We start from the raw sequence: 113072 nt of genomic DNA on the forward strand, positions 1-113072 counted from the left end.
TGGTGGCTGAGAACCAGAGAATTGTTTGGTGGAGGAAAAAACCCTCACTATCCCCCAAAGAGAAATTCAGAGTAAGAGTAAGCAAGTAAGGCTCTACCTTATCTTGTCCCAGAGCAAAGGATAAGCAAAATATAAGCATTTATATCATGTCCTCAGGTCAATTACCATCTGTTCATGGTCCAGACTTTGGTGGCACTACATCTAAACTAGAAAAGTAGAATGATGTTTTGGTATTTTGTTTGTTTGTTTTGTAGTCTTTTTTGGGGGTCCAATAAAACGTAAATGTTAAAGATTCTCTCCCCAGAGATATTTCAATGTATATATGTAAATGTAAATGTTATTGTAAAACATCAGTGCACACACAGACCAGACCTTCTGAAGTCTTACAGACCTGGGTGTTCTAATCCTAGTAAGAGACAAAGGCAGGGCGAGTCATTTTGAATAATCATTTCACCATCCCGCAATGCCACTCCACTTATTTGTGAGTATAAGCTGGAGTAGACAAAGGGGGATCTAGTAATATAGTATCAAGGGGATGAGTGATGTCATTTATTAGTCACTTGTTGTCCAACCAAACTTGGGTGCTTACAAAGTATCAGATAAAGTCCCATCTAGATCTTTGCTCCAAGAATTACAATTTGTCATTCTTTTTCCATCCTTTACCCCCAAACACCTACATTAGGAGAATTCCACACTTAAAGAGTCTTGGTAGGAGGCAGAGACCACCTCTCTCCATAAAAGAGGAAAACCCACTTTCCCAAACATTCTTGCAGATGGATACAACGTGAAGCTCAGGCTCCGCCAGTCAGGAGACCACGTCAGACTCTGACTCAGCATGTGGTGACATGGAGAGGCTGGAACTGCGCAGAATGCATTTGGCAAGGGTGGCATGAGTGGCAGCAACAATATCCAGTTGCCAGGAGCAGTGGCGGTAGAAGTCCCAGCCGCAGGATCCAGTGTCCTTCACGAAGGGTGTCAGTGGTGTGAGTAGTGACATCTGCATCCAGCAGCAGGGGCAGTGGTTCCTATGTGGGATCTGTCCTATGGTGGGGTTGTAGATTCTGTTTCTGGCTGTGTGGCCTCAAGCCTGTTCCTCCAAATAATACTAGATTCCAACATTTTATGTATATATACATACATACAAACACACACATACTGCTTTATGTCTAAATTAGAAAAAACTTGGATTCCATTGTTTGGTCCAAGAAATCAATCTGGGGAATAGCTTCAGAGAGCAAGCATACAGAGATTTTCATTACGCTAAACTGTGAACCACTTCCTGAATGTTCCACTTGACTAAACCCTACAGTAAAGAGAACGATATGCGTCTCCTAAAATCATGTCTCATAACTGATCATATACGTCCTCCCTCTTCTTTGTAATGGGAAAAAAAGCGCACTTTTAACTGTGATTTTAAGACCCTGTCCCCACCCTGTGCATTCTCTGTCACTGACCTTAGTAGTTCCCAGTGTGGCTGAGCACCAGGACTGCTTGTGGGGCTTCTTACAAAACACTCAGGCCTCTCCCCAGACCCACCAACTCAGGGTATTAGGTACAAGACCAAAGAATCTCTTATTTAACAAGCCCTACAGGTGAGGCTGATGCCCAGCCATGTGGGAATCCTGGTCTATGTTCTTGCTACTAAATGTGTGATCTGAAGACCAGCAGCATCAGCAGCACAGCATCTTGTTAAATTCAGAATCTCATGCTCTCCTACAGACTCTGAATTTTAATGTCCAGGGGATTTCTGTGCACAGGAAAGTTTGGGACTCCCTAGTCTCCATGCCTGCTAGACATGGAGCCAGAAGTGTGTAGTCTGCCCTGGGTATGTGGTCTGATCAGATCCCTCCTGAACACCATAGCACACAATTATACTTCCCTCTTCAGGTAACGATCCTTGACTTATGAGTCCTATTTTCCAACCAAGTATAAACCTAAGGTAAACTCTGCTTTATAAATCACGAGTTTAGATTGGAGCCAGCACTAGGATGACTGGAGCTAAGGGCCAGGAGAGAGCAGGCTGCAGAGCAGGAGAATCCCAACAGGAACTTCTCTGGGATGAGAAATTTTGGGGTCCCTCCTTCTAATTCCAGAATCTGGCTCCTTTGAGAAGGTTGGGGAAACTTGGAAATGGCGATCAAGCCCTAGAAGGAGGCAGAGCTGGATGAGTCTGAAAATTCATCTCTGGACACCATGTGCCTATGTGCAGGGCCTCCTCGTCTTCCAGGGACAATGACAGGCCAAACAACTCCTGCTGCTGTCAGAGATGGGGGGACATCCAGTGGAGAATGAGACATGAACTCATATACAAGAACAAGAACAGACACAATCCTCTAAAGAAACAAAAAAACAACAAAGAAACACCCAAAAGCGGGGCTGAGGGCTGGACCCAGACCTGAGCCTAGTCTGATCCAGTCACACAAAGCCATCGCTGCCCACAGTCCTGGAGACACAAAAAGGCCTGGGTGATGTCCGAGTCCTAGTGATCACAGGTTCTGGTGGACAAGGTTCTACTGAAAGGACCAGAAGAAAGGAGCAGAGAGATGACCCAGCCGAGGAGTGACCATGTCAAAGCCCACGATTCACTGAGCACTGAGTGGACAGAGGTCCTGTCCACGCTCAGCTCCTCACAGCCTTCTCCTGTCCCTACCTGCGACAGACTCAGCACAGCAAACAGGCAGATTCTGGAAGATTCTCGGGTCTTCCATTTATTTTCTCTCCTAAATTTTAGGAATCTTCTTATTTAATTAACTCATCAATCCTTCATGGCAAGAATTTGAAAAAACATTCTGATTTTTATTTTCAACGAGGTAGTGAGAAGTTGCAGCTCAGTGCAACACGAAGTTGAGACAGTGATGGAGATGGCCCGGCCCCACCTCTGCTGCAACAGGAAGGCTGATCAGGGAAGAGAACACAGGGCAGTGTGGGGACGGGTTTGTAGTGGGCAGAGGGTGGGCTAGTCTCTCCACCTCCTCACAATATGCCTAAAGGAATATTCAGATAACCTCTGCAAAAAGAAAAGTCAGAGATTCCTGAAGTCACCATGGAGGGAGAGCATAAACAAATTTTACGTCGTTCAGTCCCCAACAAGGCAGCTTTCTCATGCGATAGAAGAAAATAATCATGAACAATTTAAGTCAGTGACTGTAATTGGTAACATCGAACACCCCACTGCATATTCAAAATGTCCCAACTATGGAATCCCCATAACCTTGTCCTGCCCCTGTGCCCCAACCCCTCCCTACTTCAGACCCTCCAGGGTCTCACCTGCTGTGAGAGACCATTCAGAGCTCTTGACACTGTCGCTGCCTGGGGTAGTATAAACCAGGATGTGGTCAGAGCCCACAGGAGATGAGAATAAAGGAGGAAGTATGGGGTGAGTGAGCTCCTATCTACACTATTACAAGGGTCTCAAGGATCAACCTTCCCTCCATCCTTACTTGCAGCCTGAGCATAGCTCCCTCCTTTTCTATCTGTGGGAAGAAAACATCCTGTGAGAAGCCAGGAAGGAGGCAGGGCCATGAGGTCCTAAAGGAACCCCCTAGTCCTAGACCCCAGGGAAGTTTCCAGAACTGTGATTACAGACCCAGGGCAGGATCAGGAAACATGACGACAGCATATGTGTGGGGACCAGATCAACCATTTTCCTGGAGGTCTGTCCTCAGCAGTGACCTTCCCCTCTGTCCTGTGACTAATAGGAATCAGGTCCCCATCACTAGACTCATCAAGGTGATAAATCTATCCTTCATTATTACGTGTGCATTAATAAACAGTGTTAGGAAATAGCCTGCCACACCAGGAAAGAAGAGGTGGGCATGGATGGTGCTTCCCATTAACGAGGCAGGAAGAACTTCTACCTGGGCTTCAAAACCCCCAGTGGGACAAGAAAACTCAGACCACACCCCTTCCCTACCTGAGTGCTTCTTCCTCCAGATCACAGCTCCAGCCACCACAGCTCCAAGGAGACCCAGGCCAGCAATGACGCCCACGATGAGGATGGTGGACTGAGGCGGCGGCTCTGGGAAGGGAAGGGAAGGTGAGGGCCCTAACCCCAGCCCTCAGCCCTGACCCTGCTGAAGGTCTCCAGAAGGGCTCCTGATTTCCCTGAGAAGAGGCTCTGAGCCCATGGCTCCCTCCTTACCCCATCTCAGGGTCACGGGCTCAGGTAGCCCCTCGTGCTGCACATGGCATGTGTATGTCTGCTCCTCTCCAGAAGGCACCACCACAGCCGCCCACTTCTGGAAGTTCCCGTCCCCTGCAGGCCTGGTCTCCACAAGCTCCGTGTCCTGGGTCAGGTCCTCCCCATCACGCTGCCAGGTCAGGGTGATCTCCGCAGGGTAGAAGCCCAGGGCCCAGCACCTCAGGGTGACCTCATGGTCAGAGATGGGGTGGTGGGTCACATGTGTCTTTGGAGGTTCTGAGGAGAAGGGTCAGGAAATTCAGGAACTTTGAATCCCTCCTGGGCCACTGAAGCAGCGCTCATGTGACCATCCTGAGAATGGACAGGACAACTGGAGTGAGGGAAGGGAGCACAAAATCCAGACACCAGCCTGGATACAGGGTTTGGGGATAATCTCTTAGTCTTTGGACATTTCTAGAATCAGAATGAGATAGCCTAGGGTAGGAGGCAGGTTTTTGAGGGGGAAAAAAGGGATTTCTGGTCCTGACCTGGGCAGAGGCCAAGTGACTCAGAAACGCTGGAGTCAGACCTCAAACACACTGTGTGTGGGACAGAGAACAAGGCCTGAGGCATAAAGTCCCAGAGCTGCTGCCAGAGTCAAAGGGAACCAGTTGTCAGTTTTTTCAGGGATGGCTCCGGCTCCATCCCCAAGAGCATGGAGCCCTTAATGTCCCTGAGAGGAAGGTGGGCCCTCTTAGGGAGTTGCTCTCTGGTACCGGATCTGAAAACCCGAATGGGCTTAGTCTTCTGACCCACAGGACGAGGGTGCTCTGGTGTCATCCCATTTTCCTCCTTTACCTGTAAGAAGCACTCAGTTCCAGGGGAGATGGGGAAGGCCCCTATAGCCTCTCATACCTATGCGCTGCAGCGTCTGCTTCCCGTTCTCCATGTGTCTGAGGAGCCACTCCACGCATGTGCCCTCCAGGTAGTGTCTGTGCTGCTCAGTCGCACCTGCTGCCTCCAACTTACGCTGAGTGATCTGAGCCGCCGTGTTCATCGCGGTCCAGGAGCGCAGGTCCTCGTTCAGGGAGAGGTGATCGATGCCGTCGTAGGCGTACTGACTGTACCCGAGGAGCAGGTGCCCGTCTGTCCCCACGTAGCAACCGTGCGTCCACTGGTAGGTGTGAGACACTAACCCCGCCCCCGCCCCCACCACCAGGCAGCGATTAAGCCTAAATTGAAAATACCAGGTAAAAGTCGCCGTAGGCTCTGCCCCAGTGGAAGGTCCTGGCAGGTCCCACAGCCTCGGGGTGAATCTGGACCCGGAGATTCGGGGAGACCCCGGCCCGTCTGTGGGGATGGGGGGTCGTGACCTGGACCCGGGCCCGCGTCGCTCACCGGCCTTGCTCTGATTGTAGTAGTTGCGCAGTGTGTTAAGTTCTGCTTCTAATTTCTGTGCGGTGTCCTTGACGTTCCTTGTCTGCTCTTCCCAATACTCTTGCCCTTCCTGCTCCATCCACGGCGCCCGGGGCTCCATCCTCGGACTCGCGGCGTCGCTGTCGAACCGCACGAACTGCGTGTCGTCCACGTAGCCGACGACGATGAAATGAGTCTCCCCGCGGCCGTGACTGGACATGACGGTTTTGAAATACCTCATGGAGTGGGAGCCTGGGGGCGGGGAGTGGCTGAGATTCAGCCCGACCCTCCTCCCGGCACAGGTTCCCGGATCCTGGTTGATGGGGCCGGGAGTGGGGGGCCACGGGGTCGCGAGATGGCAAAGGGGTGGCAGACCGAGAAGAGCAGGAGAAGAGAGGGGTCAGGATGGGGCGGGGCCGGGTTGCGGGTTCTGGGCGGGTGTCTGCGGAGACGCGCCTTCCCCTGGGGTCCTGCGTCCCCGCCGGGCAGTCCCCTCTTTGCACCTCTCACAGAGGCCATTTCCTCCTGACCCCGCGCTCACCCGCCCAGGTGTCGATCAGGGTCAGGGCCCCTGAGAGCAGCAGGAGGAAGGCTCGGGGCGCCTTGACCCGCATCCTCGGGATCTGGGGAGAATCTGAGTCCTAGCGGGTCGGTGGAGCCTCTATAACCCGGAACCGCGGCGACGCTGATTGGCTTCTCTAGAAACCGGACACGCAATGGGAGTGAGGACTGGGGCCGTGTCATGAGTCTCCAGGTAGGAGAACCTGACGCAGGTTGTGAGAGGGGGAACTGAAACTCACGGAGACGGGGACTCCCCAACACTGAGCTTCCCCGCCCAGACTCCGCTCTCGGGCCCAGACCCTGAAAACCACGTCTGGGGACCTGGGACTTTGCCCTGACCCCCTCTCCTCCTGCACGAGAGCTCTTTGTCAGGCAATCTACTGAGTCCTGGCCCAGGGGCTGTCTGAGGAAACCAGGGAGAGACCCCCAGGCTGGGCTCAGCCCTTTTTCCTTCTCTTACTGGAATCGCTTTTCCTAAAATGGACTCCTTGCCTCTCACCCCTTACCTGTCCCTCTGGACGCTTTAGAAGAAAACTCAGCCCCAGAAACCATGATGCCAGAGAGTGAGCTAGCCCTGGGAATGGAGGTGGAGGGACTGGTCTTCTCTGTAAACCTGGAGAGAATGTGCCTGAAAACACCCGATAGAGGTTCCCATAGAGACCGAGTTCCTTTTTGTCCTTAACTACAGTGGGTAACACAATCTTGAAAACCCTGAACGTCAGGTATCTAATCTATAAAAGAAGTGATTTTAGCTCCTTCATAAATAAAAGTGTCTAAACAGCACGGCAATCAGCCTCGCAAAGCTCCTAAGTTTTACTTTTGAAGACAGTATATCTGTGATTCCGGGTGGTTGTATTTTAAAATGATCTTCATCCCATAGCCCTAGTTGGTCTGTGTGAGTCCCTGACATATCTTGGATACAAAGAAGCACATGGAAGCACAATTTCTGTCTATTTCAACTAGGAGCACCTACAAACTTTAATCACCCTAAAGTTGCCAGTGTTCATTGCAGTCAAAATGCTCTTCACCAGTGCCCTGCCTCTGCGTTACCTATTTTTATGAATTATTCACATTTAAGCAGTGTGGATATTTTATGATGCTACTTACTATTTTTTAAACTGATTAACATAGGAGGCAATTAGTATTTAGGCAGTCCCACAGAATTATTGTCAACACAAATAATCAATAATCAATCTATAATACAGAATAGAAGAGAATTTTCTTCAAGCGAAGCTGAGGACTAGCCCAGGAGTGCAGCCTTCACCCAGGAAGGAAGTACTCTGGACAAGCATGGCTTTCAGCACAGTTTCCATACCATTTCAGAACAAAGAACATACAGCAAGCATGATAGGGGTACATTCCTTTGAGGTTTCAAGGAGACATTTTGTTACAGATTAGCACATACACAGTGGGTCAACATGACCCTGGCATCTGGGAAGAGAAATTTATCTTCAAAGGAGTACAGGAATTGGGGTCATAGGGAGGGAGGCATGCACCCCTATCTCTGAAGAGTGCATTCTTCACTTTAGGGTAATGTTTAGAGCAGGTGTACAGTGTATGTTTGATACAGTGGAGGTCAGTACAATGTAAGTCAGGCTTTTTATTTTCCCTGTATGAATTTCAGGCAGAATCAATTATACACCAGAATGGCTTCACTACACAGAGTATGTGAAAATTTCTTACAGTATTTTCCCCTTTTGATCAATAATCCTCCAAGGAAAGCATTAATGATCAAGATATTTGTCCGTCAAAGCCAAAGTGGATCCTTCCTGCCCTGGGTCCATCTTGTCCCTCAGAGCTGGGCTTTTATTTTTATTGACTTGCCTGGTTCTCCACATTGGGGAGAAATAGTCAAATATAGTGGATGAACATGGATGTATGTGCTGATACGGGAAGTATTTTCATAGGTTATACACATTGTCAGTTAAATCGACTTGTTGCACAAGCATTGTACATGTGCTTTTATGTGACTTTTTGCAATGGCATTGTTTTATAACATTTATAGAACATATATAATAACAATAATGAGAAAGCAATCAATAATATTTGAAGTAACCAATGTGGATTAGGCACGGATTGAAAAAGATAAGAGAAGAAATCAAAGGATCCACTATAGGTATTTTGGTAACTTTGAACTAATTTAAGTATTTGTTTGCCTCCTATATCTACTGTTATGTGTACTTTATGATAAATTTGGGCAGTCTGGTTTACTATAATAATAATATCTTTAGTTGCTAGCTGTAATGATTTTTTTTTAAAGATTTTATTTTTTGCCTTTTTCTCCCCAAAGTCCCCCAGTACATAGTTGTATATTCTTCGTTGTGGGTCCTTCTAGTTGTGGCATGTGGGACGCTGCCTCAGCGTGGTTCATTGTTTGATGAGCAGTGCCATGCCTGCACCCAGGATTTGAACCAATGAACACTGGGCCGCCTGCAGCAGAGCGCGCGAACTTAACCACTCGGCCATGGGCCAGCCCCTACCTGTAATGATTTTTCAGGCCAACTAGATTCCATTGAAATTACATCTTATGGTGAATGTAGTTCTATTTCCCCAAACATTTGATCATCAATATCAATATCACTAGTCTTATTAAAGGTAGGCAGTTCTATTTGACTAGCAAAGCCGATATTACACCACATAGCAGTAAAGTTATGACAAAAAGTACTTTGATGACAATACAGGTCAGAAAGAATGACAGAGGTGTTTTTTAAACATTCTCAACAAAATTTTTCTTTCTCATATACCATATATCTTTCTGTATGGGTGTGGTCATTATAGGCAAGTGGTAGTAAATTTGGCGTTCATTGTTGTTCAGGCCATAGACACATACGTAGTCAAAATTCACAAATCTGAGTGGATATAGGGGTCCAGTAGGAGCTATTTGATAATAAGGCCCATCTTCCCCAACAGGGAGAATCCTGGTAGAATTTAAAATGATTCCTGTACCCACCAATTGAACAACATCATAGGTGTGGCTTGTTGCAGGTTTAAACACTAAAGCTGTAATAGAACACTTATGTGAATTGCAGGATCCTTTGACAAATGTCCATAAGTTAGGTGGGCTATATAACTTCTGTAGATATAGATTTTGGGTTTCTGCCGTGAGCAAAGAAGGCCAGTGACCCATTGCTACTTCAGACTCCATTTGAATTAGCATGTCTAAAAGCCCTTGTTGAGTCAAAGTACATGCTCTTTGCTCTTGTTGGGTATGGGCCTTTTCTGACATAATATGTTCAGTCTGTTTTAACCATTTCATTAGTGCTAAATTATCAGCCCAAGCAGATCTCCATATTTTCCCATCTTCTTGAAATAGTAGCCCCTTTAACTTGCCTATTTGTTTTAGAATTTTTTTTCTTCTGAATGTCTTTCTTCAGTAAAAGCAAATGCAGCCTGTCCAAGAATACCTAACCCTGATCCTCTAGCTCCCAACGCTTGCTTCGTCCTTTGGGGCCAGTGCTGATTAATCCACCAAATGTGATCTTGACATTGCAGGTTAATGGCATTGGTGCAATTAGGATAAAGGATTTCAACCCGAACATGTTGTGTTCCCCAGACTAATGTTAAATGGGTAGTAGTAACACCTGGGTATTTCTTTGTTTGGGTATGCCATAGGGCTTCCCATAATCTTCCTGGTGTTACAATAGATGTAAACTTAGGAGTGGCTTGAACCCACCAGGTTACCCCTAAAATGGAATTTTTGATAGATATCCATTGTTTTTTCTTATTTTGTTTTCTGCCATTCCATCCACAAAAACTTGGTTTATGAAGGCATGGGATATTTGACATACTGGGCAAATAGCTGCTAATTTTTTTTCCATCGTATCGGGGAATTTTTGCTTAACAATTGATCATCTAAGTTTATAGATACACAGTGGTAAGTTTGTTGGGTATTATATGCAATGTAAGTTAGATTTGTATTAGGTAATATTGTCTGAAAAGTTTTCCCTAACAGTGGCCCTCTGTGATATACATATCCCAAAAAGTAAGTTCCAAAAGCCAAAGGAATATTAGGTACACCCAAGGAGTCATAGGCGTTTTATCTAAGTCACCATCATCATATAAAACTAAGGCTGTGTTTGGGGTTACATTAGTTAGATTGGCAGGCAGCCATGCTGTTTCCTTGGGATGTTAATAGAGGGGAAGGGGAGGATAGACAGTGAGTCCAATATTGTCTAAAGTAGTAGATGTGATAAAATGGAGGAAAAGTAAGAATACAGGCCTGGTCCTGAGTCTTGGGAGGAGCTGCCTACCCTGATGTCATCTTTTAATCCTGGCTTGGTGGTGCTTATCTTAATCAGTTGAAGCTGAGAGCCAGAAACAGGAGTCAAAATCCACTCAGGTGGAGGTGCCTTTCTAAAATGAGAGATGGGAATCCATGAATATATGCCTTTTAATTTGGCAACACATGGATTAGATTGTAGTACCTGATAAGGTCCTTTTATTTGATGGCGTTTCCAATAAACAAAATCCCCAGGTTGCAGTTCATGATTCTTAAGGTCTTTGTCTCCTGGGAGCGTGCTGTGGAAGGAATCAGCTACCAGCATTTCACTTCTTTTGAGTGCCTCAATGTGACCCTGACAATAATGTAATTTATCTCCCTTGAGTAAAGTTGGTTCATACATTCCCTCATCTATGTAGGCTTTCCTGTAATTATTTCAAAAGGAGACAGCTGATATTTACCAAAAGGTGTGGACCTAAGATTGAGAAGTGCTAGTGGAAGAGCTTTAGGCCAAGAAATTAAATGTTTCTGAGTTTTTCCAATTGAGTTTGGATAGTGTCCTCAGTTCGTTCCACCAATCCCAAGGATTGGGGATGATAAGCACAGTGAAAGTGATGCATTATTGGTCAAATGTCACAAATAGATTTAATTACTTGTCTGGTAAAATCAGCTCCCCAGTCACTGTGTAACTCAGAAGCAATTCCCCAAACAGGAATTATCCATTCCAGTAACAATTTACCTATGATTAAGGCTGTTGCTCTTCTGCAAGGAAAGGCCTCAACCCAATGTGAAAACATGCAAACCGTCACTGAGATATATTTATGTCCTTGAGATGGTGGCATTTGAACAAAGCCCAATTGCCATCCCCGAAAAGGTCCCTTAGGAAGGAGAAAGTGGCCTTGTGACCCATGAAGTGGTTTCCATGGATTGTATTTAGGACATATAGTACAATGAGCATATGTTTTATGAGGCACTATAGCAGAAAGTTTCCAAAAATATTGTTTTCCCCATATAATCATCTTTTCAGTTTCCCAGTGAGTTAAATGATATACATGCTGAAGTAACAGCAATTGTGTTCCCACAGAAACTATAGGGTTTTTTTTAGCAGGTCCAAACCACATTTGTGTGACAGGTCAAAATTCCCCCTTTTTTGTTACCATATTTGTTTCTCTTCTTCAGTGATGATTTCTTGAATATGTAGAAGGAAATATTTTACTGGGATAGCAGGGGTAGCAGAGAGCAGTGGGCCTTCTTGAGGTTGGACCTCATGAGTATTCAAAGCAGCCTGTTTGGCAGCAACATCAGCATGTTGATTTCCTTCAGCTTTCATAGTCTCAGATTTGGAATGCCCTGGAATCTTAATAATTGCTAATTACTTTGGTAGTTGTATAGCATTCAACAACTCTGCAACCTCTTTTCTGTTTTTTTTATAGGTTGTCCTGAAGAGGTTAAGAACTCTCGTTGTTTCCCTAGCATTTCAAAGTCATGTGCCACTCCAAAGGCATAATAATTGTCAGTATAAATATTTGCTATGTGGTCTTTAGCTAGTTGACAAGCTTGAATTAAAGCAATTAATTCAGCTTGTTGTGCTGATTTTATCTCTGGTAAAGAAGAGCTTTCAAGTATGTCCACTGTGGACCTTACTGCCTATCCAGCTCAATAATGTCCCTGCTCATCTTTTAAATAGGACCCATCTGTAAACCAATTAGGTCAGCATTATCAATAGGAGTCTTTTGTAAGTCATTCCTCAGAACAAGATAATCTGTTAATTAAATGCAGTTGTGGTTGTTTTCCTCTTGTGATGCTAGAAGTAAGGTTGCTCAATTAAGGTTATTACATCAGTTAAGTTAATATTAGGTGCAGAAAGCAACAGTACTTCATAAGAGGCTAATCTGATTACAGAGTAGTAGTGTGGTGAGAATTTAGAAGAGATTCAATTGCATTTGGGACATAAAGGTTAAAGGAGACCCTATTACCATTTCTTCAGTAGGCTTACGTAAGAGAGCCATTTTTGAAATAGCCCTGATACAAGGTGGAAGTCGTTTTGCTACCAAGTCTAATTGCTGACTATAATGTCCTATAGGTTGATGTTGATCACCATGTATTTTAGTTAACACACCTAAAGCATTTCCTTTATCTTTGAGCACAAAGAGGAAAAATGACAAGTTGTAATTAGGGTGACCTAAAGCCAGTGCCTGAGCCAAGATGGACTTTACTGTGTAAAGGTGTTTACTGCTTTCTCTCTTTCTACCATCCGTTTAATCAGATTGGGCTGGTCAAACTTAAGTAACAGACATAAAGGTTGAGCAAGGAGTGAAAAGTTAGATACCCAATACGTGCAGTATCCGGTCAGTCCTAGAAATTCCCTCAACTGCTTTTTTGTTTGGGGGAGAGAAAAAGCCAAAACTCTTTGAATTCTTTCAGAATCAATCAATAGTGAATCTTTAGATATTAGGTGCTCCAAATATTTTACAATAGGTAAATGAAATTAGAGATTATCTTTGGAAACCTTATGTACTTTAGATGCTAGGTGTTGTAAAAGGTAGATTGGTGTCCTTTTGGGAGTCTCATTTAGTTTGGAATATAAAAGAAAGTCATCTACATACTGAATTAAGCTAGAGCCATTAGGAAAATCTACGTTAGCTAAATCAGCCTTGAGTATTTGAGAAAAGTAAGCAGGGCTTTCAGTATAGCCCTGTGACATACCGCCTAGGTATACTGTTGATCTTCCCAAGTAAAGGCAAAAAGGTATTGACTGTCTTTTTCTACTGGGACACTAAAGAAGGTGCTGCATAAATCAACTGGAAATCAGCTGCTCTCAGCTGGAATGGCTGAGAGCGAAGTGTGTGGATTTGGGACCACAGGACATTGAGGGATCACTATATTCTTCACAGCTCTCAGATGTTCAACAAATCGCCAACTTTTCCCATCTGGCTTACATACTCCTAAAATAGGTGTATTACAAGGACTAGTACAAGGAATTATAAGTCCTATCTCAAGAGATTCCTGAACAATAGGTCTTATTCCTTTTAATATCTCTGGTTTAAGTGGGTATTGTTGAATATTAGGTAGAGGCTCAGAGTTGTCAACGGTCACCTTAATAGGAGTGGCTGATTTAATCTTTCCAGTATCTGAAGAAGAAGATGACCCTAATTCTTTAGGCACTTGCAATAACAGGTCATCGATTTTCATTTGTTATATCTGAGCCATTCATTTCATAACCATCAATTTTTCAGTAACTAAATTTTAATCAGCATTCAAGTTTTCTAAATCTAGAAGCATTTCACCCCTTTGTGAAAAGGCAGTATGAGCATTGTATGCTTCCAATAGGTCTCATCCTATCAAATGAATTGGGGCACATTTTACCAGGAGAAACACATATTTCCCTGTGATGGTTCCTATTTGAAAGGTTATAGGCCTCGATTTAAAGACTTGCATTGGTAAATTGGAAACCCCTACCATTAGAACTGACTGTTTACTCCAAGGGAGAAGGCAATGAACAAGTGTAGGGTTAAGAACGATGTAGCCCCAGTATCTAGAAGGGTCTTTGACGTTTCTCCTATGATAGATTATTTCAGTTTCCCCTAAAGTATTAGGGAGGAGGAGGGAAGTGCCCTCTCATATTCCTCAGAGCACCCCATTCCTTTTTGACTTTGCCATATTCTAAGTCCCATTTGATTTGATGGCAGTATTGTTGGAAATGACCAGGTGTTTTGGCAATAATGATGAGTGTGATCATTTTGTCTTTGGTCAGGGTTTGAAAAAGTGCCTTAATTGGGCTGCTAAGCAGTTGCAGTTGTACATTCATAACCTTAGTGACTTTCTTTTTCTTTGTAAGGCTTTAGATAGTTTATTTGCAATAGAGACAAGCACATTAGTGTTTAATGTCACCCAACAGGACCCATGGTGTCTTGCAAACATCCCTTCATCTTCTACTTTTGTTAATTGTCAATTGATCCACTCTATGCTTTGGAGTTCCAGACACCAATAAATATTAAAGCAAATAATCAATAATCAATCCATAGTAAAGAATAGAAGAGTTTTATTGGGGCAAAGCTGAGAACTAGCCTGGGAGTGCAGCTTTCACCAAGGAAGAAAGTACTCTGGAGAGGCTGGCTTTTAGCACCACTTACATACCATTTCAGAACAAAGAACATACAGCGAGCGTGACAGGGGTACATTCTTTTCAGGTTTCAAGGACATTTTGTCACACATTAGCATGTACGCAGCAGGTCAACATGACCCCGGCTACTGGAAAGAGAAACATCTCTTCAAAGGAGTACAGGAATTGGGGTCATAGGGAGGGAGGCATGCACCCCTATCTTCAAAGAGTACATTCTTTACTTTAGGATAATGTTTAAAGCGGATGTACAGCCCATGTTTGGCAGGCCATAAATCATAAAATTTTTTTTCCACATAAAGTTCAGGCTGAATCAGGAATAAGCCACCATGGCTTTCCTACATACATCACTAAGTGGAAATTTCTTATATCAGTATTAAACACCAAATGCAAGAAACTCTGCTAGGCCCTGTAGATATATTTATTAAAGATCATTAATGCAATATGTATGCTTAAATCTGAGAATTCCACTGCTTTAGTTTTTTTTTTTTTTTTGAGGAAGATCACCCCTGAGCTAACTACTGCCAATCTTCCTCTTTTTGCTGAGGAAGACTGGCCCTGAGCTAACATCCATGCCCATCTTCCTCTACTTTATATGTGGGATGCCTACCACAGCATGGCTTGCCAAACGGTGCCATGTCCGCACCCGGGATCCAAACCGGTGAACCCCGGGCTGCTGAGAAGTGGAATATGCGAACTTAACCACTGCGCCACCGGGCCGGCCCCATGCTTTAGAATTCTTTACCTCTGCTTCTTTTCCTCACTCCTGCTCCTCCACGTCTTCTCTGTCCCTCTCACCCCTTGGCCCCTGTTCTCCCCGTAGTCTCCACCACCTTCTCAGGCCTGAATTGTGGCACCTGCGCCACCTGGCTCACCTGCCTCCTAATGTCATTTCTTTACTAAAACACCCCAATGGCTCCGTCTCACTCTTGGGAAGCCTCTAGAATGTAACACACATGAGCACAGGGGCTTTGGGCTGTTTAAGTCAAAGCTGTATCCCCATCATATGAAGCCATTCCTGGCACATAATAGGATTTGTTGTTGTTGAATGAATGAATGAAATATGATTGTATTAAATTTTAATTGTATTACATAAAAGTCATAAAATAAAAAATACAGAAAAAGTCAGATAAGATTTTCTTACATGTAATTAGTGTGCATATCAGTCCATAAATTCATTCCAGTGGAATAAATGTGATGTGCTTATCTGTTACACAGTGAGCCTGTGTATTGGGATTTTATTACTTCATAAAAATTTCCATGACGTAGTGGCTCAAAACAACACCCACTTATTTGCTTACAGTTCCTTAGTGAGAAATCCAGGCATGGTGTGGGTGGGTTCTCTGTTCAGAGTTCCACAAAGTTGGGCTCTCATCTTGAGCTCCGGATGCTCCTCTACGCTTATAGAGAGGTTGTTAGCAGAATTCAGTTTTTTCCAATTGTAGGACTGAAGACCCTGTTTCCTTTAGGAGCTGGAGGAAGGCTGCTTCCAACATCTTGTGGTCCCCAGCATTCTTTGCCATGTGACTTCCACTTTCAAAACCCATGATTGAGAAAATCTCCCACGTTGAAGCCCTCTGATGCTTTGAGTCTCTTTCCTCAGGAGTAACCAAGTCATTTCAAGTGCTTACCTGGTGAGGACAGTCCAACTCAGGAGAATTCCCTTGTCTTAAGGTCAAGTGATTTGAGACCTTAGTTACATCTGCAAAATACCTTCCCAGCAGCACCTACATTGATGTTTGATCATGTCTTTTAACCATGGAAATTCTTCTTAAATATTAAAACCAAATGACATGTTTAATATCTTACAAGTAATTTAAAGAAAGCAAAGTGCAATCATTCCTTCTCTCTTTCGACAGTTATGTACCACATTACTGTACCACAGCATAACAAATTACTCAAAACTTAGCATCTCAAAACAACAGACGTGTATTATCTCCCACAATTTCCCAGGGTCAGGAATCTCGGAGAGGTTTACCAGACTCCTTCAGGCTTAAGGCCTCTTTCAAGGTTGTAGTCAAGTTGCATCATCTCATGGTTTGACTGGGGTTGAAGGATTTACAGGAAACATGTGTCGTTCATATGGCTGTTGGAAGAGGCCTCATCTCCTTGGATGGTCCCAGCAGGCCCCAGTTCTTAGCTTTGTGGACTTTCCCATAAAGTGGCTAATGACTAGGTAGCTGACTTCTCTCAAAGCAAGTGATCCGAGAGAGAGAGAGCGACCAAAATGGAAGCTGCTATGTGTTTTATGTCCTAGACCCAGAGTCACACACCATTTCATCAGCCTTACTGTACGAGTTAGCGGTAAGTCCTTAAGTACAGCCCACACTCAAGAGGAGGGAATTAAGCCCCGCTTCTGGAAGGGAGGAGTATCAAATAATTTACATGCCTGTTAAAACCAAAATTTGAATTAAATATTGTTCCGGGATTCTATAAAGCAATGCTTCTATTATCTGATTATTTTTCTTTAAAGGTTTTCATTTCTCTTTGGAAAATAATGATTAAAAAGTTTGAGACAGAGAAAGGAGATACAACAATATTTGTGCATTTTTCTTGCAACTGCATTTAATAATAATGTTCTCCACAATAAGTTGCAACAAATTTGAGAACATATAGTAGCAGATCAAGTAATTCCAAGATGTGGGTGCCATAACAATAATGCCTTTAAGATAATAACTATCTTTGTTTTTCTTTAAAAGTTTCAAAAGTAGTTTAACAATGTCAAAAATACTGGCAAAAATACCAATTTCCTCACTTAACATCATCTTCAACAATAGTTCCCCAGAGCAATTGCTTTTCAGATAGAAAAATGTGAATCTCGTACCTTAGTCTATGCACCTAGCTTAGCATCATGACAACAGTTTGGTGAGATGCAGAAGGCAGAAATAGGTAATTCCAGATATCTCATCAAGATGGCAGTGTAAACAGACTCTGAACTCTTCTCCTCCCATGAACACAACCAGGTTACAACTATTTTTGGAATAATTATCCTGGATAGAGAGCTGAAAACTGGATATAAAGAGCCCCCACAACAAGGGACAGTCCTGACCAAGGTGGAAGAGGCAGAAATTCCTGCTGGAGAGGAAAAAAGCCACCTTTGGGAGCAGCGGAGCTTCTCAGCTGGCCAGGCGGGAGCCACCTTAAGGTACGCAGCCCTTCCTAGAGGAGTGAGGTCCAGAGTGGGGCCGATACTGCTATAAGCATCCTTCAGACTCAGCCCAACCAAGACGAGGGTCTTACTGCCTGGCTTTGCTGGCTATTAACTGCAGTGAGGATACCCCCAGAAAAGCTATCAGCTGAAAGCCAAAAAGACCTTGGTCTTAAAGGGCCCACGCAGAAACTCACTCATTGCAGCAACCTAAAATCACCAGAGAGAAGGCTGACAGTCCTTTGGTGAAATGAGACTCATCTGGTGGGCTCTGGGGGCATCTTGGTGAGAGGAGGGATCTCTCCGGAGACTGAAACATTGGTGGGGGCCATTGTTCTGACCTGGTGCAGGCGTGCTGACACAGGGCCCAGTGGGCACGGTTGACGTTCTTCACTTGGCCTGTTAGCCAAGGGGTCTGCCATGTGCACTAGAGTACAGATTTAATCCAGTTCAGCCAGGGCAGGCAGCCCACCCTAGGGACTGGCCCCACCTAACAGCAAGCCCTCAGGCTACTTTTCAGCCTGCATTGACTGGGTGCCTTGATCCTCTATAGGCAGGCGAGTGTGTCCACCTCTGTCGGGCAGAGCCTGTGTTAGGACCAGTTGAACTGTGGGGGCCATTGGTGGAGAGGTGGGGGCCTCTGCAGTGTAGCATTGGGGTATGTTCCAGGGGGTTGAGAAGTGTGCATGGACCAGGACTGTGTTGAAAGTTTGTGTGGTCCTGTGGGGGGGTGAGGCTTATCAGGGGCAGAAGACCTGTGCTTCACAAATAGCCATAAAAAGGATCAGCCCCACCTTCCAAAGCCTGAAACAATTGAGTGCTCCCATGCCTAGGGCCAGGCCCACTCAGCTGCACTCCTAAGAGAGCTGACAACAGCCTTGTAGGCCTGAGGCCTATCGCAACTGTAAGCCCCTGAGCCTAGCAACCAGCTACTCTGGGTACCAACCCAATTAAGAGGAAAACTGCAATGGGAGTGTGCTGATAGACTTTGTAGCCAATGGTGCTGAGGCTTCCCAAACCGGATTTACAAACAGCTTGCCAGAGAAGGAAAGACTAGACTCCTTGGGTACCTGCAGTAACAGCAACCCTGTCATAGCAGAAAAACACAAGTAGCCCACAAAGGGGTCACTCCTGGATCATTTGGACTGGTGATGAGAGGGAAGCACACTGCTGGGCCTCATAAAGCATCTCATACATAAGGCCACTTCTCCAAGATCAAGAGACATAGCTGACTCACCTAATACATAGAAATAAGCACAGAGAAAGAGGCACAATGAAGAGACAAAGGAATACTTTCCACGCAACGGAACAGGACAAAGCCCCAGAAAAAGGACTAAATGAAACAGAAATAAGTGACCTACTTGACAAAGAGTTCAAACAAAATATCATAAGGATGCTCACAGATATTGGGAGAAGACTAGATGAACATGGTGAGGTCATCAGCAAAGGACTGCAAGACATAAAAAAGAACCAATCAGAAATGAAGAATACAATACTGGAAGTGAAAAATTCACTAGAGGGACTCAATAGCAGGGTAGAGGATGCAGAAGAATGGATCAGCAAGCTAGAGAAAAGACTAGAGGAAATCACCCAAGCTAAACAGAAAAAAGAAGAAAGAATTAGGCAGAATGAGAACAGTCTAAGGGAACTCTGGGAAAATATCAAGTGTGCTAACATTCGGATTATGGGTGTCCTAGAGGGAGAAGAGAGAGACAAAGGAACAGAAAATTTATTTGAAGAAATAATAGATGAAAATTTTCCTAACCTAAGGAAGGAAATGGACATCCAAGTTCAGGAAGCACGGAGAGCTCCAAACAAGATAAGCCCAACGAGGCCCACACCAAGACATATTATAATTAAAATATCAAAAATTAAAGATAAAGAATCCTAGAAGCATCAAGAGAAAGGCCACAAGTGACATACAAAGGAAAGCCCATAAGGCTATCAGTGGACTTCTCAGCTGAGACCCTACTGGTGAGAAGAGAATGGCATGACATATTTAAAGTGCTAAAAGGAAAAAACCTACAGCCAAGAATACTCTATCCATCAAGGGTGTCATTCAGAATGGAAGGAGAGATAAAGTGCTTTCTAGACAAGCAAAAATTAGAGGAGTTTATCACCAAGAAACCAGTTCTACAAGAAATGCTGAAGGGACTTACTTAAGTGGGAAAGCAATGACCACAAATAGAGATAAAAAAATTATCAAAAAACAAGAAAAACAAAAAAACCCCAGGCAATAAAATCACTTGTAAAGGTAAACAATATAGTAAAGGTAGCAGATCAACTACCTGTGAAGATAATATGAAGGTTAAAAGATAAATGTACTAAAATCACCCATTTCAATGATGAAAGCATAATGGATAGACACACACTAAACAAGAGACTATATATGATTTCAAAAACATAAAATGTGGGAGGAGAGGAGTGAAAAAGTAGAGCTTTTAGAAAGAGGGCAAGCTAAGGAGTCTATCAACTCAATATAGACTGTTAGATGCATAGAATATTAAATAGGATCCTCATGGTAATCACAAATCAGAAACCTATAATAAGTAAGCAAAAAAGAAAGACAAAAGAAATCAAACATATTACTAACCATAGCCATCAAACCACAAGGGAAGAGAGGAAGAGAAAAAGAAAGGAATAGAGAAAAACTACTAAAACACCCAGAAAAAAGTAACAAAATGGCAATAAATACATATTTATCATTAGCTACTTTAAATGTCAATGGACTAAATGCTCCAATCAAATTACATAGGGTGACCAATTGGATAAAAATCCAAGACCCATGTATATGCTGCATACAAGAGACACACTTCAGACCTAAAGACACTCACAAACTGAAAGTGAAAGGATGGAGAAACATATTCCATGCAAATGGCAAAGAAAAGAAAGTGGGGGTAGCAATGCTTATATCAGACAAAATAGACTTTAAAACAAAAACTGTAGCAAGGGACAAAGAACGGCACTACATAATGATAAAGGGAACAATCCAACAAGAAAATATAACACTTGTAAATATCTATGCACCCAACATAGGAGCACCTAAATATATAAAGCAATTATTAACAGACATAAAAGGAGAAATAGTAACACAGTAATAGTAGGGGACTTTAACACTCTACTTACATCAATGGATAGATCATCCAAACAGAAGATCAATAAGGAAACACTGGCCTTAAAGGACACATTAGACCAGATGGACTTAGTAGATATATACAGAACATTCCATCCAAAAACCACAGAATACACATTCTTTTCAAATGCCCATGGAACAGCAAATATCATTCTCAATGGAGAAAAACTGAAAGGTATCCCTCTAAGAACAGGAACCAGACAAGGATGCCCACTGTCACCACTCTTATTTAACACTGTATTGGAAGTCCTAGCCAGAGAAATCAGGCAAGAAAAAGAAATAAAAGGGATCCAAATTGGAAAAGAAGTGAAATTGTCACTCTTTGCAGGAGACATGATTTTATATATAGAAAACCCTAAAGAATCCACTAAAAAACTTTTAGAAACAATAAATGAATACAGTCAAGTCACGGGATACAAAATCAACACACAAAAATCGGTTGTTTTTCTATACACTGACAATGAAGTAACAGAAAGAGAAATCAAGAATACAATCTCATTTACAATTGCAACAAAAAGAATAAAATACCTAGGAATAAACTTAACCAAAGAGGTGAAAGATCTGTACACCAAAATCTATAAAACATTGTTGAAAGAAATCGAAGAAGACACAAAGAAATGGGAAGATATTCCGTGCTCTTGGATTGGAAGAATTAACATCGTTAAAATGTCCATACTTCCTAAAACAATCTACAGATTCAAGGCAATCTCTTTCAAAGTTCCAACAACATTTTTCACAGAAATAGAACAAAGAATCCTAAAATTTATATGGAACAACAAAAGACCCTGAATAACCAAGAGAATCCTGAGGAAAAAGAAGAAAGCTGGAGGTATCACACTCCCTGATTTCAAAATATACTACAAAGCCATATAACCAAAACAGCATGGTACTGGCACAAAAACAGACACACAGATCAATGGAGCAGAATCGAGAGCCAAGAAATAAACCCATGCATTTATGGACAGCTAATATTCAACAAGGGAGCCAAGAGCATACGATGGAAAAAGGAGAGTCTCTTCAATAGATGGTGTTGGGAAAACTGGACAGCCACATGCAAAAGAGTGAAAGTAGACCATTCCCTTACGCCATGCACAAAAATCAACTGAAAATGGATTAAAGGCTTGAATGTAAGACCCGAAACCATGAAACTTCTAGAAGAAAACATAGGCAGTATGCTCTTTGACATGGGTCTTAGCAGCATATTTTCAAGTCCCATGTCTGACTGGGCAAGGGAAACAAAAGAAAAAGTGAACAAATGGGACTACATTGAACTAAAAAGTTTCTGCACAGCAAAGGAAACCATCAAGAAAACGAAAAGGCAACCTAACAATTGGGAGAAGATATTTGCAAACCATATATCAGGTAAGGGGTTAATATCCAAAATATACAAAGAACTCATACAGCTCAACAGCAAAAACCCCAACAACCCAAGTAAAAAATGGGCAAAAGATATGACAGAGATTACTCCAAAGAAGATATCCGGGTGGCCAAGAGGCATATGAAAAGATGCTCAACATCATTAGCTATCAGGGAAATGCAAGTCAAAACTACAATGAGGTTTCGCCTCACGCTGGTCAGAATGGCTATAATTAACAAGACAGGAAACAACCAATGTTGGAGAGGATGTGGAGAGAAGGCAACCCTTGTTCACTGCTGGTGGGAGTGCAAACTGGTGCAGCCACTATGGAATGCAGTATGGAGTATCCTCAGAAAATTAAGAATAGATCTACCATATGATCCAGCTATCCCACTGCTGGGTATTTATCCAAAGAACTTGATAACGCAAAGGCATAAAGATACTTGCATCCCTATGTCCATTGCAGCATTATACACAATAGCCAAGACTTGGAAGCAACCTAGGTGCCCACCAAGGGACAAATCGATAAAGAAGATGTGGTATTTATACACAATGGCATACTACTCAGTCATAAGAAATGATGAAATTCAGCCATTTGTGACAACATGAATGGTCCTTGATGATATGCTGAGTGAAATTAGTCAGAGGGAGAAAGTCAAATACCATATGATCTCATTCATAAGTAGAAGATAAAAACAAAGACAAAGAAACACATAGCAAAAGAGATTGGATTGGTGATTACCATAGGGGAAGGGGCGTGGAGGGCAAAAGGGGTGATTAGGCTCACATGTGAGGGGATGGACTATAATTACTTTCTGGGTAGTGAACATGATATAATCTGCACAGAAGTTGAAATATATTACCATGTACATCCGAAAGCTATATAATGTTGTACCCCAATATTACTGCAATTAAAAAAATAAAAAATTAAAAAAAATTAAAAAAACAACTGGAAAATAAAAAATCCCTATTTAATAATTGACTGAAAGATCATTACCAAAGAAGATAACGGATGGCAAATAAACACATAGAAAGATGCTTAACATCACTTGTCACTAGGTAAATACAAGCTAAAGCCACAATGAGATACTAACATAGTTAAAAATATTTTTTTAAATGACAATAAAAAGAGCTAGCAAGGATATGGAACACCAGGAACTCTCAGTCATTTCCGATGAGAATGAGAACTGGTAAAGCCAATTTGGAAGATAGTTTGGAAGTCTGCTACAAGTTAAACATACACTTAACATATACTCCAGCGATCACACTACTAGATATTTACCCCAATGAATTGAAAACTTATTTCCACAGGTCAACTGCAGGTGAATGATTATAGCAACTTGATTTGTAATCATTAAAAATGGTAAACAATCCAGATCTCCTTCAACAGTGGAAGGATAAACAAACACAGTACATCATACACTGTAATACTATTCAATGATAAAAAAAGGAACTATTCATGTAACAAACTGGCTGAACATTTTTTGTTTGTTTTGTTTTTGTCTTTTTAAGACTTTATTTTTTATAGCAGCTTTAGGTTCACAGCAAAATTAATAGAAATTTCCCATATACCCTCTGCCCCCACACACGTACAGCTTCTCCCACTGTCAACATCCCTCACCAGACTGGTGAAAGTGTTACAATTGATGAATTTACACTGACAGATCGTAATCATCCAAAGGCCACAGTTTGCATTAGGGTTTATTCTTGGTGTTGTACATTCTATGAGTTTGGATAAATGTATAATGCCATGTATTCATCATTATAATATCATACAGAGTCTTGTCACTGCCCTAAAAATCTTCCATGCTCCACCTGTTCAATCTTAAGCCCTACCTCCACCCCTGGCAATCGTTAGTCTTTTTACTGTTTTCATAGTTTTCTCTTTTCCAGGATGTCATATAGTTGGAATCATATAGTATGTAGCCTTTTCAGATTGGCTTCTTTCATTTAGTAATATGAATTTAAGATTACTCCATGTCTTTTCATGGCTTGATGGCTCATTTCTTTTTAGTGCTGAATAATATTCCATTGTCTGGATGTACCACAGTTTATTTATCCATTCACCTACTGAAAGATATCTTGATTGCTTCCATGTTTTGGCAATAATGAATAAAGCTCCTGCAAACATCTGTTTGCATGTTTTTGTGTGGATGTAAATTTTCAACTCCTTTGGCTAATACTATGGAGTGTGATTGCCAGCTCCTATGGTAAGGGTCTGTTTGGTTTTGTACGAAACAGCCAAACTGTCTTCCACAGTGGCTACACGATTTTGTATTCCCACCAGCAGCGAGTGAGAGTTCCAGTTGCTCCATATTCTCACCAGCATTTGGTGTTGTCAGTGTTCCAGATTTTGGCCATTCTAATAAGTGTGTTGTGGTATCTCATTGCTGTTTTAATTTGAATTTCCCTGATACTACATGATGAAGAGCATTTTTCATATGGCTATTTGCCATCTGTACATCTTATTTGGTGAGGTGTCTGTTAAGGTCTTTGGCCCATCTTTCAAACAGGCTCTTTGTTCTCTCACTGTAGATTCTTAAGAGTTCCTTGTATATTTTGGATAACACTTCTTTATCATTTGGTCTTTTTCAAACATTTCCTCTCAGTCTGTGGCTTGTCTTCTCATTCTCTTAACATTGTCTTTCACAGAGCAGAAATTTTAAATTTTATTGAAGTCCAGTTTATCAATGATTTCTTTCACAGATCATGCCTTTGATGTTGTATCTAACATATCATCGCCGTACCCAAGGTCATCTAGGTTTTCTCCTATGTTATCTTTTAGGAGTTTTATGTTTTACATTTAGGGCTATGATCCACTTTGAGTTAATTTTTGTGAAAGGTAAAAGGTCTGTGTCTAGATTCATTTTTTTTGCATGTGGATGTCCAGTTGTTCCAGCATCATTTATTGAAAGACTATCTTTGCGCCATTGTATTGCCTTTGCTCCTTTATCAAAGATTAGTAGACTATATTTATGTGGGTCTATTTTTGAGCACTGTTTTCTGCTCCATTAATCTATTTGTCTATTCTTTCACCAATACCACACTGTTTTAATGACTTTTTACTAAGTCTTGAAGTAAGGTAGTGTCAGCCTCCAATGTTGGTTTTCTCCTTCAATATTTTCTTCACTATTCTGGTTCTTTGGCCTTTCCATGTAAGCTTTATAATCAGCTTACTGATATCTATGCAGTAACTTGCTTGGATTTTGATGGGATTGCACTGAATCTGTAGATTAAGTTGGGAAGAACTGACATCTTGAAAATACTGAACCTTCCTATCCACGAACATAGAGTATCTCTTCATTTAATTAGTTTGGTTTCATTCATCAGAGTTTTATAGTTTTCCTTATATAGATCTTGTACATATTTTGTTAGATTTATACTTAACTATTTCATTTTGGGGGGGTACTAATGTCAACGAGATCACGTTTTAAGTTTAAACTTCCACTTCTTTCTTGCTGGTGTATGGAAAAGTTAGTGACTTTTTAATATTAACTTTATATCCTGCAATCTGCTATAATCACTTGTTAGTTGTTAGTTCTAGGAGTTTTGGGTTGATTCTTTGGATTTTCTACAAAGAAAACCATGTTATCTGCCAACATAGAAGCTTTATTTCTTTCTTCTCAATCTGTATCCCTTTTATTTCCTTTTTTACAAGTCTTATTGCGTTAGCTAGGATTTCCAGTATGACACTGCAAAGGAGTGTTGAGAGGGTATATCCTTGCCTTGTTCTTGATCTTAGTAGGAAAGCTTCAAGTTTCTCACCATTAATTATGATTTTAGGTGTACATTTTTTGCAGATAATCTCTTTCAAGTTGAGGATGTTTCTGTCTATTCCCAATATACCTAGAGTTTTTATCATGAATGGATGTTAGTTTTTGTCACATGCCTTTTCTGCATCTATTGATATATCATATGAATTTTCCTTTTTAACCTGTTGATGTGATGGATTACATTAACTGATTTTCAAATGTTGAACCAGCCTTGCACACCTAGGATAAACCCTACTTGGTCACGGTGTATAGTTCTTTTTATGCATTACAGATTTTATTTGCTAATGTTTTGTTGAGGACTTTTGCATGTATGTTCATGAGCGGTACTGTTGTGCAGTTTCCTGTTCTCATAGTGTCTTTGGTTTTGGTATCAGAATAATGATAGCCTCAGAGAATAAATTAGGAAGTATTCCCTCTCCTTCTATCCTTTGAGAGAGATTGTAGAAAATTGGTATAATTTCTTCCTTAAGTGTTTGGTAGAATTCACCAGTGAACCTATCTAGGGCTGGTGTGTTCTGTTTTGGAACGGTATTAATTATTGATTCCATTTCTTTAATGGACATAGGTCTATTCAGATTATTTATTTCTTCTGTGTGAATTTTGGCAAATTGTGTTTCAGAAGTGGCCCATCTCATCTACGTTATCAAGTCTGTGGTCATAGAGTTGCTCATAGCATTCCTTTGTCATCTTTGTAATGCCAATAGGATCTTCAGTGATATCTCCTCTTTCATTTCTGACACTGGTAATTTGTATCCATTCTCTTTTCTTACTAGTTAGCCTAGATAGAGGCATATCAATTTTATTGATCTTTTCAAAAAAGCACGTTTTGGTTTTGTTGATTTTCTCTATTGATTTCCTGTTTTCAACTTCATTGATTTATGCTCTAATTCTGATTATTTCTTATCTTCTGCTTAATTTGGATTTGATTTGGTGTTCTTTTTCTAGTTTCCTAAGATGGATATTTAAATTACATATTTTATGTCTTTCTTCTTTTTTAATATATGCATTCAATGCTACACATTTCTTTCTAAGCTCTCCTTGCACTGCATCACACAAGTGTTGATAAGTCATGTTTTCATTTTCATTTACTTCAAAATATTTTTAAATTTCTCTTAAGATTTCATTTTTGACTCATATAATTTGGAAGAGTGTTTAATCTCCACTGCATTTTGGGATTTTCCAGTTATTTTTCTGTTATTGATTTCTAGTTTAATTCAATTGTTGTTTGAGAGCAGACATTCTATGATTGCAATTTTAAATTTGTTACTCTGTGTTTTATGGCCTAGAATTTGGTCCATCTTGGTGAATGTTCCATGTGAGCATAAGAAGAATGTGTATTCTGCTAGTGTTGGATGGAGTAGTCTCTAGATCTCAGTTACATCCAGTTGATTGATGGTGTGGTTGAGTTCAAGTGCATCCTTACTGACTTCTGCCTCCTGGCCTGTCCATTCCTGAGAGGGCTTTTGAAGTCTCCAACTATAATAGTGGACTCATCTATTTCCTCTTGCAGTTTTATCAGTTTTTTCATGTAGTCTGACACTGTTTTTATGTGCTCACTGGTAAAGAATCACGTCTTCTTGGAGAATTGACCTTTTTATCATTAGGTAATGTCCTTCTTTATCCCTGATAACTTTTCTTATTTGAAGTCTGTTCAGTTCAAAATTAATATAGTTACTCCCGCTTTCTTTTGGTTAGCATGGTGTATTTTTCTCCATCCATTTACTTATAATGTATATGCTTATTTGTATTTAAAGTGAGTTTCTTGTAGACAACATATAGTTGGGCCTTGTTTTTTAATTATTGCCTTTAGACAATTGACAATCTGTGTTTTTTTGTGTGTGAGGAAGATTGGCCCTGAGCTAACACCTGTTGCCGATCTTCCTCTTTTTGCTTGAGGAAGATTGTTGCTGAGCTAACATCTGTGCCAATCTTCCCCTATTTTGTATGTGGGATGCTGCCACAGCATGGCTTGAGGAGCAGTGCTAGGCCTGCACCTGGGATCTGAACCTGCAAACCCTAGGCCTCTGAAGTGGAGTGTGCAAACTTAACCACTATGTCCCTGGGCCGGCCCCCAGGAATTTTTCTTTATCTCTGATTTTCCATAGCTTGAAAATGATATGCCTAGGTGTATTTTGTTGTGATATTTATCCCTCATGGTGTTGTCTGAGCTTCCTGGGTCTGTGGTTTGGTGTTTGGCAGTAATTTGGGAAAATTCTCAGTCAGAATAGTTTCAAATATTTCTTCTGTTCTTTTCTCTCTTTTTTATCCTTATGATATTCCAATTACTCATATGCTATACCTTTTTTAGTAGTCCCACAGTTCTTGGATAGTCTGTTTTGTTATTTTGAGTCTTTGCAGTTTCTCTTGGCATAGCTTCAAGTACAGAGACTCTTTCCTCAACCATGTCCAGTCTAATAACAAAGCCATCATCTCTGTTACAGTGTGTTTGATCTTTAGCACTTAGTTTTGGTTCTTTCTTAGGATTTCCATCTCTGTGATTACATTGCCCATCTGTTCTTGCATGCTGTCTGTTTATCCATTAAACCCTTTAGCATATTAATCATAATTATTTAAAATTTTTGGTGTAATAATTCCAATATCTCTGCCATGTCTGATTCTGATGCTTTCCCTGTCTCTTCAAATTGTGTTTTTCTCTTTTGGTGTAGCTTGTAATTTTTACTTTATAGCCAAACATGATATAGCAAGTAAAAGGAACTGCTGTAAATAGGCTTTTGGCAATGTAACGGCAAGGTATGTGGGAGAGAGGAAGCATTGTATAGTCCCATTAGTAGCTCTCTGTCTTCCAGTGAGCCTGTGCCTCAGGACTGCAAGCTTTACAATTGTTTCTCAGTTTTCTTCTCCCACCTCAGGTGGGACATTATGGCTAAAGTGGATTGGAGTTATGTATTTCCTTTCTCTCATGTGGAAGGCTAGAGTTGACTAGAGCTGGGTATTTCCTTTTCCCTGGGTCAGTTAGGCTCTGAAAATACCCCAGCAGGTTGGGCTCTGATTAACTAATTTCTTCTGAGGGGAAGGCCTTGTTTAGAAGAGAGTGCAGTGGCATATTTCAAAATGGTTCCTTTCCTCCTCCACTTTCTGGAAGCAGGAGGGGATTTTGCTCTGTTTCCTGTGGGAATTGGATTGAGCTCCTGGGGGTAAATTTTGTATTGTAGGGTTCCCCTAGGACTGGATCCCCATGGCATTTTTAACCCTAAGACTTGTCCACGCTGACCTTCCCGCAATTTGTCAATTACTTTTCAGGTTTTTCTACCCTGGCATGGTTCCTGTGGCAGTTTCTGCTCATGAGCCTCTCCTCTGGGAAGCCACAACCCCCTGTATCACCTGTTTGTCTCTCCAATCTTGGGGGCAGTAGTTTTCCCTCTGTCCTCCTTTCATTTATAGATACAGTAAGAGTTATTGATTTTTCAGTCAGTCAGTTCAACTTTTTACTTGTTAGGCTAGAGTGGCAGCTTCCAAGCTCCCTACATGTGGAAGCAGAAGTCAAAAGTCTTCCTGGATAAATCTTAAATGAATTTTACTAAGTGAAAGTAGTCAGACCCAAAAAGTTATATGTTATATGACTCCATTCATACGGCATTCTGGAAAAGATAAATATATATGTAACAGATTAGTAGTGTCTTGTAGTGGAGAAAGGAGTGATAAAGAGGATTCAGAGGGAAGTTTTTAAGATGAAGGACCATCCTATATGCTACTGAGAGTTGTCAAACTCTCTAGAACTGTACGTGTCAAAGATGTAGGCAAACTAACATAGGCAAACAGAGATATGTATCAATGTATCTATAGTCTTCAGTTGCCCTTACAGGGACATGCACCACTCTGATTTGCACTGCAATGCACACATGTCTTAAAGCCTAATTAGGGGAACACTGAAAATCCAAACCACTGCTAATGCCAATATACACAACTACATGCCAGGGCTAAGTTAACCATCTTCCAATGTAACATTAAGGCTAAACTAACTAATTTGTCAATAAAAAGTCAGATTAGCAACAATTACAAATGATGACTTCCACAGTAAAATATAGCATCCTTCCAGAAAACTGTAGAAACTCCTACCATCTACATTTTTCTTTAGCTTACAGACACCTAGTCAGAGTAATCTTCAATAACTATGGCTTGTCTAAGCCATGAGTTAAAATAAAATTCTATGGACCTTGGCCCTGTTCATCTATGAGCAGGAAGGGCTGTATTTTTGGTCAGTTAAGATCCATTAGATAGTTTGTTTCCTACTGGATTGAACATATTGATTAAATTATGCGTATTTCCTCCCCTCCTCTCAGAACGCAGTCAAGGCACTAGGGCATAAAGACTCAGAAACTCCAAATCTGTATTAAACAAAACTGGACAGTATTCCAGCTCCATTGATTGCAGACTAGCCTGTTTCAGACCAACACTCCACCAAGAACAACTACCAAAGTTGGTCAGTAGGTAAGAATATCCACTTGAAGGCCATGGAGAGCTATCAAGGCAGAGAGGACTTGATGGGACCAGAATTTAGAAAGAGGGAAATCTCAGGTATGTGAGCCCAATATTGAATAATCCCATGCTTCAAAGTGCTTGTCAAGTTGGGAGTGGTGGCTGAGATTCCAAGAAGCTGAGTCGGGCTTTAGGCAGACTCTACTGGCAGAGAAATCAAAATTGGAGAATAGAATATTATACAGAAATGAAAATGAATGAACTATTGCTATGCACATAAACATGGATGAATCTCACCAACAAAGAAGTTGAGCAAAACAAGCCAGACTCAAAAGAGTAGAGACTTATGATTTCATGTATATGGATTCAAAAACAGACCGAACTAATTTATGGTGTGGAGAATGATTACAAAATGGAGTAACACATGTCAGTGCTTCTAAAATAGAGCTGGAAGGCCATCAAAACAGTGGGGCTTATCCACATTCACAACTGAATGCCAACTGAACTTTTGACCCACAGAAACCACATCCTGGAGCATTTCCTCTTTGGACAACAGACAGTCAGGTGCAGTCCACGAACCCATCACATACTGGCAAGTAAGCCTTCTCCTCATTAGAACCAATCATTAATTGTTTCAAACAATCTATGGAAGTTTGTGTTTTTTGCCTTTGTAAACCCCTGCTTCATTTGTACTCTTTGGAGCACATTTGGGTTTCTAATTGAATCTGTGTCTCTCAAATTGCAATTCCTAAGACCCCAAATACACATTTTCCGATTCCCTGGCAGTTGATGCCTCTTATTTGTTGACAATGGTATTATAATCCAGGAGAGTGGTTACTTTAGTAGAGGAGTGAGTTATTGACTGGAATAAGCTTGATAAAGATGCTGATAACCTTTTCTTCCTTGATGTGGCTATTGTTTATAATTGTATGGAGAATTTGTGGTAAGACCTAGATCTGTACAATGATGATTCGAGCAATTTTGTATGTACGTTTTGCTGTTCTCTTTAAAGTTTATTTTTTAAGTTTATGGGAATGTTAAACACCTGAAACCCCAACTATGAAATAGGCTCAAAGGCTGTCAAAAGCAGTGACGATCAAAGAGGGATCCTAGAGGAAGTGGAGGAGCCCCCAGCTTCAGGTCTCAGAGAAAACCAGCAGAAGGCATTTCCCAGTGCTCAGAGCCCAACCTGAGTTGTTGGTGGAGATAGCAATCAAAATGGAAAATGTTTCAACAATCATGACACAAATTTGTACAAACCTATACAAATAAATTTGACAACATAAAAGAAATAGATGGGTTTCTCAAAAGTATAGCATACTAAAACCCAACCTGGTAGAGATAGAAAGTTTAGTTATCAATTTCCTTAAAGAAACAGAGAATGTTGATAAAGAGCTTCCCTACCACAAAGCACCATTCCTCAGGAAGATTCACATGGTATTCTTCCAAATCATTAAGGATAAGACAATTGCAACGCTACAAAATTATTCCGAAGCATAGAAAAATAAGAAACTTTCAAATTCATTTTACTCAAGGAGAATAATCTCAATGGCAAAATCTACGAAAGATTGAACAGTGATAACTACAGAATGTGTGAATGTGAGTGCAAACATCTTAAAAATAAGCAAAGTAAAACAAGCTGCACAATTAAAAAAAAATAGGTCCTTTTGAACTGGTGGAGTTTATTTGAGGAAGGCAAGTATAGTACACTATTAGATAAGTTCATTAATGTAAGTTAATAGTAGTAAATTCAAAGAAAAATTATATTCTCTGTAGGTGCTGAAGTACTATTTGAGAATTTAAACAATTCCTCCTGAGTTAAAAATATTATTTTTAATATACACACACAAACACAACACACACATATTCAATCAAAAAGTCAGTGCAATATTGTGATTTATAAGAAATCTATTTATTTGATCATTCAGATGAGCAAAATATATTTCTCAATATATTTGGTCTTCTTTCGTGGTTGTGGGCTCACATCCCCCAAAACCCTTGTGATTTCCTCAGGGATAAGAATAATGGGATCATCTTTTGTTATAATATTTGTTCTCTTGTCCTCGGTTCTTGAAATAGCTTCAGAACCATAAACGTGAAATGAATGTCTTGTTATTCATAACAAGCCCCTTCTCACAACTGAGTTTATGTTAGCGAGTGACTTTGGGAAAGTACCTAAGGATGGGAACTGGTTGCCAGGGGAACCAACCATGGGTAGAGGAGTGGGAAGAAGGGCTGGAGGTGGAACTAATCACTAATGGTCAGTGATTTATCAATTGTGCCTATGTAATGAAGCCTCCATAACAACGTAAAAGAAGGGGGTTCACATGGAGACCTTCCAGGTTGGGGTACCAGAACTCTCCCATGTGTCACCATACAGGGTCCCAAACACCATGAAGACAGAAGCTCCTTTGTTCAAGACCTCTCCCTATATATCTCTTCATTTGGCTGTTGATTCTTATCCTTTAAATAATTTATCTTTTTTTCAGTCATTTTTGTTAAAAATAAGTTTAAGTGGAAAATGTGAATGGCTTTACATTTCTTGATGTTTAATTGCTGACATATTTTATCTTTTTCAGTCATTTTTTGTTGTAAACAAATTTCAACAAATAGTGAACAGATTTGAATCCTTTAATATCCTTTGTAATAAACTAGTAATCTAGTGAGTAAACAGGTTTCCTGAGTTCTCTGAGCTTCTCTAGCAAATTAATCAAACCCAAGGAGAGGGTCCTGGGACCCTCCCATCTGTAGCCAGTGAGTCAGAATCACAGGAAACAAGCTGGGCTTGCAATTGGCATCTGAAGTGGAGAGCAGTCTTATGGGACTGAGCCTTTCACCTGTGGAATCTGATGCTATCTCTGGGTGGCTAGTGTCAGAATTGAACTGCTTGGTGGTGTGAGGACCACACATGTTGTAATTGATGATCAGACTAGTTGACATTTGACTTTATTAGAGAAATGATGAATGCATATGTGCTAAGTTAGGACGAAGACAAGGAAGCCCATTACTTCCACTATCATTTTCCATTATTTGGCAGACATTAGCCAACGCCATCAGAAAGTGACAAGCAATGAATGACAAAAGAATAGGAAAGAAAGGGCTAATAGTATCTTGATTTATAGATGATATGATTGAATACTGACATTCACAAGAGAAACATCCAAGTGCATAGAAACCTGTTCCTCATTTAATGACTTTAATTCATTTTTGGACATCCTGCCCTTAAGCGAAACATGTAAATAAAATAAAATTTTCCTAATGGTAAAAGTTATGATACATTTTATACCAATGCAAGACTCACAGACAACTTTTACAGATAGAAAGATAGAGTAATGAAAACAAGTTTATGTAAGTAATAACTAGAAATTTGAAAGTAAATATATAAAGACTTCCATAAAACTTAATATACTGAAATTTTCTTGTACTTGCCAAAAGAGGAAGAATAGTCTTAATAGTGGGCATGCTTTCTGTGAAACATGTCCCCAGTATCTCCTGAACGTTTCTCTGATGTGTGACAATTTTCTAGAAAATGCTAATTGTTCAAACTTTGCCTTCCGTTGTTTGCTAATATCAAATTGCTAATATCATATATAGATTAAAACAAGCCAGCCACAAAGAGAGTTTGATATACTCTCTCTCTTTTTCACTTGTCTTTATCACACACACACACATACACACACACACTGAGAACTGTAAAAAGTCTTGGCATGAAAAGTGCATTCAAATCCCTGCACTAAGAGACTTCGCCAAACCTTAGAATGGCTTCTGGCAGCCCCTGAAGGACTTTTGGTCCTGGATAAAACTTCCACAGAGATATCTGGTGCATGCCAAAGGTCCTTGATATTTGGTACTGTCCAAAACATCCATAGAGACATTTGGTCCATGCCAAAAGATCCTAGATGCTTGATATTAGGCAAACATCCATTGAGACATTTGGTTCCATGATTTGGTAAATAATACAAAATTTAACTTTGTCAAAATTTTATTTGTTATTTTTACTGTAATTAATGGTGAACTTTGGACTTCACATTTATTCCTGTTCTTCCTTATCATGAAGTTCATCAGGATTACTCAAGTCAATGAGCAATTCCTCTCAATAATTCGACCTGATTATTGGCTTTATAGTCATTATATCTGTTAACAATTTCAGTTATATGAATTTGATTTTGTTGGTATTGTCACGAAGTTGGTGCCCATATTAGAGTGTGATCACCAAGAACCTAGGTGATAGCTTGTTCATTGCTTTGCTGTTTATTGTTTAATGCTTCAATAAATATTCAAATTGAGGAATGATGCACTATTATCAGCTTTTGAAATTTCCTGTGCCAGCCTTCCCCTGCATTGTTCATCCTGTGATTGACATTCAGTACTATGTGTAAAAATTCAAAGTTTCTGGTGGAGATCTTGGAGCTTCTGGTGGTGTTCTGCCTCTGCCACACCTTCTGTGGTCATTTACTCTCTCAACAGAATCAACTGGGTCATCTAAATTTTCTTCTGCATTCTCCAGAATGTATTCAAAAGTTTCATTTCCATCTTCCAAAGGCACAAATGGAAGTCCAAAAAACATGGATGCATACTTACAGGTTTATTTTCCATTGTCATATACTCATGTATTAGACCCAAAGAAGATATTTTTCACCACATTGATTGTGAAAAGTGAAAGAAGCATCCTTTTACTTGTGCATTTGGTTGGAGTAGTCAAATTGCATTCATGTTTCCAATCTCAAAATGCATCACACTTAATGAAGGGTTAGTGTTGAGATTTCTTCCCCATGCAAATGTAAGTACTTTCATATATATATATGTCTTCTTGCTTTTTCATTGTTAGTGCATAAATCGATGGCATAGTGTAACCCAATAATACATCGTGCACAGTAAATAACTGAGTGAACTGTATTGATGTTGTCTTGAAGATGCCATCATTAAATAATGTGGCACTGGCACTTAAATATCAAATATTGTCATAAGTTGTGTAAATAAGATTTCTTTCATCATCTTGAGCACCAGAAACATGCATAGGAAATGGTTGTCCATGTCTGATTGCCGGAGTCCAGCTCCAGCAGAGTCCAGGTTCCTGAGGGAGAGACAGAGTCAGTGAAGTGAAAGGAAGAGACGTGAGACTTGAGTCGGTGCAATCAAGTCTCTCTTTACTGTACACATGTGTTGTTTTTATATTTTTCAGGATTAGTACAGAAATTGCTCTACAAATATTCTCAGAGAGATAAGGAAGTACAAAGAGAGCACAAGAATTTTTATTAGCATTCCATTCTATAGAGTATAAGGTTAATGATCATCTTTTCTGCAATTAACTACTATTTATTATCTCTACACAAAACCAAAACACTCACTCCCTGCCCACTCTCCGGCCTCCTGGCTCCAGAATCCACCATCCTCCATGGAAACAGACACCGTCAAGGACAAGCACCTGGACCATCTCCTCCCGCAAAGAGATATGGGCTGGTGGGAAAGCTGCTGACCAGCAAGGTCATAGGCTTCCTCCTCTCTGCAAGTGTCTCAAGGCCAAAGACAGGCTGGTGGGAAAGCTCCGACCAGCAAGGCCATATGCTTCGTGTGTTCTCAGCGGGCAGTTAAAAATCTTTACATTCCCGTGCCCCTTAGGGGATGAAAGCATTCCTTTGTCTTTCTGGGGGTAGGACTATTTGTCCCTTGAGCACACTGCCCGGAGAAAATATTATTTTACTAGTAAGGCATCAGGCTGAAAAGCTAAGTTAAACTATATAAAGCAGAAACAAGTATAGTCATAACCTTGATAGAAAGCATGCATACATTTCAGAAAATATCAGGGGTGTCGGCCGGCCATTCTTCACCGAGGGGCAGCCCTGCACCCCCCGGCTTTTTAATCGGCTGGACCCCGTCAAGCAGCCGATCATACAGCATTGCCACGGCTCCCGGCATCTGATCAATTTATACTCCTGGAATTTTAATTCCATGCAAGGAAGTTGGGTTTGGAGGTTGACGTCTATTTTGAATTCTATTTACTTGCCTCTTTAATAAGTTTCTTTTTGGTAGTATTAACAGGACCTCTTCATCATGAATATTATAGAGTTCTTCGAAGTACTGGCAATGGTGTTGCATTTGGTTCTTTTCCTGTGTGTTGTTTTAACCTATTCACGGTTTTCCTTACTTCCCCTTCAACACCAATGTTGTGCTGATGTTTCCCTGTCCCATCTTGAATGATTGTAATGTTATTCAAATCCTGACTAGTTGTACATCGGGCAATGCAGATTCTCCTCTCTTCACAGCACCAGTACTTTTACTCCTTTGTCTGTTAAAGGGATGGAAATGGTAACAAAAACTATTATAAGGCAGCATTGGCTTTTCCTTTTGTGATTATGCTACTTCTGTCATATTCCTCTGAGAATTTTCAAATAAAGATGTCATATTGCCAAGCAACAGAAGAAGGGTTATTGATTTATTTTTTCTTTTGTAGTCATCTAATGATCGCTGGTTTACTGGTAGAGGAAACCTTACTAATGTCTTATGGATTCGACAACAGCTTCGGCTAGGCTGGATCAGCTGGTAGGTAGGCATCAACAGAGAGTGTGGTGGTCAACAGCAAATGACAAGTAAGTGTGGGAGTCATGCCCACTAAAACCTCTCCAAATAGTGGCAGAGCTTCTTGCCGTCTACCACAATGGTACATCTATAGGACGTTGATTCAAGGGAGTCATTGCCCATTAACCTTGGGAGATGGGATAATTGTAGGAAAGTTAATTAGATGCATGGTATCCCCCTCATGGCGGCTATTAGACCCCACTGCTGTGTGGTATGAGAGCCATATCCATTCTCACTCCTCCCAAGCAAGTGAGTGGTGCTGTAAAGTTTTGTGTGAATGCGTTCCCTGTCAGTTTACAAAGTGGCTTGGCCAAACTCCTCTTTCCAAATCCTGCCCTTATTGAAGGACCCAGCCACATCCAACCAAATGCCCAGGGAGATATTAATGCACTATGCATTGTGAGATCCCATTTTGACTTGTCATCCTCTGTACATTTCTCTAAATGTAGGACACTTCCCCAGTATGCATAGTTGATATAAATCCTGCGCTCCTGAGAGATTCCAACCTGAGTCATCTATCTAAGCTCATGTTCCATTACCAGCTCGGCTACCAAGGCAAGAAATGTTATGATTGACGATTCAGCCACAACGCAATTCTGCAACCAATAAAACATGATTTTTTTCAATTATTTTATTGAGATCATAATGGTTTATAACATTGTGTAATTTTGGGTGTACGTTATTATTTTTCACTGTCTGTATAGACTGCATTGTGCCCACCATGAGTAGACTAAGTTTTATCAGTCATCATATATATGTATCCCTTTACCCTTTTTGCCCACCAGCCAGCCCCCTTCCCCTCTGGTAACCACTAATCTGTTCTCTTTGCCCATGTATTTGTTTATCTTCCACATATAAGTGAAATCATGCAGTATTTGTCTTTGTCTGGCTTATTTTGCTTAACATCATACCCTCAAGGTCCATCCATGTTGGTGAAAATGGGACAATTTTGTCTTTTTTATGGCTGAGTAGTATTCCATTGTATATGCATACTGCATCATCTTTATCCATTCATCCGTAGAAGGGCACTTGGGTTGCTTCCATGTCTTAGCTATTATGAATAATCCTGCAGTAAACATAGGGATAAATCTCTTTGGATTGCTGATTTCAAGTTCTTTGGCTAAATACCCCATGGTGGGATAGCTGGATCATATGGTATTTCTATTTTTAATGTTTTGAGAAATTTCCGGACTGCTTTCCATAGTAGCTGCATCAGTTTGCATTCCCACCAGCAATGTATGAGGGTTCCCTTTTCTCCACATCCTCTCTAAAATTTGTTAATTTTTGTCTTGGTGATTATAGCCATTCTGACAGGTGTAAGGTGATATCTCATTTTAGTTTTGCTTTGCATTTCCCTAATGCTTAGTGATGTTGAACATCTTTTCATGTGTCTGTTGGTCATCTGTATATCTTCTTTGGAAAAATGTCTGTTCATATCCTCTGTCCATTTTTTAATTAAGATTATGATAGTTTACAACCTTGTGAAATTTCAGTTGTACATTATTGTTAGTCATGTTGTAGGTACACCCCTTCACCCTTTGTGCCCTCCCCCCACCCCCCTTCCCCCTGGTAACCACCGATCAGTTCTCTTTGTCTATATGTTACCTTCCACCTATGAGTGGAGTCATACAGAGTTTGTCTTTCTCTGTCTGGCTTATTTCACTTAACATAATACCCTCAAGGTCCGTCCACGTTGTTGTGAATGGGACAATTTTGTCCTTTTTTATGGCTGAGTAGTATTTCATTGTATATATATACCATATCTTCTTTATCCACTCATCAGCTGCTGGGCACTTAGGTTGGTTCCACGTCTTGGCTATAGTAAATAATGCTGCAATGAACATGGGGGTGCATGGGACTTTTGGAATTGATGATTTCAGGTTCTTAGGATAGATACTCAGTAGTGGGATGGCTGGGTCATAAGGTATTTCTATTGTTAACTTTTTGAGAAATCTCCATACTGTTTTCCATAGTGGCTGCACCAGTTTGCATTCCCACCAACAGTGTATGAGGGTTCCTTTTTCTCCACAACCTCTCCAACATTTGTTACTATTTGTTTTAGTTATTTTTGCCATTCTAATGGGTGGAAGGTGATATCTTAGCATAGTTTTGATTTGCATTTCCCTGATGCACAGTGATGATGACCATCTTTTCATGTGCCTATTGGCCATCTGTATATCTTCTTTGGAGAAATGTCTGCTCACGTCTCCTGCCCATTTTTTGATCGGGTTGTTTGATTTTTTGCTGTTGAGTTGTGTGAGTTCTTTATATATTATGGATATTAAGCCTTTGCCAGATGTATTACTTGCAAATATTTTTTCCCAGTTAGTGGGTTGTTTTTTTGTTTCAATCCTGTTTTCCTTTGCCTTGAAGAAGCTCTTTAGTCTGATGAAGTCCCATTTGTTTATTCTTTCTATTGTTTCCCTTCTCTGAGAAGACTTGGTGTCCGAAAAGATCCTTTTAATACTGAGGTCAAAGAGTGTACTGCCTACATTTTCTTCTAGAAGCCTTATGGTTTCAGGTCTCAGCTTTAGGTCTTTGATCCATTTTGAGTTTATTTTGGTGAATGGTGAGAAAGAATGGTCAATTTTCATTCTTTTACATGTGGCTTTCCAGTTTTCCCAGCACCATTTGTTGAAAAGACTTTCTTTTCTTCATTGTATGCACTCAGCTCCTTTGTCGAAGATTAGCTGTCCATAGATGTGTGGTTTTATTTCTGGGCTTTCAGTTCTATTCCACTGATCTGTGCACCTGTTTTTGTACCAGAACCATGCTGTTTTGATTACTGTAGCTTTGTAGTATGTTTTAAAGTCAGGGATTGGGATGCCTCCAGCTCTGTTCTTTTTTCTCAGGATTGCTTTAGCAATCCAGGGTCTTTTGTTGCCCCATATGAATTTTAGGATTCTTTACTCTATTTCTGTAAAGAATGTCATTGGGATTCTGATTGGGATGGCATTGAATCTGTAGATTGCTTTAGGTAGAATGGACATTTTAACTATGTTTATTCTTCCAATCCATGTACATGGAATACCTTTCCACGTCTTTATATCGTCATCCATTTCTATCAGAAAAGCCTTGTAATTTTCATTGTATAAGTCTTTCATTTCCTTAGTTAAAGTCACCCTGAGGTATTTTATTCTTTTTGTTGCGATTGTGAATGGTATTGTGTTCTTGAGATCTTTTTCTGTTAGTTCATTATTAGAGTATAGAAATGCTACTGATTTATGTAAATTGATTTTATACCCTGAAAAATTGCTGTAGTTGTTGATTACTTCTAAAAGTTTTCCAATGGATTCTTTGGAGTTTTCTATATATAAGATCATGTCATCTGCAAACAGTGAGAGTTTCACTTCTTCCCTCCCTATTTGGATTCCTTTTATTCCTTTTTCTTGCCTAATTGCTCTGGCCAAAACCTCCAGTACTATGTTAAATAAGAGTGGTCATAGAGGGCATCCTTGCCTCATTCCTGTTTTCAGGGGGATGGCGGTTTTTGCCCATTGAGTATGATGTTGGCTGTGGGTTTGTCATATACGGCTTTTATTATGTTGAGGTAGTTCCCTTCTATCCCCATTTTGTTCAGAGTTTTTTTTTTTTTTATCATAAATGGCTGTTAGATCTCGTCAAATGCTTTCTTTGCATCTATTGAGATGATCATGTGGTTTTTATTCCTCAGTTTGTTGATGTGCTGTATCACATTGATTGATTTGCGGATGCTGAACCATCCCTGTCTCCCTGATATGAATCCCACTTGATCATCATGTATGATCCTTTTGATGAATTGTTGAATTCTGGTTGCCAAAATTTTGTTGAGAATTTTTGCATCTATGTTCATCAGCGATATTGGCCTGTAGTTGTCCTTTTTCATGCTGTCCTTGTCAGGCTTTGGTATCAGAGTGATTTTGGCCTCGTAGAATGTGTTAGGAAGTGTTCCATCCTCCCTAGTTTTTTGGAATAGCTTGAAAAGGATAGGTATTAAGTCCTCTCTGAAAGTTTGGTAGAATTCCCCAGGAAAGTCATCTGGTCCTGGGGTTTTATTCTTTGGGATGCTTTTGATTGGTCTTCAATCTCTTTCCTTGTGATTGGTCTGTTCAAATTGTCTGCTTCTTCTTGACTAAGCTTTGGGAGATTGTAGGAGTACAAGAATTTATCCATTTCCTCTAGGTTATCCATTTTACCGGCATATAGTTTTTCGTACTATTCTCTTATAATCTGTTGTATTTCCGCAGAGTCTGTTGTTATTTCTCCTCTTTCATTTCTGATTTTGTTTATTTGAGCTTTCTCTCTTTTTTTCTTTGTAAGTCTGGCTAGGGGTTTGTCAATTTTATTTATCTTCTCAAAGAACCAGCTCTTTGTTTCATTGATCCTTTCTACTGCCTTTTTTGTTTCAATAGCATTTATTTCTGCTCTGATTTTTATTATTTCTCTCCTTCTGCTGACTTTGGGCTTTGTTTGTTCTTCTTTCTCTAATTCAGTTAGGTGTAGTTTAAGATTGCTTATTTGGGATTTTTCTTGTTTGTTAAGATGTGCCTGTATTGCGATGAATTTTCCTCTTAATACAGCTTCTGCTGTATCCCATGTGAGTTGGTATGGAATGTTATCATTTTCACTTGTCTCCAGGTATTTTTTGTTTTCTTCTTTAATTTCTTCAATGATCCATTGCTTGTTCAATAGCATATTGTTTAGTCTCCACATCCTTGTGCCTTTCTCAGCTTTTTTCTTGTAATTAATTTCTAGCGTTATAGCATTACGATTGGAGAAGATGCTTGTTATTTCAATTTTTTAAAATTTGTAGAGGTTTGCCTTGTTTCCCAACATATGGTCTATCCTTGAGAATGTTCCATGTGCACTTGAGAAGAACGTGTATTCTGCTGTTTTCGGATGGCATGTTCTATATATGTCTATTAAGTCCAACTGTTTTAGCTTTTTGTTTAGCTACACTGTTTCTTTGTTGATTTTCTGTCTGGATGATCTGTCCATTGATGTGAGTGGGGTGTTGAGGTCCCCTACTATTATTGTGTTATTTTTGATATATTCTTTTAGGTTTGTTAATAGTTGCTTTATGAACTTTGGTGCTCCTGTGTTGGGTGCATAGATATTTATAAGTGTTATTTCTTCTTGATGAAGCGTCCCTTTGGTCATTATATATTGGGCCTCTATGTCTCTCTTACCTGCCTTATCTTGAAGTCTGTTTTGTCTGATACAAATATTGTGACACCTGCTTTCTTGTGTTTGCTATTAGCTTGGAGTATTGTATTCCACCCCTTCACTCTGAGCCTGTGTTTGTCCTTGGAGCTGAGGTATGTTTCCTGGAGGCAACAAATTGTTGGGTCTTGTTCTTTAATCCATTTTGCCACTCTGTGTCTTTTCATTGGACAGTTCAATCCGTTTACCTTGAGGGTGAGTATTGATGCTTGAGGGCTTAATGCTGTCATTCTGTTGCTTGTTTTCCGGTTTTCCTGTGTTTCCTTTTTTTCTTGTCCTGTATGTTTTAGCCTACCCACTGACTTCTGCAATTTCTTATGCTGAGTTTCTTAGATTTTTCCTTATTTATGTTGTGTCTTTGTTCTGTTTTTTAGTTTAGTGGCTACCCTGAAGTTTGTATTCAGAATCTCGTGCATAACACAGTCCATTTTCTGGTGGCCTCTTACTTACTTAGCCTAGACTGTTTCAGTCCCTTTCCTCCTCCCCTCCTAAATTATTATTTTCATCTCTTATTCCAACTTGTGTTGTGAGTTTGTAGTTAGAGTCATAAGATTGTCTTTGCTTTGGTGATTTACTTCCCTTTATCCTAATGCTATAGTTGAATATTTGCTATCCTATTCTGATTCTATTTGTCTCCTTACTCTGTGTTTTGTGACCCCTTTCTCCTTTTTTTCCTTTTTTCAGGTATGACAGCCTTCTTGAGGATGTCTTGTAGTGGAGGTCTTGTGACTACGAAGTCCCTTAGCTTTTGTTTGTCTGGAAAAGATTTAATTTCTCCCTCATAGCTGAAGGATATTTTTGCTGAACAGAGTATTCTTGGCTGAAGATTTTTATCCTTTAAGGTTTTGAATATGTCACTCCAATCTCTCCTAGCTTGTAAGGTTTCTGTAGAGAAATCTGCTGAAAGTCTGATAGAGGTTCCTTTGTAGGTTATTTTCTTCTGCCTTGCTGCCCTGAGTATTCTTTCTTTGTCATTCATTTTTGCCATTTTTACTGCTATATGCCTTGCAGTAGGTCTTTTTACATTGAGAAATCTAGGAGATCTGAAAGGTTCCTCCACACACATTTCTCTCTCAATCCGTAGATTTGGGAAGTTGTTTTCTAATATTTCGTTGAGCACACTTTCTGCTGCATTTTCCTTTTACATGCCCTCAGGAATTCTGATCTACTCTTAAGTTGCATTTTCTCATTGAGTCAGTTATTTCTCGGAGATTTTCTTCAGTTTTTAAAAATTCTTGGTTCTCTTTCTTCCTCTGTCTGGAGCCATTCAGCCTATCTTCAATTATGCTAATTTGCTCCTCTATGGTGTCTACACGGGCATTCAGGAATCCGTATTCTGTTTTATCTGATCCATTTTATTTTTCATCTCTAGTGTTTCTCATTGATTCTTATTTATAGTTTCAATCTCTTTTGTGAAGTAACTCCAGAACTCGTTGAGCTGTTTCTCCATATTTCCCTTTACCTCATTGAGTATTTTGATGATAGTTATTTTGAACTCATCTTCACTTAGTTTACCTATTTCCAAGTCCTCAGGACATACTTCTGTATTTTTATTGTTTTCCTTTTGTTGTTTTGGTCTGGAGCTTTTATAAATTGGTGGATGGTAGAGGAGCGGTTTTTGCACATGATGCTATTATTCGGTTGCAATTACAGTCTGTCGCCACTAGATGGGGGTTGATAGCCCTGTGTTCTGAGCCCTCCACCTTCAGGGGTGATGGTGGTGTGCAGGGCCGGATGGGGGAGGAGGGGCACTTTCTCTTGCAAGCCAACCTGGATTCGGATCAGCTCTCGCTTTCTGGTCTCCCGGGGCCCTGGCTGATGGGGTACCCCCAAATGAAAGCTTCCCCCATTAGAGGGTTTCCACTGCATGGGCGGTGGGAGTCCTGGACAATCCCATGGATGCGAGGCCCCTCCCCTGCTCCTTCCCTCACCTGCGGCAGTGATCCCAGTCTCTAGGGGAGGGAGCAGAGTTCTCTCTTACCCTGTTCCAGCTCCTCCGAGGGCGGCTCCAGCCTCTCCGCCCTCCGTCATTTGGCTGCTGTGGGTCTCTGACGATTTCTGTTATTAGGTTTTTTTTTTTTTTTTGGTTGAAAGCAGTTGCTCTTTTTGGTTGTAATTTGGAGGGGAGAGAGTCCCCGGTGAGCTCATGCCGCCATGTTGCTGACATCACCAGACTGCTCTTGCTTTTGATTCTCCTTTTTGTATCTGGATCACAGACATGTATTTCCTTGGATTTTAAAAAATTGCAGTAATTTTTCAATTCAGCATTTCTAAGGGCTTTCAGTGAGAAGAATTCTATGTTAGCTTAGAGAGAATTGTTTCAAAAATCCAGAAAAGTATACTTCGTGAAGGACAACACCCATAGAGAGAGGTGCACAAGTCATAAGTGTAATGGATTTTCACAAAATAGTCATTGGGATAAGCAACACTCACATCAAGGAAAAACATTTCCAGCAAGTGGGAAACACTCTTGAATCCTATTCAGTCATAAACCAACTCCCCTCCCGAAAATAATCATTATCTTGATTTTTAACACCATAGATGAGTTCTGTCAGGTTTTGATAGAATAGAATTATATAGTGGATATCCCTCTGTCTCATTCTCTCACCCAACATTATGTCACAGGGTCTTACCCTGTTGCGTGTGTGGCTGTAGTTTATTCACTCTCATGGTTATAAGGTGTTCCATTATATGAATAGATCACTTTTCTTGTCCTCCACTGTTCACGGGCATTTGTGTTACGTCTGGATTTTACAAATAGCACTGCTGTAAATAACTTTTTCATGTATTTGGCACACATGTGGATCATGCTCTTGGGTACGTAACTAGGAGTGGAAATGCTAGGTCATATGGTGAGGGAATGTTTGGCTTTAGTAGGTACCACCAAACTATTTTTCTAAGTATTTTAATCAGTTTACTCTCCCACTAGCAATATATGAGACCTACAATTAATCTAAATTTTTGCCAACAATTGATTTTGTCTGATTTTTCATTTTAGCCATTCAGGAAGGTGTGGAGTGATATCACATTATGGTTTAACTTGAATTTCCCGTCTGAATAAAACTGTTGAGCAATTTTTCATAAATTTATTAGCCATGTAAATATCCTCCATAGATGAGGAACTGGTCTAATTGCAGTGACTGAATGCGGCTCTGGGTATGCGAGCATCTTTTAACTGTTATGATCCTTTTACTATAAGGGATCTGTGGTCAAAGACCAGAGAGTGGCCCGTGGTATAATCAAGATTTACTTTGGTTTTGTCCTTGGTTCCTGGTTCAGGGCTTCCCAAACGCTTGGAATCTGCTGAGTGATGAGTATCTTAGGGATGCTAATGCGATGACTCTTGGCTGAGGGATCCTAGATAGCTTCAGGGTGGGGGCTGGATTCTGAGAACCAAGGCATGATTGAGGGTTGCACTTTCGGCCTTACTCCTCAGACCCTAGGGAGAGGGGCTGAGGTTAAGTTCAATCTCCGATGGCCTATGTTTAATGAATCATGCCGACATAATGAAACTTCTATAAAAAATGACAGGTTTAGAAAGCTTCTGAATTGGTGAACACATCGATATGCTGGGAGGGTAGCTCACTCCAGCTCCACAGTGACAGAGGGTCCTGTACTCAGGACTCTTCCAGACTTTGCCCTATGTATCTCTTCATTTAGCTGCTCACTTGTATCCTTGATAGTAAACTGTAATAGTAAGTATAGCATTTTCCTGAGTTCTATGAGGGTCTGCAAATTATCAAACTTGAGTGGAAATGCAATTTTGTAGCTAAGTCAGACAGATGTGCAGGCAACATGGGGTCTGATACTTGAGACTTGTTCTGAAGTGAGGGCAGTCTTCTGGGACTGAGCCCTTAACCTGTGGGGTCTGATGCTCACTCCAGGTGTTAGGGCCAGAATTGAATTGATTTGTAGGACAACCACATGGTGTCTAGAAGTAAAAGAATTGGTTGGATGGAGGAAAACAATTCCTCACCATCCCACAAAGAATTTCAGATAAGAGTAAGCAAGTAAACCTCTACCTTGGATGTCATTTATTAGTCACCTGTTCTTCCAGCCAAACCTGAGTGCCTACAAAGTACCAGATAGAGTTCCATCTAGATCATTGCTGAAATCTGTCATTTTTTTTCCATCCTTTGTTTTCCCCAGCACCTACATTAGAAGAATTGAACATTTAAAGAGTCTTGGTAGGAGGAAGAGCCATCTCTTTTCACAAGAGAGGAAAATCCACTTTCCCAAACATTCATGCAGTTGGCCACAGCTTAGGCTCCTTCAGTCAGGTGACCACATGTCAGACTGTGATTCAGGACATGGTGACATGGAGAGGCTGGAATTGTGCAGATTGCATTTGGCAAGAATGGCATGAGTGGCAGTTAAAACATCCAGTTGCCAGGAGCAGTAGTGACAGCAGTTCCTGCTGCCAGGATCCAGTGTCCATCATGACAGGTGTCAGTGGTGTGAGCAGTGCCAAGCAGCAAGCTAGTGGTTCCTATGTGGACCCGACCTAGACTGGATTGTGAATTCTCTTCCTGTGTAGACTCAAGTCTTCTGTGGTCTCCCTAAAATAATATTAGTCCCCAGTATCATATATATATATATACATGTATGTGTGTGTGTGTGCATATATGTATATACACATATACATGTACTCATATATATATTATATACTTATGTCTAAATTAGAGAAAATTTGGATCCATCGTTTGCCAGAAGTGAGTGAAGTCAATCTGGTAAAGAGTTCAGAGAGCAATCATTCAGTTTTTTGTTTTGGTGAACCATGAAACATTTCTTATATCTTACTAAGCCCATGGTAGAAGGATGATCCGGTATCTCCCGACATATCTCATAATTGATGATATACGTCTTCCCTTTCTTCTGAGGGAAATAAACATTAAAGTTATTAAGCCCTTTCCCACCCTCTGCACTCTCTGTCACTGACCTCATAGTTCCCAATTTGACTGAGCATTGCTCTGTGAGGCTTCTTAGCAAATACTCAGCCTCTCTTCAGACACCTGCATCTCAGAGTATTAGGTATAAGACCAAGGAATCACTTATTCACAAGCCCTACACGTGATCGATGCACAGCCATGTGGGAGTTGTTGAGTCTGTGCTACTGAGACTGTGATATGAAGACCAGCATCATCAGTACACCTTGTTATAAATTCAGAAGTCATGCCTCTACTCCAGACTTTTGAATCTTAACCATATGTCCAGGGGATTCCTGGGCACAAGGAAGTTTGGGACTCCCTGATCTCTGTGCCTTCTAGATGCAGTATCAGAACTGTGGGTTCTGTCCTGGGTGTGTGGTCTTATCAGATCCTTAGCACGATGGGGGCCAGGATTCAGTTCTTGTTCCTGTATCTTCTCTAGTCATCACACCCTTGGTACTTCATTGGTTCTCAGGCTTTAAATAGCATTTTTATGGTATCATCTTCCAAATTTACTTCTCTAGCCCAGACATTTTTCCTAAACTCCAGACCCATCTGTTCAACTGCCAGTCTGTGACCTCACTTGCATTTCTAATAGACATCTCATATTCAACTTCCCTTAAACCAAGTTCCTGTAAATATGTTCCTTCCAGAGTCTTCCCCGTCTGTGCTGACAGCAACTCCATCTTTCTACTTGCACACTTCAAAATCTTGGGTGTCCTCCTTGACTCCTCTTTCTCATTCCAAGATTAATCCATTAGGAAATGCTGCAAAGTCCATGTTCAGAATGTATCCAGATCCAGTCACTTCCCACTATTTCCACCGCTCACACCAGTGGAAGCCATGGCCTCCTTCAGCCTGGAACCCTGCCCTGGTTCTGCTGCTTCCCAGGGTCTCCCTCGCCCTTTGCCTCCTAGTTCTGCTCTCAGCACAGCAGCCACAGTGATCCTTTTAAAGGAGAAGTCATACCATGTCCCTCTCCTGCTCTAAGCTGTCTTGTAACTCCCCATCTCACTCAGAGCAAAGGCAAAACCCTTCTAACATCCTCCAGGCCTACATGGTCTGGCAGCACCTCTATCTCATGTGTATTGCTTCCTGCAGCCACAACTAGCTCCTCACTCTTGCCAGGACACATAGACACACTGCTGCCCTGGTAGATTTGCACTGGAGGCCCCTGCCTGGAAAGAACTTCCTCCAAACATCTTTGTGGATAATTCCTCATGTCCTTCACATCCTTTCTCAAAGTCACCTTCCCAGTGAGGCCCACAGTGACCACTCCCAAATTAAAAAAGCCATCTTCCTTGTTTCCACCCCCACCCTCTGGATCACCTGCCCCACTGCATTTTTTCCATGGGACTTACCACCTTCTAACATAAACACTTCCTTATTCACTATGCTTATAGCACATAGTCTGTCTCTGCCCACTACAACATATGCTCCACAAGGCCAGCAACTTTGTTTTACTTCTACTTTTTATCTGTTTCACTAGATGCAAAGATAGTATGTGATACATCTGGCACATAACCAATATCGGTTGAATCAATGATCAGTGTAGAGCACCTCCATATTCTCAGAGAGCAGTATCTTTATTAACATAACCTCAGGCACATGCTGTTTTGTGGCAGCAACAGCACAATGTCCACTCACATTGACATCAGTGCCACCTGTATTTTTCTCACAAGTGCGCTCTCCCCTCCTCTTCTTCCATCCCTCCCTCCCACACCAACCCTCCTGCACACCACAGCACACATTTGTCTCTTCAGAAAACAATGAATGATCTTTGACTTACGAGTCCTATTTCCCAACCAAATACAAATCTAAAGTAGACTCTACTTATACATCGTGAGTCTGGATTGGAGACAGTACTAGGATGACTGGAGTTCAGGGCCAGGAGAGAGGGCAGGCTGCAGAGCAGGAGACATCCCAACAGGACCTTATCTAGGATGAGAAATTATGGGATCCCTCCTCTCTGCTAATTCCAGAATCTGGTTCCTTTGAGAGGTTGGACAAGGTGGAAATGACAGTAAGGCCTAGAAGGAGGCAGAGATGGACGAGCCTGAAAATTCATCTCTGGACACCAGAGACGCCTGTGTGCAGGGGCCACTGGCCTTGTGGGGACAATGACAGGCCAAACAACTCTAGCTGCTGTTGAGACAGGGGACACCCAGAGGAGAATGAGACCAGAACTTTTACACAAGAACAAGAACAGAAACAAAGAAACTACAAATAAACACCCAAAAGTGGGACTGAAGGCCAAACCCAGGCCTGAGCCTAGGCTGACCCGGCCCCAGGAAGCCCTCACTGCCCAGGGTCCTGGAGACATGACAAAGCCCAGGTGATGTCTGAGTCCCTGAGATCACAGGTCCTGGTGGGACAAGGTTCCACTGAAGGGACAAGGACAAAGGAGCGGAGGGATGACCCAGCTGAGGAGTGACTACATCCCACCCCACGATGCACTGAGCACTGAGTGGACACAGGCCCCGTCCACACTCGGCTCCTGACAGCCTTCTCCTGTCCCCACCTGCAACAGACTCAGCACAGCAAACATATGGACTCTGGAAGGTTCTCAGTGCTTCCATTTATTTCCTCTCTCAAATTTTAGGAATCTTCTCCTTTAATTAACCCATTGATCCCTCATGGCAAGAATTTGAAAAAACAAATTGGTATCCAGATTCTTATTTTCAATAAGGAAGTAAGAAGTTGCAGCTCAGGGCAACACGAAGTTATGACAGGGAAGGAACCAGCCCCGCCTCTGCTGGAACAGGCAAGTCAATCAGGAAAGAGAACAGAGGTCAGTGAGGGGAGGGGATTGTGGGAGAGACCAGTCTCCCTACCTCCTCACATTATGCTATTAGGAATGCAGACACATTCAGTTGCCCTATACAGAGATTCCTGAAGTCACAGTGTGGGGTGGGGCAGGAACAAATCTTGCATCACTCAGTCTCCCACAAGGCAGCTGTCTCAAACTACAGAAGAAAATAATTTTGAACAAATTGAAGCCAGTTGCTGTAATTGGTGACATTCTAAATGGCCCACCACATGCTCAAAATGTCCCAACCAAAGAATCCCCATAACTCAGTCTGTTCCCTCTGCCCCAACCCCTCCTACTTTAGGCCCTCCAGGGTCTCACCTTTAGGAGGAATGAGAGACACATCAGCGTCCTGGGCACTGTCACCACCTGGAGTAGAACAAAACAGAACTTGGTCAGAGCCCACAGGAGATGAGACTAAGGGAGGAACTCTGGGGTGGGTGAGCTCCCTCATGGGCTCCTGTCTACACTATCTCAGGGATCACCCCCATCTCCATACTTACTTATAGACTGAGTGTAGCTCTCTCTTTTTCCACCTGTGGGAAGAAAACATCCTGTGAGAAGCCAGGAAGCAGGCAGGGCCATGAGGTCCTAAAGGAACCACCTAGTCCTGGACACCAGAGAAGTTTCCAGGACTGTGATAACAGACCTAAGGGAGGATCAGGAAAGCTAGCAACAGTACATGTGTGGGGACTGGACCAACTGCCCTCCTGGACGTCTGTCCTCACCAACAACCTTCCCCTTTGACCTGTGACTGCTGGGAGTCAGGTCCCCATCACCAGACTCATCAAGATGATAAATCTGTCCTTCATTTCCACATGTGCTTTACTAAACAGTGTCAGCCCCAGACTAGGAAAGCACATGTGGCTATGGATGGGACTTCCCATTAATGATGCAGGACAAACTTCTACCTGGGCTTGAAACCCCCAGTATGACAAGAAAACTCAGATCCCATCCCGTCCCTACCTGAGCACTTCTTCCTCCAGATCACAGCTCCAACCACCACAGCTCCAAGGAGAACCAGGCCAGCAATGATGCCCACAATGGTGATGGTGGACTGAGGTGGCGGCTCTGGGAAGGGAAAGGAAGGTGAGGGCCCTGACCCCAAGGCCTCAGCCCTGACCCTGCTGCAGGTCTCCAGAAGGGCTCCTGATTTCCCTGAGAAGAGGCTCTGAGCCCACAGCTCCCTCCTTACCCCATCTCCGGGTGACGGGCTCAGGCAGCCCCTCATGCTGCACATGGCAAGTGTATCTCTGCTCCTCTCCAGAAGGCACCACCACAGCCGCCCACTTCTGGAAGGTCCCGTCCCCTGCAGGCCTGGTCTCCACAAGTTCCATGTCCTGGGTCAGGTCCTCCCCATCACGCTGCCAGGTCAGGGTGATCTCCGCAGGGTAGAAGCCCAGGGCCCAGCACCTCATAGTGACCTCATGGTTAGAGATGGGGTGGTGGGTCACATGTGTTTTTGGGGCGTCTGAGGAGAAGGGTCATAAAATTCAGGAAGTTTGCCTCTGTCTTAGACCACTGAAGTAGGGCTGTGACCATCTTGAAAATGGACAGGACAATTAGGGAAGGGAGCACAAAACCCAGACACCAGTGTGGACACAGGCTTCTGGGATAATTTCTTATTGTTTGGAAAGTTCTAGAATCAGAGTGAGATGGCCCAGTGTAGGAGGCAGGTCTTTGAAGAGGGGAAATGGGATTTGTGGTCCTGACCTGGATGGAGGCTGAGTGACTCAGAAAAGTTAGAGTCAGAGCTCAAACATACTGGGTGTGGGGCAGAGAACGAGGCCTGAAACATTCCCAGAGCTGCTGCCAGAGTCAAAGGGAACCACTTGTCAGTTATGTCAGGGAGGGTTTCGCGTCCATCCCTGGAGACTGGATCCCTTAATGTCCTTGAGAGGAAGGTGGGCCCTATGGAGGAGTCACCCTCTGGTACTGGAACTGAAAATCCAGTTGGACTTAGTCTCCTGACCCACAGGACAGGGGTGTTCTGGTGTCATCCTATTGTCTTCCAGTCCTTGTAAAAGGCCCTCAGCGCAAGGGGAGATTAAGGAGGCCCCGCGGCCCCTCGTACCTATGCGCTGCAGCATCTCCTTCCCATTCTCCAGGTGTCTGAAGAGCCACTTCACACACTTGTCCTTTACGTAGGCCTTGTGGCGCTCCACACCACCACTTGCCTCCCACTTGTGCAGGGTGATCTGAGCTGCCATGTCTGCCATGGTCCAGGAGTTCAGGTCCTCATTCAAGGCAAGGTAATCATCACCGTCATAGGCGAACTGACTGTATCCACGGAGGAGGCACCCGTCTGAGCCCACGTAGCAACCATGCATCCACTGGAAGGTGTGAGACCCTATCCCCATTCCCATGGTCAGTCCCACCCATTTAGCCCCACCTCAGTGGCCAGCCTTTCCCACTTAGCCCTGTTGTGCACTCAGCCCCACCCCCACCCCGATTCAACCTAAACTGAAAAAGAAACCTAGTGAAAGTCCCTGCAGGCTCTTCCCGGGTGGAGAGGCCAGTGGGTACCGCAGTGTTGGGGTTGTGGAATTGAAAAAAGATGGAGTTTGTTATGTTAAGGCACTAAAATGGAGCGAGGCAGATATGAAGAGGAGAGGAACAAATTCCTCCTTCAGGATGAACTCTTGAACTCATTAGATAACTGAAATGCTTCTGCGAGTCTTCTCAAGGACAATAAGATCATGGAGATGGAGACCTCATTCCCAAGGATGATAAGGTTATCAGGACAGAGACCTCCTTCTTATCAGAGTCATCATTCACATTCCTAAATTTAATGCCCTGTTTCAGTCGACCCTCGCTCCCATAATTACCTTGTGCCTGGAATTTGTTAAAGGATATTCCTTCCCTCTTTTTTCCTTGCCTTTGTTAGCCATGACTACAAGGCCTTCCTTCGCCCTTTCAGAGGTGGAAAACACAATTCAAAGGCTACTTGAATTTTTGTTTTCACAAGGCTACAGTCCTAACAAACCCTGAATAAACATCTTTTTGTTTAATTTACCTTATAATTGGTCGACATTTCTTGGTGTAGATAGTAGGACCCAGAGCGACCATTCTGAATCCCCAGTGCAGCCAAAGATGTGTGGAAGGTACCTCCAAAGAGACCACCACTTTAGATGTCCCCACCAGCAAGCCTGGAAATCTAGTGGTGAGTCCTGGATCTGAATGTCCCAATTTTTAAGGTTGATATTTAGGTCAAACTGATCTTTACTTGGGTATTTCTGGTTATAGTTGACTCTTCCATTTCAGAAGGAAGAGTCTGTATCTGCTCAAGGCAGGAGGTTCGGATTCAAGGATTTCTTTTTTGTCCTCATGCCTTTGGAGAGGATTCTGTCCTCATCTTAACTATGCAGAGGATTCGTGTTTAAGGACTTTTCTTGGTGAATGTTACTGTAGCTTTAGTAGTTTTTCGTCTTATTAAAGTGGCCACATCCTCTTAAAATTCAAAGTTCGGCTGTTCTTGATAACCAATGCAGACCCCTTAACTTCTCCTATAACCCAAATAAGGGTCCTCTGAGTCTGAAGATAAGACACATTGCTCCTATGACCCCTTTTGGGGTGTTTCTAGGTGACTAGAAACCTAGCAGAAGTGTGAGAACTCTGTCTGTGACATGCAGTGGTTTCAAAGGGCCTCCCAATCTCAGAATATACCTGTCCCTGGGTCACAAGAAACTTCATGAGCTCATCTGTGAGCTACAAATAAGGGACTGGTCATCCTAGTACCTTGAGCAACCTAACACTGCCTGGTGTCCAGGATATTCTGAGATGTAAGAGAGAGACCAATGGCCCATGGGGACATTTTGGGAAGTGGTCCTCACAAGGAGCCCATACCCAACCGAAAACACATACCTTCCTGCCTTGGTCAACCAAGAACAACCCTCTCTAAATCATAAGTAGCAACTGTTCTAGAACAACCATAAATAATTTCACCCTCTCTTGGGAACTCCAGCTGGTTTTATTTTTAAGAACTATCGTCTGTCCTCTTGTAAATTTTTGTCCCAGTGGACTGATAATTCTAAAGATGATTTAAAATTACATAGCCACTTTGGGGCACCTTTGAGCTTCCAAAACTTGTCTTTTTGTGGACTAGATTTGAGAACTGCAGAACAGACAATCTTTAGTCTCTAAAGAATCAAGTGTGCCACCTTCTGGCATACCTGCTTAAAAACCATGGTCTTGAAAGCTGTAAATATTTACAAAGAACAGCAAAATCTTACTAAGCTTCCTTTGTGTCCTGAGAGCTGGCATGGTAAGCATCACATTGTTGTCCCCAAAATATGGCTGGAAAGAAATGCAGGTTGTATCCTATTTGTGGTCAGACATGACTGGACAGAAATGTGGGTTGAACTCCATTTGCAGCTAGGGTCCTACCAACATGCCACCAGCCTCAGGGGAGTTACATTGGCGATTAGAAGGAATGTTCCAATTACATAAGATCATTTAAGAAGTATACTTAAAAGCAAGGGCTTCAAAATTCCAAAATAGCCTTATTGAAAGTTGTGTTACAAAAAGCTAATGAAAATTAAATTATAAGAGGTACCTAAAAGAAAAGACTATATGAAAGTCTATTAAGTTATGGCTTTACAAATACCCCCATAATCTACCTTCAAAACAGGGCCCAGTATGAGCCTCTCCCAGAGTTAATGAGATTGACAGATTTTCGGGGAAACTGCTATGTTATTCCATTAAACAGTCAAGGGGAGACAAAATTAAAAATAAATGGAGTTATTTAATGCTGCCAGAAATATTTACTGTTTGTCTTGGCTGAAACTTGACAAAATATTTGAAAAGATTTAGTAATTTATGATCAGAAATTTGGCCAAATTAGGAGGTGATATTCAGAACCTGACAAATATTTTTTTAACATAAGCCTTCCTTCTATAAGTTAAAATAAGAGGGAAAGAAGCAAATTAAGGATGATGTAGGCGGAGAGGTAGATCAACCTTTGATGTTTAAGTTACAACTCAATTTCTGAGGAATTGAGAGCACCTGCACTCTTACCTTACAAATCTTTGCAAAACTGGAAATTCAGCTCTGGAGGCAGTCCAAATTCCACCCATTCCCTTTTGCCAATCCCAAAAACCTCCCCTATTTATTGCAAAAAGCTTGTAACCTTTCCAGGAACTGTCAGCTAGATCACCACCAATTCCTTAGCAGATAACCTTAGTTTATTCTATCTGCCAGAAACACAGCTTGCATCTGACTATTCTTTTATAAATCACTGAGTTTTACACTGTATCTGATTCATTGCAAAAATTTAATGAAAATTATTTAAAGTCTCTACTTGCATCTGTCTATATATCTATGTATTTCTATATATATGCATTATATATAGGTGATATTTTTCTACCTTGTAATAGTATAACTTCTAAAAGAGCTCTATTTAATTGGCTTAAAGTAAGTGTTTATATAAATTATTTCTAAATGTAATAGGAACTAACGCAAATGTTGTTTAAGTTAACGTGATATAAAATCATCTTTGGTAAGTGAAAGCTTAGTTAAGTTTGTTAGTTTGACTGAAATAGCATGTTTTCAGAGTTATCAGCATTGGATATGATGCAGACATTCAGCCTTCATTCTATCCCGGTTATTAGTCAAATAAGCTCATGTTACCTCTGTTACAAAATGTGCCAGCAAAAATAACTTAGACTGATAGATGATTTTGTCTAATGTCTCGTGAAGTTTTTGTAGGCAACTAAACATAATTATTGAAAAAAGTAAACTAAATAAACATAAATGAGATAGCAGTTTATAGATAAACTTTTAGCAATAATTATATTTTATGGCATATGTATTTAAAATAGCTTCCAACATCTCTTTGGTAACTTGAAACTTTGAAGTTGTGCTGGTTAAGTTAAATGACAGAAAACTCATTGACTAGATTATTTTCAAATAGGATACAATACTGAAACATGGCTTGCTAAACAAGTCTGTGTTTACCTACTTTTGTCTTCTTATTACAGAGAAACTAAAAGATGTTTGGCTCTATTAGTAAACATGTCTTGTGCTTTATTAAAAGTTTTTGATTTATGAAGCAGTATGTTCATAGAAATTATGAAAAGTATTTATAAATTTGCCAAGCCATGGAATGCCAATGTAAAAGACAGTTCATAATTGCTTACTTCTTAGTTTGCACTAAAAATTAAGTTTTTTTAAGGGTTAAATTTCAAATTAACATGTGATTACACTCCCTAAAATTAATAAGGGAAACACCTCTGTATACAAGGAAAGTAAGATATATGTTTTCAGTAAAGAAGGTATAAGGAATAGAGATATTTTTGTTTGTTTTGTTAAGAAAGTAAATTGTCCTAAAGTACTAGGAAGGAGAGAAGACATGGGACAATGAATGTAAAAGAGAAATTTATAGCAGATTTGTGAAAGAAGAACCCTGAGAACAGAGTTCTGTGCATGGTCAAGGTGGCTAAGATTGAAATGAATTTAATTAAGCAAATGAGTTTTAATATCAAAACTAAGCTGGTGCAAAATTAGAATTGTGTTCTCTCTCTCTCTTAAAAGGATGGTTTCCTTAGACTTTTAGTTTGCTCTTGATAGATTCTGAAAGGTTTTTCTTCACCTCTGAGTAAGTCGACCTAAAAGGCAAGGATTCTATGGTTTGTCAAAATAATTTCCTATGTTCATAAAGCTGAGGTCTCTATTAAGAGAGCTAAGGGTTTTTTTTGGTGGTGGTTGTTGTTTTTAACTGTTTAACTCTCTAGGAGTGCCTTTAACATCTTCTGTTGTCACTTGGGTTAAATGGATAACTAAGCATTGTTGCACAGTGACCCATGATCCTATTTGACCAAGTGTTTTAAAACCTTTTGATATTATTGACAAACTTCCCCAAAATTAAAATCCTAAATAAAGTCTTTCTTCTGATCTGAAAGAAACTGAGAATTTCCAGCAGGTCCCTGGGACCTCTCCAAGAATTTGTTCTCTCTTCCTATAAAGAGGGAGATACTAAGCTAATTAGGTTTATTTGGTACGTTAAATTGCATGGGAAGCATTTTCAAATAAACGATGATAAACCTTTTAGGTTATATTGTGTGGGTGAATGTTATTAATCTAAGTGTTTTAAAAATTATATAAAATTCCGAAAAATCTGATATGTCCTGGTATAATTCTAGTCATTATCTTAAAAAGTGTGTTATAGAAATAACTAGATTTCCTGGTCAATTGCATTATAATCATATCTTTAACCATGTCTTTTGTCATTTACAGACAGTTATTGTATTACTCTGATGCTTTTTTTCCTGCTTTTTCTCCCCAAATTCCCCCAGACATAGTTGTATATTTTAGTTGTGGGTCCTTCTAGTTATGGCATGTGGGATGCCACCTCAGTATGGCCTAATGAGCGGTGCCATGTCTGTGCCCAGGATCCGAACCAGCGAAACCCTGGGCTGCCGAAGTAGAGCACGAGAACTTAACCACTCAGCCATGGGGCTGGCCCTATACACTGATGCTTTTGCAAATATGTTTCATCTTCAGAGAGATTCATGGAAAGGACTCTGATACTTAACTCCAGAATATAGTTTTCTGATGAACTTTTGGATCATAAAACTGAACTGGATTTAAAGAAATCTTTTGTCTCAAGCTATCAACAATTGGTAAGATATACCTTTGTAAACAAAGATGAAACATTTACTTTTTTTCCTTCCTGATCCCTCTAGAATTCAGAATCTCAGTTAGTATTCTTATTTTCACTTATATAAATAATCAGGCCAAGTTTTTAATGTAAACAAATCAGTTTTACTGTGATTATCTTTGGTAAAAAATGAGTGTAACTATGGATGGGAAAATCACGTTGCACCTTTGTAGATGCCGGATTCTAGTCCTGTTAATTGTCTTTGAGGTTTTGTTATACACCTACAGAGTGGACTCCTCTGACCTAAGGTATTGCCTTTGGCCTTGCCCATTGCTTGCAGTGTTCTCTTTGGAAAACCTGAACTAATCCCACATGGGATGGTCACCAGCAGATCAGTGGCTACTGATCCACAACCTTCTGCTGATCCCTTGTCTTATGGTAGTATGACCACCTACTGTAAGTCTCTAATGTTTTATACTCAAGCCTATCATCAACAGGATAAAGAAGCTTTCCTGGATTTTAATTTAAAGGATCCTGTTGGTCACAGTCTACAGCCTGGTAACTGGGTATTCTGGAAGCAACATCAGAAGAAGACAACCCTTGAGCCTCATTGGAAAGGACCTTACCAAGTGCTCCTAACCATTGATACTGCTGCAAATCTGGAAGGCATTTAAGCTTGGAGATACGTCTCACAGCTAAAAAAATTTCCACCTGACATCTGATCCTGTAGAAACCCCGGAGACCTCCAAATGAAATTGTCTAGGAAGAGAAGTTGCTGACATCTGAGGCAGACAGCTGTCCCAAGACCCAGGGTCAGGCCTGTATACGTACTTCTACAACTATTTTAATATTACCATTGTCATACTGTTCAAATGTCATTTAAGATTTTTCTGATTCTGTGTTTGCTTTTCCAAAACCATGTCTGAATGGCCGCCTGATAGCAATATCTTTTTACAGTGGGCTCATTCCTTCACTTTACACAAAAATCAGCCTAACTGTTGGATGTATGGGACAAACCTTTGGCCCTGGCTTCCACCTGGTTAGGTCATTGCACTCTAGGTTTTCCCTTGGACGCAAGAAAGGATTTGCCCTAAATTAGCAAATGTCACTAATCTCCTTTTTCCTCAAAGCCAGATGGACTCGTACAGTTTTTAGTTAATTGGCTTCCTACAGGCATCAGCACATTTCTGTGGTCCAGATTATAACTCCTAATTCTAACACTACTTGAAATCTTTCTATTGATCGTGATATTTAAACTAACCACTGTTTTCTTTACTCACTGTTGTAAAACTAGCATTCAGGCCAACATGATGGTCTTATGAAGACCAGAGCCAATATGTGCACTTGATTTCCCAAGTATATACACATCCTCATGAATTTGGCCTTCCCTCATCTTGTCTGCCTTGTTGCTCAAATGTGGCTCTGCTTAACAATAAATAAGAGACTACCTTTATAACCTCATTCCTATTTCCCCTCACTGAGGGACTAGAGGGATCCAGGTTAGGTGCCATCCACCCTGGTCACAAAGGACTAATAAAGATTGATTATCAATGTTACTATTCTAGTTGATTCTAATCAAAAGAGGGAGCCATGGAATGGAAAAAAGATGGAGTCTCTCATGTTAAGGTACTAACATGGAGTGGGGCAGGCACAGAAAGGAGTAGAACAAATTCCTCCTTCAGGAGAGCTCTTGAACTCATTAAGTACCTGACATGTGTCTGCAAGTCTTCTCAAGGATAATAAGATGATCTCGATGGAGACCTCATTCTCAAGGAGGATGAGATTATCAGGACAGAGATCTCATTCCTATCAGAGTCATCTCTCACATTCCTAAGTTTAATGGCTTGTTTAAAGGGACCCTCACCCTCATGATTACCTAGTGCCTGCAACTTGTTAAAGGACATTCCTTCCCTTTTTTCTTCTTTGCCCTTATTAGCCACGACTATAAAGCCTTCCCTTCTCCATTTCAGTGGTGCAAAGCACCGTTCAAGGGCTACTTGAATTTGTGTTTTCCCCGTGCTGCAGTTCTAACAAACATCAAATAAACGTCTTTTCAAGTCTATCAGAGTCTACCTCATAATCGGCGGATAGGGTGAATCTCAGAGGAGACCAAAATCTCACATGGAACCGGCCTTTCCGTGGGGGTGGGTAACCATGACCTGGATTTGGCCCAGTCACTCACCGGCCTTGCTAACGTTGTAGTAGTCAAGCAAAACGTTAAGTTCCACTCGGAAATTCTGTGCAATGTCCTTGTAGTTCCGCGTCTCTTCTTCCCAATACTCCGGCCCCGCCTGCTCCATCCACGGCGCCCGCGGCTCCATCCTCGGATTCGCGGCGTCGCTGTCGAACCGCACGAACTGCGTGTCGTCCACGTAGCCGACGGCGATGAAGCGGGGCTCCCAGTGGCCCGGCCGGGACATGGCGGTTTTGAAATACCTCATGGAGTGGGAGACTGGGGGCGGGGAACGGCTGAGACCCGGCCCGACCCTCCTTCCTGACGCGGGTTCCCGGGTTCGAGGATGATGGGGCCGGGAGGGGGTCGGGGGGGTAGGGGCTCGGGAGACGGAAAAGCGGAGACGGGCGGGGACTTAGAGGCGGGAAGAGGAGGGGGTGGGTAAAGGGAGAGGTCAGGACGCGGCAGGGCCGAGATGGGGGGCTCTGGGCTAGTGTCAGCGAAGACGAGCCTTCCCCGGGGGTCCTGCGCCCCCGCCACGAGGTCCCCTCGCTCCGCCCCCCGCAGAGGCCGCCTCCTCCCGACCCCGCACTCACCCGCCCAGGTCTCGGTCAGGGTCAGGGCCCCCGAGAGCAGCAGGAGGACGGTTCGGGGCGCCGTAACTCTCATTCTCAGCATCTAGAGAGAATCTGAGTTCTGGACGGTGGTGGAGACTTTGCAACTGGGAGCAGCGGAGACGCTGATTGGCTTCTCTAGAAACCGCACACGCAGTAGGAGTGGGAACTGAGGCCGCGTCATGAGTCTACAGCAGGAGGAGCTGACACAGGTTGTGAGAGGGGGAAGTGAAACTCAGGGAGACGGGGACTCCCCAGCACTGAGTTTTCCTGCCCCAGTCGCTGCCCTCGGTCCTAAGACCCTGAGAGCCACGTCCGGGGACCTGGGACTTTGTCCTGACCCCTCTCCTCCTGCACCGAGAGCTCTCTGTCACACCGTCTCCCTGAGTCCTCACCCAGGGGCTGTCTGAGGAAACCAGGGAGAGACCCCCAGGCTGGGCTCAGCCCCTTCTCCTCCTCTTACTGGAATCCCTCTCCCTGAAATGACTCCCCGCCTCTGAACAGCAGGAATCTAATATGTAAAAGAAGTGATTTTAGCCCCTTCCTACAGAAACGTGTCTACACAGCGCTGCAGTCAGACTCACAAACCTCCTAAATTTTACTTTTCCAGACAGTACATCTGTGACTCCAGTTGTGTTTTAAAATGCTGTTCATTCTATAGCCCTGAGTTTGTCTGTGTGAGTCCCCACAGACCCTCAGGACAAAGAAGCGCCTGAAGGCACAATGTGTTTCTGTATATTTCAACCAGGAGCACGGTACAAACTTGAATCAACTCAAAGTTGAAGGTGTTCGAGGCAGTCGAAATGCGCTTCACCAGTGCCCCTGAATTGCCTATTTTTATGAGTTACTCACGTTAAGCAGTGAGCCTATTTTATTAGGACATTTATTATTTCTTAAGCTGATTAACAAAAGGAGGCAATTAGTTTTTAGGCAGCTCCAAAGAATGTATTAAATACCAAGAATACTCTACTAGGTCTGCAGATATATTTATCAAAGATCAATGAAACAGTATGTATGTTTAGATCTGAGGATTCCACTGCTTTAGAATTCCTTCCCTCTGCTTCTATTCCCCACCCCTGCTCCTCCAGCCCTTCTCTCTGTCCTCTCACCCCTCAGGCCCTCTTCTCCCCTTAGTCTCCACCACCCTGTCACTCCTGAATTGTGGCACCAGCGCCACCTCCTCACCTGCCACCTGTGCACTGTTCTCCCCACAGAGGACAGCAATCCAGCTAATGTGAGTTACGATGTGTCATTTCTTTACTAGTGTGCTCTAGTGTCTCCATCTCACTTTTGGGAAGCCTCTAGAATGCAATGCACATGAGCACAGTTTTGACTTAGGACTTTGGGCCATTTGGGTCAAAGTTGTATCTCCAGCACATAAAGCCATTCCTGGTACATACTAAGCACTAAATTAGTTGTTGTTGAATGAATGAAATATGATTGTATTAAAATGTAATTGCACTACATAAAAATCATAACATGAAAAATACAAAAAAGAAAACATTGTGTTTCATGCAACTGGCGTGCATATAAGTTCATAAATTCATTCTAGTGGAAAAAAATACTATGTGCTTATCTGCTGCACAATGAGCCCTGTGTATTAGTTTCTGTTACTGGGTAACAAATTACCAGGACTTAGTGGCTCAAAAAACACCCATTTATTTACTTATAGTTCCTTAGTCAGAAATCCAGGCGTGGTGTAGATGGGTTCTCTGTTCAGGGTCTCACAAAGCTTGGTTCTCTTCCTGAGCTCAGGATCTTCCTCTAAGCTTACACAGAGGTTGTCAGCAGAATTCACTTTTTTCGTATTGTAGAACTGAGGGCCTTCTTTCCTTGACAACTATCAGCAAGGAGCCAGAGCAGGGCTGCTCCCAACACCTAGTGGTCACCAGCATCCTTTGCCATGTGGCCTCCATTTTCAAAGCCCACAATGGAGAAATTCCCTCACATTGAACCCCTCTCACACTTTGAATCCCTTTGCTCAGGAAGAACCCAGTCCTTTTAAGGGCTCACCTGTTTAGGACAGTCCCACCCAGGAGAATCCTTCTGTCTTAAGGTCAACTGATTTGAGACCTTAGTTACATCTGCCAAATCCCTTCATAGCAGCAGCTACATTAATGTTTGAATAACTGGGGAGAAGGTGGGTAAGTAGGGGATAGTCATTGTGGACCATGACAGAATCACCCTCGCACGGCGTAGTTCTTCTTTTCATGTTTAGTTGGGTCACAGCTGGAAATTGAAGTTCTAATAAATAGATCATTGTGAATGGTAATAAAATGCATCCTGTCTATTGGCCATGGAAATACTTCTTATATCTTAAAACCAAATGACATGTTTAACATCACATAATAAATTTAGAGGAAACAAAAATTAAAAAATGCAATAATTCACTCTCTTTTGGACGCTGTATTAGTTACGTACCACAGCATAAAAAATTACCCCAAACCTAGAAGCTCAAAACAACAAATTGGTATTATCTCCTGTAGTTTCCCAGGGTCAGAAATCCAGGAGAGGTTTACCTGAGTGCTTCTTGCTCAGGGCCTCTCTCCAGGTTGCAGTCAAGTTGTCAGGCAGGGCTGCATCATCTGATGGTTTGACCAATGTTGGAGGATTTGGAGGAATCATGGCTCACTTATATGGCTGTTGGAAGAGGTCTCAGTTCCTTCCTGGATGGTACCAGGAGGCCTCAGTTCCTAGCCAGGTGGACTTTCCCATTAGGCAGCTAATGACTAGGTAACTGTCTTCCCCCAAAGCAAGTGATCCAACAGAGAAAGCAACCAAGATGGAAGCTGCAATGTGTTTTATGTCCTAGACCCAGAGTCACACACTATTCCATCAGCCTTACTTTATCAGTTAGCAGTCAATCATTACGTGAAGCTCACACACAAGAGGAGAGAATTAAGCTCCACCTCTGGAAGGGAGGAATATCAAAGAATTTGTGTACATGTTAAAACCAAAATTTAAATTAGATATTGTTGCAAGATTTTGTAAATCAATGCTTCTTTTATCTAATTAGTTTTCTTTAGTGCTTTTCATTTCTCTTTTGGAAAGTAATGATTAAAAGTTTGAGACAGAAAAGGAGATACAACAATATTTGTAGGGTTTTTTGCAATTGCCTTTAATAATAATGTTCCCTTCAATAAGTTGCAACAAACTTGAGAACATATAGTAACTGGATCAAATAGTTCCAAGAAGTAGGTGCCATAACAATAATGCCTTTAAAATAATAACTGTCTTTGTTTTTCCTTAGAAGTTTCACATTAAGGTTGCTAAGAATGTCAAAAATATTGGCTAAAATACCACTTTTCTTACTCAACATCATCTTCAAAAATAGTTGCCTAATGAAATTGCTTTGCAGTTAGAATAATATGAATCTCATACCTCAGTCTGTACACCTAGCTTAGCATCGTGATAACAATTTTGGTGGGATGCAGTAGGCATAATTGGTTAACTCCAATATAGGAACAAAGTTTTCTAAAAAACTAGCTCTTCAGTTGGCATCCTATAATAAATTTAAAAATTTTCCCTGTGTTTTGGAATGAGATTTGATAGAAGTGATTTGGACACCAACGTGATTGTAAAAAGCACTGTTACTTTGTGCCACTAAAGTTTTTTTTAAAGCAGCTGTATTGTGTTTTCCATTCACACTTTCTATTCTGTCACTGGTTATCCCTTTCTAAGGTTTTCCAGTTTAGTTTACATTGATCAGCAATGGGCTTTTCCATTTTTATGGAAGTATTTAATTCAGTTCCATATGAGATCAAATGCAACTAACACATCAGATCCTTCACAATATAGAATTGCCTTGCTCAGCAGATTGACCACTGTATACCAGAAAATCCTAGAGTGCCAGTGAGTAAAATATCACATGACTTATTTCTAGCCAATGTGATGTTTTATGGCATCTTAGCCGTCTCTCTCACATGGTTCATAACATTGGCTGTGGCTTTCTTCCAAGGTGGGTAGTTCTTGCTAAGGATCCTTGCAATGAACTTTGGTATTCTCTTTCCTCTTTCATTTTTAAAAAATTAATCAGAAATGGTTCATAAGCTGCGATTTGAAAAATGTCAGCTTATGGAGTTATGATCAAGTAAATACTCAGGCACCCGCCACTGGTGTAAGAAACAGAACCTATGAAGCCACCATGGGTGTCTCCCCAATCCCATCCCTCGGATGTAACCTCTGTCCTGATCTTGTGTTTACTATTCCCTTGAGTTTCTCTAGAGATTTTACAATAAATGTTTATATCCCCAAATCAAATATTATTTAGTTTTGCCTGTTTTTGAACTTCCCGTACAGTGAACTCATACTACATGGATTCCTCTGTGACTCAGCTTTACATAGGAGAGTTATTTTATGGGTGAGGCTGTCATTTATTCACTTTTACTGCTGAAGTTTTACATTTTATGATTATACCACAGTTTTTCTATTTTCCTTTTGCTACATATGTAGTTATTCCAGTTTTTGCTGTAAACACTAGTGTACATGTCTCCTGGGGCACATAGGCAAGAAATTCCCCAGAGTGTGAGATCAGGAGGAGGATCGCTGGATTGTGTGGGGAGTGTACTTCAACCATTCTAGATCTTGCTAATTTGGTTTTCAAAGCACTTGTACGCAATTTAAACTTCTACCAGGAATGTGTAAGAGTTCATGTTGCCTGTGTGATTGTTCTGTAATAAAAAGCTCAGCTGAAGGGGAGGAATAAGAGTTGAAAGCCACTGCCTTGGCTTCAGAATCACCCAGGCATTTTTTTTCAGATTCTATTAATAACTTTATTTGCTTTTATTCCATGTACGTTGGCATGATACTTTTAGCATATAGGTCCAGATAATGCTTCCTTTCAGTATAACCACATAGTGTCATTTCACATGTTTGGGTTCTTCCATAATGAAAAGGAAAAAGGGAGGATGGAGGTAGGGAGAGAGGGAGGGAGAAAAGATGAAAGAAAATAAAAGAGAAAACAGGAGAGGAATTGGAAACAGAGGAGAGAGAACATTTTCAAGTACAAGGAAATACGGGTGGGGTGGACTGATAAAAACTTAAGAGAGAGTTGTTAGTTTGCTTTGTTTCATAATAAATTACCCTAAACCTTAGTGGCTTGAAACAATAAACATCTGTTACCTCAAGGAGATACTAAAAAGACAAGAAAAATGGAATAGACGCTTGTGGGAGAAGTTGGATAAAGAGAGGATTTTACAAGATGGAATAAGCAATAGGTCATTACTATACAGATGAAAATGATTCTATTACTCTGAGTCCTCCAAGAAGCAGATGCCAAATGGGCTTAAATGCAGCAGTATTCTATTAGAGGAGACACCAGTCAGAGAATATGGAGAGGGAGTCAGAAAATGTTAGGAGAGCCAGCAGAGGGAGACGCAGGTCTGATTGCAAGTGTTGGTCAGGAGAGAAGGTATGTAGGACTATTGTATACAGCCAGGCAATCTAAGTGAAGTTGAGTAAGGACCCAGGGAGTCCTCAAGCCACAGTTGGCCATCAGAGGAGCCCCATGTCTCCCAGAAATGAACCTGCTAGTGTCCCTGCTGTGACTAGTCATTGTCTGGGAACAGTCCATGGGAAGCATGGTCTCTGCACAAATGCTGCCATGGATTTCAGAGCCCAGGAGTGGGGACCCTTGTGGCTTACCTGGGGCATGTGACATAAAACTTTGTACCGTCGGGGTCTAGGCCCTCAGAACTCAAACCCTTCTCAGGGTGGGTTTCTGCATGTGTCCAGTCACAGTTACAATAGGGCAAGAGGGAACCAGGAGGACCCAAAGTCTATCACTCAGGTTCCACATGTATTCCTCCTGCCCCTATTGTGTGACACAGCCCCATCCACTCCTGCAGATCAGGATTGATTACCTCTGCTTTAAGAAAAGGAGACTCTTTTCCTTACCTCGTAGTCTCTGGGCACATGGAGCCCAAATTTCCTTGGTGGCAATATGTAGTTCAATGGGACCCTTGTCACATCCTCTTGTAAGAGTGCCTCCCTTTTGGTTTGGGAACCAGGACCTCCTGTCCTGTACACCCCAGAGCTGTGGAGACAGGAAGTACGAAATCCTCCAGTGAATGATTGGAAGTGAGGGTAATTGGTGCCCTACTTGCTTCCACTTCTTGGTGCTGGATCCACATTGTCTTCCTATTGAGAACACACACCACACAGAACTCTCTGAATCAATAAATACACTGTGTCCTGTAAGATGTAACCCCATCCTTCAGGACATTTGCTCAAAGCTGGTTCTTCAGTTGTGCCTTCAGAAGGCCTGTCCCAAGTCTGTGTGGCTGGCAGCCCCTGGATGGTGCAGATTGTGATACGACCAGTGGATCCCGTGGTCCTGGTCCATCCTATACCTCCTTCACAGCGAAGTGTGTTCCCTGGTTGGATACTGTGCTAAGAGCAACTGCAATTCTGTGGGTCTTGTTCTCTCAATATCTCAAATAAGTTAAACATAGCTTGTGATTAGATACAGATTAGGGCCACAATTTTTGTTCTGAGTGAAACTGAAAAGTAATGGGAACATGTCAATTTCAGTGTGTCACCTAATGTGACCCACGGTGTCTTGCAAACAGCCCTTCATCTTCTACCTTTGTCAACTGTCAGTTGCTCCACTCTATGCTTTGGAGTTCCAGACAATTCAGACTCTTGAAGAGTCTCACATTCAGATACAGGGCAAAAAGGCTAATATCTCTGTCTTGGTTTGCTAGGGCCACCATAACAAAGTGCCACAGACTGGGTGGTGTAAACAACAGCAATGTATTTTCTCCTAGTTCTGAAGCTAGAAGTCTCAGATCAATGTACCAGCTGGGCCTTGTCCTTGGTTTCTTCTGAGGCCTCTCTCCTTGGCTTGTAGATGGCTGTCTTCTCATCCTGACTCTGAATGGTGTTTCCTCTGAGTGTTTCTGTGCCTTAACCTCCTTTATATAAGGACACTTGTCAAATTGAATTACGGCCGTCCTCAATAACCTCCTTTAAGCTTAATTACCTCTTTAAAGACCCTATCTCCAAATGCAGTCACGTTCTGAGGCATGGGGTTGGGAGTTCAACCTATGAATTTGGAGGCACACACTTTAGCCCACTACAAAATGGATTTTCCTTGGCAGTGCATTTTCTAAGGAGTAAAAGAGAGTAAGTTCCTTTGGCTGAACTCTGTCTCTTTGTATTCTGAAATTTTGATTTTGAGATACAAACCAAAAATGGAGAGCCAGAGTTTTGTTTTACCCAGAAGATGAGCCCTCCTTAAGTCTGGCATCCCAGGATATCAAGGCCTAGTGCTGTGTAGCTCTCCAAAGTCCTGATAACACTGTTGCAATTCTGGTTCCATCTTTTTTGTTTTGTTTTAGTTTTTTCTTTTCATTTTAACTTTTTGAAGACTTTGTTTTTTTTTTAGAGCAGTTTTAGATTTTCAATGAAGTGGGAGGAAGGTACAAAGATTTCCCATATTCCCTCTGGCCCCACACATGTATAGCCTCCCCTATTGTCAATATTATTCACCAGAATGATCTATTTTTTTTTTTTTATCAAGGATGAACCTAGATTGACACATTGTATTCACCCAAAGTCCACAGTTTATCTTAGGGTTCGCTCTTGGTGTTGTGCATTCTATGGGTTTGGACAAAAGTATAATGACATATATCCATCATTATAGCATCATATAGAACGTTTTCATTGTCCTAACAATCTTCTGTGCTCCACCCATTCATCTCTCCTTCCCCTGACTCCTGGAAACCACTGATTTTTTATTGTCTCCATAGTTTTGCCTTTTCCAGAATGTCATTTGGTTGGAATCATAGACTATGTAGCCTTTTCAGACTGGCTTCTTTCACTTGGTAATAAGCATTTAAGGTTCCTCCATGTCTTTTCAAGCCTTGATGGCTCACTTCTTTTTAGCATCAAATAATATTCCACTGTCTGGATGTATCACAGGTTATTTATCCATTCACCTACTGAAGGACATCCTGGTTGATTCCAAGTTTGGGCAATTATGAATATAGCTACTATAAACATCAGTGTGTAGGTTTTCGTGTGGACATAAGCTTTCAACTCTTGTGGCTAAATACCAAGGAACACAATTGTTGGATCATATGGTAGGAGTATATTCACTTTTGTCAGAAACCAACCACCAAACTGTCTTTCAAAGTGGTGTACCATTTTGCATTCCCATCAGCGCTGAGTGAAGATTCCTGTTGCTCCACACTCTCGCCAGAATTTGGTGCTGTCAGTGGATTTGGACAAATTTCCTCTGCAATTTACTTTCTAGAGGGAAATACACTGAAAATCCAGCTCATTTCCGGAAACTGAATGGGATTAAAAAGTCAAATTTTGCTTTCAGTGGACACACAGAAATCAAAATACAGCATCTCAGGGATTGAGGAAGTACAGACCTGTGTCTTTCTAATGTGTGTGATTCCTGGGGCAAGTGTTTGAGAGTCTGAATTTTCCAAAGAACTTATTTACTGAGCAAGTGTTTATACTTCTTGCAATAAAGTCAGGGGAAATGGAAGTCACCTTGCAACCAAATGAACACAGATGAGAAGATGAAATGAGGTATTCTGGGAGAAATCAGAGAGGGCCTTTTCCCTGAGGTGTCCTTGTTTTCAGGGTTCTCATGAACAACGTTCTTGGGGGTGTAACCACATCCTTTTTTTGTGAGGGAGATTGGCCCTGACCTAACATCTGCTGTGAATCGTGCTTTTTGCTTGAGTAAGATTGTCACTGAGCTATCATCTGTGCCAGTATTCCTTTGTTTTATGTGGGATGCTGCCGTAGTGTGTCTTGATGAGTGGTACAAGGTTCATGCCCAGGATCCGATCCCGTGAACCACAGACTGCTGAAGTGGAGCACACGAACTTAACCACTACACCACCAGGCGCTCCCCAACCAAATCCTTTTTTAACAAATCCTAAATGAGAAAATCATTGAAAGGACATTTAGCAAGTGGTTGACACAGGGTAAATGCTGAAACATCCATGCTTGATTCAAAGATAGTGATCATTTCAGGATGACTGAGTCTCCCATGTGTCAATAGGGAGGTGAGCCAGGGATTTTTCCCAAGGACCAAACAGAAGAGCTTTTGGGAGACAAGGGCATCTCATAACAAAGCAGAGGACTGGGCCTGGTGTGTGTGGATCACAGGTGTCTGTTCCTGTTCGTGATCCAATGCTCAGCACCCATGGCAGAATGTGGATAGATCTCAGCAAATGTATCAACTGGACAGATCAATGAGTGCAGGTGTGAGCCAACAAGGAAAATCCTGTGACTTCTGTCAGGACATAAATTTAAAATTGTTGATGTGTTTACCTTGCAAAGGTCAGTAGGTGAGTGGTTAGATGGATGGATGGATGAAGGAATGGATGGGTGGGTATATTCACATGCTGTATGAATGCCTTTCTACCTCTGTCTATGTCTGTCTCCCTGACCTTTGTCTGTCTCTTTCTCTGTTCATGTCTGCCACTGACCCTAATAATCATCCTTCCTCATTCATAAGTAACTGGAGTGAGTAAAAACCTTTTACCTTCTTTTATAGGCTCTTGTCTGTGTATTGTATTAGTGGTCACACCACAGAAAAAAGAAAGAAATCTGTGAAAACTAGTGTAAGTAAAACAGATGCTTCTGACGTGGGGCAGTGAGAAGATGTGAGGGACTGAGGCCTCTGGGGGAGACCAGGGCTGTGCTTCACCTGCAGAGTGGAACCTGCTCAAAGTAGACAGAGAGCAGGAAAATGCCCACACTAATTGTGCCCTTGCTGATTCAAAGAGAGGCTTCCTTCTCCAGATCCTTCCATGTGTCCTTCAGTATTGGCTCTCCAGGTCTAAGTGACTGATGTGGAAAAGGATTTGGGAATTTCAGGAGGAGATTTTTGGTCTCTCTCCATTGATCTTTCTGCCTTTTCAAAAACACAGCCAGAGACATAAGACATAAAATTGTACATAATTCTTTTGGAATTTGCTAAAATCATTGAACTTTCCATAAATGCCAGAGTTACACTTTTGACAACCCCATAAAGTCAGGTGTGCTCAACATGGAGACAACTTAGGCCTTGAATGGACTCCGTGTGTTTGGATTCTATGCGGATCATATTTACAGGAAGAATTCCAGAGACAGCTTTTGTTGCTCCACTATTGCTCTCATGTCTCAAGACAAGGAAGGCGAGCCTGACCTCTGCATAGTCCAGGGCTGCTCAGAAGGAATCTTCATCCCCACATGGATGCCCAGACCCCAGGTCAGCCACCTCTGTTCCACTCAGCCCACAGCCTTCATCTCTCCAGAGTTGCCACCAGAATCCAAGAGCCCAGAGTGGCAGCACTGCCATGTGGCCACAGGGCTGAGGACGGAAGACCCAGCTCCCCTTTCTCCTCCTCAGCCGGGACCTTCCCAGAGTCTCCCTCTGCTTCCAGCCCTTGTACAGGGCTCTGCGCACTGGGGGGTGTCCAGTTCATAGATCAGGTTCAGGGCCTGTTCAGCTTTCCAAAATCCAGGTTGATATTTATATTTCCTCTCACCACTGAGTACCTCTGCACTTTGTCCCCAGGGCAGAGCCAAGCCTCCAGACCAGAATAGCCAGGATTCAAGTGTGGGGTTGACCCACCTGAAAACCCTCTGTATCCCAAGACCCAGTCCCTCATCTTCCAGGATGGGCCCTTGGACTCCTGGATCTCCTCCCTTGCTCTTACTGCTACTTCTTGGGGTGAAGGCCACTCATCCCAAGAATCAGCCTGTGAGTTTCTAACCGTGATATTTGGGGAGAGTAGCCCCTGAGGTGTCATGTGTAGGAAGGAGGGAGGCTCTGGAGAGGAGAAGGGAGAAGAAATGGGACATAATAGAATGAGAGAGAGGAGGAGAGATGAAGGAGCCAAGGAGGAGAGAAAAATGGGAAGGGTTGAGTAGGAAGGTGTGTGTGAGTGTAGGGATGGTGTGATATTATGATATATTAAGAAATATATATTTGGTCTTCATCCCCAGTTCATGGCACTGAGCTCCTAAAACCCTTGTAACTTCCTGAGTGATAGGGGTGATAGAAGAATCGTTTGTTGTAATATTTGGCCTTAGTGCCCAATTCCTGATACAAGAGCTTCTAAGACCTTTGGAATCTCCAGAGTGACAAGAGTGTCTTTCTGGTATACTAAGGAGATGGCTGGTGGCTGGGGTCCCTAGATAACTTCAGGATGGGGGTTTCTTGCCTGAGGAGCGAACCGTGTGATTAGAGGGTTGGAACATTCAGCCCCACCCCTCAACTTCTAGGGAGGGGAGATGGGCTGGAGATTGAGTTAATCACCAATGGCCAATGATTTAATCCATCATATCTAAGAAATAGAACCTCCATAAAACCCCTAAACAATGGGATTCAGAGACCTTCTGTGTTAGTGAACACGTGGGGGTGCTTGGAGGTGGACATGTCAGAAGAGGGGGCCAAAGTTCCAAGCCACCCCCCATTTCTTGCCCTATGCATCCCTTCCATTTGTCTGTTCTTGAGTTGTATCCTTTATAATAAACCAAAAATAGTAAGTAAAGTTCCTTTCTGACTTCTATGAGCCATTCTATCAAGTTATCAAACCTTAGGTAGGGGATCAAGGGAATTCCCAATTTGCAGCTAAGTCAGACAGAAGTGTAGGTACTCTGGGGATACACTGTTTGCAACTATAGTCTGAAGTTGTGAGGTGGTCTTGTGCAACTGAGCCCTTAGCCTGTGGGGTCTGCATTAACTCCGGGTAGTTAGTGTCAGAATTAAATTGAATCATAGGATGTCCAGTTGGTGTCCACAGAGAATTAGACAATTGCTTGATATGGAAAAACCCACACCTTTGGTGTCAGAGGTGAAGTGTGAGTAAAAATCAGATCTTACTAGACAGGCACAGGGGAGTTTCTGGGGTGCTGTGAAAAGGAGAGCTAAAGGCAGGTGCTAAGGGGCCCAGCCCTGGATGTTTCAGGGACCCACTCCCTGTGCTCTGACCTTACAGCCGAGACCCAGTCCAGCCCCAGGCTTCCTGCACTCACAACTCTCAGCTACCTGGACTGCATGCTCTGTGTTGCCTATGAAGCATGAGCTGCCCTCCCAGAACAGGAGGTCCTAGAGCCATAGGTGAGGAGGTGGCCTTGCTCCTGGCAGCCAAGGAGACTGTGTTCCTGGAGTGTCCCACTCAGGACTTAGTATGGGGTCTGAAGACCATAATGGGCTACAAGGAGCTCAGTGGTGAGCCTGGCCCAGGCATCTGACCCCCATGTCCCTGGATTGCAATAGTGAAAACTCCTGAGTTCTTCCATTCAATTTCCTGCACTCCTGGGGCAGTCCCACACCCTCCCCACTCCCAATACACTAGGACCCAGGTATCCCACCTCTATTTTTCTCCTCTGGTGACCAGGAACTTCATTATAGATCCTCCCAGGCCCTGCTTCCTGACACTTCAACCCTTGAACTCAAGGCCATGCAGCACCCCCTTCCCCCACCAAATATCACTTATACTCTGAAAACTGACCCAAATTTGTGGGGCACATGGGCCAGGGGAAAGCTCCCCAGGGCCCCAATCCCTGCAGCTGAGCCTCTGCAGCAGCAAGATGGGCAGCAGCTGTAGATTCTGGCACTATGTGTAGACCATGAGGACTCTACCACTTACAACCCTCCACCTGGGCCTTGGGCACTGAGATTCTGCAGCTGGAGTGGCAGCTGGTTACTGGGCACTTCCTGTCTGCAGTGCACGTGTGGCACAACCATGAGTACTGGGTGGTGCTGTGGGGCTTAGGGGCCTGGGACCAGTGGGTCAGGAAGCCACAAGCATACAGAGAAACATGACCCCGAAACCACACACAGGGAAAGGGACCCCTGGCACTTCAGCCCCAGATCCAGATTTGAAAGAGTTCAGGTTTTCCATTTCAGGTGATAATATAGTAGATTGGAAAGTGGTACAGGATACAGAGAAGAAAAAGAGAAGGAGGGAGGGAGGTTTAGGGGAATCAGTGACAATTTGAAATGGGGTGTTAGGTAGGTGAGATTTGAGCAAGTCTTGAAAGAGGTGAGGGGCTGGGCCAGGCACTTAACTTGGGAAGAGCATTCCAGGATGGCCCTCTGCACACACCTGGCTCACATGGGGGTGGACACTACAGCTGCAGCGGGAATGGAGGCGACTAAAGTCCTGACTTACTGGGAGGGATTGGGGATCTGAGTTTCTGTATCCCATGACCAGGTCACTGCCTGGACTTCTTGATGTGGAGGACACTAGGATAGAAGAGAGGCTATGGTGAGGTCTCCTCCCCATCCTGCCCTCTGCTCTTTCTTTCTCATATCCAGTGCCCCCCAGGGTTGTGGTGACTCAACTGGAAGACCCTGGGAGCAGGGTGTTTGGCTTCTCACCTACCAACATCACTCTCACCTGACGTGGACTCAGGACTCAGGGGAACCTGACCTGGGGGGAAGAAGACACACCAGGGCTGGGCAGCTGTGGGGGGGTCCTCCCCTGAGAGGAACTGAGATACACCTTCCTGGTGGAGCACCTGGGCCTGAAGGACCCTCTCAGTGTGACCCAGGGTGAGGGTGGGGGTGAATCTCATCCAGACCATGCCCTTGCTTTCTGTCCCTGTCCCCGAGGCTCTCCCTTCCATCCTAAATGGAGGTGCTGGCGATGTCGTCAGTCCCCCTCTGATCACTCATATCTTACCCTCATTTGGAAGTCCTTCTCACTGTAACCTCCTTCATTTCTGCTGTACCTTCTCCCACAGCCTTGGGCTCTGACCTCTTTCTCTCCTCTTTTGCCCTCCTGTGGTAGTAATGGCTCACTTCCCACTGAGGAGCACCTCCAGGGGAGAGAAAACTCTAGCTGAGATTGGAGGAAGGAAAGGCTCCTGGGCCAGGGTTGGGGAGGAGGATGGATATAGCCAAAGGGGAAGTTATAGGGTTGGGGAGATGATGAATGAAAATGTTTCCACATCATCATTTTTCTCTCACAGTCTAAGGGAGCCATCTTTCTGCCAGACCCAGGGACAGGGAGAGAGCAGCAGGAATGGGGAGCTCTTCCAAGTGAAAGAAAAATAAAGGTATCTCTCCCTCTGTTTGCCTTATTATTGTTAGATTGTTGGCCAATGTCTGTGGCATAAATTACACTGACATTTTTCCAGCAAATCCTAGAGTCCCTAGATTTCAGAGTCTTTCTGATCTTGAAAGATGTCTTTCAGGAATGTCTTCAAATAGAAGGAGATAATGTTAAGGATATGCTAATGCCTGGTGACATGAAAGAAATGATTTCAAGAAAGGGTCAAAATATTCACAGAGAAATAACTATCAATGTTTGACTATTAAAGACTATACTAAATAAATTATGATGTTATAAAGTCAGAATAACTTGCTTTCTTTTAATTTTTATTTTGAAATGATTCCCAACTTGTAGAAAAATTCAGGTGTAGCACAAGAAAATCTTATAAACCCCTTTCCAGGTTCACCAACTGGTAACATTTTGCCACATTTGCTGCATATAATGATTTGAAAGTAAATCATAGATATCTCTACCCTGTTACTCAGAAAATTTTTAATGTGTTTCCTAAGAACAAGGACATTTTCTTTCATAGATCACAATAATCTAAATCATAAAAATGAATATTTACCAAATTCTGCTGTCCCTATTCAAATGCTCCAATTTGTCACAATCATATTTATGGGCATTTTTTTCCAGTCCAGAATCTAATCCAGGAACATGCATTGCATTCAGTTGTCATGTATCTTTAGTCTCCTTTAATCTGGAACAGTTCCTCAGATTTTATTTCTCTTTAATCACCTTGGTACTTTTTAGAGCACAGGCCCTTTATTTTATAGAAAGTCCTTCAACTTGGGTTTATCCAAAGTCTCCTCCTGATTAGATTCAAGTTATGCATTTATGGCAGGAATATTGTGGAAGTGATGTTGCATCCTTCTCAGAGCATCACATCAGGAAGCCCATTGTGGGTGATGTCAACTGTATCACTGGGTTAAAGAAGCGTCTGCCAGGTGTTCCACTACAAAGTTACTGTTGTCCATTATAATTGAGAAGGAACTTGAGGGGAGATATTTTGAAACCATGCAACTATCCTTTTCTTCAGCAGACTTTCACTCACTAGTTTTAGCACGTAGTATCAGTTATTACTACTATGGTTGCAAAATAGCAATTTTTCAAACTCCATGCTTTCTTTTACATTTATCAGTTGGCATCATTCCCCAGTAAAGAATAATTTTCCCCTCTCTCCCTCCCCCTAATTATTTATTTATGTGTCTGTTTAATATCAGTATGGATTAATAGATTCTAACTTAAATCATTGAGTTATAATAGAAGGATTGTTTGTTTTAATTTTGATTCTGTCACTTAGTTGCTTCTGTAAACTTGGCCAGATCACCAAACTTCTATGTACCTCAGTGTCCTCACGTGTAAAAGAGAAAGGGAAAAGCTATTTTGTAGAGTTTCTTCTGAAGATCACCTAGGACAGATTCTCAGAGACTTGTGGACAATATCCAAGCAATCATACATGTGTATAATTGGAATCCCAGAAGGAGAGGAAACAGAGAACAGCACAGAAAAAATATATAAAGAGATAGGCCCAAAAGTTTCCAAAATTTGGAAGCAAACATGAATTTATAGATTCAAGAAACTTGATGAAGCCCAAACAGGATATGTACAAATAAAAACACACCTACTAAAACTGACAAAAACCAAAGGTAAACAGAAAATCTTGAGAGCAACCAGAGAAAAAATGACATTACATACAAGAGAACAATTAGAAGAATGACCAGTAAATGTTTCTAATTTATCATCAGAAACAATGGAAGACAATGAAATCACTTTTTTTAATGTGCTGTAAGAAAATAACCTGTTAACTCAGGTTTTTATGCCAGTAAAAATATTCTTAAGGAAAAAATGATATTTTCACATAAAATAAAACCAACATAGTTTGTTTCAAACAGAACTCCACTACAAAACAAAAAAAGAGAAAAAACTCTCTATAAGGATTTATTCTGGTTGAAATAAATCATACCAAATGAAAACTTAAATCCTCGGGTAGGAACACATAATACTGGAAATAATAAATACATGGGAAAAAGAAAAGACTCTCTTTTTTCTCTTAGTTTCCTTAAAACACAAACAACACTATCAACCACCATGATCTAGCTAATTTATTTTTAGTGCTGAATAATATTCCGTTGTCTGGATGTACCACAGTTTATTTGTCCATTCATGTACTGAAGGACATCTTAACTGCTTCTAAGTTTTAGTAATTATGAATAAAGCTGCTATAAAGTTCCATGTGCAGGTTTTTCATGTGGACATAAGTTTTCAACTCCTTTGGGTAAATATCATGGAGTGTGACTGCCAGCTTGTATGGTAAAAGTGTATGTTTAGTTTTGTCAGAAACTGCCAAATTGTCATCCAAAGTGGCTATACCATTTTACATTCCCACCAGCAATGAATGAGAATTTCTGTTTCTCCACATCCTCACCAGCGTTTGGCGTTGTCAGTGTTCCAGATTTTGGCCATTCTAAGTGTGTACTGCTTTAATTTGAATTTCCCTGATAGCAAATGATGTGGAGAGTCTTTTCATATGCTTATTTGCCATCTGTATATTTTCTTTGATGAGGTATCTATTAAGGTCTTTGGCCCATTTTTGAAGCAGACTGTTTGTTCTCTTACTGTTTTGACAGTCCTTTATCAGACGTGTCTTTTGCAAATATTTTCTTCCAGTCTGTAGCTTGTCTTCTCATTCTCTTAATGTTGTCTTTCACACAGCAGAAGTTTCAAATTTTATTGAAGTCCAGCTTGTCAATGATTTCTTTCACGGATCATACCTTTGGTGTTGTACCTAACAAGTCATCATCATACCCTAGGTCACCTGAGTTTTCTCCTAGGTTATCTTCTAAGAGTTTTATAACTTTGTGTTTTATATTTAGGCCTATGATCCAGGTTGAGTTAATTTTTGTGAAGCATGTAAGATCTATGCCTAGATTCATTTTTTTGCATGTGGATGTCCAGTTGTTCAAGCACCATTTGTTGAAAAGAGTATCTTTGCTCCATTGTATTGCCTTTGCTCCTTTATTAAAGATCAGTAGACTATATTTATGTGGGTCTATTCCTAAGCTCTCTATTCTGTTCCATTGATCTCTTTGTCTATTCTTTCACCAGTACCACACTGTTTTGATTGCTTTATGCTACCTTTTGAAGTCACGTAGTGTCATTCTTCCAATTGTGTTTTTCTCTTTCAATATTTTCTTCACTATTCTGGTTCTTTTGCCTCTCCATATAAACTTTATAATCAGTTTATTGATATCCATACAATAACTTGCTTGAATTTTGATTATAATTGCATTGAATCTATAGGTCAAGTTGGGAAGAACTGACATCTTGAAAATACTGAGCCTTCCTATCCATGAACATGGAGTGTCTTTCCATTTTTTTAATTCTTTGGTTTCATTGATCAGTTTTGTAGTTTTCCTTATATAGATCTTGTGCACATTTTGTTAGGTTTATACCTCACCATTTCTTTTTTTCATGCTAATGTAAGTTGGATAGTGTTTTAAATTTCAACTTCCATTAGTTTCTTGCTGACATATAGAAAAGTTATTGACATTTTTATGTTGACCTTGTATCCTGCAACCTGCTATAATTTCTTGTGATATATCCAGTTTTTTTGTTGATTCTTTGGATTTTCGACATAGACAATCATGTCATCTGCCAACAAAGACAGCTTTATTTCTTTCTTCTCAATCTGTATACCTATTACTTCCTTTTTAAAAAAGTCTTATTGCATTACCTCGGACTTCTAGTATGATATTGGAAAGGAGTGGTGAGAGGGGATATCCCTGGCTTGTTCCTGATCTCAGTGGGAAAACTAACTTTCTCACCATTAATTATGACATTAGTTATACATTTTTGTAGATAATCTCTATCAAGCTGAGGAAGTTCCTGTCTATTCCTAATTTACCTAGAATTTTTATCGTGAATCGATGTTGGTTTTTGTCAAATACTTTTTTTACATCTGCTGATAAGATCATAAGAGTTTTCCTTTTCAGCCTGTTGATGTGATTGATTACATTAATTGATTTTCAAATGTTGAACCAGCCTTGCACACCTGGGATAAATCCCACTTAGTCATGGTGTATAGTTCTTTTTATGCATTATAGATTTGACTTGTTAATTTTTTCGAGGGTATTTGCATGTATGCTCATGAGAAATACTAGTCTGTAGTTTCCTGTTCTCATAATGTCTTTGTTTGTTTTTGGTATACGGGCTAATGCTAGCCTCAGAGAATGAGTTAGGAAGTATTGCCTCTCCTTCTATCTTCTGAGACAGATCATAAAGAATTGGTATAATTTCTTCCTTAAATGTTTGGTAGAATTCACCAGTGAACCAATCTAGGCCTGGTGCTTTCTGTTTTGGAGTGTTATTAATTATTGATCCCATTTCTTTAATGGACAGAGGTCTCTTTATTTATCTCTTCTCGTGTGTATTTTGGCAGATTGCGTCTTTCAAGAATTGTTCATTTCATCCAGGTGATCAACTTGGTGGGCATAGAGTTGTTCATAGCATTCCTTTATTCTTATTATTTTTGGTGAGGAAGATTCACCCTAAGCTAACGTCTATCACCAATCTCCCTCCTTGTTTGCTTGAGGAAGATTAGCTCTGAGCTAACAACTGTGCCAATCTTCCTCTATTTTGTATGTGGGTTGCTACTTCAACATGGCTGATGAGTGGTGTAGGTCTGTGCCCAGGATCTGAACTCGTGAAGTTGAGTGCACCAAACTTAACCATATACCATGGGGCTGGCCTCTCTTTTTAATGCCCGTAGGATCTGTAGTGATGTCTCCTGTTTTATTTCTGACACTAGTAATTTGTATCCATTCTCTTTTTTATTAGTTAGCCTAGCTAGAGGCATATTAATTTCTTGATCTTTTCAAAAAACCACATTCTGATTTTGTTGATTTTCTCTGTTGATTTCTTGTTTTCAGTTTCACTGATTTCTGCTCTAATTCTTATTATTTCTTTTCTTCTTCTTACTTTGGATTTAATTTGCTCTTCTTTTTCTAGTTTCCTAAGTTGGAAATTTAGATTATGATTTTAGATCTTTCTTCTTTTTTTTATATATGCGTTCATATATTATGCATTTTATGCATATATGCATATTTTTAAGTAGATGCATTTCTTTCTAAGCTCTGCTTTCACTGCATCCCACAAATTTTGGTAAGTTGTGTTTTCAGTTTCACTTACATCAAAATTTAAAATTTCTCTTAAGATTTCATCTTTGACTCATGTTAATTAGAAGTGTGTTGCTTAATCTCCATGTATTTTGGGATTTTCCAGTTAACTTTGTGTTACTGATTTCTAGCTGAATTCCTTTGTTGTCTGGGAGCAGACATTGTATGATTTCAATTTTAAATTTGTTAAGGTATGTTTTATAGCCCATAATTTGGTCCATCTTGGTGAATGTTCCATGTGAGCTTAAGAATAATGTGTAATCTGCTAGTGTTGGATAAAGTAGTCTATAGGTCTCAGTTATATCCAGTTGATTGATGGTGTGGTTGAGTTCATGTGTGTCCTTACTGATTTCTGCCTGCTGGTCTGTCCGTTTCACAAGGGGGGTAAGAGGGTAGTGAGGCAGATGGAACCCAACTCTCCTTAAAGCATGTCCCAAGCCCTTCCCTCCATGATGTCAACCCTCTTTTGAGGACTTCTTAGGTGTTGCAACTCCAGTAGACTGTCTCATTCTCCTCACACCCCCTGACAAAAAAGACTTTTTGTATATGAAAAAACATATATATATCTTTTATTGCAGTAACGTTTATTTATAACATTATATACATTTCAGGTGTATATCATTTAAAAAAGACTTTTAATACTTTAATAAAAATAATAAAATGCTAAGTTTGTTCAAATGCCTTTAGAAATGATTTCAATAAAAGGTGAAGCCATTCTTACCCTTGTAGGAGAGACCTTGATGGCCTAGGGCTCCAGATTTGCGGGTGCTCCCCAGGATCTAGGGGTAGCTGCCCCTTCTCCACCAAGACTCCCAGGTTGTCTTCTGTACAAAGACCATTCTCTTCCACCCCACCTTATTTCCAGCCATCTTCTCCTCTGCCCCATAAGCTACTTTTCCTCCTCCACTTTTGCCTTTGGACCCCTAGACTCAGAGGCATAGGGGCTTCTTTGCTGTGCAGACCTCAGGTGCCATGGGTCCAGAAAAGACACTGAAAACACCCAGGGCTTACAGGGAAGATTGATGATGACTCATCCCCCCAACTCTGGACTAAGGTAAATAAAAGTTGTTCATTGATATAAAAGCAGAAGAAAGGCACTTATGGGCAGAGAGGGAGGGGAGCCAGAGGCATTTAGGTTTCTGATTCTCAAATTCCTGTGCAGTTACACCTGCCAGTGGGGAAAATGCAGACCTGCCTGGGTCCCCACAAATTCTGAGTCCCTGAGTCTGGAGGGTGATCTGGAATCCGACCTACTTTGAGACACAGCAAATGTGTAAAGCAGATATACAATGCATGCTCAATGGCCATGCCAGGCCCTTTTGGAAAAACAAACTCAGGCCAAATTAGGTTTACACCGACTGGCGTCCACATACTCCAATATATCCTATTGCTTGCCATTTGTTTGTCACTAGGATCAAAAGAAGTGTAAATCAAGTGCAGGCACTGGGGACGCTGTCACAGTCACACTTCAACCACATTTGAAAGCTGTGTTGCCATGGCGTCCTCGGGTATTAGGCAAAGTCGGGGAAAATCTTGTGCCCTGAGCATCGATTTACCCTTGAAAAAGGTCAAAAGCTTCTGGAGCAAGTCTGAAGAATGACACTGACTTTCTGATCTAAACAACTTTCAAGAATGTTTGGGCAAAGGCAGTATCTGTAAGAGAATCCAGCCCATCTGGGTGATGTTTCCTCTGTCTAACCCCTCAGCAGTGGCCTCAAGGAGAAGAAGAGAAAGAGTGGCCTCGGAAAAGCTGCACCTGCGGGTCTGAGGCCAGAAGGGGCTTCCTGGGCCGAGGGCACAGCTGTGCTTCGCTCTTGTGAGGTTTGAGGTTCCGGTGGAGAGGCAAGATAACACAGGTCACAAGAGCAGAAGAAACAGTGGCAGAATTCAGGGCCCAAAGCCTCCTAACTCCCCCTTCCTCCCCTCCCTGTTGGCCTTGGCCCTGACAAGTGTTCCTGGGTCGGGTGGAGGGTGCAAAGATCCAGACCACCACCAGGGGGCATGGCGGGCCACATGCCGGTGCCCAGCTTCCCTGTCGGGTTGATCAGCCATGAGCTCAAAAGAGAAGACTGTAAAGCTGACCATTTGAAGAGCAGGTCTTTATCTCGCACTGTGGCTGATTTACCAAATTCATCTTGATAGAAACAAAAACAAAACAAAAAAGCCAAATTACGCTGTGATTTTTCTGGCGAATAGAAATACTATTTTACCCTTCCTAAAACCTTGGCCAGTTTGCGACCCCATCTGCAGCAAATGAGAGTATCTGTTTTGGTGCAGTTATTCTTTTAAACTATGAAAATACCTAGAGATACATACTTGGGAGCCATCTGTGTATAAGTGATATTGAAAATCCTGGGACTGGCTGAAAATAGAGCAATTAGGAAGACAGTAAGAGGAGAGCAAGCAGCCCCGGTACAGCTCCTAAACAGGCCAACATGTAGAGCAAAGGCAGCCAGCAGAGGAGCGCGAAGGAGCAGCAAGCATGGTGGGAAGGAAGGTAGAACTGTATCGTGTCACAGCAGGTTAAGCAAACAAACAACAGCAACAACAACAAATGAAGAAGAGGAAGGGAGGAGCACGTTTGAAAAAAGAGAAAATTAGTGATTTGGAATATTGGTTATCGGATAACCTATTTTTTAGTTTGAAAATTGCTACTAACCAGACCTACAGAAAGGAGGCTAGTGTCTGGGTTTCTTACTTAACTTTTTCCACCTGCAAGAACCCTATTTTCTGAAGCTCAATATGCCTCAACCTTCTGACTCTCCTCAGACCAGCCATCAGCACATATGACCTGTCACTCAGGCCCTAAAGAGAGGTCACCTTGAGGGGATGAGCCTGGGGTTCTACGCAGCAGATATCACACTGACTTGGCTTCCAGTCGGGGAGAAGCAGGCCCAGGACACACAGCATGTGGACCCCAGGCCTGCAAGGGATGGGACCCTCCAGAAGTGAGTGACTGTGGTGGTGACTTCTGGGGAGGAGCAGAGATACACGTGCCGTGTGCAGCACGAGGGGCTGCCCAGGTCCCTCATGTGGAGATGGGGTAAGGAGGGAGTGAAGGGATGGAAACCTCCTCACAGAACCAGCATAACAGGAGCTATTCTGGGTACCTGTGCCAGGGTCTGGGTTTGGACTTGAAGGCTCAAGGCCCCTTTCATTGCCACCTCAGAACCACCTGACCAGCTCATCCTAACCATTGTGGGGATCATTGCTGGCCTGGTGATACTTGCTGCTCTGGTCTTTGGAGCTGTGATATGCAAGAAGTTCTTGGGTATGGAAGCAGTGGGAATGTGGCTTTGCTCTGTCTAACCTGTAGGCATCCCACTGCAAGTGGGAGGTTTGCCATGTCACTTGTCCCTGTTACTGCTGGGGCTGGGGCTGGTGAACTCAGACAAGCCACAAACCCTGAGAGGGAACCAGGTACACAAACAAAGTGGCAGAGAGGCCACTACCTGGGCAAGTGGCCATTTGTACCCAATCAGGAGGTCAAAGGTAAGAAAGGAGGCTGCTGGGAATCAGAAGCTTGGCAGGCAGCAAGGCTGAGAAGTGCAGGCTGACAGGAGAGGCCAGAGCTGGAGACCTGGTAAGTCAGCAGTCCTCTTCTCTCCTGAGCCCCAGGGTCCCTCCCAGGGAAGGTCCTTTTCAGTAGGGAGCTTCAGCCCTGTGACTGAGCTCCATACTCCCCTGATCTTCCAGGAGGATTCTAAACAGCAGAGGTATGGTACCCAGGGCACAATTACCTGAGTTACCGTTAAACATCTTCCTTCCATTTTGCTCGTCTCTTACAGATATAAAATATTATTAAGCCAAGCAGACATACAGGAGTAATTAATGTGTAGGTGCAAGTATATTTAGATGGGACCTCCCAATTATTTGCTGGAGGAGAAAGGAGTCAAGCTCCACTCACAGGTGGGAACAGCAGGGCAACAACACTCAGGACAATAATACTTGGTGCTCCTACCCTGAAGGGAACACCCATTGCTGCAAACAGACATCCAGAAGAGTGACTGCATGATCTCCCCACTGTTCTTTTCCTGGGATTTAACTTCCTGAATCTCAGCTGCGGAACAATGTTGACCAGTTATTCAAGAACCTCAAGATCCAGATAAATGGAAAGATATTACATGCCCATGGATTGGAAGAATTAAAACTGTTAAAATGTTTATAGTACCCAAAGCGATCTACAGGTTCAATGCAATCCTTGTCAAAATTCCAATGGCATTTTTCACAAAAATAGTACAAACAATCCTAAAATTTGTGTGGAACCATAAAAGACCCTGAATAGCCAAAGCATTATTGAGAGAGAAGAACAAAGCTGGAGGTATCACACTCTCTGATTTCAAACTATATTACAAAACTATAATAATCAAAACAGTAAGGTATTGGCATAAAAATAAACACATAGATCAATGGAACAGAATAGAGAGCCCAGAAATAAACCCATGCATATATGGTCAACTATTTATGATAAAGGAGCCAAGAATATACAATGGAGAAAGGACAGTCTCTTCAGTAACTGGTGTTGGGAAACCTAGACCGCCACATGCAAAAGAATGAAACGGGACTTCTATCTTACACCATACACAAAATCAACTCAAAATGAGTTAAAGATTTGAGCGTAAGACCTGAAACCATGAAACTCTTATAAGAAAACATGGGTCGTAAGGTCCTTCACATCAGTCTTGGTGATGATTTTTTGGATTTGACACCAAAAGCAAAGGGAACAAATGCAAATGAAACAAGTGGGACTACATCAAACTAAAAAGCTTCAATTCAACAAAGGAAACTGTCAACAAAATGAAAAGGCAACCTATTGAATGAGAGAAAATATTTGCGAGTCATTTATCTGATAAAGGATTAGTATCCTCAATATATAAAGAATTCATAGAACTCAGTAACAAAAACAAACAGTCTGATTTAAAAATGTGCAGAAGATCCGAATAGACTTTTTTTTCCAAAGAAGACATACAGGTGGCCAACAGCTGCATGAAAAGGTGCTTAACATCATTAATCATCAGGGAGATGCAAATCAAAACCATAATTAGATATCACCTCACACCTATTAAAATGGCTATTATCAATAAAACAAGAAATAAGAAGGCAAAGATGTGGAGAAAAGGGATCCCTTGTGTGTTGGTGGGAATGTAATTGGTGCAGCCACTATGGAAAACAGTATGGAGGTTCCTCAAAAATTAAAAATAGAACTGCCATATGATCCAGCAATTCTACTTCTGGGTATTTATCCAAAGAAAACAAAAACACTAACTTGAAAAGATATATGCACCTCATGTTCATTGCAGCATTATTTGTAATAGCCAAGTTATGGAAAAAGCCTAAGTGTCCATCAATGGGTGAATGGTTAAAGAAAATATGGTGTGTGTGTGTGTATATATGTAAATATATATACACACACACATTTGTGACAACATAGATGGACCTTGAGGGTATTATGCTAAGTGAAACAAGTCAGATAGAGAAGGGCAAATACCATGTGATCTCACTTATATGTGGAATCTGAAAACAAAACCAAGTTCGTAGATACAGAAAACAGATTGGAGGTTACCTGAGGCGAGGGTTGGAGGTGGGTGAAATAGGTGAAGGGAGTCGAAACCTGTTGCCATATTGTGCTGGGACTACGCTTCCCATGGGCTTCTTCCAGCCAATGGTTGACAACAACAAGAAAACTGAGCAGGACTGTTCATCCTCTGAAGGCTGACTTAGGTTCCCAGGCTCCCTGACGCCTTTATTGAAATTTCTCTAAACTGCACTGGGTCAAGGGCACTTTCAGGCACCTTCCTTGTCTCTCTCCTTTTGGATTCAGACTTACATCAAGATTTGATGGCTCTCCCAACCTTTTTTGGCTCCCTCCCCATTTTCTCCCACAGATGTTTTCCCTAATAATATCCTTCCATGTTTAATACTGTATTAGTGTCTGCTCCTCACAGGACACTAACACAAGTTGTATCAGAAGGAGTCCAAGAATACAGGCAAAAAGTTGAGGATATCGGACTGGTTCACCCACTGCCTGGCAGATGAAGAGGATGCCATCCAGGTTGGTAAGTGGGGTTCATGGTGGCAGCTGAAACGTTATAGATTTCTCTGGCGGTGACCTGAGAAAATGTCCTAGTTTGAGGGAATGCTATGGAAAGTGTTATGATATAAGCCTTTCAAACTTATTTGGCGGGAATCATTACTGGCTAAAGCGAGGGCCTCTGCAGCAGCTTATAGAGAAGACTTTATCTCATGTACAGGAAGGGCAGACAGAGTTGAATGGCAGCTGAAGACAAAATTGTGAGGATTGTAGAACTCTAGAAATGTTTGGACACTGAGCAAAGCAGGACTGTTATGAGAAAGTCAGGGCCCAGGTCGGGAAACCCTAAAATTCTGCAAACTGGAACAAGTTTACCTCGATAGAGGCCCCTGGAAGCTCTGGGCATGCAGAGGAGTCTCACCCTTCTCTAGTAATGGTTAGGACTTCCAGTATCCTGGAAGATGCTCTGGAAGTCCCACCCTTATGATACAATGGATATGTTTGCAAAAACTAGCCAGCATGTACTGGTAGGAGCCCAAGAAGTACTTTGGAAATTGGATTTCGAGCGTGCTTGATCCAGGGACCAGAATGTCATGCTAGATAAATAAAAATTCGTTGACTTTGAGTCACCTTCTCAGGACAAGTGTTTATCAAGGATCTCAGGGCATGGAGTAAACTAACTGCTGGAGTGGCTCTTCATAGGCTAAAATAAATTATGTCCAACTCTCAGCAAGGTAGACATGACTTAGTTGCCCTGGCACATGGTAGAGGATGGGATAAAGAAGTTGAAGGAATGGAGATATTATATGAGTCCAGAAGCCTTGCCAGAGGATTATGTTCCACAAGAGGACCCAGAGGTTCTACCTTTCACCAAGGACATCAGGAAGGTTATGGAGAGAGACCTGCATCACTAACAAGTTTGGGGGTGTTGTGTCCTCTGCAGGCTGGAATGACAGGCTGAAAGGTAGCCCCAGAGCTGGCTCATTAATATACATGGGGAGGGTGTGGCACTAAGGAGATAGAGGCCAAGTGGTGGCAGTTAACTGACAAAAGCCAGAGGCCACAATGACCATACTACCTCCAGAGGAGCAGCCAGGGGAGGGAGCTTGACCTCCAGGGAGTTGTGGAGAAGCCTGATAGAGCGTGGTGTCCCTAGGGTCAAAACAGATGGTGTCTAAGTCTGTTGGGCTGGTATAACAAAATACCATAAACTGAGAGGCTTATAAACCACAGAAATTTATTTCTCACCGTTCTGGGGGCTGGGATCAAGATCAAGACACTGGCAGATTTCATATATGGTGAGAGCCTGCTTTCTCATAACCAGCACCTTCTTGCTGTGTTCTCACATGGTGGGAGGGGCAAGACGTCTCTCTCAGGTCTCTTTAATAAGAGCATTCATCCCATTCACGAGGGCGTTGCCCTCCCAAAGGTCCCATCTCCTGATACGATCGCCTTGGAGGTCAGGATTTCAACATATGAATTTTGGGGAGACAGAAACATTCAGACCACAGCGGACAGGTAGTCAACAAGGATGCTGTTTAATATCTATAATAAAAGAGTAAGAATTGAGAAGGAGGAAGCTGAGGGTGTTTGGTTCAATAAAAAGTCATGATCACTTGCTTGGTAACCAGTCCTGAGCCAATTCTCACATCCAGAACCCTGTGACTGAGAGGTGCCTAAATCCCTAGGAGGAAGGACCCTGAACATCATGGCAAGTATGTACTGGGACAATGCTCTCAGTTCTTCTGCAAAGGAACCTACAGACGTTTACTCAGGTGACTGCACACTGAGGAAAGAGAAATTGCTAGAATTTTGAGGAGTATTGCACAACAGGTTTTGAGTTGACATTGATGCCTGGATATTCACAGCATTGTCATGTCCCCATTATTACAGTGGGGCTTACAGATGCCAGATAATAAATGGAGTCTGGACAACTCTGGCTCACAATTTGACCTGTGGATCCATGGACCCACCCCGTGGTCATTGCCCCATTTCACAAGTACAGAATTGGCATTGATATACTTGATAGTCGGAGTAATTCTCACATTGGGTCTCTGGTCTGTGGAGTAAGGTCTCTCTTTGTGCTGGACACCAAAGGAAACCTCTGAAACTGGCCCCATTCTGGGAAAATCAAAAATGATACTGCATCCCAGGGCAGGTATTGTGGAGGTTTTGCAGGTATTGTAGGTGTTAGCACCACCATTAGAGAACTTACAGATGTGAGGGCCATGGTCGTGTTGCCTATTATCTCCATTTAATTCAGCAATCTGCCCCTGCAGAAGCGCGATGGGATCTAAAGAATGCTTGAGCTACTTCAGACTTAACCAAGCAGTGGTCCTGATACAGCTGTTGTGCTGGATGTGATGTCACTGCTAGAGCAGGTTAGTAAGGCCTCAGGCACATGGTATGTGGCTGTAGATCTGGTGAGTGCATTCTGTTTTATTCCTGTTAGAAAAGTAGAGGTGGAATGATTAGCATGCATGTGGAAGGAACAACATTTATTTCTAGTTTGTCTCAGGGTTCTTTTACCTCTCCTGCCCTCTGTAATATAATCTTAAGAGATCTGGACCTCCTGGACATCCTATAGAATATCACATTGATTCATTTCATTGGCAACATCATGTTGATTGGGATGGATGAGTATGCTGGAGGCCCTAGTCAACACATGCACGCCAGAGGGTAGAAGATAAACCTCATGAAGACTCAGGGAGCAGCCACCTCAGTTCGGTTCTAGAGGTCCAGTGGTTAGGGGCATGCATGGATGTCCCCTCCAAAATAAAAGACAAACTGTGCACTAGCATCAGTCACTGCAAAGAAAGAATCACACTGCCTGGTAGGCATTTTTTGGTTCTAACAACAGCAAATTCCACACCTAGGTGCATTGTTTGGCCCATATTCGGGGTGACATAGAAGGATATCAGCTTTGAGTGGGGCTTGGACACGGGAGGACACTGCAGTAGATCTAGGCCATGGTGCAGTCACCATCCATCAGACCCGATGGTGTTGGAAGTGTCAGTAGTGGGAAAAGATGCTGTGTGGAGGTAAAGACAAATACCAGTGAGAGAATCACGTATTGGTCCCTGGGATTCTGGAGTGAGGCCATGCCATCCACAGTGGAGAAATATACCCCATTTTGGAGGCAACTTTATGTGTGTTACTGGGCCCTGATAAGACAGAATGCTTGATCATGAGACACCAAGCAACCATGTGATTAAAAATGACTGGGTTCTGTATAACCACCAAGTCATCAAATGGGCAGGTCCACTGAAGTCCATCATAAGATGGAAATGATACATCTGCAGTTAAGCCTGAATCACATGTTCACGTCCAATGGAAAACACGTGCCCTTGAAGAGGAACTGAACAACCAAATAGGTAAATTGACCTTAGCCAGTCTCTATCACTGGTCAACCCTGGACTGGCAGGATGGGCACATGCATAGAGCTACCATGATGGCAGGAATGAGGCTATATATGAGTCCAGCAGTATTGACTCCCACTTACCAAGGCTGTCCCAGCTACTGCCACTTTTGAATGTCCATCTTGTCAGCATTAGACCAATATAGGCTTTGATATAGTACTTTCTCTTTTGGTTACTAACTAGCCACCAAGTGGCAAGTTGATGATAGAGAGCCCCTTTCATCCTAAGAAGGCCAGAGTTTCATCTCCCTTGGGATAGTCACCCATTCAATGTGTGGGTTTTCCTTTCCTGTCATCAGACTTCAGGCAGCACCACTATCTGGGGGCTATTGAAATATTGGATGCATAGGCTTGGAATTGCTCTTGGAATTATATCTGACTGAGGAACACACTTCACAGTGAAGGAGGTACAGAATGGGCCATGATCATAGGATCCACCGATCATATCACAGTCTGCACCATCCAGGGGCTGCTGGCCACACAGAACTCTGCACAGGTCTTCTGAAGATGCAACGGAAGCACCAGCTTTGAGGAAATGCTCTGAAGGGATGTGGTTTCATCTTTCAGGACACAGTGTGTTTCTTGAATCAGAGACCTCAATACGGTGCTGTGTTCTCAATAGGAAGAGAATGTAGGTCCAGGAACAAAGGGTGGAAGCAGGTGTGTCCTAGTTATCATCGCTTAGGTTCATTCACTTGGGGATTCTGCACTTCCTGTCTCCACAACCCTGGGCTCTGCAGGGTAGAAGGTCTTGGTTCCCAAAAGGATGGCACTCTTACAAGGGGACATGGCAAGGGTCCCATTGAACTATACCTTATGGTTACCACCAAGGAAGTTTGCACTCCTTGTGCCCAGAAACCAGCAGATAAGGAGAGGAGTTACATCTTCTCCAGGCAGAAGTAATCGACTCTGATCTCCAGGAGAGGGTGGGGCTGCTACACATCTGGGGGCAGGGTGCATAAGTGTGGAACCCCAGTGATAGACTACGACACCTCTTGGCTCTTGGCTCCTCCCTTGCTCTCTGTGACTGGACACATGCAGCAACCCAGACAGAAAAGGGTTTGAGTTCCAAGGGCCCAGACCCCTCAGATAGGAAGGTTTTTAGGTTACACTCCTCCCAGGTAAGTGACAAGGATGCCACCCTGTACTCTGAAATCCACGGCAGCATTTGTGCAGAGACCCTGCTTCCCATGGGCTGTTCCCAGACAATGATTGTTCACAGCAGGGACACTAAGGCAGGCCATTCCTGGGAGACGTGGGCCTCCTCTGATGACTGAATGTGGCTTTAGGACTTTCCACAGCCTTGCTCAATTCACTTAGATTGCCTGGTGGTTTAGGATAGTCCAATGAACATTCTCTCCTTCTGTCTATCAATTGGGATCAGACTTATATCTCGTCTGCTGCCTCTCCCAGCATTTTCTGTCTCCCTCTACATATTCTCTGGTGGATGTGTCCCCTGATAAAATACTGCTGAGTTTAATCCCATTTTGGTGTCTCCTTCACGGAGGACTCGGACTAACCGTATACCTGTATACCAATGACTCATTACTTATTCCAATTGTAAAATGCTTCTCTTCATCCAACTTCTCCCACCAGCATCTATTTAATTTTGCTCATCTTTTTAGTCTCTCTTTGAGGTACTAGTTGTTTGTTGTTTTAAGCCACTAAGTTTTAGGGTAATTTATTATACGACAAAGAAAACTAATAACCCTTTCTTAACTTTCTATTTGTCTACATCTCCTGTATTTATTTGCACTTGGAAATGTTCTTTCTCCTCACTGTTTACAATTCCTCTCCTGTTCTCTTTTATTTTCTTTTGTCTTTTCTGCTTCCCTCTCTCTCTTCCTCCCTTTTTTCTTTTTATTGTGGAAGAATCCAAACCTTTAAAATGACACTATGTGGTTATGCTAAAAGAAGCATTCTCTGGACCTATATGCTGAAAGTATAATGCCAGTGTATATGGAATAGAAGTAAATAAAGTTATCAACAGAATCTGAAAAAATGCCTGGGTGATGCTGGAGCTGGGGCCATGGCTTTCAGCTCTTAATTCCTCACTCTTCAGCTGAGCTTTTTATTTTCAGAACAATCACATCAGCAACATGAACACTTACATATTCCTGGTAGAAGTTTAAATTGGTACAAGCACTTTGGAAATCAAATTAGCATTATCTGGTATGGTTAAAGTACACACCTCATATAATCCAGCAATCCTATTCCTGATCATACACTGGGGAATTTCTTTCCTATGTGCCCCAGGAGACAGGTACACTAATGTCGACAGCAAAAAGTGGACCAACCACATATGCATCAACAGCAACATTGTGGTATAATCATAAAATGTAAGATTGCGCGGTAAAAATAAATGAACAACAGCCTCACGCATGAGGGATAACTCTCCTCCATAAAGCTGAGTCACAGAAGAATCCATGCAGTACGAGTTCACCCTACAGGAAGTTCAAAAACAGGCAAAACTAAACACTATTTTGTTTGGGGATATATACACTTACTGTGAAATTTTTAGAGTAACTCAAGGAATAGTAAACACAAGACTCAGAATAGAGGTTATATCTGGGGGATTGGGGAAGCGCCCACAGTGGCTTCATACCTTCTCTTTCTTACACCAGTGGTGGGTGCCCAGGTATTTACTTGATCATAACTCTGTAAACTGGCATTTTTTCAAACTGTAGCTTGTGAACAATTCCTGGTTAATTTTTAAAAAAGGAAAGAGAAAAGAAAATACTACAGTTCATTGCAGGAATCATTAGCAAGAACTACCCACATTGGAACAAAGCCACAGCCAGTGTTGAGTCAAGTGACAGAGAGGCCCTGTGTGCCATAAAAAATAGCACTGTCTAGAAATGGCCATTGGATCTTTTGCTCACTGGCGTGTTGAAGATTTTCTGGTATACAGTGTTCAATCTGATGTGCAAGGTAATTCTATCTTGAGCAGGATTTGATGTTTCATTTACATTTAACCTCACATGGAACTGAATTAACTACTTTTACAGAAGTAGAAAAGCACATTGCCGATCAACATAAATTAGACTTAAAAACATTTTAAAGGTATAACCAGTGATAGAATAGAAAGTGTGAACGGAAGACACAAGAGAGCTCCTTAAAAAACACGTTAGAGGCATATAATAACAGTGCTTTTTAGAATCACGTTGCTGTACAAACTACTTCTACCAAATCTTATTCCAAAACACAGTGAAAAATGTTAAATTTGTTATAGGATGTCAACTGAACAGCTTTGGAAAAATTTGTTTCTAGATTAGAGTTAACCATTTCTGCCTACTGTATCCCACCAAAATTATTGTCATGATGCTAAGCTAGGTGTATAGACTGAGGTATGAGATTCATGTTTTTCTAACTGAAAAGCAATTTCATTAGATAAATGCTTTTGAAGATGAGATTGAGTAAGAAAATTGGCATTTTAGCCAATACTTTGGACATTTTTACAAAACTAAATTTGAAACCTCTAAGGAAAAACAAAGGTAGTTATTATTTTAAAGGCATTGTTATTATGGTACACATGTCTTAGAACTGCTTGATCTAGCTACTATATATTCTCAACTTGCAAAAAAATCTTACAAATACTTTTGTCTCTCCTTTCTCTGTCTCAAACTTTTAACCGTTACTTTTCTTTTTTCTTTTTTTTTTTAAGAGTAACACCTGCGCTAACAACAGTTGCAAATCTCTTTTTTTCTTCTTGTTCCCAAAGCCCCCGAGTACACAGCTGTATATTCTAGTTGTGAGTGCCTCTGGTTGTGCTATGTGGGACGCCACCTCAGCATGGCCTGTTGAGCGGTGTCATGTCCACGCCCAGGATCTGAACCAGTGAAACCCCCAGCCACCAAAGCAGAGCACGTGAACTTAACTGGTTGGCCACGGGGCGGCACCCCAACCACTACTTTTCAAAAGAGAAATTGAAAGCATTTAAGAAAAATAATCAGATAAAAGCAGCATTTGATTTCCTAAATCTTGAGACAATATTTAATTTAATTTTGGTTTTAACATGTATGTAAATTCTTTTATACTACCCCTTCCAGTGGTGGAGCTTAATTCCCTCCTCTTGAGTGTGGGCTGCACTTAATGACTCCCTGGTAACTGACAGAGTAAGGCTGAGGTAATGGTGTGTGACTCTGGGTCTAGGACATAAAACAGATTGTGGCTTCCATCTTCGTTGCTCTCTCTCTTGGGTCACTTACTGTGGGAGAAGTTGGCTACCTAGTCATTAGCCACCTTATGGAAAAGTCCACGTGGCTAGGAACTGAGGCCCCCTGGAATCATCCAGGAAGGAAATGAAGCCCCTTCCAAAGCCGTAGGAGTAAGCCATGTTTTATGTGAATCTCCCAGCCCCAGTCAACCATCAGATGCAGCAGCCCTGGCTGATAACTTGACTGCAACCTTGACAGAGACCATGAGCCAGAAGCATTCAGGGAAGCCTCTCTTAGATTTCTGACTCTGGGAAAGAGTGGGAGACAATAAACATTTGTTGTTTCTAATGGTTAAGTTTTGGGTAATTTGTTATGCAGCCAGACATAACTAATACAGGGTCCAAAGAAGAGAATGAATTATTGTACTTTAATTTTGATTTCCCCTAAATTAACTGTGAGATGTTAAATGTATCATTTGGTTTTAAGATGTAAGAAGAATTTCCATAAAATCTATATTTGAACTTCAGTTTCCAACTGTGATCAAATTAAACACAAAAGGAAGAACCTGGCCATGCTAGGCTGATTCTAAGATGACCTGCAATAACCAACTGCTGGTTATTCCCCTTCTCCCAATCATTTAATCAAACACTAATCAGGTACTGCTGTGAAGGGATTTTGCACGTGTAATTAAGGTACATATCAGTTGAATTTAAAACAAAGGGATTATCCTGGGTAATCCTGACCTACTCAGGTGACTCTTTAATAGAACTATATTCTCCCTGAGGAAAGAGATTGGAAGAGTGAGAAGGATTCCATGTGAAGGAATGGAGGAGGCATTGAAAATGGAGGAGGCCACATGGCAAGAAGTCCTGGAGACAGTAGGAACTGGGATCAGCATCCCACTGACATCGAACAATGAAATGGGGACCTCAGTCGTACAACTACAGGAAACAGAATTCTGCCAACAGCTCTGTATGAGCTTGGTTGCAAACCAACCAGAGGACCTTGAGCTCTGGTTGCAAACACAGCCTGTTGAAACACAGCAGAAAACTCCTCCACACCATGCCTGAACTTCTGACCTACAGAACTGTGAGCATATAGATGGGTATTGTTTTAAGCCACTATGTCTTTGGTTTTATGCAACAAAAGAAAACTAATACACAGGCTCTTTAGTAAAGCACATGTGAAAATGGAGGACAATATCAGACTCTCCACGAAGCAGTTGTCTCACAAAGTAACGTACATCTGCAGCAAATAAGAGACCACGCAGAATCATTTCCAAAGTCATAGCATCCCCGAAACGTGGGAAGCAGGGAGCTTTTTATTTCAGATGAGGAATGAATATTCAAAAGGGAGAAGTGGGTATTTGCTTGTGCAGGTTCAGTTGGAAAACATACTTCGATTACACTGCAGGTTGTGGTAATAAGGTCTAAGCTCCTCCTGGAGAGATCTTAGCATTAGAAATAAGGCAAAGATCATAGGCGTAGCTCTTGAGGTGAGGCTTGTTCTGGTTTAGGGTGGTCAGCGACTGCATCTCCTTAACATAGCAAAAGGAAAAATCAATTTGGAAAAAGTTAAATGCTTTCAAACCCACCCTTGACTTCCTTAGGGCAACTAGTCTGTGACACTGGTGCTCTTGGAGGCCTGCCATGACCACTATATGGGTGGGTGAGTGAGGGTTCTGGAGCAAACAGCCTTTGCCGGGTGGAGCAAGGGGACCACGTAGCAAGGGCACAGGAACCCCGGGGAAGGCTCATCTCCAATGCCCGAGACCCGGCCCCTCAACAACCCTGGCCCCGACTGTTCTGACCCCTTTTCTGTCCCTTCCCAGCCTGCTGCCCACTCCTTTCACCCACTGGGGTCTCCTGCTGCCCCTTTTCTGTCTCACAAACCACTCATCTACCACCCCACCTCCAGCCCCATCAACCTCAGACTTGGGAACCTGTGTCAGGAGGAGGGTGGGGCCTGATAGCAGCACCTCCCCACCCCCAGGCTCCAACTCCGTGAGGTATTTCTACGCTACCATGTCCAATCCTGTCCACGGGGAGCCCGCTTCATTGTCCTCAGCTACGTAGACAACACGTAGTTCCAGCAGTTCAACAGGGACCCCATGAGGCTGTGGGAGGAGCCGCAGGCACCATGGATGGAACAGGAGGGATCAGAGTATTGGTAGTGGAACAGGCAGATCTACAAGGACACTGCACTGACTTTCTGTGGGCGTCTGACCATTCGGCACACGCACTATAACCAGAGTGAGGCTGGTGAGCAAGATGGGCCTGGGTCTTTTCAGTATAAACCCATGGCAAAACCCAAGTGAATCTCCGGACTCTTCCTGGATCCAGGGTCTTGTTGGCGGACCTACGGCTGATGCTTGGACCTGGAGACTCAGGGTAACCCTGGGGGATATGATGACTCTTGACCTGGACTAAAGAGCATGTGGGGGGCTGTTTAGAATTCACCACTTAACAGTGTCTGACCTTTGTTCAGTATCTGAATTTGTTCACGATTTTTTTTTATAGTGTGAAACAGCTGCTTTGTGGGGGACTGAGTGATGCAATATTTGTTCACATCTGACCCCACATTGTGACTTGAGGAATCTCTGACTCTGCTTTCTGCAAAGCATGTCTGAACATGTCTGTGTTCCTGTTAGCATAATGTGAGAGGTGGGGAGACTGGTCTCTCCCATGACCTTATACCCGCGCTAACCTGTATTCTCTTCTCTGATCAACTTTCCTTTTCCAGCAGAGGTGGGGCTGGGCTGGTTCCATTCCTGTCTTACCTTCTTGTTGCACTGAGCTGCAACTTCTTACTTTGTTATTGAAAACAAGAATCTGGATATGAATTTTCTTTTTAAAAATTTTGCCATGAGATATTGATGGCTTAATTAAAGGAAAAGATTCCTAAAATTTGAAAGAGGAAATAAAAGGAAGTACTGAAAACCTTCCAGAATCTGCCAGTTTGCTGTGCTAAGTCTGTTGCAGGTAGAGACAGGACAAGGCTCTTAGTGTGCCTATTCAGTGCCCAGCATGTCGTGGGCTTTGGTGTGGTCACTCCTCAGCCGGGTCATCTTCTTTGCTCCTTTATCCTGTTCAGTAGAACCTTGTCCCACCTAGACCTGTGACCACAGGGACTTAGACATCACCTGGGCCTTGACCACTAAGGGCTTCGTGTGGCTGAGTCAGCTGAGGCTCAGACCAGGGTCCAGCCCTCAGCCCCTGTTTTTGGAGTGTTTATTTGTTGTTTCTTTGTTTCTACACAGGATTATGCTTGTTGTTGTTGACCCAGACTCCCCTTCATTCAAGGGGTTCTGGGCCTATAAACTGGATCAAGTCTGGGAATTGAACGAAAGGCCATGACTCTGTTTCTGATTGAAGTTAGACTTTGTTCACTGGACCTGAAATTTTCTATTTATACAGATCAATTAAGAATTTAGTTGGCTTCCTATCTATCCATTTTAGGAACACCGTGATCAACTAGGCAACGCCGTAGGTATCCAAGAGTCAGACTGTTCTGATTGCTGCTTTGGTTCTGCTGTCCATTCTGATAACTACACCCACCTTGCTTTTGGCAGTTGAGTGTGCCAATTAGCCCCTGCCAACTAGGATCCAATTACTTTCACTGCATTTAGGTTTCCCATTTCAGTGGCTACAGTTACCAGGGTAAGGCCTGGCTTAGAGAGAATAGAGATCCCAGGGCTTTTCAAGGATGCTGGGGTTCCCCTTGCAAAATTGTTTTTCACTGTTTGTTATGAAAGTTGTTTCTTCCAAACCCTCCCAGGGTGAGTGGGTAGATCCTTTTTTTTCATGTGTGCATATATATTTGTTTTTTTATTTTTTAATTTTTACTTATTTATTTTTAATTGCAGTAACATTGGGTTATAACATTATATAGCTTTTGGATGTACATCATAATATATTTCTAATTCTGTGTAGATTACATCATGTTCACCACCCAAAAACTAATTATAGTCCATTCCCTCACATGTGAGCCTAATCACCCCTTTTGCCCTTCCCCCCTTCCCCCATGGTAACCACTAATCCATTCTCCGTTGCTATGTATTTGTTTGTTATTGTTTTTATCTTCTACTTATGAGTGAGATCATACGGTATTTGACTTTCTCCTTCTGACTTATTTCACTCAGCATAATACCCTCAAGGTCCATCCATGTTGTCACAAATGGCCACCAGATTTCATCATTTTTTTATGGCTGAGTAGTATTCCATTGTGTATAAATACCATATTTTCTTTATCCATTCGTCCCTTGATGGGCACTTAGATTGCTTCCAAGTCTTGGCTATTGTGCATAATGCTGCAATGAAGATAGGGGTGCAGGTATCTTTATGCTTTTGCGTTTTCAAGTTCTTTGGATAAATACCCAGCAGTGGGATAGCTGGATCATATGGTAGATCTATTCTTAGTTTTCTGAGGATACTCCATACTGCTTTCCATAGTGGCTGCACCAGTTTGCACTCTGAGTGGGTAGATCTTAAATGACAAATCCACTCTAACATTCCAATCTCTCTGAGTCTTTAAATCCTTCCTCTATAGTAAACCAAGGCAGGTCCAACATTTCTAGCTCATTCACTGTGAATCAACTTTTGGTCCATGTTTCTACCAACCAACCAAAGAAACTGTTAGAACTCTTTCTGACTTGAGCTGCAACATTAAATGCAGAATCTCAGCTTAGTGGGCCCATATCAGAAAATTTGGCCTGATTCAACTTTATGTCCTTTCCACCATTGTCCTACACCCATAATATCCATTCCCACACACATTATTCAGATTTTTGTCTGTATAAATTAGAAAACTCATGTAGTTCATTTGGAGTGTAGTGCACCTCCAATGGGTCACACTTTGTACTTTACCTTCAGGTCTTGCTGGAGCCTGAGTCTAGTTATAAGTCTAAAGCAAAGAGAGGTAGCGGGGGTCCTGAGAAGAATCAGGAGTGTCTTGTGAGGTAAATGCCTCAGTGGAGGCAATTGCAGTTTCCTCAGACAATGCAGAGTTAATTTCCTCAGATGGCTGTGGAGAGGCTGCTTCCACTGGCAAAGAAGATTTATCAGAATTTAGGGACTCAGTGTCCCCAGCTTCATCAGGGTCTTCCCACATGTCCCAGTTCCAACTTTCAGAATCCCATTACTTCCCAATCAATGGTCTCACTTCAAGAGAAGACACCCTGAGAGGCTGGAAATACAATTTGCATTGTAAATCAGCCACTCACTGGATGAGATTCTGGGTTTTGTTTTCAGAAATGTCAGCCTTTTAGCTACAGGAGATATGAGTCTCTTTCAGGGCAGACACAGAAGCTTTCAGGTCATTCATATAGTGCTTAAGCTGGGAATTAAAATCCCTGAGATCATCTTTTCTTTCCCCAGTTCATCCAGCAACATTAGTAGCAACCAAGCCAACATCATACTTGTTAGTTTAAGAAAAATGTTTGGAAGTATCATGTACGTGGTCACCCAGATCCTTGCCTCTTACAAGTGATTGATTAGGAGTATCCAATGGAGATATTTTGCATATCTTTACTCTCAGATCACGTCATGGAGTATCAGTGCTTGCTCCCTTTCCTGCTGGAAATAGACTCATGAGTGTCTTTATATCTCATTAGTTTAGAGAGCCAATTCCAGAGACCACAGAGTCAATTCAGAATATTCTGTTCCTCAGGAACCAACACTCTTGGTATATATACATTTGTTTATGTTTATATTTATATTTATAATGAGTATATTTAATACATACTAATAATATACACATGATAAATACATAAAAGAGATTTATTATGAGGAGTTGGCCACATTATTTTGGAGGGTAGCAAGTCCAAAATCTGTAAGGTGGTGCTATGTTTGAATGTTTGTGTTCTCCACAAATTCATAGTTGAAATCCTAATGGCTAATGTGATGGAATTAGTAGGCGGGGCTTTTGGGACTTGCTTAAGCCATGAGGTGGAGCCCTCATAAATGGAATTAGTGCCTTAAAAAGGAGGCTCCAGAGAGGTCCCTATCTCCTTCCATCATGTGAAGACACTGCAAGAAGCCTCTATCTATGAACCAGGAAGAGGACCCTCGGCAGAGAATGCAACCATGCTGGTGCCTTCATCTTGCACTTCTAGCCTCCAGAACTGTGAGAAACAAACCTCTATTGTTTGCAATCTACACGGTCTGTGGTATTTTGTTACAGCAGCTCAAATGGACTAAGACAAGGAGGCTGGTTGGGTAGAGACTTAGGAAGAGCTGATGTTGCAGTTTCCATTTGAGGGCTATTTGAAGGTTGTCAGATTGGAGAACCAGGAAGCTGTTGTTCCAGTTCAAGTCCAAAAGCTATTCCTGGAGGATTCCTCTTCCTTGGGGTGGAAAAAAAGACAGCCTTTTCTTCTATTCTGCACTTCAGCTGATTGAACGAGGCCCTTTCACATTATGGAGGGTAATCTGCTTTACTTAAAGTTCACTGATCTGAATTTTAACCTCATCCAAAAACACCTTCCCAGAAACACCCTGAATAACATTTGACCAAATATCTGGACATCCTGTGGCCCAGCCAAGTTGACGTATAAAATTAACCATCATAGGGCACTTTTCTCTGAAGGGGGCTCTGGGCATGGCAAGTACTGAGCTCTTGATAGACATCATGCCAGTACAAGCAGAATTTCCAGTTCTGTACTTAGATGTGTCTCTACTCCAGTGCTTTCTCCTACTATCTCTTCTTAGGGGCTAAGTTCATTATCATAGCATCTGAGTAATTCCTTTCCCTGACACATGTAGGATGATTTTTTTCTCAAAGTCAGAAAAAGGAGATCAGGCAAAGGAACCAGCATATGAAATAGCCCAGAACTAGGAAAGTACATGACATATTTGAAGAAAGATGAATGTTTTGGGAACATTCATAATCATAATAATTATAGCTCTTTCCTTAAGCCATATCATCCACCACCCAGACTGAGCTCCTACTATGGATCAATCAAGGTGCTTCATGGTTTACCTTAACTCTAACCACCATCATAAGGGCCCTGTGAGATCAGTGTAGGCTGCTGAACATCAGAAACATAGAGCAACTTACGCACATTCACCAAACATTCAGTTAGGGGATAGGGAATCTGAACACAAATATTGCTGACTCTGAAGTCCAGAGGAATGGAACAGATTCTGCAAGGATTGTTTGGAGACTAATTAATTGGTGATTATTTTAATAGGAGGGAAAAGTCCTCCCTCATTGTTTGTATGACTGTGATTACGTTTTATCTTACAGTTGAGGAAATCTTTGATACATACATACATCAACTTTAAAAATAATGATGCTGAATGCATTACAATCAAATTTTCATAAAGGTTTTCATATTTCTATTTTGATGAAAAGACATTTTTCTGAGACTGTAATCTGCTTAAGTATTTAGCTTATTTCTCACATGGGTTTAGGAACTGAACAAATCAGTCAAGAGACAATGTAATAGACAAGGTAATAGAAATATGAACAATATTCTCGAATATGGGTTTCAGAAAACAGGACATTTACATGGCCAATAAATTCATGAAAAATTGCTCAACATTTTTAGTCAGGGGGGAAATTCAAATTAAACCATAATGTAGTATCACTGCAAACCTCACAGAATGACTAAAATGAAAAAGTCAGACAAAGTCAATTGTTGGCAAGAATTTGGAGTAATTATATCTCTTAGATATTGCTAGGGGGAGAGAAAATTGATTCAAAGACTTTGAAAACTTCCTTGGTGGTCCCTAATAAAGCTAAACATTTGCTCACCCTATGACTCAGCATTTTTACTCCTAGTTATATACCCAATAGACATGAAGCATGTGTGTGTCAAATACATGAAAAAATTATTCATAGCAGCACAATGTGTAAAATCTGGCCATAATACAAATGCCCATGAACAGTAGAGGATGAGAAATGTAGTCTATTCATATAATGGAATAACTTATAACCATGAGAGTGAATAAACTACACACACACAGCAATAGGGATGAGACCCCATGACATAACATTGGATGGGAGAACCAGATACAGCAGGATATCTGCTGTATAATTCCATTCTATCAAAATCTGACAGAATGCATCTATGGTGTTAAAAATCAAGATAATGATTACTTTGGGGATGGGGGTTAGTTTATGACTGAATAGGATTCAAGAGGGTTTCCTGGGATGCTGGAAATGTTCTTGATGTGGGTGTTGCTTATCCCAATGTTCACTTTGTGAAAATCCACTGTACACTTATGATTTGTCCACCTCTCTCTATGTCCTTCACGAAAGTTTACTTTTTGGGATTTTTGAAACAATTCTTTCCAAGCTAACATTGACTTCTTCTTACTGAAAGCCCTTAGAAATGCTGAATTGAAAAAATCTCTGCAATTTAAAAAAATCCAAGGAAGTACATGCCTGTGATTCAGATATAAAAAGGAGAATCTAAAGCAAAAGCAATAAGCCTGGGAGCTGACACCTGAACAGCTTTGGGAATGGCTGTCAAGCTAGGAACTAGGAATCAAAACCCAAACAAGACCCTGGGAGGTGGAGAGTGTGAAGTGATGCCCCTAAGTAGTGCATGAATGATTCACGGGCAGGGGTTAATGGGATGGCTGGCTGGTTAGGCACTTGTGCAAAATAAGGTTGGAAAATTGAGAGGTGGAGGAGAACTATGTTCCTAGGCGTCTTGCCGTGGCAGAGCAGCTGAAGATACTGGTGTGCCTGTGGTACAGCAGAGGGTATCTGTGTGGTGGGGGTTCCTTGTAGTTGAGTAGGGGAGATGACTTGATGGAGAGTGTCACTCAGCTTCTCCTCAGCACCACAGAGCTATCTCATGGAGTCCTGTGCAAAGTGCCCACAATGACTGGGATGGCAACTGCATGTGCACAGCAATGTGGCTTTCCACTTACCAAGGCTGATCTGGCATCTGCCACTGCTGATTGCCCAGCCTGCAGAGAACAGCTGTTTCTTTAAAAAAAGAAACGAAATAGGCAAAATGAATTATGAACAAAGCAGATTTGTCTCAGATAAATATGTCACTGCAGATCTAAGAGAGATTTAAACAATCTTAAGACTATGAAGAAATTTATGGCAATGGAAAAGACTTCCTGCAAGTAGAGAAGTTAAAGCAGTTGTAAAAGTTCTGTTTTCTTTCAACCATATCCAGAATGTTTTACAGGTAAGTTATAGCAAACTTTCAAGGAAGGTTCCTGATCTTATATCAAATATTCAAAGAGAAAGGATAGATAATAAGAAAGAGAATGGGAAAGTCAAACAACTTGTTTTATTAGGCATGAATAACAGTGATCCTAAAACCAGTTAGGGGACGATAAGAAAAAAGCATTATAAAAAAAAATGACCTTTAAGAAATTAGACATGAAAATCTTAAGAAAAACAGTAGACTATGTTCATCAATGTATTATAAAGCAATTAAATATCTTGACCAGGTTAGGTATCCCAAAAATGCAAGGATATTTAATCTTTATATTTTTTAATGCAATTCACCACTTGATTAAAGAGTGAAAAAATAAGGATGAGGGCCAGCCCCATGACACAGTGGTTAAGTTTGCATGCCCTGGTTTGGTGGTCTGGGGTTAACAGGTTCAGATCCTGGGTGCAGACCTATGCACCACACATCAAGCCATGGTGTGGTGGCATCCTACATACAAAATAGAGGAAGATTGGCACAGATGTTGATACCTGCTTAAAATAAGAGTGACATAAGGGAAGCCATATTGGAGAAGAGAAACCATATTGTAACTTTGAATGACCTCTGATTAACTAACCAGACATGCTCTGTAGATTTTATGGCCTCTCCCAGCTGCTACAAGTTGATAATTTCTTCTTTTCAGTTCGTTAGGAATGTGATGGTCCCTGGGAAGTGTCTATGTTGATAGTCATCATGAATGAAAACTGAAAGATCAGGGTATAGGGCACTGCTCCAGTCTCTGATGCATATCCAGTGAAACAAAAGACTATCAGGAACTAAGACCAGATGTCTGCTCCTACTTGGAGATCAAATGGAGGCCCCACTGGGATTAGGTCTATTTTTCAGAGACTGTTAAATTTGGGTTGTCTATACTCCTTATACTTCTGGTCAGATACTTTATTATAAAATGTACCTTTAGATGTGGCTCCAAAACTGTTGAGCATGGTACAAAATTCTAATAATGCAAAATGTCAGCCTGAAGCTGGAAACAAGAGAATATTTCCAAATTAGTGCTAAACAGCTTCATTCCTCTAACCCAGATCTACACCCCAATTCAGCAGGAAGTAGCTAGATTGGTCATCACTCTGAATCCCTCAAGAATGAGGAATGGCCAAAGAATAGGGGGAATTGAAACCAACAAACAGTTAGCCATTGATGATTAAGTAGCTAGGAACTGAAGTTTTTCGTAATTACTGATTATAGCTGTTTACCCACCCATTGTTAACTGTGCTCTTTAGGCAGTATGCTATCTGACTCCCACTAGGTTCCTATAGATAACATCTCCCTGGAGCCTGGCTCATCATAGTAATGGGTGTTTGAGCTGTTTTTCAGGAATTAGAACCCCTCGTCTACTTCAGGCCACTTGAAACCACCAATCCATCAACTGGGCCTGCGCAGATGTCTGATAAGTGACCTTTTGACATCAAGAGGCTAAAAACTCCACCCTCAGATCATGCTAACGCTGCCATTTTGTGAACATGTGTCCTGCAAAGAGGCATGAAGTCTGACTACATGTGCACAGATCATCAATTACCTCATGTCTCCTCACTTCCAATCATATATCTCCACATTTCAGACCATCTTGCACCCCTACCCCATGAATATCCCTGAGTCTCTATTTTCAGGACAGCAGATTTGAGACTCATTCTCTTGCTTCCTCCCTTGGGTGCCTTGTGATTAGACCCTCTGTCTGCTGCAATCTTGTCATCTCAGTGTTTGGCTTTCTGGGCAACAGGCAAAAACAGACCTGGGTTAGGTAACAATGTTAGCTCAGAGACAATCTTCCTCACCAAGAGAAAAAAAAAGACAGGGATGATTATATCTTAGTAGATTAGAAAGTACTACAGAGGAAATTTAACTCTCTATCTGACTCTCACTTCTTCTTCAGTGTCTGCCACATTTAAGAACCCACGTGATTAGATTAACCCCTCCTCCCCAAATCAGGATAATCTCTTCATCCCAAGGTTCATGACTTTAATCACATCTGCAATGTCTCTTTAGCTGTGCATGGTAACATATTCACAGATTCCAGAAATTAGAGTTTGGACATATTTGTGGGGCCATTATCTGACTACATCAATATGGTGATTGAATGAAGAGGTTTAGTATTAGTATAGTTAAAGTCCCAGAAGGTGAAAAAGGATAACTGGAGAGAGGGATTGTGTAAAGGGTTTATGGCTAAGGATTAAGCAAATGCATACAGAATAATATGGATAAAAAGAGATCCACGTTAATTCATATTTCACAGGAAAATCAGACAATAAAGACAAACGATGATCTAAAAAAAAAATCATCTATAAAGAAACTACTACAGTTAGAATGCAGCTGACTTCTTCCTGTCAGGAATGGCAGCCAGAAGGCAGTGAAATAATGTCTCCAAAGGCTAAGGGAAAACCAATGTCACACTGGGAATTTGGGACTGGGAAATCTATCTTGCATGTATAAGACTAAAAATGACACTTTCATATCAATATAAGTGTTAATTTATTAGCAAACTATTTAGTCTAAATATATTCACAAGTTCATACAGATAAGAAAGAAAGCAAGCAGAAAAATTAATTGATAATGATGGGTACATGTAAATCAATACTGTCTATATAAATATTAATAATTTGAAGTTCAAAGCACAGAAATTAGATAAAATACTTAACACGTTGTGTTATAATTTCTTTCCCTATCTTTCCATCTGCACCTAGGCTGAGTCATCCTTGAGGACTGAGAGAGCTTGACTCTTTTGATTCAGACTCCACTCCTTATACACAGTGCCCTGAACAAAGTAGGTATTTATCAAATGTTTACCAAATGAATGAGTTTCCTGGAAGTCCTCACAAGACCAGGAATTGTGATGTATAAGTACAACTGAAAAGAGGCTGAAGGCAATGACATGAGAGAAAATGATGGCATAGTGGAATTCAAGGGCCTGGTCCTTACACAGAACAATGAAAAAACTAGCAAAAAGTGTCAGAATCAACTTTATCAGAACTCTAGAAAATCAAGCAATGCTTATAGCTTCCAAGAAAATGCTGAAAACAGAAAAATGCAACAGAAACTCAGTAGGAGAGCTTTGTGGTATCTTCACTTAGCCCTGATATCTTCGCTTAGTCCTGGTCCCCAGCTTAGCTGTGATCTTGAAGACAGCAGTTTGTCTTTAGTGTGGGTTTTTGGTGCCACAGGGATCAGAGTGGACCTTGCTCTCAAAGAATTGTGATTTTGTCTTACGATCTGGAAGATTAAGGTGAATAACTTCTCTTTATTTCCCCTCACTCAGAACTCTCTGAGGGAAGAGAAGGAGGTAAAACAAAGGGCATTTGTCAAAAATATTGAAATGCCAATGAACCAGCACCTGTCACCAGGGCCAAAAACATTAGTTTGGGCAAATAATAGACATGCAGAAATGCCTGGGAGGAAAAGCTGGAGAGTGAGGTGCTTTGGACAATAAAGGCTGTGGACACTTCCACAAATTCCCGAGAATATAGAAAGCCATGTGCATGCCCAGGTTGGGGTACATGATCAGTAAAGACCATAAGATCATACCTCTGGCTGATCTTCAATCTGCACACAGGCAGGAAGTGAAGAGAAAGGCAGAGTTGTAAACTGTCCAGATGAGTGTAGAAGGCATGCCCCAACATACACACACATATATATATATACATACATATATATATATATATATATATATATATATATATACACACACACACAGACATATATACACAGGGGGAGAGAGAGATTTATTTTAAGGAGTTGGGTCATGTGATTGCAGAAGCTGTCAAGTCCCAAATCTGCCGCATAGGGTAGGACACCATCTAGAGACCCCAGGAAGAGCTGGTGTTGAAGTTCAAGTCTGAAAGCAGTCTCTCCACAAGTTCCTCCTTCTTGGGGGAGGTCAGGGTTTTTTTCTATTAAGGCCTTAAACTGATTGGCTAAAGCTCACGTGCATTATGGAAGGTAATCTGCTTTACTCAAGCTCCACCTACTTAAATATTAATCTCATATAAAAAATGCCTTCTCAGAAACATCTAGAAAAATGTTGATCAAATATCTGGATATTGTGGCCTAGCCATGTTGACACAGAAAGTTAACCTTTGCATGGGGCCGTGGCTCAGAGGGCCAGTCCCTTGTTTCCTGCTTCAGAAGCAGTCTCAGATTTCACACTTAGACAAGGTCAAAGCAAATTAATTCCAAAATGTTCAAAGATGAACTCAACAACTACAAAGTCAACAAATAAGTATAAAAACCTCAGAAACCCAAAGAGCTTCTACATCCATAGAGATTCTTCAGCACTGCTGAAGAGAGAAGATCCTTTCTGGGCACCCAAAAACATAGAGGCTACTGGGCTGCAGCCCTAGAGATGTCTTTCTGTCTACATGCAGGTTCTACAAAGCCTTATAGCCAACTTTAGTGATGTCACCTGAGCTTGGATTTTGGTTTCTGATCATTTGTGTGAGCTTCAAAGTGTGATATAGGGATTTTCTTGTAATGATATTTCTTTAATGGACTTTGACATCCATTCCAGGTGGCTCTGACTTCCCTGCCTGGTCCTTGGAGGGGATGGACTGTCCTGAACTTCTTTTCAGTATGCTTTTGTGTAGGAGTGATCAGTAGACTTGGAGTCAGCAGCTCCCGCACGCTCTCCCTCCTCCCAAATGCACAGTGCTTTAAACTTCTGGGTGAAGGGGGATCTTTAGAGTCTGCTGGTCTGATGAATGTCAAGTCTCATCTCCTGAAATAAAAGCACATGTGCACATTTCACCTGAAATAAAGAGTCTAGGTAAAGGTTAACTAAAGGAGTTTATTTAATAATCAAGGTGAGGAACTCAAGTCCTGGGAAACAGTTCAACAAAGTATTCTGAGGAACTGCTCTGAGGTCTACAGATCTGAGTGCAGTTTGCATACTTTTTAACCAAGCACTGTACATGTAGGAAAGGACTTACACACCTAATAGTCATATATTTAAAGGATAACATAAATAAGAACTTTTTGGTTATACATCAGATAATGCTTGGAGTGTTGATGTTATTCATGTGTAGACAGAGGCAAGGACCAGGGTTTTTACTTTTTCACTCAATATCTAAGAAATGCAGCTGGAAAATGTGAGAGCAAGGTACCCTCTATTTTTTTCTGTTGTAGATCTGTCCAGCTGGCATCTTCTATCACAAAGTGATGGAAGTCATTCTAACACAGGCTTAGGATGCCCTGCATGGCTGCTTCACAGTGCAGCATGGATTTTGTACTGACTTTAAGCCTACCCAGCTTGCTTGTTAGATTCACCTGTTAGACCAGGAAGACGGGTCCCAAAAGTGTTTACACACATAACACCAACTCTTGCACGCAATGCCAAAGTGAGGAGGTTTCTGAGATGCTGGGTTAAGGCCTTTGACTCTCCATTTACACAGAGAGAGAGAGGGGTGGTTAGAAGTGGAGGCTGATGTCCACACTGGGAGCTCCAGGTGTCCTGCAGGATTTCTCCATTTGTGCTTGTTTTTCCCTGAAAATTTGGACGAATTTGTAGGCAGGAGGAGGAAGCCTTTGAAGAAGGTGAGAGATATTCAGGAGCCAGGTCTAGGGAGTGGAAAAGGATGAGGAAGCAGAGACAAAGCAGAGAGGGGTTGACGGGAGGTGAAGGGAGTCCAGGAGGAGAGGGGCCTGGCCTGATGGCAGCAGGTCTGGAGCTTGGAGCCTCAGTGCAGGGAGGCCTGAAGCCCATGAGGAATGGGGAGAGCACAGGACCTTCTACTGGCCAGAAAAATCACAGCAGAATTTTGTTTTGTTTTGTTTTTGTATTTTATTAAAATGAATTTGGTAAATAAGCCACTGTGGGAAATAAGAACCTATTTTTCAAAGGATAACTTTTACAGTCTTCTCCCAGTTTGAACTCATCACTAGTCACTTGAAGATGGGAGCCAGGCACCATCACAAGGCCCTGCACTCTGCCTACAGTTTGGGCTGAGGGAGGTGGGAGTGCAAGGTGAGGGGAGGAAGAAGGGGTATAGAGGCTTGGGGCACTTCCTTCTGCCATTCCTTTCTCTGTGGTTATTGCTTGAGTTCCTTGCCTTCCCGCCGCCACCCGACCCCTCACTGGAGAAAAGCTAAGCTGGCACACTGGACCCAGGAACCCCCTTGCAGCCTCAGACCCGTTGGTGCTGCTTCTCTGCATCCTCTCCTTGCGGCTGCTGCCACCCGGTGAGCTCGAGAGAGCATCGTCTGGATGGGCTGGATTATCTTACGATACTGCCTTTGCCCAAACAGTTTTGAAAATTCTTTAGATCAGAAAGTCTGTGTCAATCTTCAGACTTGCTCCGAAAGCCTTTGACCTTTCTCAAGAGCAAATTGATGCTCAGGGAACAAGATTTGCCCTGACTTTGTCTAAGACCCCAGGACGCTATGGCAACATGGGTTTTGAACATGGTGCAGTGTTACTGTGACAGGGTCCCTGGTGCCTGCACTGGATTTTACACTTATTTTGATTCTAGCAGATACCTTTTGTCATAGTTGTGATTTGTCTGTGTACTCCACTAAAAACATCCTTTTCAGAAACAATTTAAGAAACATTGAGTGCTACCAAAATGTGAAGGATTATCTTAAAGGAGTTATCTAGTGTTAGGTTTTAATTAACATTTTGGTTTTTAAAAATCTGCAACTTATTGAGTTTGGGGCTTAGTTCACAATATTTTACAACTGAAATATTCTCTCTCTGACTCCCATACAAATTCAAATTTATACTAAAAGATAAATTTCCAATAATTCAGAGAAAGTGAAAGTCACCAAGTTATCCCACTCCCTGGGGATATCACTGTCAAACCCTTGGTGAGGAATCTAGATTTTACCCTAATTAAAACATGCATTATGTAAGTGGTATTAGTGGCATTATAATTCAGTTTGTTCTTAATCTTTTACAAAGCTTAACAGTGTGTTGGATACACCTTTTCATAGCAATACATTAAAATCTATCCTATGCCTTTTATTGGCTGCAAAGAATTTTATCACATGACCTTTCTTTGGGGAGGATGGAAATGTCCTACATCTTCGCTGTGGTAATGGTGACGTGGGTATGGATAATCACCAGAACTCAACGAGCTGTGCATTCCAAATAGATGCATTATATTGTATGTAAAATACGCCCCAATGAAGTTGATTTTAAAAATATTATCCTCTTTGAAATTTGTACTTTTGTTAGTTAAACAAAGCAAACAAAACCATGTTCTTGTTGCTGAGAAACACACCCTGACACACCTGGAGGAAAAGAATTCTGATCTACAACTTTCTCTCAAATGTTCCTTCAATAACAATAGCCATCTGTTTATGCATTCAGAGAGAGATCAAACAGCTGAAGTCAAATGTCAATAAATGAGAAACTAGATAGAAGGGGAAAATAAAGGTTAGAAACAATAATATTACATCTTTTGAAATTTATTTCCCCTTTAGCTTTGTTCTTCCTTTTTCTTCTCTCTTCCTTTCTTCAGGACTTTCCTCATTCCTTCCCTCTTTGCCCCACTCTCTCCTTTACATTTTGTCCCCTGTGTTTTTAAGCCCCATGGTCAACACAAGTGACTGCGTCCACCTGCAGAGGTCAGGTACAGAGACGCAAGTGGGCTTTCGCCTGGGCATTTTCTAAGCGGTCGTGTGCTACCGGGCCCAGTGGAGCTGGATTCAAACAGGAAGCTCCCTTAGTGGACACTTTCCTTGCTGGAGTGACAGGAGGCTGTAGGAACGATTTTCTATTGTGAGAATCCAAGGTCCAGGGACTGTGGAGGAGGAGGCTGCCTCAGCATCAGCCCTGATGCTGTTTAAAATAAGCCAGATTCCAGATCTCCCTTCAGACTTGGAATTTCTGGGGACCGTGGAAGATCTGCATTTTTGCAATGGGCCCAAGTAACTGCTCAGGAATTTGAGAACAAGAAACATAAATGGAACTTGCTCTCCTCCCACTCTGCCCATAAGTGCCTTTATTCTGCTTTTATAACTGTGAGCAACTTTTATTTCCTTCAAGCCAGGGTTGAGCAACCTTGTAACTGAAAGTTCGGTCTCTGAACCCGATGCCAATGCAAATAACGAGAACAGAGTCTTGAGTGGAAGAGGAAAGGTTTTTACTATGCCAGGCACAGGGAGCAAAGAAGGGCTCATGCCTCAGAAATTGCTAGCTCCCCGATGAGGAATGGGTAGGGATTTTTATTTGGGGTTTTGGGTAGGGGAGGGGGGAACATGTAGCTTGTGCAGCTCGCTGCTTTCCCACCAGCCTGCGTTTGGCCTTGAAAGGCTGCTTGCAGCAAGGCAGGGGGGAGGGTGAGACAGGAGGATGGCAGGTGGGTGTCCTTCGCTGTTGTCTCCTCTTGTTTGAGGCAGGTTCGAGCGCCAGGAGTCGAGGAGTTGAGGTCTGGGAAGCCTCTGCTCCTTGATACTCTTGAGACAGCGGCTTTCCTGGCAAACTCAAGGACACATGATTAGCTAAACTTTAGTGTGCCTCCAACCCCAGGCCACCTGGGCTTTTAACAATTTGTAACTCCCATTTAGTTGTAAAGCTCAAAGAGTCCAAGTTTAAAGAAACAAGTATTTACATATGAGTGGAGCTAGAGAAGCAGGAAAGGGGGTGGTGGGTTTTAGTTTTCACCCCCTATATGCTAGGTTCAATGTTGGGGAACTGATATCAGGGCTGACGTTAAGAGCCTGTAACAACCTGGTGTCAATCCCTTCTGTAAACTCTGGGTCAGCCCACTTCAAAATGAGCCCTGGGGTGGCCCAGTGAAGACTGGACTTAGTTTTGTAAGCCTCTGCCCTGGATCTTTTCAGCTTCTTTTCTAGACAAACCGGTGGTGCCAAAAGATCTGTGTAGAGAAAGGTGCACCTCTGCTTGTGAGTCCAGAGGTCCAAAGGCAAGAGTGGACAAGAGGAAGTAGTTATGAGGCAAGGAGAAGGGGACTAGAAGCAAGGTGAGGTGGAGGGGAAACAATTTGTACTAAAGACAACTGGATGACTTACTGGGGGAAGGGCAGCCGTGCCTAGCTTCTGGAGAGCACCTAAATCCAGAGCCCTAGACCATCAGAGCCTCTCCTGCCCTCCAGAAAGATTAACTTTGGCTTCATCCTTGTTGCAACCATCTTTAAATGCCTTGGAAAAAACCTAGCATATTCTTATTCTTCTTATTAAAGTATTGAAAGTCTTTTTTGGGGGGAGGGATTAACCGAATGAGACAGTTGACTGGAGCTGCCACACCCAGGAAGTCCTCAAGGAGGGTTGACATCTTGGAGGGACAGCTTGGGACTAGCTGTCAGGACAGCTGGGTTCCATCTGCCTCTCTACACTCACTCTCCCCTTGTGACTTCTAGCATTGGAAACAATCTCTCTGAGATGGGAGAGGGCCCAATTCCTGACTTGTAAAATAGATTATGATGGTCAAAGTAATTAATAAAAATGGATGTGAAATCTAAGAAATCATTAAAACTTTCTGATGCATGACATTTCGAGCCACAGAAAAGGTGTAGGGGGAGGGTCTTAGTGGAATGGTTAGTAATGATGGGTACAGTTCAACTTTAAAAAAGCATTTTCAGGGGAAACAAAGGTGAAATGAACACAGTTTCTGCTCCTGGAGTGGCTCATTGTCTAACAGGGGGAGTATAATTTGATAAGATGGGGTTCAAGGCAGGGCACGCCTGGTACCATCAGGGAGGTTCAAACGATGGCCTATACCAATGGTTCTAAAACTCACCTACACGTTGGAATCACTGAGGGAGCTTTAAAAGATACTAAGGTCTGGGTCCAACCCAAGGGATACTGATTCAATTGGTTTTGGCCTTGGCTTGGGCAAATGGATATTAGAAACTCTCCAGGTGGCTCTAAGAAGCAACCATGTTTGAAGACCATGGGCAAGATGTTCCAAAGACCAAAGGTGTGCTTATCCCCAAAGGGGATAAGACAACTTTCAGTAGAAGGAGGCTCTCGCGATGGCATTATTTTTATTATTATTGAGATATAGTTCACATATCACATAATTCACCCTATTAAACTCTATACTTAGGTAGTTTTTAGTGTAATCACAACCTCGTGACACCATAACTACTATCTCATTGAGGTGGTCTTCTAGGATGTGCAGGTCTGATGGGTTGAAAGGCAGAGGTGAGAATAATCCAGAGGAGGGAGATGCTCAAGCAGTGCCATCCTGGTGGGACAGAGTAAGAAGTTGGGGGGAACTCACTTATACTGCAACACAGGGCAGATATCATTAGAGAAATGAAGGTGATGCCAGAGACCAGGTTATGGCAGCTGTGGGCTTTGATGGTGAAGTAGGAGCATTATGTGTTAAATTCAGCAGATGGGGCCGCTGTGGATGGCTTGGGCTGTTATGGTTATACCTGGGGACAGGCACAGTGTTCAGGAAGCCTTAGCAGTTTTGTAGGCTGAGGTAAGTGAAAACCTGGACTAAGATAGTGGCTTTGGGATTGAAATGGGGTTGGAGGAGCTGACTTTAAGTCAATGAGGGAGTGGGGGGGGGTGGGGAAGGGGTATCAGAAGGGACCAAGGATGGTGATGCTAAGAGAACTAGGGGAGGCGGAGAGGCTGGTGTGGTGGGAGAGGTGTAGTTTCCCTGTGGATCTGTTGCATTTGAGGGGCAGATGCATCCAGAGGTGCCTCAGCAGGTTGGAAAGGGGAGTCTGGAGAGAGGTTGGTATTGGAGTGGAAGGTGGGGAGCCGCCTCATTGGACTTGTGATTCCCGCAGGGATTGAATAGAGGGGCCACCCTGGGACAGCTTAGATACTTACAGTATGTGGCCAAAGGGAAGGAGACTTGGCTAGATCTGGAGTCACTGTGAGGAGGAGGAGATTATAATGACCGCAACATCTAAGAGAGTTTGGACTCTCAGTGATTCAACTGGGGAAGTTGCTTCTGAGAAGCAGAGGGGGTGAAATCTGCA

At 42.0% G+C, this 113072-nt stretch overlaps 1 protein-coding gene across 26 annotated transcripts; it reads right to left on the bottom strand.

Moving 5' to 3' along the window:
- Positions 1-527: 527 nt before the first annotated feature.
- Positions 528-60666, bottom strand: LOC103544893 (saoe class I histocompatibility antigen, A alpha chain-like). 26 transcript variants are annotated; one of them, XM_070585677.1, is made up of 8 exons: positions 6604-6718; positions 6078-6234; positions 5519-5788; positions 5036-5311; positions 4142-4417; positions 3914-4018; positions 3268-3309; positions 2776-3007 (listed from the first exon to the last, which is right to left on the bottom strand). In XM_070585677.1, the coding sequence occupies exons 2-8, from the start codon at positions 6148-6150 to the stop codon at positions 2997-2999; spliced, it is 1053 nt and encodes a 350-aa protein (XP_070441778.1). In that variant the 5' UTR covers positions 6151-6234; positions 6604-6718; the 3' UTR covers positions 2776-2996. The 26 variants fall into 26 exon arrangements, with proteins under 26 accessions (XP_070441773.1, XP_070441760.1, XP_070441763.1 ...); XM_070585668.1 differs by having other exon boundaries at positions 5519-5748; positions 6604-6664; XM_070585674.1 differs by lacking the exons at positions 2776-3007; positions 3268-3309; positions 3914-4018; ... (3 more) ...; positions 6078-6234; positions 6604-6718 and adding exons at positions 49540-49956; positions 50121-50168; positions 50303-50335; ... (3 more) ...; positions 59579-59848; positions 60166-60666.
- Between the last annotated feature and the right edge of the window lie 52406 nt (positions 60667-113072).

This window comes from Equus przewalskii, chromosome 19 (assembly GCF_037783145.1).
Source record: "Equus przewalskii isolate Varuska chromosome 19, EquPr2, whole genome shotgun sequence".
NCBI classification, from domain to species: Eukaryota; Metazoa; Chordata; class Mammalia; order Perissodactyla; family Equidae; genus Equus; species Equus przewalskii.

What these genes read in the sequence shown, in the direction of transcription:
- LOC103544893 (XM_070585659.1), bottom strand. Translation starts at nt 6,649, where the DNA reads ATGGTTTCTGGGGCTGAGTTTTCTTCTAAAGCGTCCAGAGGGACAG. An exon ending in CTACAATCAGAGCAAGGCCG is followed by an intron (nt 5,312 to 5,518) that starts GTGAGCGACGCG and finishes GGGCGGGGTTAG; the next exon opens with TGTCTCACACCTACCAGTGG. An exon ending in GCAGACGCTGCAGCGCATAG is followed by an intron (nt 4,418 to 5,035) that starts GTATGAGAGGCT and finishes CCTTCTCCTCAG; the next exon opens with AACCTCCAAAGACACATGTG.